Source organism: Argentina silus, assembly GCF_951799395.1.
Source record: "Argentina silus genome assembly, chromosome: X".
Lineage (NCBI taxonomy): Eukaryota > Metazoa > Chordata > Actinopteri > Argentiniformes > Argentinidae > Argentina > Argentina silus.
This window is the reverse complement of record NC_139653.1, coordinates 42,689,473-42,812,757: the sequence shown is the minus strand read 5'-3', so window position 1 is coordinate 42,812,757 and position 123,285 is coordinate 42,689,473. Positions and strand designations below refer to the sequence as shown.

The 123,285-nt window shown below is 44.2% G+C and overlaps 4 protein-coding genes across 6 annotated transcripts; 3 read left to right on the top strand and 1 right to left on the bottom strand.

Annotated features, from left to right (window-relative positions):
• Positions 1-40,645: 40,645 nt before the first annotated feature.
• On the top strand, positions 40,646-56,642 carry ifngr1l (interferon gamma receptor 1-like). The gene is made up of 7 exons (XM_083696110.1): positions 40,646-40,736; positions 47,726-47,843; positions 49,208-49,389; positions 50,025-50,185; positions 50,566-50,737; positions 52,628-52,746; positions 53,445-56,642. The coding sequence occupies exons 1-7, from the start codon at positions 40,658-40,660 to the stop codon at positions 53,811-53,813; spliced, it is 1,200 nt and encodes a 399-aa protein (XP_083552236.1). The 5' UTR covers positions 40,646-40,657; the 3' UTR covers positions 53,814-56,642.
• Positions 56,643-61,199: 4,557 nt separating this feature from the next.
• Positions 61,200-70,931, top strand: il22ra2 (interleukin 22 receptor, alpha 2). 2 transcript variants are annotated; one of them, XM_083696112.1, is made up of 6 exons: positions 61,200-61,287; positions 61,637-61,769; positions 65,965-66,155; positions 66,633-66,802; positions 69,326-69,488; positions 70,254-70,931. In XM_083696112.1, the coding sequence occupies exons 1-5, from the start codon at positions 61,227-61,229 to the stop codon at positions 69,473-69,475; spliced, it is 705 nt and encodes a 234-aa protein (XP_083552238.1). In that variant the 5' UTR covers positions 61,200-61,226; the 3' UTR covers positions 69,476-69,488; positions 70,254-70,931. The 2 variants fall into 2 exon arrangements, with proteins under 2 accessions (XP_083552238.1, XP_083552237.1); XM_083696111.1 differs by having other exon boundaries at positions 69,326-69,501.
• Positions 70,932-70,938: 7 nt separating this feature from the next.
• Positions 70,939-92,616, bottom strand: map3k21 (mitogen-activated protein kinase kinase kinase 21). Of its 2 annotated transcripts, none has more exons than XM_083696106.1 (11): positions 90,956-92,616; positions 83,325-83,505; positions 82,834-82,982; positions 82,224-82,399; positions 78,776-79,019; positions 78,176-78,298; positions 76,917-77,067; positions 76,663-76,757; positions 76,249-76,423; positions 75,472-76,106; positions 70,939-75,315 (listed from the first exon to the last, which is right to left on the bottom strand). In XM_083696106.1, exons 1-11 carry the CDS (start codon positions 91,722-91,724, stop codon positions 74,945-74,947), a joined length of 3,069 nt encoding a protein of 1,022 aa, XP_083552232.1. In that variant the 5' UTR covers positions 91,725-92,616; the 3' UTR covers positions 70,939-74,944. The 2 variants fall into 2 exon arrangements, with proteins under 2 accessions (XP_083552232.1, XP_083552233.1); XM_083696107.1 differs by having other exon boundaries at positions 76,249-76,420.
• An 887-nt stretch (positions 92,617-93,503) lies between these two features.
• On the top strand, positions 93,504-119,181 carry pcnx2 (pecanex 2; the record flags this gene model as incomplete). The annotated part of the gene is made up of 37 exons (XM_083694738.1): positions 93,504-93,656; positions 96,332-96,534; positions 96,844-96,961; positions 97,241-97,277; positions 97,760-98,040; positions 98,395-98,725; positions 99,076-99,657; positions 99,828-99,972; positions 100,281-100,423; positions 100,562-100,640; positions 100,801-100,936; positions 102,947-103,089; positions 103,913-104,066; positions 104,296-104,328; positions 104,610-104,781; positions 104,994-105,104; positions 105,441-105,532; positions 106,347-106,456; positions 106,639-106,750; positions 107,063-107,155; positions 107,868-108,018; positions 108,495-108,636; positions 109,479-109,656; positions 110,715-110,823; positions 111,287-111,416; positions 112,108-112,166; positions 112,438-112,653; positions 113,122-113,375; positions 113,598-113,831; positions 113,967-114,070; positions 114,764-114,908; positions 115,480-115,710; positions 115,935-116,209; positions 117,361-117,533; positions 117,878-118,056; positions 118,485-118,748; positions 118,960-119,181. The coding sequence occupies 37 exons, from the start codon at positions 93,504-93,506 to the stop codon at positions 119,179-119,181; spliced, it is 6,294 nt and encodes a 2,097-aa protein (XP_083550864.1).
• Positions 119,182-123,285: the final 4,104 nt, after the last annotated feature.

Genomic DNA, 123,285 nt, shown 5'->3' with positions numbered 1-123,285 from the left:
ATATGTAAAGTTTTGAGCTGTTGGAATGGGTTTAAAAAGCAACACAATACCCTTCAAGACAGCACACATAACACAATTAAGAGGTTTTCATTTGAAAGTATTGTGCTTTTTCAACAAACACACTGTATTGAACGATACCGGAACAAAAACACTGTTACACTGTCATAACATTACAATAATCTCTATAAAACTGTAATAGACAGGAGACTACTTTCAATTTCTTTAAAGCAACACAATGGCTGCAGTATGATGTCATCAAATATAACATTTAAAACTCAAAAGTGATTAAACTAAAAGTGAATCAATGAAGTCAGTCAGGACTTGATTATGAAGGCCGTTAGAGCGAGGGAGAGGTACAGATTTACAACACCACAGCTATTCTATTAAAGCTTATTCAGGACCAGCCAGATTGCTAGTCCTAAAACCATGCAAGGGTCACTAGACAACCAATGAGAAGGTTTTTCATGCTCCTATAAGTAATCTCTTGATGGGCCACAGGCGAAAAGACAAGCCCGCTAAGTAGCCCTCCTCCTTTCACTGTTGACTAATGGCCGGTCATCTTCAGTGGACACACCTGTTACTAGAAAACACTTGAGATTTTACACTCTGAGAAGTGGCCTTGTTAAGATGCGATTCCCCTCAGAGGCCCGACACAATAGACACGGATGCTAACAATGCTATCAATGCCCGTAGCCCAGAGCTAAAGCTGCCTGAGTCAAAGCCCCGGGCTTGTGCCGGCCGGGCCAACACTGGGGGCTGCAATTGAAAATACATTTCTGTTGAATACCAGGCAGTGGCTGCATCGTCGGAGCTGCTGCCGGCCCTGTAGAACAAAAGCCGTTGTGGGATAAGTTATGGACTGGCCTGACAGGATGAAAGCAGTTCATTATTATCAGCCTGTTCCTCTGCTCGCTCTCTCTCTCTCTCTCTCTCTCTCTCTCTCTCTCTCTCTCTCTCTCTCTCTCTCTCTCTCTCAGTGTCCTGGTCTGAATTAGGTGGCAGGTGCAGCAACCATCACACCCCCTACCCCCGCCCCCTACCCTTACCCCCCACCCCTCCTGCCCCCAGGGGAATGCCCCCGGCCGTCATCAGCTGATTTCATAGACAAATGTTTATCCCATATAGCCAAAACAGAAAGCATATTTCCATCATAAGAGCGTTTTGCCACAGTCATTAGTGAGAGGCACCTCATTTGCATGTTAATTGTGCAGTTAGAGTGGTAATGCTGACATCTCCCTTTGTCCAGGTTTGGTGGCATACAAGTAGGGAAATAGACATTTTGTTTCCTGTTTTACTATTGTTGCTTTTATGATCATTTTTTCATAAAGGACCAGGGGGGTTTGCATGTGATAGCGAAGAGTTTCATTTTTATTTTGTAAAAGTGTATCGTCATAGTAACTTATTGATAAAACTGTAATGCAACTGTTCTTGATTCTCTGACAAACTTGGTAACACTGAAATTGAAACAGACAGTTTTGTTTATTTCCAATAATTTAAATATATACTGCCAATGTATTCACACATTGGCTAACACAACCACCAATAACACATAACTTTAAAGATGATTTAAAGTTCTATAGATTTTAGGAAGGTTTGTAATTGTTCCACATTTGCATAACTACCATATATTCCACATTTACCTTATATAAGTACAATAAGATCATTTATGAGCCTGATGATGTATTTTCATGAACTCTGAAATCCTTCATCAACTCCAGAGTAGGGATTATCACCTCCTTCAAACACACAGATCAGAGACATGGACCAGACAGACTGCTGACAGAATAACAAGACTGTTTACACTCTTCCAACCCCACATCCAAGTCAGCTTTGATCTCAGTGTTTTTGTAAATACAGAAGAGAGAGAAAGAGAGAGAGAGAGAAAGGGGGGGGGAGAGAGAGAGAGGGGGGGGGGGGGGGGGAGAGAGAGAGAGGGGGGGGGGAGAGGGAGAGGGAGAGGGAGAGGGAGAGGGAGAGAGAGAGAGAGAGAGAGAGAGAGAGAGAGAGAGAGAGAGAGAGAAATCAAGCTATCATTTGTGTGAGCAGTAATGTCCTCCTAGCATGTATGACAGATGGCATTCACTAGTTGGCCATAAATGGCTGTCAGAGAGTGTTTGTCTGCCTGCCAGTAGCCCATGGTTAGGGAGTCCCAGAGAGAAGGTTACTGTCCTGACACCGCCCAAAACCAACTGTCCTTGGTTGTCAGCCACAGACGAGTACAGCCCTCTCACGGCCCTCGCATGGCCCTCACACGGCCCCCGTGCCATCCCGCCGCACCTCACGCCACCCCAACCTTCTGGCGGGGTAGGGTCGGATGGGGAGCAGGTGCTGGAGGAGAGATATATCTATTTAAATCACTGGCCGCCACATGCTTCGAATCTGCCATGAATAAAGTCACTCTGCATGACGGTATGGGTGAACAGAAGTCGGGAAGTTTTTACTACAGAAATATTGTGTTTGCAATGAAGTGACACAGTGTGAATAATACACAGTGAATGAGAGTGACAGTGTTTCTTTTCTGGGTAGTAAACCAGCAACTTCCCCGGGTTTTTTGTGATATCATAGTTTATACTATATTATTTGTGTCAAATGTTGCATGTTTATTCTACGTTGCTGTTAAGTGTATGTTCCTTATTCCTCATTCCATTGCATGCATTACAATGAGCCCATCCTACGATTTTCTACCTCCACCAGGAGAGGAGGAGAGGGGGAGGGGGAGAAGAGGAGTGAGGGAGTGGAAGAGAGGGAAGAGTAAAAGGGGGAGAGAGGGGAGATGGAGAGAGTAAGAGAGGGGGAGAGAGGGGAGATGGAGAGGGGAGGCATAGAGGAGGAGATGAGGTGAGAGGAAAGGAGGAGTGAGGTAGTGGAAGAGGGGAGAGTAAGAGAGGGGAGAGGGGGAGAGAGAGGAGATGGAGAGGGTAGGAGAGGGGGAGAGGGGGAAAGGGGGAGAGAGGGGGAGATAGGGGAGATAGAGGGTAGGAGAGGTGGAGATGGAAAGAGGGTAGGAGAGGTGGAGAGGGGGAGAGAAAGGAGATGGAGAGGGTAGGAGTGGGGGATAGGGGGAGAGAGGGGGAGATAAGGGAGATAGAGGGTAGGAGAGGTGGAGATGGAGAGGGGGTAGAAGAGGTGGAGAGGGGGAGAGAGGGTCTGGATGGAGTTGAGGAGCCTGTGGGTGGTGGGGTGTGTGCCAGCTCTGAGCCTAGCATCCTGGCAGAGGGCACCATGTCTCTGCCCCTCCCAGCAGGAGGAGCTGGGTGACAAAGTGAAACATGGACGTGAAGAGAGGAGAGAGACATCACTGTGTCCAAAACTGGAAGAGCAGAGTAGGCACCACATATACATACACAACTGTCTCTAGAGTCTCTCTCTACATGGTATTATAGGGGGGAAACGGAACAGAATTTAATTAAGTAGTTTAAAGAATGTGATGTTATTTGGATTTATTTTCCCACCACTGTTGGATGGGGAAAACTGATATTTCATGAAGTGATCAAATTCACAACAATAGAATGAATCAGAACTCATTCACACTCACTTCCGATCTTCCGACGTAGATTGAAAACCCATCTCTTCAAGCTATAGTCCCTCCTAAAGACCGCTTCACCCTCACTAACCCCCCTATACTAACCCTAACCCCAAGACCTCTTCTCCCCTGCTACCCCCCTGTACAAGTTCTCTCCTGCTAATAAAATATATTAAACATTTTTTTTTTTTTTTTTTTTTAAACTAGCCATTACGACTGCCAATGACCCCTGGTGTGAGCATTGATTATTTTGTCTTATGATGACTGTTGAATAGATGATTCACTTACTGAAACAAATGTATTTGTTGTACGTCGCTTTGGATAGAGGCGTCTGCTAAATGCCATAAATGTAAATGTAAATGTCATATTCATCATACTGTATCATTGTTGCAACACATTCTCCTAATTAAACTGTGTACCAATACACGATAGTATGCATTTCCAATTGTGTGTCCTGATTGATGCATTAAAGAGATTTTTGGACAATAGATCAAAAACTGAAAATATGCTACTTGAGGGTAAGTGAATTTGCATGACTTACGTAAGAAGGTAAAATGCATTAACTTCGAATTGCGTGTCTGTTAGGAAATATTAGGCATTAACTTCAAGAGTTGGAGTAAGGGTAAGTTGTCAGGGAAGGCAAATATTGTTGTCCATAGCGCGATTGGAACCAGCGATGTGCAGGTTGCCAGGCAAGCTATTAAAACCACCCCCCCACCAGCCTCCTCATACAGCGGAAGCCTCCACCCCCCCTCCAGCCTCCACCCCCCCACCAGCCTCCACCAGGCTCCACCCCCCCACCAGCCACCACCCCCTCACCAGCCCCTACCCCTCCACCAGCCTCCATCAGCCTCCACCCCTCCACCAGCCTCCACCCCTCCACCAGCCTCCATCAGCCTCCACCAGCCTCCACCAGTCTCCACGACATGCTCAGTGACTCAGCAACACTCCTGAGTAGAATAAAGGGCTGTAACTATCATCTTCTAAGACATCTTCATCAGCCCAGCACTGCAGGGCTCCCTCCTCCTCTTCCTCCTTCTTCCTCCTCCTCCTTCTCCTCTTTCTCCTCCACCCCATCCTCCTCCTCCTCTTTATCATTAACCTCCTCCTCCTTTTCTTTCTCCTCCACCCCTCCTCCTCCTCATCACCCTTTGCTGGGGCTCCAACAAGGCTGGTGATGCAAACAGGCTCAACAAACTGATCAGGTAGGCTAGCTCTGTACTGGGGATTAACCTTGACACCCTGAAAGAGGCAGCCAAGAGAAGGACGCTGGTCAAACTGCTGGCCATCATGGATAATGTCTCCCACGCCCTGCATGCCATGGTTAAAAAGCAGCGGAGCACCTTCAGTCATAGACTGATCCCCCCCACGCTGTGCCAGAGAGCGCTACAGGAAGTCTTTCCTGCCAGCTGCCATCAGACTTTTAATGCCTCCCCAGAGTGCCGTGACATCGGCAGTACTGACCTGGACTTGCAGGGGTAAAACTGAGGACTGTACCTTCCCACACCTTACCCCCCCCCCCCCCCCACACACTCATTCATCAGCCCACTACCTGAACCTCCACTAAAATACACTTTATTCACCTAACTGCTTGTAGCATAGGACTGTGACTTATCTGCACTAGATGTAGACATTTAATACTTATATATATATAAACTATACATATGATGTATGATGTATGATGTATCCAACACATGTCTATGTTCTATGCAACTGCTGGCATTATGGTAATTGGTTATACAGTGAGCCTGTAATATACAGTATATACAGTATAATATAGAGTAAACCTGTAAATATGTATATCAACCATTCAACACTCCAATGTTTTTAACTTATAACACCGATACTATACTTTTATACTTTGTGTTCTCGTACTTTGTACATAGGGCACTTTGTCCTTTGTATTGTGATTGTGTGTCACTGGTGGCTATAATTAACACTGTAATTTTCCCCCAGGGATCAATAAAGTATCTATCTATCTATCTATCTATCTATCTATCTATCTATCTATCTATCTATCTATCTATCTATCTATCTATCTATCTAACCTCCTCCTTCACTTCCTTACTCCTCCTCCACACCGCCCCCCCCCCCCTCCCACCTCCCCCCGCCCCTCCCTCCTCCTCCTCCTCAGACAGATAGATGAGAGAGGATATCAGAGAAACTTATGGATCTGCTGGTTCCCTGGAGAGGGCATCATCTCTTACATCAGAATTAAACACTACTGATATAATGGATTACTTTATCACACACACACACACACACACACACACACACACACACACACACACACACACACACACACACACACACACACACACACACACACACACGCAGGCATGCACGCACGCATACACACACATACACACACGTGCACAGACATACGCATGCACGCACGCACACACACACACACACACACACACACACACACACACACACACACACACACACACACACACACACACACACACACACACACACACACACACACAGCCTGGTCTGGAGCAACTACAGGGGGGCTAGCAGCAACTCTGCAGCACGGTCCTAGTGTAGCTCTCTCGGCTGACACATCTGATCGGCTGCAGTAATGGGGAAGCTGTTTAGCAGCGCGACGGCTGATGCGCTGACAGCTTGGCTAAATGTGCTCACCGTGGCGCCACATGATGCTTATGGAAATGAGATGGATGCAGATGGGACCGCTAGGGCCGCTGGTCCAGCAACCAAACACACAGAGAGGAGGGGAAGGGAGGAGGGGAGGAGAGGAGGGGGGGAGGAGGGAAGGAGGGGAGGAGGGGAGGAGGGGAGGAGGGGAGGAAGGAAGGAGGGGAGGGGAGAGGAGGGGGGTGACTTCAGGTAAGAGAGAGAGAGACCTGATAGTTCGGCCACAGGACTCAGACAGGACTGTGGTAATTCACTAGTCGTCACTAACTGGCTGTTGTGCACAGGTCAGCAGTGGGGCTCTTTTTAACAAACCAAAAATCACTGAACCTCTAACCGGTCTAATCTTAAAACTTAATTATGGACAAATACTTGATACCCCTCCAAAAAAAATAAAATAATAATAATAACGTGGAAGATTTCTGCAAATGTGTCTTTTGTAGCATTGCCTTCTTGTTAATACTTTACTATCACTTGTGCGCCAAGCCCAGCGTCCGTCCTTCCGACCCTACCCTCCTCTCCCCAGTCTCCTGGCAGAGTCTCAGTTGGCAGGCCACGGTGCCGCCGCGCCGCTACGCTACCGCGCCACGCTGCCAACGCCACTCTGTCACAGTTGGTGGTTCTGATCAATCTCAACTTAAACAACTGAGAGACAGCTTGCTGCTAAAACAAACATGTAAATATATGTAAACAACACGTCTCAATGAACCGGACAGACTGCTTTTAAAGAGGGGGAGAGGCACTAGAATTGCATTCACACTAAACACTCAAAACTATTATCTGAATTACAGTACAGTATATTGATTTTAGATCTTCATCTTTGTTCACCGTCACTAAACAGCACACTCTTGGGAACAAGAAAAGGATTTTTCGGCCCATAGCCCATATACTGTACATCCCTACCAACCTTAGCCTATGCATCCTTCTCAGAGTGGGTCCCCTCAGCTCGTAGCACATACCCCCCCTTTAAACCCTCACCCCCCATACGTCCCTATAAAGCCTGAGTGTGGAGGGATATCGCCAGAGAACAGAGATAATTACTGGCAGGAATTACCAGAGGTGTGAAACCAGAAGTGACAACTTCACACACACACACACACACACACACACACACACACACACACACACACACACACACACACACACACACACATACATACATACATACATACATACACACACATACATACACACACAGACACACACACACACACACACACACAGACACACACAGACACACACACACACACACACACACACACACACACACACACACACACACACACACACACACACACACACACACACACACACACTTACACACACCCTCCCATCTGTATGGGCCAGAGTCATCATATGGACAAATCACAACTGATCTGGCGCTGTAATGGCTGCCAGATGTTAACGCTTTGTACCAAATGACTCTCCAGGGACCTCACCCAATCAGAGAGGAGACATTGCTGGGGGGGGGGGGGGGTATGTGTGTGTGTGAGAGACAGACAGAGAGAGAGAGAGAGAGAGAGAGAGAGAGAGAGAGAGAGAGAGAGAGAGAGGGGAAGAGAAAGAGAAAGAGAAAGAGGAATACAAAATGAAAGTCATGGAGTCAGAGTGCGTGTATGAAACATCAATTGAATTAATTGTATGTTGCTAACTTTGATATGTTTCCTGTAGTAGACATGAGTCGGTTATGGGAAAATATCCGAAACTTTTGTTGGGTGAATTGAACTATCAAGGTGTAAGCAATAGCGATGTACATGGCAGACAGCCTTCGCTATATATGGCAAATGTAATATTAAAGGGATGGTTCAAATGTAATATTAAAGGGATGGTTCAAATGTAATATTAAAGGGATGGTTCAGCCTATTTTCATGTTTAGGTGAAATATCATCTTACCCTGAGATGTCCTCATAGTCCAGTAGTGAAAGATTCTCCAGTTCTCTGTTCTCTTCTTTGCTACTGCAGCAAAGTTGCCAAGTTACCAGTTCTGTCTCCAATAGACAGGATTCCGACAGACACTGAGTTAGCATCGTTTAAAGTATATGACATTTCTTTGGTCTTTTGTTTGTTATTTCTATTGTTTGTATATTGTTCTGTACAATGTTTTTGTGAAGGAAAATCTACCATGCTGTTTTGTTGATGTTGACAATCCTGCGCATGACGAAGCACGAAGCTACCTGGCTGTGAGTTTACAAAGAGGAACATTTGTTCTTGTTCTGAGCCAATCAATTTTGACACTGGAATTAGTTTTATTTTCAATAGTATGCACGTCAATAAATCCTTTCAAGTGTAACTCCAACTAAACTTTCTTTGACGTTTCTTTGACGAGATTATGGCATGCCATTTAAATTATGATAACTCAGGGTCCATGGGAATCCTATCTATTGGAGAGGGTTCTGCTAACTGTTAGCCTGTGCTGTGGTAGCAAAGTAGAGAACAGATAACTCAAGGTAAGATGATATTTCACCTAAACATTTAAATAGGCTGAACCATCCCTTGAAGGCTAAAGTTAGCGGTTAGCTATAGTTAGCTGTGTCTCTTACACAGTAGATCCATATGGCTATTGTTAGTTGTTAGCTGTCTTTACTATGGGAGCTGTAACAGCAGATGTTGGATGATAGGTGTTGGATGCTGTTGTGGAATCTAGCAGCTGGTTACCATGACACTCACAGTCAGGGATTAAAGTGACACACAGTGCTGTAAAAATCCCTGCTCTGAGCATCTGGTCTGAAGTATCACTTTATTTGGACAGTAAGTGAACGTGTGTTCACCAGGGGAGGCTGGTGGAGGTAGAAATTGGAATACGGGCTCATTGTAATACATGGAATGGAATGAGAAATGCTATCAAACTCATGCTATCAAACTCATTTCTCATTTCATTCCATGCATTACAATGAGCCGTCCTCCGATTTCTACCTCCACCAGCCTCCCCTGGTGTTTATAATACCCACATTGCCAACATCACCATCTCTTGGCATCAGATTACATTACATGAGAACTCTACTGGTAGATCAGATATGTAAGACTGTCAGGAAACTAAAACAGACCAAAGACTGAACTGAAATGACAAGTTTTGCTGATTCTCATATATGCTATATGTGCTAGTTTGTTGTGCCCCAAGACTCCACCAACAACAATGTTTCACAGCTGAATGTCCTTATGCTGTTCCCCCCCCCCCCCCCTCCCGCATACTCCCCTTCTCAAGCCCAGCGAGACTGCTCCCCCAGCATCGTCTACCCTCTCTCCACCCCCAGGCCTAGTGAGAGTGCCCCTCCACCTCTCCTGCCCCCTCCTAGGCCTAGTGAGAGTGCCCCCCTCCTCCTCTCTTGCCCCCCTCCTCCTCTCTTTCCCCCCTCCCAGCCCCAGTGATGGTTCTGCCCCCTTCATGCCCCCCCCCCACCCCACATGCCCCCCTCCCAGCCCCTAGTGAGAGTTCTCCCCATGCAGCCCTCTTCTCTCCACAAGCAGAGGAAGTACCACAAGGTGTCCACTGTCACTTTCTGACGTCCTGCGAGGCCTCATCACTCAAACCCTCCAGATCCATCCATCCAGACCCCTCTGCCAATCAGACCAGACCCACCCCATCTGCCACTCACAGAGGTCCCGCCCATCTGTCCCTCTGCCTGTCACTCAGGGGGCTGGGGGGGGGGAGGGGGGCGGGACCCGGGCAGGACATAACCTTATTATCCTATTAGCAGACTATTACCAGGCCTTACATGTAAAGCAGCCTCTCTACTGGGTCCTAATGTAGGCTAGCTGCATGAGAATACCTGCCTGGGCCCCCCCGGGGCTGATCTGGTGCGAGGCCTCAGCCTGTCAGCCTGGCGACAACACTAGCTGCTATAGAGGCTATAGTTAGAATGGCACACTTCTCTGTTGGTGCCGGTCTGATGGGCTTTAATGCTACTTAGACACACATCTGCCACACAGGACAGTGCAGCATGGCGCTTCCTTTCAACAGCAGGGCTGGACGGTGGGGAGGTCAGTAGATAGAGAGAGTTAGCAGCACAGTGATCATTAGAAAAATCTATTTTAGACAGTAGATGCTGGCTGCTGAAGGAAAGTGACAGAGGAGGCTAGTCAGTGAGCTGCCCAACTGCCACTGTTGGGCAGGGTGTGTGTGTGTGTGGGGGGGGGGGGGCAGGGGGGGGGAGATGGTACAGACAGTTATCTTGATGGCAATGGTGTAACAGGTGTCACACTGCCGCAAACTGTATTGCTTCCTCGCACAACAAGCTCACACGAGTCTCGAACGACGACGGCTTCCTCTGTATTGCCAACACACCGCCCTCCAAAGTACCCAATGTAAACCAGCCACGCCATCTTAAAGCTAGCAATTCGATGGTGCGTGTGGGGGTATTTCAACTTGACTAGTGAGTTTACCATCTCAACTCGGTAACAATAGACCTGACATGAGAAAATATGTATGTTTAGTTCTTTGATTTCTCAGCTTTCCTTTTAAACAGCCATGATCTTATCACATGCAGAGAATCATCAGATCATTTCCCCATTAGCAACTCATTAAAGTACAGTAGAGCCCAGTCTCCACTCTCTCTCCACATCACATTGTTCAAGTGGGGCCATTTGAATACCTGTGTGAGTCTTTGTCCCTCTGCCCAGCCCTGACCCAGGGACACCTACTGTCATGCAAGGGCTAGAGTGGTCTAGTTGGGGTTGATCAGCAGTCATCCATCAAACTACTGTCAATCTGGTCACCTCCTAGAGAGCTTACTGCCCCTCCCATAGACTACACACACACACACACACACACACACACACACACACACACACACACACACACACACGGGGGCACGCTCACACACACACATACACACACATATGGGCAAGCTCACACACACTCACACACACATAGGCACGCTCACACACACTCACACACACACGCACACACACACACACACAAACACACGCACACACACACACACACACACACACACACACACACACACACACACACACACACACACACACACACACACACACACACACACACACACCAGAGCTGTCACTAAGTTCAAGCTGATGGAGGGTGGGCCAGGAAGACAGGACTGCCACACCTTCCCTCCTCCCCACTGACTTAGGGTGAAAGTGATCATCATCAATCACTTTTCATCAATTTTGGTTACTGTACTGCACTTGCAGTTTGATTCTAGGCAACTCACCTTAATCCCCAACCAAGAGGGAAGAGAATATGTACACAGATCATTTGCCTTTATATTACTCTTCAAGAACAGTGGTACAACTACAAACCATCTCTGCACTGTGTTGTGTGAGCAGACATCGTACACACACACAAACACACACACACACACACACACACACACACACACACACACACACACACACACACACACACACACACACACACACACACACACACACACTCACCAGAGAGAGGTGTTTGGTTTGTCACATTACTGGACTGACCATCTCGTCATACCTACAGCTGGTAGTGAAGTCCTAATTAATCCATCTTCACAGTTACAGGAGGGAGACTATGACAGAAGCTGCTGGCTGCTGGTTTATAACAATGGTTCATATGGGAATGGAGGCATCTGGATAACATAGGGCTCTGAGTAGGAACAGGAAACTGACGACATCTGGTGAAACGAATGTGAATGTGGTAAATACAAGTCCTCTGAGGCCCTGTGTGTGTGTGTGTGTGTGTGTGTGTGTGTGTGTGTGTGTGTGTGTGTGTGTGTGTGTGTGTGCGCGTGTGTGAAAAAATAAATTATTATCGTCATATTACACATTTCTGGCAATCATGGAATATTGCAGGGTAGACTTTACAATGTAAAAAATACTGTCTTATGGCAGATACGGCTAACCCTAACCCTAACCCTAACCCTAACCCTAACAAGGAAGAAGGGAAGGTGTCCTCTCTATGTGTGATAACTAGCTTGAAGACAGCATAGAGAGGACACCTTCCCTTCTTCCTCTGCTGTCATGGTAGACTGCACAGCTATTGTGTGTCTGCCACTCAGCACTGTCATAAGACAATCATCAAAGCCCTGAGGCCCATCCACACACACACACACACACACACACACACACACACACACACACACACACACACACACACACACACACACACACACACACACACACACACACACACACACTCCCGGGCGGGCCCCCATGCTCCTCCCGGGCCAGCCTCCAGCCTCCAGTGTCCCGGCCTCTAGGCGCCAGCCTTGGCTCACCCCTGAAAGCTCCCAGCACACATGTGAAGGGTGTGAAATCAGCATGATTAATAATTACAATTATTTGCAAATGTGCCAGCTGCTCTTGAGCAGTGGGTACCTTTGATTTATGATGGTGTAAACGCTCATGCCCATTGTATCATGGAGGATGAAGGGGTTGGGGGTGGGAGGGATTTTGGATGTCCGTCCTCAAAATATGATTTTATCTTCCTAACCCCCTTCCTGCTAACCCCGCTCCCCCTCCTCTCCCTTATACCCCCCCACCCCACCTCACCCCACCCCACCCCACCCCATACATATCCCTTACCTATTCCCCAGTCAAGAGCTCTTTTCTTCAGATCTCTGAGGACAAAAGCTGCTCCTCAGTGGGCCTCAGAGGCAACTGGGGCCAGGAGGACTGTTAGCATTGTGTTAGCATTGTGTTAGCATTGTCTGCTGAATGCTTTGATCCAGACCTGCCTATACTGACCAACAATGGCAGCCTGTCAATGCTGAAAAATGAATTTCAATATGAGGGATAGAACTTTTCAGACTTAACTGCCTGAGGGAGATATGATACAGAAATATCACAGTGAGAGTTAACAAGTCTAAGAGCGAGAGGGATCTCTACTGTAGTCCTGTGTGGCTCAGTTGGTACAGTTGACCACAGCGTTAGTGATGCTTAGATTGGGGGTTTGATTCCTGCAGGGACCATATATACAAAAAAGTATGTGATTTCTGCGGGATCTGTATATACATGTCGCTTCGGATAAAAGCATCTGCTAAATGGCATGTACTGTTGAAGTTGGAAGTTTACAAACACCTAGGTTGAAGTCAGTAAAACTAATTTTTTAACCACTCCACAGATTTCATGTTAACAAACTATAGTTTTGGCAAGGCGGTTAGGACATCTACTTTGTGCATGACACAAGTAATTTTTCCAACAATTGTTTACAGACAGATTATTTCACTTATAATTCACTATATCACAATTCCAGTGGGTCAGAAGTTTACATACACTAAGCTGACCATGCCTTTAAACAGCTTGGAAAATTCCAGAAAAAGATGTCATGGCTTTAGAAGCTTCTGATAGGCTAATTGACATAATTTGAGTCAATTGGAGGTGTAACTGTGGATGTATTTTAAGGCCTACCTTCAAAGTCAGTGCCTTTTTGCTTGACATCGTGGGAAAATCAAAAGAAATCAGCCAAGACCTCAGAAAAAAATTGTGGACCTCCACAAGTCTGGTTCATCCTTAGGAGCAATTTCCAAATACTTGAAGGTACCACGTTCATCTGTACAAACAATGGTACGCAAATAAAAACACCATGGGACCACCAACCACCATACCGCTCAGGAAGGAGACACGTTCTGACGCATTCTGAACGTACTTTGGCACGAAAAGTGCAAATCAATCCCAGAACAACAGCAAAGGACCTTGTGAAGATGCTTTTTTATGCTGCCATAAAAAGCCAGACTACGGTTTGCTACTGCACATGGGGACAAAGGTCTTGCTTTTTGGAGAAATGTCCTCTCGTCTGATGAAACAAAAATGTAACTGTTTGGCCGTAATGGCCATCGTTATGTTTGGAGGAAAAAGGGGGAGGCTAGGCAAGCCAAAGAACACCATCCCAACCGTGAAGCATGGGGGTGGCAGCATCATGTTGTGGGGGTGCTTTGCTGCAGGAGGTACTGGTGCACTTCACAAAATATATGGCATCATGAGGAAGGAAAATTATGTGGATATATTGAAGCAACATCTCAAGACGTCAGCCAGGAAGTTAAAGCTTGGTCGCAAATGGGTCTTCCAAATGCACAATGACCCCAAGCATACTTCCAAAGTTGTGGCAAAATGGCTTAAGGACAACAAAGTAAAGGTATTGGAGTGGCCATCACAAAGCCCTGACCTCAATCCTATAGAAAATTTGTGGGCAGAACTGAAAAAGCGTGTGCGAGCAAAGAGGCCTACAAACCTGACTCAGTTACACAAGTTCTGTCAGGAGGAATGGGCCAAAATTTCACCAACTTATTGTGGGAAGCTTGTGGAAGGCTACCCAAAACATTTGTCCCAAGTTGAACAATTTAAAGGCAATGCTACTAAATACTAACTAAGTGTATGTCAACTTCTGACCCACTGGGAATGTGATGAAAGAAATAAATGCTGTCTCTACTATTTCACATATAAAGTAAAATAAAGTAGTGATCCTAACTGACCTCAGACAGGGAATGTTTACTAGGATTAAATGTCTGGAATTGTGAAAAACTGAGTATAAACGTATTTGGCTAAGGTGTATGTAAACGTCCGATTTCAACTGTGTCATATTAATTATATAACACGTGTGAATAATCAACTTGCCAGTTACAGTACAGTACTTGTCATCAGAATTGTTCATGTCAGTATTGATGAACATCTTTCAATCTCAATCCGTCACATCTTTGCCACAAAAGCCATGACGGTGTCCCTAGTACTGGCTGGCTGTGAACCCAGAGTACAGCAGCCTGTAGCCCAGAGAGAGAGAGAGAGAGAGAGAGAGAGAGAGAGAGAGAGAGAGAGAGAGAGAGAGAGAGAGAGAGACAGAAGTTCCTAGTGATATGATTTGATGTGTCTATCAGTGGTGGCAGGACGAGCTCATGGATTACCTCGCTCATTAATCACCATCACCACGCCATCCATCCCCCTCCCTCTCCATACACACATGCACACACACACACCTCCCCACCATGTCCATGAACACACACACACACACCTCCCCACCATGGCCATGCACACACACACACACACACACACACACACACACACAACATGACAGACAGTGGCCACCAACCTGTCCACACACTAATCTGATTACTGACCAAACAGCATCTGGGATGTTTCTAAGGGACTTGGGTTTGATGAAATGAAAAAGACAGGTCGTTCAAGCGTATAATAGACATCTCAACACTCCGTCCAGACCTGAGCCTCTTAGGGGGGCTACTGATGCTAAAGTTCTGGAGCACACAATGGGAAACTACATAACTGTACAGTCCTTATGCTAGTAGGTTTGATAAGTATCTTTCACATCTTTGACATACAGTGCCCTGCATGAGTAATGGGTGAAGCAGTGAAGCATTGCTTCTTCTTTTCTCTTCTTGGATTTGAAATCAAACATTTGCTATGTGGTTAAAGTATAGATTCTCAGCTTTTGTTTAATGGTATTTGTGTACACATTGGTTTCACCATTTAGAAATGACAACACTTTTTAGACATAATCCCCCTATTTCAGGGAAAATCCAAACTTTTGGAGGATAAAACCAAAAGAAAAAAAACGCTTCACTGTCCCATTACTTACAAAGGGCACTACTATGTTTGGTCCTCTGGTATATCTCAAGATAGTGTCCCTTTTGTTTGTTTTTGTTTCTGTCCAGATGGTTGGTGGTCTGTCCATTCACATGTATTGTATGTCTTTGTGGGTGTAATTGTATTTTTTGTTTTATGAAAAATAAAAAAAGATAAATATCTGAGTCTGTGGACTTGTTCTGCAGTGACTACTGAACCAGACATAACCAGCACAGTCCTGAGCATCCTGTAGGAGCGAAGGCCTGCGTCAACAGTGACAGGTGATCCTCTAGAAGCAGAAGCCATAGTGGCCAGAAGGCACTTCAGACCTCTCTGTAGCTGCGATGAGCAGCCTGCGGCGAGGCATGGGGGCCGGTGCCATTTACCGGCCCCAGCCCCTACCTGCAGTTGGACGGGGGACAGAGGGAGGCGTGTCTGTCCTACCTGACATGACTCTGCAGATGGAATCCCCCCCCCCCCCCTCCCTCAGGTAGCCCCTGCTAAACACCCGTCATTAATCACTGCATTAAGCCCCCCCTCCACACACCCCCACGGGGAGGGACCTCAGGTTAGACATCATTTGGAAATAAATTGGGTGAAAAATAGCTCTGGCAGGCTGAGGTCTGTGTGTGTGTGTGTGTGTGTGTGTGTGTGTGTGTGTGTGTGTGTGTGTGTGTGTGTGTGTGTGTGTGTGTGTGTGCGTGTGTGTGTGTGTGCATGTGTGTCCCTGGAGGGGGATCTGCTCAGTGTGGTAACAGCCTTATCCAAGTCTCCCACTCATCTGTCACTTAGTTAAAGACATCATCATTCATTTGCCCTAATAGCAACCAGAGTGATGACAATCTCGCCTGCTTGCTTTCAGATTTTCATACATTCATCTTCTTTATTTTCCTTCCTGTCTCAGATGAATAAAACATTCCTGTGTCAAGGATTGGAGGGTCATTGGGAAACGAGGACAGCAGGAGAGGGAATTTCCACAAGTCAGCTGTCAGAATAAGAGTTGGATAAATGGATATGTGTAGCTAGAGAATTGCACTGCAATAGAGTGACTAACAATAACAACATTATTGGTAGATTATGTTAGGTGGATTTATTCAATATTTACTGTGTCAAAGCTTCACCTCAGAGGATTTTACTGTAAGGGACATGGTTTAGAAACATGGTTTAGATACACAGCAGGGCATGGACTGGTGAAGGTAGTCTTTATTTAGTTGAATGAACGGCAACATTATCCACAACGCATACAAGAGCTTCAGACAATTTTTTTTATACTATCAGTGTTATAGCTGTATGAAATACCAGGCTTTCAGTATTTTAAATGATGATGTATCAAATTAAATCAAATCTGTGTTCAAAGTGCATCAAACTTGCCACGCAATTTACAGAACGTGGACAACAAAAGAAGAGAATACAAAATACAGTAAAAAGGTGTTGAGATAAAATAGGAAATCAAAAAAGGAAAAAATAAACTAATAGGCTAATTACCTTAAATAAAGTCTCAAATATGTATTCCAATTCAACTTTATAATCAACATTAAACTCCCATTAGTGAGAAACACAGCAGGAATTGTCAAACAATCTTCCTGCAGTAACTGTGTAATGTCATGATGCCAGTTCAACTAACATATTTCCAAATGTCCTTTTGATGCCTGACCCGAAGGGTGAACACCCTGAGGCCAGTCAAGATTGAACACATTGTCACCTTCATGGTCACCTCTAGGGGCCGACTGGCCCTTCACGGTCACCTGACCTCTAGGGGCGGACTGGTCCGTCTGTTCACTGTGATAGAGGACCGCAGCAGCTTGGAAGAGAGAGAAGAGAGAAGAGAGCTGTCCTCTTACAGCAGGAGTATGTATGTATGAGGTGTGTCCACTCAAAGCACTATGTCACCAGAGCTGTCCACTCAGAACAGTGTATATTACAGCCCTCTAGTCCGAGCATGTAGGAGAGCTATATCCACTCAGGGACATGTGTACCTCACGAGGTCTGTCCGCTTAGAATCATATGGCACCAGAGCTGTCCACTTAGAACGGCGTGTGTTACAGCTCTCCAGTCAGAGAAGTATGGCTAGAGCCAGGGCTGTGTGTACGCCGTGATTAGAGGTGTGTCCACTCAGAGCAGCACAGGAGAGCTATCCACACAGGGACATATGTATGAGGTCTGTCCACTCAGAATCATATGTCACAAGAGCTGTCTCTATGCCATGATTAACGACTGTGGGGACTCCCCTGGTCACTGACACGTTCTGCTGTATTGACAGTTTGGTTATTGTCTGCAGTGACAGTTGAATCAGCCTGAGGGCAGGCTAGGAGTGCAGCGGCTCTCATGGAGTCAATGTTAGATGACAGCAGCTTTTATATGGTCAATGTTAATGCATGTCAACCTGAGAAATAGAGTGTCGCATACTCTATTGCTCCCATTGCATCGTTTTAATTAATTGAATTGGCATCTTCAAGAAAAGATGCCAAGGGAGTGGTAGTGTATTCAACTCTCTCTATCTTTCATCTGTCATCTATCTGCTTTTAATCTTTACCTCGCTCAAAGATGCTTCGACTGTGGGTTTGATTCCTGCTGGGACCATATATACAAAAATGTATGCGATTCCTGCTGGGACCATGTATACAAAACTATATGCACTCACTGTACTTTAAGTCACTTTGGATAAAAGCATCTGCTAAATGGCATACATCATATTAACTATATAACATGTCTGAATAATTAACTTGCCAATTACAGCACAGTACTTGAATTGTTCAGAATTGTTCATGTCAGTATTGACGTACATGTCTGTGTCTGAGATGCAGATTCTCATCTGAATCCGTCACATCCTTGCCACCTCGCTCAAAGAAGTTGGGTGTGCCACCAATCTAATGCAAGTCCCATCTGAAACCAGGGACAGATCATACACGGAGAAGACACAGAGGATTTATGTGCTGTAATCAGAGCAGAGTAACTATGAGTCTGTCTCTTGGCTCAACCCAGCAACCGTATCAGTAAACACTTGTGATTGGCTCTAAATGAGAGGGAGAATATTTCAGCTTTGATATGGTGCAGATGGACTATGTTTATTACTGACACAAAGGATGTTGTGTGAATCCAAGCTCTATCTCCTCTTCCATAAGTACTGCTTGTGCACAAACTGTGTTCATTCTGAAAACTGGAAGCATCCTCTGTCAACACTTCTCTTATATCTTTGGAATAACACTGTTATTGACTTAGTAGCAATATTGCGTAAAAAACTATTTGTTACAACTAGCATTGGAAAAAACTAAATATTCTAATCATATACATTGTATACCTAACCCTTTAACAGGTGGATTAGTAAAGAGAAGCATATTAAGCATGCCAATCACAAAAGGAGAAATAAATGGCCAGGTCACTATCTTCTTCCCTCCGTTTTAAAGACAAGTAACCATCAGTAGTCCTCAAAGGGCTAACCATGTAACAATAGGGCCTGGTCCCTCTTTCTCTCTGATGTCCTGACTACCATTGTGACTGGACCTGTTATTGATGCTCTGTTAAAGAGGATCAGGGCCTTTGTTACTCTGCTATCTGTTTGTTCTCCTGGCCTCACAGTCAAGGGCACAACATGGGATCTCATCAGTCACATCAGGGATCGCTCTACCTGCCTGGCTCTGATGGGAAGTTTAAAAGGAGTACTCCCTGGGTCGATCTATCAGCTCTGGCGTCTGTTGATCCAGCCTTGCTGCGTGCCAGTGGGGCGACAGGCCTGTTCTACTAAGGACAAAGTAATTATTAATCTACTGGGATTGTCCAGTGACTCTCTGGTCAGTTAGGGTCATCAGGGTGAGGTCATCTATTGGGGACACAGTAGGGATGAAACAACAAGATTGTTGCAGGGACAGAGATTGGGCTTGGATGTCCCCCGTCAACAGCTTGAAGGTGTCAATAAAGCTGAGTCGATGGATGCCAGGTTCTAGAGACTTTCACGCCAGTGTGAGCACATCAAAGGTTTCTTGGTACTTCTCCTATATCACTGACTGTAAAACAAGTTATTGGGTTTTGGTTGATTAATACAAATATATTTAAGATCCTGTTTAGAAAAATAAATGGCTAATGTTATATTTCTGAACAGGACTTTGCAGGTGGTATGTAGAAGTCAAAGGCTCACTTTGAAGAAATCAAAAGTTAAAATGTTTGAAGATTTGAAGATTTTGGTCAAGTAGATGTACAGAATTATGGCTAAGAACAATCAACTTCTGTATACATTTTTAAGTTTCAAAGCTTAACTCTAAGAGGTAATAATTTAAGGATTTCCCACTGTGATTTATGCCAATTAGCAAATGCTGATTTTGGCACATATTTTCAGCAATATTTTTCTTACAAATGTAAGCTTTAGGAAATGTCTGTAATACAGTAGTTTCCCCTTAGTATATATGAATTCATATGGCATACCATAACACAAATAAAAACCACATTCATCTAAGAAACACATTAGTCTCATTACCTCATTAATGATCTCAAATAGAGCTTTTTACCATTTACAAATTCATTACATTCTGTAGTATAGCTTCATAGTCAAATCTTCCCTACTAGTTTCCCAAGCCTGATAAAGAAGCAGTGACAACCCAACGTAGAGGAGAGGAGAGGCGTCCAGTGTGACAACTCAACCTAGAGGCCCCTTGAGCAACACACTGACAGTGGGAGAGGCCCCCAGCGCGACACCAACCTGGGAACCAGTGGTGCTAGTGTGCACTAGCTCTCCATATAAAACCCTACACCTCAAATACAAGGCAATTTATGCTGCTCTCTCATTGTGGCCTAAGGAGCCTTTGTCTGTGACCATACAACACATATTCTAAAGATGTTTGGGTTGTGTAGTTCATAAATCTCCTTGTGTCCTGCAGGCCTCTCTGGTTTCTGCTCTATATCATATCTGATCTGGTCTTCTGTCGCCTGTGAATGGTCAGGGAGAGAGGCAGACACTGGCGGGTGGTCTGCCACAGAAGGGTTAAATATGGTTCAGTCCGCGCAACTCTCAAAGCCCCCGGTTGTTAAAAAATAAGTTATGTCGGCTCTATATCTTTATAGCAGTCAGGAAATTGACAATACTGGCGCGGTCAGGCCATGGCTGTCCCACGTCTGAACTTCATGGTTCGAACGTCGCAATTGAAAAACACTTCAGAGTCAAAACATCCCTTGTTTTCGTGGATATTTATCGACTGGCCATCAAAGAGAAGACTAGACGAGAGGTGTAAAATCTTTAGTGGGATTTTATCAATATGATGTCTATATCCACGGCTTTTCTTTTCATCTTGGAAAAGCGGGAGATCAAAAAGCTTTTCAGAACTTGGAAAAACACAGCAATAGGATATGTCTTTGGAGATAAAGAGAGGTGTTTAAAAAGACGCATAAATTAATTGGTGGGTATATGGTAGGAGAACCACCATTCCATGCAAGTGCATTCAGTAAGCTAAAAATGTCTAGCCTAAGTAATACACTTTGTTCAAATGACTCCCAATAAAATAGCATTTAAGTGAGGGGGACAGACTGTATGTCTATGTATTTGGCTTTGCCCCTCGTCAACAGTGAAAAGGCCAACAACAACAGCAGGTCGTAATAGGACAGCCGGACCAGTATGGGTTTGTACAGCAAATGTCTCTATTAAGTATGAAGCAATCTTGGAATTCAACAGTTCTCTTTCTTCTCAGGACATCAGAAAAAACAAGGGGTAAATATCAATAAAATAGTATTTTATTATCGAATGTTGCAAATATTGAATAACATCAAATATGAATAACTGAATATCAAAATATTCTATGCTTGGGCGGTAAAATGAGGCGGTAAAATGAACAACACAATGTAACTGACAATTGCTGGACCGTAAGCACACAGAGGCATGTGCTGATGTAATCTAATGTTCTCCGATCCAATAATAACAAAACCTTTTGAGGTGACGATGCTGAATGAATGGTGTCCGTGTTGAACTGTACAAGCTACTAGGAGATAGTGGTAGGAAAAAACGATGGGTAAATGCTTGACACCAGACAGAAAACGTTTAGTGTATAAATACGTATTAATTTTCGTAAAAGGTGGGTGACCGCTACCTTTTACGAAAATGATTGTATTTATACATTAACGTTTTTCAGCATTTACCCACCTTTTTTTTCTCACCGCTAGACTACATCCATAGACGCCCCCCCCCCCCCCCCCAAAAAAAAACGTAAACGTTTACCCTTCACTTAATCCCTGCCACTATTTCAGGAGGAGCTATGAGACTTGAGAGCTGCCTGTCAAGTCAGAGCCTCAGCCTGTGTTTCTCCCTCCTCTGCCTGTCTCATGTCTCTATAGCTGACCTGCCACAGAGGGCACCATCCCATTCATCACACTGACACAGTCTCCTTCAGCCATTCCCACACTAACAACATACACTTAACGCCACCGCAGCCAGGTACATCGCTATGGAGACCAGGGGATGGATGAGAATAGGGCGGAGAGGAGGAGAAGGGGGGTGAGGGGTGATGGGGTTTGGTTCCACGGCAACCCTACAGGCTTGCGCTCACCTTTGACACAGTAGGCTGAATGGCAGTTTGTTTAGTGATTTCCACGGTTCATCTTCGCATGGAGGAAGACAACCGCCGGTAAACAGGCGGGCGGAGGGTTCAAAGGGAGCGGCGAGGCCCAGGGTCCCTGAGTCAGCTGTGTTCACATGAGAATCAATCTGTTGTGAGTCTTTGATGTGAACAAGGGATAAAAGAATAACGGGGGTCAGATGTGAAAAGACGTGAGATGGAGAGATGGTAGGAGGAAAAGGGGTTCAAAGAAGTTGCAGTGGATAGACACACACCACTGTACTATCTCGACCAAGGACACGCTAGGCCTTCACTTATCTTACTCACACCAGGAGCATCAGATTATTATGAAAATGAAAATAGCATAATTATAGTTATCATAGTCTGTATCATTGATAAGCATACACAGTATAGATAAGGTTGCAGTATTAGAATGGTCAAAGATTACGAATGATGGGACCTGTGGGAAATTCCAAAGGCAATAATTACACAAAAACCTATACATTCGAATTTTGAGGATAAGTCAATATACAATATTTACCTAAGCCACACATTCCATATTTATTTCATAACAAAAACATCAAACTCCCCCCTCCAAAAATGAAAAAACCATAGCAGTAAAAAACAAGTTCAATTCAAATAGATTTGAGCTTCAACAAAACAAAAAAGCTATTTCTAAAATCCTAAAAGAATTAATTTCTAAATGAGTATGGTAAATAAAGGTGTGTGTTGGGGGTGCCTACTGCCTGAAGAGGGAATCCTCCTGTACCAGACTGTCTCGTGTGTTGTCAGTGTGTTGTCAGGCCGTTCACTCTGACCTGAAGGAATGTTGTTTTATTTGTGTTCCCTTTTAACAGAAACCCAGATTTGTGTCAGGAGAGAGCACACAGGGACAATAAGAGGCGGGAGCGACGCTTTCTGCTCTCTCTGTTTTATTTCAACAACAACATGCTCAGACATCGCTGTTCTTTCTGCTAATTAAGCTGTTTTAAAGGGAGCTGGTCGAACAGTGACATCTTGGTAGGGAATCACAGAGTCAATGGGGCAAAGCTGAAGGACAGACATTTATGGGGTGGCTCAGGCCTTTGTTTACCTCACAAGGATCTGTTCTACTTGGCCGCCTCTGCCTCAGTGACCTGGACAATGAGAAGAATGCCAGGCCTAACCTCCTCTCCCTCCACAAAGGGGAGCAGGGCAGAATGAGGATTTCACGGCACTGTGCCGGAGACTCTCCTCGGCCAAGATTCCAGGGATAGTTGGTTCTGAGTTCTACTGGGAGTGTAATTCTCCCTCTGCTTACAGCAGCAGCCCAGTACGGCCGAGCCCTGAGGCACTCTGACACACAGTACGGCCGAGCCCTGGGGCACTCTGACACACAGTACGGCCGAGCCCTGGGGCACTCTGACACACAGTACGGCCGAGCCCTGGGGCACTCTGACACACAGGTGGGCTGTGGCCTGCTGGACATCCGGACCTGTAGACCTGTTCCTTTGGGGATGTGTATGTATTGTAAGTGAGATCATAAAACTAATGGCATTTTAACCAATTGAGAGGGTGAGGTGTATTGTTTTTACGAGAAAAAAAAAACACTTCCTCCCCACAACAGAGGGTCACAGAACACGATGGGGGGTTACCAGAGTAATGGTTACATTTAAGGGATAGTTCACCCCAAATTACACATTTACATATTTGGTTCCTTACCTGGAAAGGAGTCTATGGAGTGAGGGGCTGTCAATCATCAACATGCTAATTGAGGGTATTGATCAGTTAGCTGTTAGTGACAGTGCCCAGATAAACAAAACCAAAGTGTGGATTGAAGTCTGTCCTTGTCCATACAGACTCCTTTCAGGGTAAGAAACCAAGTATGTGTTTTTGTAATTTGGGTGAATTGGAGTCGAGTGGTAATTATGATTACACAACTGGAATAGGGACTGTTCCGTATTCCACTTGTGTAATAACAAATACCAATCACTAGATAACTATGTAACAACATGTTAATACAGTGAGTTACCAAATAAATGAATACATTTACATTTATGGCATTTAGCAGACGCCTTTATCCAAAACGACTTACAACAAATACATTTGTTTAGTAAGTGAATCATCTATCCATCAGTCATCATAAGATAAAGTAATCAATGCTCGGACCAGGGGCCATAGGCAGTCACAATGCAAGAAGGCCAAAAAAATAATATAATAATATATATATAATTTTTTTTATTATTATTTAAAAAAAAAAGTATTATTATTATTTTATTTTTTTATTAACAGGAGGGTGTGGGGGTGAAGGTCTTTAGGAGGGACCGTTAAGATGTAGCCTGAAGAGATGGGTCTTCAATCTATGGCGGAAGTTTGGTAGTGACTCTGCAGGCATGACAGCAGTGGGAAGCTCGTTCCACCAGCGGGGCGCCAGGACAGTGAAAAGCCGTGACCGAGTACTGCGGCTGCTGCATCCACATAGAGGTGGCAGTGCCAGGCGGCCAGCCGAGGTGGAAGAGCGGAGTGATCAGGCAGGGGTTTGGGGGCTGACCATTGAATACAAATATATTGTATAAAGCATAAAAGTAGAAAAATTACAACGTGAAAGTGGAGGGATAAGAAATGTAACTTTAACTGTCCAAAAAAACTTTCACAGTATTCTTTTCAAAGACTTCAAGCAGGGCAAGCAGTTGTGAAGACCACCTGTTCCTTCTTTAAAGAGCATCCCTCAACCTCAGATTAAACAGGTATGATTGGTACAGAGAACTGGCCAGACTTTCCTCTGGTAACACTACTGAGGCTACAAAGCCCCGTCTGTGTCCGCTGTAATTGATATATGTCCAACTAGTTATGCCTTTAGAAACTGAACCCATCTTTGGTAGTGATGCCGACCCCTCCCACCCTCCCTCCCTGCATCTGACAACAACAACAGCAACACTGATGCTGGCCTCATATAAGACTTGTGTGATCTGTAGTTTCCATAAACTTTTTAAAAATAATAATTTTAAGAGTTAAAACAGGAATTGTCAACACCACCTGCTACTTATTCATGCCTGTGCCAGTTCTGCTCTCTTTAGCAGGAGGCCATGTGTTCTCATAATGTAGTGCCGTTCCACAAAGTGTCGCGCCTAGTTTCAGCCGCGCCAACACATGAACTACAAAGCGCTCCAATTATAGAGTCATTTCTGTGTTTGTTGGGGCTTCAAATGGGTCCAGCTTTCTCTGGGCGACCATATTGCCGGGGTCACACTGAACATCTGATATGCTGTTTTATTACCGAACATGTGATCCCCTCTCTTAGTTTAATGCCCAAGAAAGAAAAAAAACGCACCAACTTTGTTCCTTGTAACGATTTGGCTGTAAGGCGTCCGCGCATTGCTCTGGTGCCTATGGCAGCATGTGTTTCTGGGATTGTTCTGGAAGGGAAAATGCCGAAACAGCAGGGAGCAGAAGATAAACAGGCAATTCGTGACTCATTAAAAAAGGCGATGGTGGCCAACATTGTCGAGGGTGTGAGGACCCTCGTTCCAACTGGGCTATAAACTTTTCCACCACCAGCTGGACCGGGCATCTGTCAGCCCGTGCGACGAGAGATAATCTGCTACAAATGATATTGAAGCGCTGTGTTTAAAAAACCTGACGCCTTACATAACACTGCTGATTGGGAACCAAGGGAACGGTTTTGAGCAATGACACAGCTTAATGTCGTAAAGTTATGGCTGCTGCCGCGGTGTGGTGCGGTGCGGTGCAGTGCGCAGGGTGCTGTCATGCTGCCTGGTGTCTCTCTGGGTGCTAGCTACGGCCAGGACAGGTCATACACTCACTTCCTGGAGAACCTGGACATGTTGTCAGAAATGAGCTCAGTGAAATGAACTGGGTGGCAGGAGAGAAGGGCTATATTTGGGTTGGATTCACACTGAGAGAGGGGGGGGGGGGGGGGGGGGGGGGGGGGCTGGCATTATAAAGGCCTTGCCCATCATGGCAGATTGATTACAATGAGCCTGTCCTCTGATTTCCGCCTCCACCAGCCTAAAAATGAAATGTGTGTTTGATGCCATTCCCCATTCCATTCCATGCATTACAATGAGCCCGTTATCTGATTTCTACCTCCACCAGCCTCCACGAGTAATCAACAGAGACGAATGTCACGTTAACTTATGCCACGGTGACTGCAAGGTAATCAGAACTCCTTCAGCATCTAAAAAGTGTGTATCAGCACAACTTTAGGACGGAGCAAGTCGTCTCCCTGGGATTTACAGGGATGTTTACGGCCCAATTAAACAATGAGTGCAGATAAATGCATGAAAAATAGATAAGCTGGGGCCAAGCCATGACTATAGCTCCCCGTCCAGAGGAGAAATGTCTCGTAGTTAAAAGTCTTCCCAGTGTGACAGAAGGGGCCTCTTCCTCTCCACAGCATCAGGGTATAATTCAGACTTTAACCAACGTTACGACTCCCTCTCCTCATTTTTCTGGAATATGAAAACATCAGCATATGGCAGAGAACTGCGATGGGCTAAGAAGTCAATTTCCCCGATGCAACATTGGGACAGGGGTGACATTCATATTAATACTGGCCCCTTGGCTCCCAGATCTATATTACTTGGGACCAGAGACACATGGATATATATTTTGGTGCCACCAGCGTGCCTGAGAATCTCAGGCAAATGTTTTATGTCGCCACCAGAATGACAGAAGCTGGTTGGCAGCTGCCAAAGGTCGTGACTCTCGCCAATCTCAGAGCGGCTCTAAAAACCTGCTGTTTCTTGCCTAGGAATGACAGTGTTTATGGCATTGGGTGAGGTGGGCAGTTCCTGGGCAGGACTGTGCCATGCTGGGTCCACCCGGCAGATGGGAGGCAATATGGCGTCTCTCTGCCCGGACAGATGCGGCGCAGCACAGCACACAGCCATGTGGAGCACCGCGGCACCTAGCTAACATCTGGGGCTGTGGTAGCATAGCTCTGTGCCAACAAGCTAACTTGGTGGTAGTAGTGAAACCCTGTGCCAATGAGCTAATCTTACCTTGGTGGTAGTAATCTAGCCCTTTACCGACAAGCTCACTTTACCTTGGTGGTAGTAATCTAGCCCTGTGCCAACAAGCTAACCATACCTCAGTGGTGTGCAGGGTGCCAGGGCTGCTGTGGGCTCACACACAGGCACAGCACATTTCATCACGTGGATGATGTGGATGATAATGGTGCTGATGTCTTCATGATGTTTCTTGTTTGTGATGTGAGGTAAAGGCAATTTTGCACATTGTGTGCACGATTTCCTATACTATTCTATTCTATTCCTTTCCATACCAGCCAGGACAAACCTCTAGTTAGAGCTCTCTCTGGCCTAGTAGCTAAGGCTACGGTGGCTGAAGACGGACACCTACAGGTTAGACTAACCACCTTCACTCTCTCCATCCTGCTGTAAACCCACCCTTGAGTGACAGTCAGGAGGCCCGCCCCCCTCAGTAAAGCCTGGAGTGAGGGGCTGCCAATCATCCAGGTTGAGGAGCAGTCTGCTGCAGTCTGGCTCAACATGGGCCTGTCACGGGCTGATGGACAACTGGAGGTTCCCACCTCGTAGGGGGGTTGGTGGGAGGCCCGGCCACGGGAGGTTGGGGGGGAAGGGGATCTGGGGCTGAGGCTGGGGTTACTCAGGTTACTATAGGGCTGATGGGTCAGGGGAGATTGTGATAGGAGATATCTAGGAGTTATATAAGAGTGATATAAGAAACTAAATGTGAAAAAAAGTTATTCCCGGAATACTAAAATCTTTGTGAGATGTCAACATCCTGGGGTAGAACATTTTCTAAAGGGACAGAAATACATTACATACAAATAATTGAAAAAAGCTTCCACAAAGTATGTAATGAAAACGATATTTCAGTCTTGTGATAGTTACAGTGTTTTGCATTAGGTAAACATAACGACAGACAAGGCTGAGAAGCTCAATTAAACAATCAGATGATCATTTCACAGTAGAACAAGCACCAGGCAATTAGTCAACCTACTGATGCAATAAAGAGGTCTTAAATGGAGCTATGTTTTTCTCTTTCTTCTTGAAAACAGGCTTACTGGGCTGTAATAGCAGTGATCCGAGATGCTCACAATGTTACACACACTGAGGCCTCTTCAATGTCGGTCCTCAGGCCAGTGATTCATATCAACAGTGTTACTAACAGGCTACACAGAAAATTCAGGAAGTAAATTTAAGTTGTAATTGAATGATTGATCAATGATTGACTCAATAAACTGAAATGAGAAGTGTCAAAAGATTTTTATTTTTTTATTGTAAATTAATATCACTTTCTGAATAGACTGAATTGAAATAAAATTGACCACAACCAACAAGATGAACACATTTCACATGGAAGTGTCTAATATAACCAACGTCATATTAATATCTGTCCTCAAGAACTAAATGTTTTATTTCCAGTGAGTTGACTATTTACCTCTGATTACCATCTCTGTATAATCAGTGATGTTAGCAAACATGAAGCTTGTGTTTTATAGAGGTCCACAGCTTGCTGTGCCATAAAGGAAATTGTCCTACGGGATTTGAACGTTTTTTCGAGAGATTTAGAAGATCCCTGTAGACCTGCCCAGATGTTGATATAGCAGAACCAATATGGACAGAATTAATTCTCTCCAGACTGACCTCAAACTAAAACATGGGAGATATTTTGACATGTAAACATTCAGACTTTAAAGCCACTGTCAATGATATTTTCTGTATTTTTTTCAAATAATTAAATATACCCTATGCTAATAATGAATGTGACTTCTAAATACTGTAAAGAGAGCAGTGGAACTGTTTTACCTCATTATAACCAATGCAACAAGGACATACGACTCCATAGTTTATGTTTTTGCTCTCATAGGAGACTTTGTAAATGATGTTTGGTCTCAAATCACATCTTAAAAAGAAGAAGTGCAGCTCTCATGGATTGTAGGCTAATTCCTTGAGCACCACAGATACAGTTTATCATAGAAATCAAGTGCTATTTGCATGTTAAAATGCATTTTCTCCCTTGTTTACGTTTTGTTGGTGACCATGCATGCAGAAATCACTGACAGTGCTTTTAATAAACTGATTACAAAAGATGTGAGAAAAAAACATTGCCAAGGGAACATTGTATGCAAATGAGAATATTCCTTATTAATGTGTGACCAATAGAACGTCAGGCTGAGAGGCACAGAGCGGAGAGAGAATAGGAACCGGGCGACGCCTCCTCTGTTCTGCTCCTGTTTTATGAATAATTAGTGATGTGTGTCAATATTGCGCCCCCATAGTAACCATATGGTTGGTTCGGGCAGACAGGCCATTGTTTGCTGCTGTGAAATATAGTGTTTCCCTGCGAGTGCTGGAGCCAGTGGACGCAGGAAACCGTTGTTCAGCCTGACAGTTACATTGTGTGACTGAATGGAGAAACTTCTGAGGCAAAGATGTGAGTGGACCCAGACAGAGAGCTCTGACCCCGGTTAGAAAGGCTGATTGGACATGCTATAGACTCTTCCTTCATCTCCACACATTAGAACATTAGGCAGGGCAGAAAGAAACCCACTTAACTTATGGATGCCTTTCAGATAGGAAATAAAAAAGGCTCATATATTCATGTCAGGGATGTTGCGGGAAAAAAAGCCTTTCTTCTCGTCTGAGCTGTGAGGTGGTTAAACATTCTTCTTTAACAGGAGCTTACTGACTACATTAGATCTACTACTCTTCTGAAAACAGTCTGTGTGATACTCTGAATCCAGGAAAACATCAGGGAGTCATATTTTTGTCAGGATTGAGGATTTAACACAAAAATGATCATCCTCAAGAAATGTCATAAGTTCCAAGGTTCAGTTACTGTCTAAGCCCCCTAAAAATGTATCAGATAAAATAAAATAATGATTTATCTTACTGTAAGTACATTTCAAAAGCCTCAACACAATTCACAGTGATAAAGAAACCATTCATTTATCCATTTATATTCATTCATATATCTGTCAGATGCCATGTGGGATTTCTAACATAAATGTGGCAATTTGATGCTTCCAGATTAACACATTTACAACTTCAGTCAGGGTGTGAATTAAGGGGGAGACTAAATTGGATCTGGATGAGACATGCACTCCCAAAAGCATAAAAAGTTGGTGGGTCTGTAAATACTTAGGGCTAATATCTACTTTTGTGTGTATTAGATTGGACTGCTGTGCCCGTAGTGTCACTTTGCCAAACTCTGTGGGTATACTGAACAGATTGAAAATGTTAACTACACTTGAACTATAAAAATAAATGGTTGATTAAGGTAGGAGAGACTCATAGCCAACCAAATGTATACTGTACAACACATTGCTTTACAAACTAGTGTATAGGAATAGTTAGTTGTGTCAGGAACATGAAGTAACCATGAAGGTCATGATGAAACAAACCTACAGGGCTTTCAATTCAGTACATCACAGTGTATAAACAGAAAAAAGTTTTCAACATTTCAAACTGACAATATCTTTGCACAAAATTGACTACGCTAGTAAGCTACAGTAGAACAAGCCGCAATAACATAGTAAAGAGTTTCTACTGTATCAACAACCAGATCAAAACCCTACAGCTCTCCTCTACTGCAGTAATCCTCAACGCTTTCATCATCCCTTACATTTTACTCTGCCAATTACCATTCAGTTAGCCAGTTCTGCTTTGTTGTCTAATAACGACAGGCTAAATTGATGCCCGCTCCGCCTTTATCTCCTAAATAAAGCAGAACAATTAAAGCCCGTGTCTCTTTGCTCAAGCTTTTGATCCTTCACAAAGCCTTCCCTCTCGCTGCTTTAGGGGACCTAGCGAGGAGCGCGCTGGTGGAGCTCTAGCCTGGCGCTAGCTGGCTAACAGGCGTGGGGAGCCTCCTTGTTTTAGCTCACTCAGGGGCGTTAAGCGGCAGTGTTTAAACCATCAGGATGATTTATTAGTCTACATTGACCTGTTTAATTACCCTGGGACGCTCCCAGGCAGCCCGACACCCCCAGAATAGTCAGCCCCTCTGGCTGACACCCTCAGAATGGACAGCCCCTCAGGCTCTGTGGAGCAACTGTTGACCTGATGGTCAGCCTGACAGGGAAGGGTCATGGGTCACACCCAGGCTGACCACTCCGCCACAGTCTCTTTACGGGAGCCGGAGCCGATACCCCGCCCCTCCTGAGTAAATGATTGTCCTCCCTCTAACGAGGCGTTAACATGTGAACGACAGCCTCAGTGGAACGTCGAGTGATGGCACTTAACCCACTCATTTACCCCTAGTGGTTAATCATTGACCAACTGCTACCCCCCCCTCCCCCCCAGTAGGGTTTATTCAACCTTTATCTAACCAGGTAGGCCAATGAAAACAAACTCTTTTATAATGACAACCTGGGCCCTTTACTTTCACTTATCTTTCCTTTTTTTATCTAGTCATGACAGTTCAGTTATTACTTCAAGGAAGGAAGAGAGTGAGGAAGGGAGGGAGGAAGGAATGAAGTTAGGAATGAAGGAAGGATGGAGGGAAGGAAGGAAGGAAGGAAGGAAGAAAGGAAGGAAGGAAGGAAGAAAGGAAGGAAGAAAGGAAGAAGGAAGAACGTAATTCAAGAGTATTTAACTGAGCCCTGGTTGGTCCATAGGTGAATCAATAACAATTGTGAGAATAAGTAGTTAAACTGTTCAATAAGTAGAAAAAAGTAGAAAAACTTTTCAAACGTAAATTCAATCTTTACGACATTCAAGGTAATAAGACATCCCTTTGCTCTGGGTATCATAGAATTGCTGCATGTGAATTAAGACAACGTTAATTACAAGAAAAGTGATGTTTGGAAAACAAACATTTAAAAAACCCAGCATGATACCCCAGAAACGTTTAACACGTTCCTTCTTTGTTTATTCGGTTGTGTTTCCTATATGCTGGGGCTACAGGGGGTATGCTGCTTTTGATATGAATTTGAATAGTCAACAACAGGAAATGAGGTGGTAGATGATGAAATCATGAGACAGAAAGTCATTAAAATCCATACTGAGTTGCCAAGTATTTTACTAAACAGAACCACTATCTTGTCATTGGGGAGAACTATAATGGAACCTGTACCCTGTCATTAAGCTGCAATAGAAGATGATCAATAGATATTCAGAAACTTTTGCTTGCTGTTCAATTCTGCATCAAATGATAGCTGCCTCTGCTTGGGAGAGAATATGAAATAGGATCACACTAACATGATGTCTGATATGTTGTCTGGTATTTCCCTCTCATTCCTTGATACCAATGGTATTAATGTAAAAATAAACATTATCAAAGAATATTTTCTTCAGTGGGGTCAGTGTCTAATGACATTTATATATAATAATTGTGACAAATCATGTTCATATCAGTCATGTTTATTTTTTGTGGTAGATGCAAGTTGACATTACACATTCATCTAAAGTATTAATTTCCTTCTGCTGTACATCAATAAAGCAACGTATGATCACAGGCCTTTACCCCGGGAATGGATACAACCCTGAATCTGGAGTCTGCAGTCTGCAGTTACCATAGGTCTGCAGTCTGCAGTTACCATAGGTCTGCAGTCTGCAGTAACCTGGGATCTGCAGTAACCTGGGATCTGCAGTAACCTGGGGTCTGCAGTTATCATAGGTCTGCAGTCTGTAGTAACCTGGGGTCTGCAGTTACCATAGGTCTGCAGTCTGCAGTAACCTGGGGTCTGCAGTCTGCAGTTACTATAGGTCTGCAGTAACCTTGGGGCTATAGTAACCTGGAGTCTGTAGTAACCAGGGAGTCTGCAGTAACCTAGGACCCAGCAGCCTGGGGTCTGAGTAATGCTGCCTTCACAAAGAGGCTGACAGCAGAAGTGTGGAGAGAGTGATGAGCCCCCCCACTGAGTCTGGCCTCAGCACCTCCTTTCCCTCTCTGGCTTTCTCTTTCAGCCTCGCGCCACAGAGCACCAAAGCGCCTGGTAGCCACACAGCCTTGTAGCCACACAGCCTGGTAGCCACACAGCCTGGTAGCCACACAGCCTGGTAGCCACACAGCCTTGTAGCCACACAGCCTGGTAGCCACACAGCCTTGTAGCCACACAGTCCTGGCTAGAGCACTAGTACCGGAGGAGGGGGAACTTTCTCTCTACACACCACAGGTCTTTTCTCTCCTGCCACCAACTGACCGTCCACCACTATGGCTGCCAACAGGCCTGCCTGCCAGCTACTGTATATGGCCTAATCAACAACAACAATAACAACTGCATTCATTTGAGATTAACGTTTAAGGTATTCTGCATAGGTTGATTGATGACGAGTAGGGTGAGATTTTGCACATCGGGAATCAAGGTTTTAACAAGATTTTTTAACAACAAATAAATAGATTTCTGATGTTTGCATAATGCATATAGGACACAAGTTAACACCCTGAGCCCATCTCTCCCTCCCTCCTCCCCCTCCGCCCTCTCCCTCTCTCCCTCCTGCTTCCCTCCTTCCCTCCTCCCTCCCCAGCCACAAGTGTCCCGCAGGGCAGAAGCGCCACTCTCTCCCCAGGGTGAGGCAGCCCTCTGCTCCTGCTCCATTGTCACACAGCCCTGCATCCCCTGGCCTTGGGAACTCTCTGGCCATGGTTTGCAAGTATATGTGTTTGGCTGGGAGCCTGCAACTCGCTTTGTCTGCAGCAGGCAGGGGAGCTGATCGGGAAGTTGGAGCGTGTCATCTCAGGGGGCACCCTGAGTCTGCAGCGCTGCCGCAACACAGGGACCGGGGCCCCAATAACCAGCGGTGGGATTGGAGAGGAACCAGGGGAGTGGGAAGTGGAAATGGAGCTCAGAGAGTGACCATTCTAACATGCAAAAATGTTATTTTCTCTGTCCCAATGATTTAACTGAGTTTCCCAGATTGTTTATTGTTTTTCCAATATTACCCCTGCCAGTTAAAACAATATCCAGTAAGGACATTGAAATCCTTGCCGGTTGGTCAGCAAAGAGACTGGAACCAAGACCCTTCTCACTGCTGTGGCTATAGGTGGGTCTAGAGGGCTGGAAGCTCAGTAGATCTAAAGTATTATCTCTAAAGAATCATTCTTAAGCCACTCTTAAGATCTTGCTGAACAAGACTAAGAGGCTTTAGGTTTGGGGGGCTATTGTCTCCTTGCAAAAATACTGTATCTAGCCTAACTATACACCTACAGTACATCATGCTTAGTGTTGACAGAAGGTGGCACACTTTTAAAGCAACAATTGCACAATTTAATATATAAATTGAAGTAAACATTACAGCAGGATTAAGAAAAAAAGTTAATAAAATGTGACAGTAAGTAGCCTACAGATTTGTAGTGAATTTTGATAAAGGTGATGACTGAAAAATGACTTAAAATTCTATTTATCACCTTAGTTGGGAAAAAGTAACAGAGATATGTGACATTTTTCATCGATGAAATTTATATTTCTTATATAATTTTCACATCATTTAGTAGTGTCATAATCTAGGATAACCAAAATGAAAAGAAACGTAAGGCCACCATATAGACACATATAAAAGAGGGCTTGCTCAATGCCTTCAGAGACAAAGCGGCGAGCAGGCAGGAGACGTTAGTACCAGAGCGGTAACGGACTGACACACACGGGATGAATCGGCCCTGCCTCCTGCCGCCGCCCGTTTCCCAGCCCCTGGTTGCCACGGTAAATGTCACAGTGAGCATGGGATCAGTCCCTGTCGCAGCGGGAGCTCGCGGTGTAATGTTATGTGTGACATGATACTCAACAATTCTCCTCCATGACAACAGTGCAAGAATGCTGCTTAGCCAAGCGCTCAACAAAACTCTATGAAATCGCATTAATATTAACAATATTTCCGTTGCTTTGTGGAAGAAACGTGTGAAAGGAGAAGTGTCAGGATCAAAGCTGCTTCTGCTGTTGTTGATGTGTTGAAGGTGTTGTTGATGTGTTGAAGGTGTTGTTGATGTGTTGTTGATGTGTTGAAGGTGTTGTTGGTGTGTTGAAGGTGTTGTTGGTGTGTTGAAGGTGTTGCTTAAACCAGACTACATTATTTAGGTGCATATGAAACCTGACAAACAGTCATTGCCAACACTTTATGAAACATAAAATAAATAATTAGAATATTTTGAACTGATAACAATTTATATAAAAACAGCATACTGGTATCTATAATTGTGGGATTATCAATTTATAATAAACATCCTGTAATATACTGTATGTGTACAGTACCATGTAATTTGTGGCTTTTCAGTTCCCTAAATGTAAACTCCTCCAGATGTTACTACTCACAAAAAGTAACCAGCATGCTCATTTGACTTATTTCAGAGATCTAAGATAGCACAGCAGGTACCTTTTCAGAAGGTACATTGAGATAACACCTTTCCAAAACATTGACATGTACAGACAAACAGCCCATAGAAATAGTTGACCTAGATAGAGTGTAGAGAGAGGCAGATTATGAGTCTGAGAGCGATGGGTGGTGTGGTGCACTCTTATTCTGGTCTCACAAGATGTGCTGGTGCTGTAGAATACATAACCATTAGCCAGCTATTACTACTGTTGTTGGGAGTGGGAGTGGGAGAGGAATATACAGTACAAACAGATCTGAGGCAACCATACTAGAGTGCTGTCTATTCATTGAGCTTTATTGACATGTATTACACATATAAATATTGCCAAAGAAGACATAGAAATGTTTTTTTTTTTTTTTTAAGTAAAACAGCTGAAAATCTTGTTTTCTGTGTTCCATATTGTGTGTTCTAGATTGAGTTTGTTCTGTTCTTTATTGTGTGTTCTATAATGAGTTTGAGTCTTCCATCTTGTGTGTTCTATAATGAGTTTGAGTGTTCCATATTGTGTGTTCTTGAATTAGTTGGTTCTATTCTTTATTGTGTGTTCCAGAATTAGTTTGAGTGTTCCATATTGTGTTCTAAAATGAGTTTGAGAGTTCCATATTGTGTGTTCTTGAATTAGTTTGTTCTGTTCTTTATTGTGTGTTCTAAAATGAGTTTGAGTGTTCCATCTTCATGTGTCGTGGAATTAATTTGTTCTGTGTGATGAGAGTGAGTGGGATACTAGAGGAAAAAGTATAGGGGATAAATGTTGGAAGAAGAACAGAAAACAGAAGGTTTGTGCTGATATAAAATGCCATTTTCATAAGTGAAGAGCCAGTTTTACAGTTGTTACATACTCTAATATGTTTTATGTTTGTAGGTTAGAACTACTAGATTATTCAGAAACATTTTAATTCATTTTAATTGATCTTGAAAAATAATTCTTAACATATAGTTGAACATACACATCTCTATATGTATTTGTTTGTAATAGGCTTTTTAGAACATTAAGAAATAGAACTGAAATATTTCTGCTATGATGCCATCTTAATCTTCGTCATACTAACTTCTCATTTCAGACAGGTCTATGCTGCCATCTAGTGGTTCTGTATGCTAACGTCACACTGTTCACTCTGACCAGAGGAACACCTTTGGGGATACAGTGCAACAGCCTCTATAACAGTCACTGACAAGGCAATAACGAGAAACATACAAAAACATTAGTATATAAAACTTACAAATATACTCTCTGTCTCTGGCAGCTTCAGTTTAGACAGAAATATATTAGGGAAAGGTAGTATTCCATTGCTGTCTATGTGTGTTAGAACTGTGTAGGCCTTCACAGTAGGAGTCCCCTGCAGCACAGAGCTGTGGATGATGCCCAGCCTGGCCTCCTCATGATATGTTGCCCCCATGTCCCTCCCCAGCACGATGTCCTGGCTCTGACCTGGCCCGCCCGGGCCCCCCCCAGGCCTCAACACTGGGTACAACACCGTCAGCCTCTCAAGGTGCTGCACCGCAAAACAATCAGAGGAGGGCGCCGGCGAGCCTGGCGAGGGTTGGGGTGCTGGCTTAGACCCCCCAGAGTTACACTTGATGAGTGTGAGATGTCGGACCTCTGAGTTGTTGAGAAGCCTGGCGGCATTGAGAGAGGACCGGTACCAGACGGTCAGACGCTTGACCCGTATGACGCTGGAGCTGTCGGAACGCTGCAACAGGGAGAAGGGCTGGTCATTACAGGTACAGTCGCTGGGGCTGATGAGGCTGCAGGGTGGCAGCTCGTGGACGCAGGCACAGTAGAACAGGCTGTGGTCCGTCACGTAGGCCAGTTTGAACTCCGACCTCAGGAGGGCGGACACAGCCATCCAGACCAGGCTGGACAGCAGTGCCTGGCCGAGGGTTCTGAGAATAGTCATCTCGATAGAGAGAGTCTAACACAGCACGCTGGTTAGCTTGGCCTCATCTGGACCTTTGTGTGCGTGAGTGCGCGCGTGTGTGTGGTGCGTCTATGTGTGTGTCCGTTTCTGTGTGTGTTTGTGTATGTGGGTGCCCATGTGTGTGGCACGCCACACGTCACTGAAGTCAGGCCAGGACACTGCCTCTGATCCTCTTCCCCAACCACAGAGACACAGAGGGTGAATCTAATAAGACGTCTTCTGACCACACTAAGCAGCTTCTGGACGATGAAGAGAGAAAGTCACATCTCATCACATCACAGCCTGCCGTTAAACTGTCTGTAGCTGTGATCATATGACAGCCTGGTGTTGTACTGTCTGTAGTAGCTGTGTTGTCTGTAGCTATGTCCAGGCTGGTCCGGAGTGATCTGCTCCCTGGGCCGTCTGGGCCGCTTGGGCTGGGTTACTGGTGACCAGCTGGAGAGTGGGGGGGGGGGGGGGGGGGGGGGGGTGGCTCCAGGGTCTCTTGTTAGCAGGGGGTTTGGGGTGGGGGGTGTTTCCTGGGGCTCCTGTTAGCACAGGGATGTGGGGGTGGGAGTAGGTGGGGCGGGAGGGCTTAACTGTAAAAAACAGAATGGACAGGAAAATCAAACAGATTATCTTGGACTCTCCTCAAACACGACTCACACTGTGGTTGATTAGATGTGTATTGTTAGTTGAATCTGTTTACTTGTAGCATGTGTCAACAGGTGGGTGATTAGGTCATCAGGACTTAATGGCAGGTACTGACCTCATACCTGTACTATTAGAATTGAAAGATAATAAACATGATGACTGTTAAGAGATGAAGTATTGCAAGCAGGTTTGTTTCTACAGTAAACTGTTTGTTTATAGGACTGTGAGAACATGCATTGATTTAGTTTATTTTGTTTTCGGGCATCAGTGACATCATCTTAGCCATTAGCGACCATCTTGCAATTGTAGCAGCTGTAGTTTACATTCTTGGCTCAGCCAGTCCCCCGCTAGAGGTTGAGGACATGAGTCTACAACGTCTGGGCTCAATCTGCTACACATGTATGTTTGTGTGTGTGTGTGTGTGTGTGTGTGTGTGTGTGTGTGTGTGAGCATGTGTGTGTGTGTGTCTGTGTGTGTCTGTGTGTGACAATAGCATATGTGTTAGGCTAGAAACCATTCATGTTTGTTTTGTCTGATCAGGAGAGCCGCACACACACACACACACACACACACACACACACACACACGCACGCACGCACGCACACACACAGGCTGCTCAGCTGGGAGACGGGTGTGGCCCTTTGCTTCAGCTAGAGTGGGTCATTGATTATGTTAAGGTCCGACAGTCCGCAAGGGACCCCCCCCACCCCTCTCCTAATGTCTTTCCCTCTGTCTCTGTCTCTGTCTCTGTCTCTCTCTCTCTGTCTCTGTCTCTGTCTCTCTCTCTCTCTCACACACACACACACACACACACACACACACACACACACACACACACACACACACACACACACACACACACACACATAGTAGATAGAGGCCTCCACAGACACCCAAGCCCAGACGTTGTAGACTCATGTCCTCAGCCTCTAGCTATGTGGGACTGGCTGAGCAAAGAATGTAAACTACAGCTGCTACAAATGCAAGACGGGTGCTAAAGGTGATGTCACTGATGCCCGAAAACAGGCTTAAGAATACACCCTAGTCATTTTGGATAATATATTTATATTTTGGTTTAATTTGGACTTGATGAAATGCTGCTGAACCACAGGTCTCTTATATGATTAACAAACCCGCAAATGCTACCAAATAAGGTTATGGGCAGAACTTCATTAACCTCTCTAAAAAATAAAACTTTGTCGTCACACTCAATGTCCTCCCTGAGAACATTAGCCTAGATGTGGACAAAACTGACAGGATTTAGGATTGTGTTTGACAGTTATTTTTCTTGATGTTACAGCATAAAGCAGAATATAACATACAACAGGCACATCAAATAAACATTTCAGTGACAATGTTCATATTTCATGGGATGGAAACAGAATATAGCCTGTTGATGATGGGAAATCTGAAAAAGTTTGAATTTAGGCAGTAAAAGCCATAGAGATAGACCAGGTCTATATATGTATATGGTAAAAGCACTGTCATTTTAAATAGACGGCGGATACACCGACAAGTACAGTCTACTCCCGATTTTATCATTATGTTTCAGCTGATTATCATAACAATATGACAGCTATATTCCTTTCTAAATAACTGCCACAAACACATAAGGTTACAATGCATCACTCCACAGGCGGCATAAACTGATATATACTAACTTACTTACCCAAGGAAACTCCGGCAAGCTCCGCTATACATTTACAGAGATGTTGAGGAGTTGGGGGGAAAAAATGACTTATCCTGACGTCAGGAATTGGAGAACTACTTATCCCATATGCCCTTGCTTTCAGTAAAGATATTGTATTTCTGGTAGTTGTAGTTTTTAAAAGGAAGTGCCAGTCCATTTCGTAAATTGTCAAAATTGCAGTTATGATGTTCTATTTGGAATTATTTAATTATTGATGTATAAATATATAATTTCTTCCAGATCTACGCCTGTTCTTTTTCAGACTGAACCAATTAATAAAGGGCTAGAATATAAAATTGATGAACAGTACATTTAAACATCAACCATGTGTGTGAATCAACTTACTGTAGCCTTGGTGCCAGACCAATTTTGAGAATTCTGACATTCAGCAGGCTAAAATCAAGTTGTTGCTTGTATGTTGTTGAGATGCTATGATATAATGATATAAAGGGGGTTATACACAGGGGCAGGTCCGTGCATAGAATTCTGGAAGGGCAGATGCTGTTTCTTCAACAAAGTGGCAGGTTTACGAATTACAGCCCGTTGTACTGTTGCCTGTCTATGGGCTTTATTATGTTTTACTTTATGTTGTCTGTTGTATTCTCTGTATCTGGTGGGCTGTGGCAACAATCCAGTATCTATCTGTTTACGTCAAAGGAGTGAGGAAGGACTTCAATTACACAACCAAGGGACTTTCCTTTCTCAACTACAAGTACAATTATGAGCAGTGACGGTTGGAATATTTCACTGGGAGTTCACGTTAGCGCGTTTTCGTCAGTCTTCCCCCATTGGACAATCAGGATTCATTCAGGAAGCGAGTTCCACCCGACCCAACAACTCCAGACGAATACTGTTAATGTAGAATATGTCGCACATTTAAATAGGCAGAATGGGCTTTGTAATGAAAATGATCCGTACGTACATGTTCCTCATCGCTTTTACCTATCCTGTGGTTTTTTGTATTGTTGGTAAGTAAGCTATTTTTGCTTTTGACCGTTTATACCTTTCTTCGACGTCGTGGTAAACAAAAGAAGTGTTGTTATGTGCGTTGTCTTGTATGACTGTGTAGGACTATTTTGCAGAGTTGTTGCCTATGCTGGTTTGCAACACTGAAGAAAATGGAAGATAACTTGAAGGAAAAACTAATTTGCCTAAACTAACCCTGCACTGTTACTGTAGTAGGACCTCTCGGTGAATAGCTTGAGGTCAAGTTAGTTAAGACAAGTTTCTTTGTCCAAAATGACATCCTGTTTATAAGATGACAGGATTGTATGTCGGTTTCTGCTTGTGCAGACATCCACTCAGAAGTTTCTACACTAAGAAACTAAGGCTGGACAGCAGTGCCTGGCCGAGGGTTCTGAGAATAGTCATCTCGATAGAGAGAGTCTAACACAGCACGCTGGTTAGCTTGGCCTCATCTGGACCTTTGTGTGCGTGAGTGCGCGCGTGTGTGTGGTGCGTCTATGTGTGTGTCCGTTTCTGTGTGTGTTTGTGTATGTGGGTTAGCCTGAGAGAAGCATAATCATCAATTGAGGAGATTTATTTAGACGAGAGATATATGAGCTATTCAGCTTAGTTCAAGTCATACAATCAAAAATGTGAACATAACATAAAATATCATTGTTGTCGAAGGTTCTAGGAAAGTGATCAATTGAAAATAAGATTATCTAGCAAGACTATACATGCTAAATCACGTAGGAGGTCGGATAAGCAGTCTCCTAGAAGTAAGATTCTGAAAACAATTTATACCATCCCAAGACCAAATGGAATTTCTACCAAGAACATCAAAGGACCTTTTATCAAATGGGGGAGACCTTCTGGCAAATTGTATCAACAATGGTATTCAATTCATAAACAGTGTTTTCCACAGGTATTCAGATGGATCACACAATAATGAAAATGACAACAAAATACTACTAATAAAACACATGTTAAGATAAGATAAAATATGACTATATACACATCTATGAAACATTCAAATGTCATAATAGAGAAAAATGGGTGTACTGATTTAATCCTAGACAGGATGTCTGCAAGGTGTGTCCATTCTTCTGTGACAGAATGAACCCAAAACGCGTGTCACAAGGCATTTCCTTTGGCTCACAAACACAGAGAGTAATCCACATATGAACACATGTAAATAGAATGTAGTGGCCACGATTTGAGCCGACAACTGTCATCATATTTTCAGACCAGTTTAATAATTAGCTTGTCTTCAAATCCATCTACAGTAGGATACAATGTTTCTCAGTTGAATCCATGCATTTCAGCTACATGGACATAAATGTGTTCAGTGAAAGGTATTACGTGAAGTCGGAGCGGTGGCAGAGTTGAATGTTGAAATGTGAAAAATCAAGTTTATTATAGCAGCTCATGAATTATAGTTGACGCATTCTCTCACAGTGCAGAGAAACAAGGGGAAATGTCTAGATAGATAGATAGATTGGTAGGTACATTATTGATCCCCGAGGGATGTTCCAATGTTTGGAATGCTGCATGCGGCCTATCCACGAATTCTATTCAAACGTATTTAATACAGTACGTGTTCATATTTGGAATGTCACACGCAGCCAAAAAGCTTGCATGTTTAACAGTTGATGGGCACAGTTTATGATGGGTAGAGAGGGGGGGCCAGACATCTGACAACATGCTCTGGACAAATAGCCAAAATGCGAGGGTGATCAGATCAGATTGACATACTGACAAATATATGCAACGCTCTCGTGATCAGAGCTGTTTATTTGTTTTATTCTCGTCATTGCACATGGCATCTAAACAATTTTGACTGGTTCATGAAAGTTATCATTTCAATCATCTGAAATACTGTACATTCAGTGCCAGAGTCACGAACTGTGCTCTTTGCTTAGTGAGCGCGCTGTGTCCATATGTAGTAGCCAACTGTTGAAATGCGTGGAATCAACTGAGAAACATTATATCCAAATGGAAACAACAACTCATAAACTACTCTTCACATAATTAATCAGGCGGCAATGTTTGTAAACACACTGTAAACATATCTATCATGCTCGGTGGTGGCATTTGGTGAATGACCTGGAAAAAAAAACGCGTCGTCGCAGCGGTGGCTCGGCTCTAAACTTAGAACTACTGTAGACCTACTGTTTCCAACAGTGGAAAGGTATTTGGCTAATACTCTACTGGTGCTGTGTAAACAGACTATGCTGGGAAGGCAGTTTCCTGAGCTGGAGTAAATTGCTTCCCACCACCTCTCTAAACCACTGCCATTATGGGAGAGGGCTGACCGTTATTTGCACCCAGATTACTGGGTAAAGCTCTAGATTAAACAAGTAATTTTCTGTCAATCATTAATCAAAACACGCGTATGTGTGGCTTGTGGTGGTCCAGTGGTCTAGCACCATGGCCTACAGTGCACAGATATCCCCATGTCCACAGGGGTTCGAATCTGGCCCATGCCCTGCTGACATACCCTCTCATCCTTACTTTCCTGTCTTTCTTCACTATCTGTATCCAATAAATAAGAATAAAAAAACCTTTAAAAAACACACGTAAGTGGAATGTTTACGTTTACGTGTATGTCAATGCACTAATTGCACTTTCATCGTAGTAGTTAAGCATGCTGGGTAACAAATAATAGTGTTACTGAATGTTGTACCTAAAGTAATTACCACCAACTTCGGTTGTATGCCGAATAAAGGAACTTGAAGTTGACTTGATTTATCAGTCAGCATATTTTGTCAGAGCGTGCAGATTCACACAAGCAAATATGTTTAGGTGTTCGTGGTTCCGCAAGGATAGCACATCCTCTTGTGAAATGAAAGCCATGTGCACTGCCATGTTGCAATTTCCTCTGGCCATGTCCACCCTAACCCTAACCCCTTAGACAGTTGTATATAGGAGAATTAGATTTAACTATTCCACTTCGTCCTTTTGATAGGCAAGGTGGAATTCTTGCCATCTTGCTTATACTGTACCTAACCAGTCGTCTCAGTGTATAGGGAGTTGAGGCTATGGGTTGCTTCTGGACAGAGCCAGTCTGAGAGTGTGTTTTGGCTGTTAAACTTCACATACCCTGTTGCCCATTCCCGAGATGTTATGGTAGGGTTATTGTTCTCACAGCCAGCCTCCATTTTATAGCTCTGACTTCCTTTTGAATCTGTTTTGATCTTTGGTTTTGCTTCGTTTAATTCAGAAAGCTGACGATGTAGACGGATTTGGTGGCGCCAGCCTTGATTTCAATGTGTATAACTATTTACAGTTGAATGAGATATTCTTTGAGTTTTGGGGTACACCTGTCACGGGCACCTTTCTCCCGTGTTGTCCTTGACTCACGTTAACGTATGGTTAAAACTTAAGTCATATGTTGCTTTGAAACTGTTCAATTGGTTTGTTGAAACTCTATTCTCATTCTTCCTATGTGCATTAATGTGATGTTGTGCGCTAGATAAAGGTTCTGTTAATACAGCACGACATAATCGGGACCAGGTTCTCCCATTTAATGTCTAATGTTCACATGCATTGTTAACGACACATAGAGAGAGTCATCAGCTTCAGATATTGGCCTGAGCGTAAACTCCTCGCAATCCGATTTATCTTAAGTTAAGGGCATGGTAAAAACATTTTGAGTGTTCTTAATGGAATCTAGGATCCGACATGGTTGATTGTCTGTCACACTGGGATGAGCAAAGCATTATCAATCGTTATTAATCATGAAATATCTTTTGGAGTCAGATATAACGTAATGTTAATTTGTGTTAGTTGGTCATGTGACCACTTGTGTTGAGTTCGTAGTGTCAGTACAGACACTGTATTCAATCATTTATGATGAATGAACAATCATAAATGGCCCTCCTCTGAGTTGATTTGCAGTAATCTGTCACATATTTAAGCTCTGGTGAAGTGTCACTTATCTGTGGTATGCAGTGTGGCAAACACCTTTTCTCATTTCCGTTCTGATAGTGGCAGTGAAACAAAGCTGGTTTGAAATAGAAACTAATGTTTGTTTGAAACTGATGCCTAGGCTTAGCTTAATGTGCTAAAGCAGTGTTGTGCTGAGTGGGAGACCCGTGTTCAAACCCTGTCATCTACCCTGAGAGTGTAGGTAGGTGGGTGGGTGGGTGGGTGGGTGGGTGGGTGTATCGTACCTAGAGCTGAGGGAGCTCTCGGCTGCAGGTGGGTAGGTGGGTGGGTGGGTGGGTGTATCGTACCTAGAGCTGAGGGAGCTCTCGGCTGCAGGTGGGTGGGTGGGTGGGTGGGTGTATCGGACCTAGAGCTGAGGGAGCTCTCGGCTGCAGGTGGGTGGGTGGGTGGGTGGGTGTATCGGACCTAGAGCTGAGGGAGCTCTCGGCTGCAGGTGGGTGGGTGGGTGGGTGGGTGTATCGGACCTAGAGCTGAGGGAGCTCTCGGCTGCAGGTGGGTGGGTGGGTGGGTGGGTGTATCGGACCTAGAGCTGAGGGAGCTCTCGGCTGCTGTTCTCCACTCTTTTCCCCAAAGTGTGTACTCGGTCACTGACACTCACACATTTAAAAGTATTGGATTGATGTAAGCAGAGGGTCAGAGGGGGGTAACTCCACCGTATTTCCCACTTCTACTGATAACTCCATGATTAGGAGTGTACTAGTGGGTGTATACTTGGAGAGGAAAGGTAGAATATGGACCACATCCCTGGTCTACAGTGACACTTCCTGGGTTAGCGGACGGCAGAAGCAACACCCTCTCTCTCTGCAGGCCCTGGCTGTGGTGACTTCATGGTTCCTGCGGTTGTCACTTATATTACACACACACACACACACACACACACACACACACACACACCAACTTGGCCCTGCTCTTTTATAAGAGCATGAAAGTGAACTAATGTACTGTATCATGCATCATCCTAGCAGCATACTGTAAAGGTGCGTGGCTGAGGTTTAGGCACCATAACTCTGACCGTAATGGTTTATGGCTTGATTGGTTTAGAGACAATGACTAAATAATAATCATAATAATAATCATAATAATCATAATTATTTGCATCTGTATTGCAGCTGTTTAGACACCCAAAGCGCTCACATTGTAAGGGGGAGAACGCACCTCCTTACTGTGTAGCATTAATTTGGGCGATGCCACTGTCGCCATTATGCTCCAGAAAGCTTACCTCACATCAACTGTTAAACTCCTAAAGACCGCTTCACCCTCACTACCCCCCTAACCCCGAGACCTCTTCTCCCCTGCTACCCCCCTGTACTAGTTCTCTCCTGCTAATAAAATATATGTAAAAACAATAAATAAAAAAAAGCCTACTGGCATTACGACTGCCAATGGCCCCGGGGTGTGAGCATTGATTACTTTGTCTTATGATGACTGTTGGATAGATGATTCACTTACTTAAACAAATGTATTGTTGTACGTCGCTTTGGATAAAGGCGTCTGCTAAATGCCGTAAATGTAATCTTGTGCAACCAGAAGGAAATGGTGTGTTTCCTTATCGTGGAGTATCTGTTAAGCACATCCTGCTGGTTGATGGGTCTGTGTGAGTCAAAGAGAGCTAGACTACATAGCAAATTCATGAACAGTTGCATTAACTCCCCAAGCTAATGCCTAGGCTAAGCTTTGTGAGTTAAGGTGGTGTTGTTGTGGCAAGTGGGAGACCCAGGTTTAAACCTCCTCAATGACACTGCTGTAATCTCACTCCCTGAGAGTGTGGCAGGGGAGGCTGGTATTGGCATTCAATTAAGGACCTTAAAAGGAGCATTGTCAATGCCACCAAGGTCATCACTATGACTTAGTCGTTGATAAGTTGGTACTAGTGGTGTGTCTCCTGCCTGCATTATCTCAGAATATCCAGAATAGCTGTAACATTTCCATCTGTTAGGACTTCATTGTGGAGGAGATGGATAAAATGCTGAATAGACAATAGTTTTTAATTTATAAACATCAGAAATAGAAGAAAAAGTCTTGATGGTTTTCCAGCCCGCAGTATATCATCATCCTTGTCATATTTGACAGTGGTTTGGAGTGTTGTTTTCTGTGAGGTCGTTGTTGTTGTTCCAATGGAACCCAGCTGCAGGCAGAGTAGTTACAGTTCCACTGTAGGGTTAGCCTGACCTCTAGTGGACCTAGTCGATAAAACAGCCTCAGGAAACAGACACTAGCCTTTTTTTAATTGTTAGGAACACAACTTCTCGCGTCCTCTCCTCCATCCTCCACTCGCTTCGTCCTCAAAAAGCATTGGAGAATATGTAAGAGGAGGAACCTAGATCTTCTCCTCCAGTGTGTTTTCAGTAGGACACGAGTGGAGGACACAGGAGAGGACACAAGGAGTCGGCTTCCTAACAATTGAGAAAAGGCTCATATCTCTTTGTACGATGTCTATTAATCTCAGAACCCAGAATATCATCTCTCGTCTTAAGTAAGACTAAATGTCCATTGGTTTGCGGTTTTCCACTGTAGGCTATATAAACGTATATGATGTCCCCCCCCTAATTTGAGGTAAGGATTAGGGGTTGAGAAGAGGATCTTGGATATTGCTATTCACACTATAATATCTCCTTTATGGTCTGTTGACGAAATGATGGACTCTCTCTCTTTCATAGGTACTTCTCAACTTACATATCCCATTGAAGTAAGTCTCTGGTCCTGTTCAGAAACAGTCCTTACTCCCTACCTCCTAGACTCCTAGACATCCTTACTCCCTATGTCCTAGACTCCTAGGAGTCCTTACTCCCTACAGTACCTTTTAGACTCCTAGGCATCCCTACTCCCTACCTCATAGACTCCTAGACTCCTAGACTAGACATTATTAAGCAAAATGCCAATAGTAACTCGACATTGCCCTCTGATAGAAAAGGTTTTGCTTACACCCACCCAATTCTTTCAGATCTACACAAGGGTGTAGGCTAGGGAGCAGTGGTCAAGGGTTGTTTCAGGACAAGGCCTTTGTCTTAGGTGAGTTCACTGATTCACAAGACCCTGACTCTCCACTGCCTTCCCCCCTCAGTTCCTCCTGCGGCCAACGTGAGTCTGGATTGCCACAACTTCAAGAATGTTCTCTTCTGGAAATACAGACGCCCAGACCTGCAGCCTCGCTTCATCGTGCAGACGAAAGGCTATTATGAGTGAGCTGCGTTCCAGTGTCTGACTGGACATGCTCATTGAAATGCGCACATGTTTGACACCATTCCTCATTCCATTCCATGCACTACAATGAGGCCGTCCTCCAATTTCTACCTCCACCAGCCTCCCCTGATACTTGAGCTGCGCATGATTTGATTTGGCCTGTATAGCCTATTGCAACCAATGTAATTGTCCCAACAAGTGCAAACTAATACTTGACCCAGGTCTGTTATGACAGGCTCCACTATGCTCATGTTTTCTCTCTCCTCTCCTATATACAGTGCCTTCAGTAAGTATTCACCCCCCTGGACTTTTTCCCAATTTTTGTCACTGCCCTTTGCTATGACAGTCCTAAAATTAGCTCAAATGCAAAACTGTCTTCAACAAGTCACTCAATAAGTTGAATTGAGTCAATCTGAGTGCAAGGATAACAGTTAATGTGATTTCAGAATGAATATCTTTGTTTTTATAGGGTCTCTGATTTGCATAGGATCAATTACACACTGTGTCTGTCGATCATGTTGTCATTACAAACTGAGCAAATGGAGAGGAAGACTTTTTTGCATTTAAGCAAATTTTAGGAGTGTCATAGCAAAGGGGGTGAATACTTATTGACTTAAGACTTTTCATTTTTAATTAATTAGTAAACATTTAAAAAAAATAAACACTTTATATGTTATTTTTGTGTATATCAGTGACAAAAAAACAAAACATAAATTAAATCTATTTTAAAGCCAGGTGGAAAAAGTCCAGGGGGTGAATACTTACTAAAGGCACAGCCTCCAACCCAGTGGAGGCTGGTGGAGGTGGAAATTTGAGGACATGTGTGTTCGATACCATTCCTTATTCCATTCCATGCATTACAATGAGCCTGTCCTCCTCTTCTACCTGCACCAGCCTCCCCTGATACAACCATTCTAACGTTCAGCCTCCCCTGATACAACCATTCTAACGTTCAGCCTCCCCTGATACAACCATTCTAACGTTCAGCCTCCCCTGATACAACCATTCTAACGTTCAGCCTCCCCTGATACAACCATTCTAACGTTCAGCCTCCCCTGATACAACCATTCTAGCGTTCAGCCTCCCCTGATACAACCATTCTAACGTTCAGCCTCCCCTGATACAACCATTCTAACGTTCAGCCTCCCCTGATACAACCATTCTAACGTTCAGCCTCCCCTGATACAACCATTCTAGCGTTCAGCCTCCCCTGATACAACCATTCTAACGTTCAGCCTCCACTGATACAACCATTCTAACGTTCAGCCTCCCCTGATACAACCATTCTAACGTTCAGCCTCCACTGATACAACCATTCTAACGTTCAGCCTCCCCTGATACAACCATTCTCTCTCTCCTCCAGTGACGATTCAGAAGAGGTATGTTCCAACATCTCCCACTACCGCTGTGATGTCACCTCATCCACCAAGAAGGCAATTGTTTACAATGTAAAAGTGACAGCTGTGGTTGGTGAGAGCCAGTCTGAGCCTGTGGATCTCTTATTCAGCTACGACCAATACTATAAGGACCTTGTGAATCAAACATGTAAGTTCTCACTCAGCCGACTGAGAGGGCCTGTACTATATATATATAGGGAGATATGCTTTATTGTTTCAACCTGGAAAGATTGTATTGTATGCCATGACAATGCTAGTCAATGATGAAGGAGTTGGCTTAAGTACATATTGTACAGATCTGGAACCAGACTTTTGTACACAATATTGTATATTGCTTGTCATAGAATAGGGGTAAAGTTGATGCAGTCTAGTCAATAAATTGGGGAGCTAACTCAAGTCTTCATGCCCCAGGCAGGGACATGGTTAGTCATCAAATGATCTTGGTTTAAAAAACCACCTCTGTTACAATATTGTGTACATGATAGATGATTCTACTCTTTGGAACACTCTCCCAAACCACATCAAATAATCCAGCACGCTCTCCTCCTTCAAACGATCCCTCAAAACCCATCTTTTTAAACTTGCTCTTAATTTTAAATTATTTTTATTGTTGTTTTTACTGACTGTGCTTTTGTTTTACTTCTTATTTATCTATCTATTATTGTTCTCTCTATGGAATGTAGTGTCTTTGAGTACTGAGAAAAGCGCTTTACAAAGTAAATGCATTATTATTATTATTATTATAAGCAGACTGACGGTTATGATTCTCTGTGTTGATTTTAGGTTCCGTGGACCTCTCGGGTGTCAACGTCACTGTCCAATCAGATCAGAGTCAGATCAGAGTTGAGTTACCCCACCCCTTTCACCTCTACAGACATGCCATCGACCGGTCCGAAAGGAAAGAACACAAGGTGTTTGACTTCACGGTTGTCACCGAAAACTCGGTAAGACTGACAGGACAACCAGTGCTCTGCTGACTCTGAAGACCTGGTTTCCTGGACGCAGATTAAGTCCAGAACTAAATCAGTCTTTCTGTCTAGGAGAAGACTCAATCTGGGTCTGGGGAACAAGTCCTAAATACAAAGTTTTCTTATCATTTTTGGAAGGATCTTACTCTAAACTGTTATTTTATGTAGTTTTTGTGTTTTTGTGTTTGGTTTTATAAATGTAATCTTGGCCTGTGTCCAACTTTGCCTGTATGTTGCAGGATAATTGAAACAGAAAATAACGTATTCTATCTCCACTTTATTATGTTATTTTATTTTTCTCTCCATTCTATTCTATTCTATTCTATTCTATTCTATTCTATTCTTTTTGTCCTCAGACAGTGCATAGAGTCTCCTGCGACTACAACCACCACCATGTGTGCAAGGCAGACTTACAAGTAGAGGGAGGTGGAGAGAAGAGACACTGCGTGATGATAGAGGGACACATGGGAAATGTCAAGGCCAAGACTCCACAGAGCGTCTGTACTGAGCCTCAGCCTCCCCCCACCAGTAAGATTATACTACAGTATAAACAACACAATGTATTACTTTCCATCTATGGTAAAGGCTACCTGGGATACTTCGGAGTCACGATTCTGACATCACCCCCATTGAAGTTGAGGTTTAAAACAGGTTAGGGTTTAGGTTAGGGTCGTCCCAAGGATACCACTTAGCATCTACCCTCCATCTATTACCATGGAAGTTATTCTCCTCTCCAAATGCTCAGACACCCCCCCCTCTGGTGACCTGACCACCGCTCTAACCCCTGTCCACCTCTCTAACCTCTGGCCACCTGTCCACCTCTCTAACCTCTGGCCTACCTACAGGTACCACCTCTCTAACCTCTGGCCACCTGTCCACCTCTCTAACCTCTGGCCACCTGTCCACCTCTCTAACCTCTGGCCACCTGTCCACCTTTCTAACTTCTGGCCACCTGTCCACATCTCTAACCTCTGGCCACCTGTCCACCTCTCTAACTTCTGGCCTACCTACAGGTACCACCTCTCTAACCTCTGGCCACCTCTCTAACCTCTGGCCACCTGTCCACCTCTCTAACCTCTGGCCACCTGTCCACATCTCTAACCTCTGGCCACCTGTCCACATCTCTAACCTCTGGCCACCTGTCCACCTCTCTAACCTCTGGCCACCTGTCCACCTCTCTAACCTCTGGCCTACCTACAGGTACCACCTCTCTAACCTCTGGCCACCTCTCTAACCTCTGGCCACCTGTCCACCTCTCTAACCTCTGGCCACCTGTCCACCTTTCTAACCTCTGGCCACCTGTCCACATCTCTAACCTCTGGCCACCTGTCCACATCTCTAACCTCTGGCCACCTGTCCACCTCTCTAACCTCTGGCCTACCTACAGGTACCACCTCTCTAACCTCTGGCCACCTGTCCACCTCTCTAACCTCTGGCCACCTGTCCACCTCTCTAACCTCTGGCCTACCTACAGGTACTTACCCTGTATCTTCTTCTTTTGGCACCTGCTGGACAGCACTGCTCACTGAAAATACTTATTTTACCTGAGTTTCCACAAAGTTCATCTCTCAGAGCCAGAGAGTATGCCACTGAATATTGCATGCTTACTCTGTAGCTGTAACATCTGGGTTGAGATTACAGTACCACAAAGTATGGATTTACATGCATATTGAGTTTCCGCTTACCTTGCATTACCTTATGTTGCTGTCTATTGACCGTCCCAGACTGACACATTTTAAACCAAGTACTGCACTAATTTACATGTTTAATGGAGATACTATAATTGAAGATGTGATAAGACTAGACTTAATTGGCCCTTGGCATTTAGAACGTGTATGCATCATCTTCTGTTTAGCCTTAGCTTCCTGTTGAAGGCAGTTAGGATATTTGAAAATTGTTTATCTGTGAAATCAGTTGAACTGATGCAGCTACTCTTGGAGGACAACATTTGGGTTGTCTTTTAACATCCAGTCTTTAAAAGTCCAGTATGTAACATTCAAGCTTCCAGATGGTTGTAATGACTACGTTTAATCGGTAGCGATCAGGGAATGAGAAATATTTTGTTTACAAAGGCTGGGTTTGGGTCCGGAAAAGAGCTTTCTAAAATGGAGTGTCCTACCCAACACTCAAGTTTGCATATAAACATCTAGGAGAGTGGACTCACCGATTTTCACTTTTCTGGTGGCTGCCTTTTCGAATCATGCGCGCATGTAGAAACACAACAGCCAATGTCCAACACTTCAAGTCCATTTCAGGGGTTCAGATTATTATTAGGGAGGATGTTGTTGTTTGGAACTTCGAACTGAATTTCACAGCGGTTGCCAGAGGTGGCAGATTCCCATCAAACGTACGCCCTGCTCCTTTAATGTTTAAAACTCAGTTGGACTGTCAGGGTAACACTGTGTTTGTCTCCTGCAGGTCTCAACTACATCATCTACATTGCCATGGCTTCTCTCGTCTCTATTGTGTTTGGCTGTATTGGGTGGATGGCGTACAAGAAAATTACAAGCTCCTCCCCCCCTCTACCTGTGTTTATGGTACGTTCAACCTATCAGCAGTTAGTTCTGCAGCTGAATCATTATTGTGATATATTATTAAAAACATTTTAATATGGATCAGAATTATTTTTCTGTACTCCTATCTGGCAGATTTTGAGTAGTATGAGGAAAATACGCCAGTTCGATCTGATCCTGGATAGCAAAAAATAATCCAGATCACTCTGATCTAGATTAAACATTTTGACATACTGGGCCCAGGTGGTTTTATGTGAGCATACTGCAGTATAGATATTATGAGAGTTATGTTGTACTTTGTGATGTAAACTCTGAGGGCTTGTAAAAGAAGAGCCCATTAAAGCCCCAATCTGACCCCACTATTTTGTTTATATTCTTCAATAATCAATTGGTGTACATCATTTATTAGTAAAGTTGAGTCAAAAACAGACACATCCTTTTGTGGGGTGCAGGGCCACAATGATTACATCATTAATTTAAATCAATTAATTGAACAGCAGGAAATATTACAGCTCATTCCCATGTCCATCCATCGCCACTTTCCTCTCTGTCTCTCCCTCTACACATTTGTAACCCTGTCTTTATCAGTTTCACTGTCTAAATAAAAATACAAAAGGGGAGTGAAAATATAAACATATATAGTTTTGAACTATAGCGTTTGATTGTGTGTTGTGTCCTCCCCTCCTCTCCTCCCTTCCACTTCCCCCCTTTTATCCTGCTAGGTCTCCAAGTTGTCCGACATGGTCAGAGGCAGATACCTGCATCCAGAGGAAACCAGCGTGAGCGAGGTGCACAGCGTCAACCCAAAAGGCAGCACCCCTCTATTGAAGACCCCTACAACCACCAGCACCTCCCCAGAGGAGATCGGCCGCTACCCCATCGAACAAGTCTCCTATGAGGAGAGGGTCGTCGGCGAGGTCATGACCCTCAGCGACGGAACAGGCTCCTCATCTGAGGATACAAGTGAGGAGGGCGGGGGGAGGGACTGTAACAGTGAGTTGTTCGGTTACGACCGGGGCCATGTTATCTTGGTGAAGGGGGAGATGAGTGCAGGGGACGTCGTGGAAGGATACAAACCAGCTGAGCTCTGAGGCGGAGGCATATACAGAGTAGACCAGCAGACGTCTGAGGCGGAGGCATATACAGAGTAGACCAGCAGACGTCTGAGGCGGAGGCATATACAGAGTAGACCAGCAGACGTCTGAGGCGGAGGCATATACAGAGTAGACCAGCAGACGTCTGAGGCTCTAAAAATCTTAGGTCACTTAGGATCACTACTTTATTTTAAGAATGTGAAATGTCAGAATAATTTATTTCAGCTTTTATTTCTTTCATCACATTCCCAGTGGGCCATAAGTTTACATACACTTAGTTAGTATTTGGTATCATTGCCTTTAAATTGTTTAACTTGGGTCAAACGTTTTGGGTAGCCTTCCACAAGCTTCCCCAATAAGTTGGTGGAATTTTGGCCCATTCCTCGTGATAGAACTTGTGTAACTGAGTCAGGTTTGTAGGCCTCCTTGCTCGCACTTGTTTTTTCAGTTCTGCCCACAAATTTTTTATAGGATTGAGGTCAGGGCCTTGTGATGGCCACTCCAATACCTTGACTTTGTTGTCAAGCCATTTTGCCACAACTTTGGAAGTATGCTTGGGGTCATTGTCCATTTGGAAGACCCATTTGCGACCAAGCTTTAACTTCCTGGCTGATGTCTTGAATGTTGCTTCAATATATCCATATAATTTTCCTTCCTCATGATGCCATATATTTTGTGAAGTGCACCAGTCCCTCCTGCAGCAAAGCACCCCCACAACATGATGCTGCCACCCCCGTGCTTCACGTTTTGGGATGGTGTTCTTCGGCTTGCAAGCCTCCCCCTTTTTCCTCCAAACATAACGATGGTCATTATGTCCAAACAGAGGACATTTCTCCAAAACGTAAAACCTGGCTTCTTCCTTGCTGAGCGACCTTTCAGGTTATGTCGATATAGGACTCATTTTACTGTGGATTTAGATACTTTTGTACCTGTTTCCTCCAGCATCTTCACAAGGTCCTTTGCTGTTGTTCTGGGATTGATTTGCGCCAAAGTACGTTCATCTCTAGGAGACAGAACGCATCTCTTTTCTGAGAGGTATGACAGTTGCGCTAACTGCATTTCGTTGTCTCTGTGCTTGTACTCTGCACAATGACAATAAAGTTGAATCTAATCTAATCTAAACTAAATGTATGTAAACTTCTGACCCACTGGAATTGTGATATAGTGAATTATAACTGGAATAATCTGTCTGTAAACAATTGTTGGAAAAAACGACTTGTGTCATGCATAAAGTAGATGTCTTAACCGACTTGCCAAAACTATAGTTTGTTAACATGAAATCTGTGGAGTGGTTAAAAAATGAGTTTTAATGACTTCAACCTAAGTGTTTGTAAACGTCCGACTTCAACTGAGATCATCAGCACATCAGATGAATGGACAGTCTGATGGAGAATGGAGAGAGTTACTTTAGCAGAGGCCATATCATTGTCACAGCATTATTTCACCATTTCATTTCATTCACTGTATACAGAGCAGTTTGACTGCCGATTGCACTTGTTCTTATCAAAGGGTTTACTTACGATGACTGTTGCATAGTTGATTCACTTACTCAGACAGTACTAAGTACAAATGTACTTATTGTAAGTTGCTTTGGATAAAAGCATCTGCCTTAAAATGTAAAAATACAGTGCCTTCAGTAATTGATTCCTATGCAAATCAGAGACTCTATGAAAAGAAAGATATTCATTCTAAAATCACATGAACTGTTATCCCTGCACTCAGACTCAATTAAGCTTAATGAATGACTCGTTGAAGACATTTTTGTATTTGAGCTCATTAAAAAAAAATACATTTAACAAATTCACTACAATATTATGGGGTATTTTGTGTAGATCAGTGACAAAAATCTAAATAATCTGTTTTAAAATCAGGTTGTAACACTTACTGAAGGCGCTTTAACTGCTGTTCAGTTTATTTTCATTTATTTTAGTTTATTTGCATTTTGAAAGCAAGCAAATATAATACAAAAACCTGCATGCATGTGAATACAATTTATGGAGGATATTACACAATAAAATCCAAGACACATTTCCATTGTTACTGTATTGTATATAGTGGCTGAGATATGTGAGGGTATGAAGGGGATGGTGGAGGGACATTAGGGAAGAACAAGGAGCCAATGACCTCTTCACCCCACTGCCCCCCAGTACAAGTTTCTCTCCTGTTAATAAAAATAAATAAATACATTTAAAAAAAAATCCATCTTCTAGCATTGTGACTGCCAGTGGCCCCTGGTCTGAGCATTGATTACTTTATCTTCTGATGACTGATGGATAGATGATTCACTTACTTAAACAATGTATTTGTTGTAAGTCGCTTTGGATAAAGGCGTCTGCTAAATGCCATAAATGTAAATATATTGCACTTTATATAATGGGCTAGATTAGAGTTGAGAATGTATATTATATAACTGCATTGTTCTTCCATTTTGTTGTATAAAGTATTTTTTTTGTCCTTGCACATTTTCAATCATACTGATTTCATGTTTAATGTTGCATCATCAAACTTTTTCGTGTGCCAGTTGTATTGTCATAGAGGTATATTACAAATTGCATGTTTTTTTTTATAAAACCTGTTTCTCCATTTCTGTAAAATGTTTTATCTGAGTTTTAATTTTGTGATTGTGTTGTGAAGACAGATTGTGGTCATAACAGGGTTAGGGTTATAAGGGCTCATAATGGCACAGAGTTAGTCTGGGGGTGCATTCTGCTGTTCAATGGTCATTTCAATGTATAATGATATACAGTATACCCACTGTTTGTATGCTTTTTCTGTACAGGTTATTGTTGGTGCTGGTGTTGTATAAACTACAATAAAAGTGAATTTAATGCACATTTGTGTTCCATGATCTATTGTTTTTTTTTTCAGTTGCATTTTCTGGTCAATGAAATTCTACTCTGAAAGGAAGGGAAGCAGCTATTTCAGTAAATCAGGTAGCATTGATTGAAAGAACGACTTGGCCCTTTTAAACAGGAAGGATTCACAGCTGCAGAGGAAATGACCTCTTCCAGTAGCACCAAATAAGGAAGCACCGCCGGATGTGTGTGTTTGTTTGACATGTGACATTTGAAGCAATATCCTCCTGTTCTTTCCTCTAATCCCTGGGCCAGAAGAGGAGGGAAGTACAGAGGGAACAAGGAGATATAGATTGCATATTGTATTATGGGCTAGATTAGAGTTGAGAATGTATATTATATAACTGTATTGTTCTTCTGCTGTATTGTACGATTTTTTTAGTTTTTGCACTTTATCATGCTGATTTCCATCTTCAATGTTAAAATATAAAGTGTTAGAAATAGTAATGTCCAAACATTTTCAGATAGTAATCAATTTAATTCCCCCTCCCCATGTTTCACAAATTATATCACACTTATATAACCCAAATAGAGAGCTTGCGGTGCCAAGGACATGCCTGTGTCAATGGCTTTGTGTAGATCTGTATCTCTACAAAAAACAATATTGCATGTAGGCCTATCCAGAGTTTGTAATTATCCAAAGTGTACTATGAGGAGCTGTGTGTGTCTGTCTGTCTGTCTGTCTGTCTGTCTGTCTGTGTATATATACACTCACCGGCCACTTTATTAGGTACACCTGTTCAACTGCTCGGTAACACAAATATCTAATCAGCCATTCTTAAGGCAGCAACTCAATGCATTTAGGCATGTAGACATGATCAAGACGACCTGCTGAATTTCAAATCGAGCATCAGAATGGGGAAGAAAGGTGATTTAAGTGACTTTGAACGTGGCATGGTGCCAGACGGGCTGGTCTGATTATTTTAGAAACTGCTGATCTACTGGGATTTTCACGCACAACCATCTCTAGGGTTTACAGAGAATGGTCCGAAAAAGAGAAAGCATCCAGTGAGCGGCAGTTCTCTGGCCGAAAATGCCTTGTTGATGCCAGAGGTCAGAGGAGAATGGCCAGACTGGTTCGAGATGATAGAAAGGCAACAGTAACTCAAATAACCACTCGTTACTACCAAGGTATGCAGAAGACCATCTCTGAACGCACAACACGTCGAACCTTGAAGCAGATGGGCTACAGCAGCAGAAGACCACACCGGGTGCCACTCCTGTCAACTAAGAACAGGAAACTGAGGCTACAATTCGCACAGGCTCACCAAAATTGGACAATAGAAGATTGGAAAAACGTTACCTGGTCTGATGAGTCCCGATTTCTGCTGTGACAATCAGATGGTAGGATCGGAATTTGGCTTAAACAACATGAAAGCATGGATCCATCCTGCCTTGTATCAACGGTTCAGGCTGGTGGTGGTGGTGTAATGGTGTGGGGGTTATTTTCTTGGCACACATTGGGCCCCTTAGTACCAATTGAGCATTGTTTAAATGCCACAGCCTACCTGAGTATTGTTGCTGACCATGTCCATCCCGTTATAACCACAGTGTACCCATCTTCTGATGGCTACTTGAAGCAGGATAACGCGCCATGTCACAAAGCTCACATCATCTCACACTGGTTTCTTGAACATGACAATGAGTTCACTGTACTCCAATGGCCTCCACAGTCACCAGATCTCAATCCAATAGAGCACCTTTGGGATGTGGTGAAACGGGAGATTCACGTCATGGATGTACAGCCGACAAATCTGCAGCACCTGCGTGATGCTATCATGTCAATATGGACCAAAATCTCAGAGGAATGTTTCCAGAATCTATGCCACAAAGAATTAAGGCAGTTCTGAAGGCAAAAGGGGTCCAACCCGGTACTAGCAAGGTGTACCTAATAAAGTAGCTGGTGAGTGTATATATATATATATACAGTGGGGGAAATAATTATTTGATCCCCTGCTGATTTTGTTAGTTAGCCCAATTACAAAGAAATGAGCGGTCTATAATTTTTATGGTACTTTTATTTTAACAAATAGAGACAGAATATCAATAAAGAAGTCCAGAAAAAACACATTATATAAAGTTATAAATTAATTTGCATTTGATCGAAAGAAATAAGTATTTGATCCCCTACAAACCAGCAAGAATTCTGGCTCATACAGACCGGTTATATGCCCATGAGGCACACAGATTAGTCCTGTCACTTTAGGAAAAGTACTCCTAATCTCTGCTTGTTATGGGTATAAAAGACACCTGTCAATAGAATCAATCTCTTCCATTCCAACCTCTTCACCACCATGGGCAAGACCAAAGAACATTCAAAGGACATCAGGGTAAGAGTTGTAGACCTGCACAAGGCTGGAATGGGCTACAAGACCATCAGCAAGAAGCTTGGTGAGAAGGAGACAAGTGTTGGTGCAATTATTAGAAAATGGAAGAAATACAAAATAACCATCAATCGCCCTCGGCCTGGAGCTCCATGCAAGATCTTGCCTCGTGGGGTAAGGATGATCATGAGAAGGGTGAGGGATCAGCCCAGAACTACACGGGAGGAGCTTGGTAATGATCTCAAGGCAGCTGGGACCACAGTCACCAAAAAAACCATTGGTAACACACTACACCGTAACGGATTGAAATCCTGCAGTGCCCGCAAGGTCCCCCTGCTCAAGAAGGCACATGTACAGGCCCATCTGAAGTTTGCCAATGAACACCTAAATGATTCAGAGAAGGCTTGGGAGAAGGTGATGTGGTCAGATGAGACCAAAATTGAACTCTTTGGCATAAATTCTACTCTTCGTGTTTGGAGGGAGAGAAATGCTGAATGCTACAATCCCAAGAACACCATCCCCACCGTCAAACACGGAGGTGGAAACATTATGCTTTGGGGTTGTTTCTCTGCTAAGGGTACAGGACGACTTCACTGCATTGAGGGGCCAATGGACGGGGCCATGTACCATAAGATCTTGGACGAGAACCTCCTTCCCTCAGCCAGAGCACTGAGGATAGGTCGTGGATGGGTCTTCCAGCATGACAATGACCCGAAACATACAGCCAAGGCAACAAAGGAGTGGCTCAAGAAGAAGCACACTAAGGTCATGGAGTGGCCTAGCTAGTCTCCAGACCTTAATCCTATAAATTTGTGGAGGGAGCTGAAGCTTCGAGTTGCCAAGCAAAAGCCTTGAAACCTTTTTGGAGAGGATCTGTAAAGAGGAGTGGACCAAAATCCCTCCTGAGATGTGTGCAAACCTGGTGACCAACTATAAGAAACATCTGACTTCTGTGCTTGCCAGCAAGGGTTTCTCCACCAAGTACTAAGTCATGTTTTGCTTGGGGATCAAATACTTATTTCCTTCGATCAAATGCAAATGAATTTATAACTTTATATAATGTGTTTTTTCTGGACTTCTTTGTTGATATTTTGTCTCTATTTGTTAAAATAAAAGTACCATAAAAATTATAGACCGCTCATTTCTTTGTAATCGGGCAAACTAACAAAATCAGCAGGGGCTCAAATGATTATTTCCCCCACTGTATATATATATTCTAACAACAACCCGTGTGTGTACCTTGCATTCAGTCATCAGATCTGCTGCAGGTAAATGTCATAGTTGAGATTTACCATAAAGAAGAAATGACAGTGGGGAAGTCCTCTAAAGGTCAGCTTTTCAACACTGTTCCACCATAGCCTGCAAGCTGAATAATGACCCACCCACACCCACGTTTTAAACACACACACATACTACTAATTACCACAAGACTGTCACTCTACTATTGTACACTAGTGCTTAAATTTAGTGTTGACAGAACACAAGAGATAGAACAGAATTACTGTAATCAATGACACACACACACACACACACACACACACACACACACACACACACACACACACACACACACACACACACCATGACACTGCTATTAACACTCTTAGAAAAAAAAAGTTGGGTTTTGAGTTCCATGTTGATCCCTTTACACAGAGGGTTCTAAATGGAACCCAAAAGGGTCTACATGGAACCCAAAAGGGTTCTTCAAAGGGTGACCCAAGGGACAAACGAAGAACCCTTTGTTTCTAAGAGTGTAAACTCACTGTGTATATGTTAGTGTTGACAGAACCCAAACCAGAATTACTGTAATCAATGACAGAGCATGCTTTTGTTGTTGTCCTGTGAGTGTGTGATCTTTCCACTCATATTGACCACATTGCAGTAAATGTCATAGAACTGTCACATAGTTTTATTGCACTAGTTACTGTAATCCCATACACATGTTTATCAATGCATAACATGTTTAACATTCTGGTGCGGTAACATTAAACAATCATTGTGTAGGCTTGTATACATATCCATCCTCATAATATGGTAAACCCAAAATGTAAAGTATGCTTACAGTATAGAATTTTGTCTGTTGTGAAAATGGGTAACCCTTTATTTTAAGGTAATAAACATAAAGGTCAAAAAGAAAAGAGGAAATAGGTACTGTTTAAAAGTGCAGTGAGTAGCAGTGTGTGTGACATTACCATCGGCCCAGCCACTTCTGTACTAGAGCTGCACACAGGATGGCATCGCTCCTGGTCCTAGCTACGCTGCTGCTGCTGCTGGTGGTCAACCTCTCACACAGTAAGTCCTTGTCTAATGGATTGTTACAGTGTAGTTGCTCTCTGTTGGGACAAAACTTTACAAATTGAGGTTTAGAGAGAGAGAGAGAGAAATAGAGAGAGAGAGAGAGAGAGAGAGAGAGATTAGTCCTTCTGTCTGCTCTCGGTCTGAGAAGTGCTTATCATGTTTCACGGTTGTAAGACTCAATTGAAAGCTTTTTTCCAGATTGAAATTGAGTAGATATATAGTAGTCTATGTCCCTATAGATCATTTTATAGATACAAATTCCAGACAAACCAATTTCTGGATTTAATCTGCTGTAGTTTCAAAGGGAACTCTCCATTAACAATGCATTGGTTGTCTGTTTCAGGTCAAGAACTTCCTCTAGATGCTTTAGCACCACAGGGAGTGAAGTTCCACTCTCTCAACTTCAGAAACGTCCTGCACTGGACACGCCCTGCCAACTCCAATGACGGCCTGCAGTTCTATGTCCAGTGGAAAATGTGAGTATAGTGTGTGTGTATAGTAAGTATAGAGTGTGTGTTTGTGTGTTTGTGTGTTTGTGTGTGTGTGTGTGTGTGTGTGTGTGTAAACCCATATATTATACAGTATGAATATCAAACAGGATTGATATATTACAGCAAATAATATGGCTAAACTCTGATGTACTGAAAAAAGTCAACTTTAATATTTCTATTAATGACATCATGAGGACATTAAGATCATTTCACACAAGCAACTGGCAAAAGTGTATGGAGGTATATGTTTAATACAAATGTATAACCAACTCACCGCAGCTTTACCACAAAAATGGCAAATACTTAAAAGAGAAGGGTTAGCATTAGTCTGCCTGCCACACATTAAAAGCAAACCACACATGACTTAAAATGGTTAATATAAATTGGATAATATAAAAAGTGCATCAGTTTCACTTAAGGTCAAAAGATTTGACAACTATTCCATGTGAAATTCGAAATAGTTGGGTGCAGATTTTCCATGTCCCAATACCATGCATCGGGTTTATGATTTAATATACAAAACAAAAATTGACACAGCAATCCGTTCTTTTCAATTTAAATTCAATTCTTGCTACAAAACGAATATTCAATATATGGGGCATTGAGCAGTCAGCCTTGTGCAGATTCTGCCATGAGGAAACAGAATCAATAGATAATCTATTTTGGTACGGTCCATTGGTGGCTCACTTTTGATTCAGGTCCAGGAATGGTTGTTTAGGCATAATATCAGTGTGCAGATTTACCTGCAATCTATATTGTTGGGGGATCTGAGGGACCAGGCCCATTCATTGGGAAATATGATTATGCTCTTAGGTAAAATATTTATTTTTAGGGAAATTTCTGCAGAAATTACATGAATAGAGAGATTCAAGACCTTGGTAAAACATCACAGTAAAATAGAAGGATGTATTGCAAAAGGAAATAGTAAAATGGTTATATACTGGGAAAGATGGGTTAACCAATAGACATCTGAAAGTTGGAATTAAAATTGGAAAACATAATTGATTAACCGATTCACCATCTGATAGACCTTAAATTCTATTCACTAATTTCAAAGTTGTTCTACCCCTGAAAAAATAATAATAAAAAAACTGCCTGTATTGATAGGTTGACTATGCTACATTTAATTACATACTATTACTCTGCTATCTTATAGGCTATTGCTCAGGTTACGAACCGGCCTACCATCAGCGCTAAAACTACTACAGCTTTGTTGTCTAGGGGAAAAGAAAGGCTGACTAGGCTAGCTTTCGAAACCTGACTGCATGAATGTAGTTTAAACGTGGAAGAGAAATATGTCAGTGTGTGTCCATCAAGTTGCAGAGTAACAGAGATTAACAGAGATGTTTTTAACAAGTGCTCATCTGAGTCCTCCAAACTCTGTTCTCAGACCTGTAGCGTTGGTCCTGTCTCGGTCAGCCAGTTCCAGCACTGTGGTTGTTCAGATGTTTTTTTTTTTTAATTAAAGGTGATATATACTATATATATATACTATATATATGTTATGTATATATACTATATACATAACAAAACTAGTGAAGAGACTTGTGTCCCCCGAAGTCGAATCCATCAATTATCAATCCGTGTTTGTCTCCAGGCCTAACCATCTAAGAAACTTGGTCAAGAAACGTTTTTTTAACTGACACCTTAAAGCTGTTTTCTGTTCCATAGAACTGCAGCATGGTCCAGGAATGAGTTTTTCCCTGTGGAGTTTTTAAATCACTTAGTACAGCTCCCTCTGGTGGAACATTGTTGGGTGTCATTTATCCGGCTGAAATAGTTGCCCAGATATTTGGGAACAGTACCATGGACAATTCTTTAAGTAAGCCCCAACTTAATCTGGGTGACCCTTGTTTCTACCTTGAGCCATTTCAGCTCATCAATGTAAGGGGAATCCATATGGATACAGGGAGGGGGTTTCAGAATAATCTCAACTAATTTATTCTGTAAGGTCTGAAGCTTATTTTTGATACCCTGGGGGGAACCGCTCTACCAAGAGGCACACGCATAATCAAAGTGACACTGCACAAGAGCCCCTACCAGTGTCTGAAGTGTTGGTCTATCCACAAGTCTGGATTTCTAGCCAGAAACTTTACTTTTTGGTTGACCTTGAGGCCATACTCTCACCAGATAAGCAACACATCTCACCAGGGCTATGTGGTGTGTAGTCAGTTACAGTGCCCCTAGAAAGTCATCATACCCTGTGAAATCTTTACCTTTTGTCACATTACACCCTAGAAATTAAAATAAATCAAATCTAACTTTTTTGAGCTGTATGTACACATTATAACCCTCATCATCAAAGTGAAAATAAAATGTTTAAACATTCTGGACAATTATTAAAAATTAATTAGTGAAATACCTGGTTTGGTTAAGTGATCAGCCCCTTTAGAGTATACCATTGTAATCTTGCTCAGGTGCAACCAATCAACTTCCAGATCAAACACCAGGCTAATTGCCCCCCACCTGACATCAATTGTAGTGGTTTTGATTACTTCAGAATAAAACCAGCTGTTTCTTGAGGATTCCACTACTAGAAGTGCATGGTTCTGCAAAGAATTCACCATGGTTGGAAAAGTACTTTCAAAAGGCCTCCGGGATAAAGTTGTAGGAAGGCACAAGTTAGGTGAAGGCTACAAAAAGATTTCGAAGGCTTTAGCTATCCCTCTGAGTACCGTTCAGAGCATCATTAAGAAGTGGAAGGCGTATGGCACCACCAACACCTTGCCTAGATCAGGCCGTCCGTCCAAACTGGATGACCGAGCCAGGAGGACATTGATCAAAGAAGCTACCAAGAGGCCAAAGGCAACTTTGAAGGACTTACAAGTCTTTATGGCTGGGACTGGTCTGTCTGTGCATGTGACAACAATCTCACAAGCTTTATACAAAGCTGGCCTGTATGGCAGGGTAGCAAGAAAGAAGCCTTTTCTGAAAAAGTGCCACAGTCAGTCTTGTTTGTGCTATGCAAAAACACACCTGGAAGATTCTGTTGCCATGTGGAAAAAGGTTTTATGGTCAGACGAGACTAAGATTGAACTTTTTGGACTGAACTCCAAGCGCTATGTTTGGCGAAAACCAAACACAGCACACCACCCAAAACACACCATACCTACTGTGAAGCATGGTGGTGGCAACATTATGTTGTGGGGATGTTTCTCTTCAGCGGGGACTGGGCAATTGGTCAGGATTGAAGGGAAAATGGATGCTGCCAAGTACACCCAAATTCTTGAGGATAACCTGCGTCCCTCTGCTAGACAGCTGAAGATGGGCAGGTCATTCACCTTCCAACACGATAACGATCCTAAACATACCGCCAAAAGAATAACGCAGTGGCTTAAGGATAGAAAGGTGAATGTCCTTGAGTGGCCAAGTCAGAGCCCTGACTAAGATCTGTGAATGGACTTGAAGAGAGCAGTCCATCGCCGCTCACCATGGAATTTGACTGAACTCGAACAATTCTGCAAGGAAGAATGGCCAAATATTCTCCAATCTAGGTGTGCAAAGCTAGTAGAGACATATCCAAACAGATTGATGGCTGTAATTGCAGCAAAAGGTGGCTCTACAAAGTATTAAATCAGGGGACTGATGACTTTTCCAACCCTGTTATTCTTGTTTTTCATTTTTTATAAATCTTCAGAACTGTCGCCTTTTTTTTTGTTTGATGTTGTATGGCTAAATTTGTACATAAAGCTGGAAAAAGTTTTTTTTTTATGGGTTTTGATTTCAGGCTGTACGACAAATATAGTAACTATTTCAAAGGGGTATGATGACTTTCTATAGGCGCTGTATGTAGTGTCTAGTAAATGCAATCTAATCTACCTAGACCTAGGGTCATACGCTCATGATATTCAATCTAATCTACCTAGAGCAAGGGTCATATACTCATGATATTCAAGTGAGTAAGGTTTGATTGCTCTGATATTTAAAGTGGGCTACCATAAATCAGGGTTAGGGTCATTAATAAAATTAAATTTTTTATTCACTTTATTTGATTCACTTTAATTGAAATTCAATTGATTAATCGACAAATCCTCTTAGAAAACAATAGACAATTTTCAATTAATGAATTGAGTGAATTGAATTTCCAATTGACCCAAATCCTGCTGTTAATAGTGAATTGTCAACATAAATGACAAATAAAAATGATATAATGATAATGATGTATTCTCTCATGTCACAGCTATGGGGAGAAGCAGTGGAGGAATGTGTCGGACTGTCAGGGTATCAACAGGTTGTTGTGTGACCTGAGCCAGGTGACCTCTGAACCCATGGAGTGGTACTATGCCAGGGTCCAAGCTAAAGCTTCCCTCTTTGGGGCAGAGGCCCACTCACCATGGGTACTTGCAGACAGATTCAACCCCAAACGAGAGAGTGAGTACTCCTCCTGAACTGTCCTATCCACAGTATGGGTGGGGCCAGGGCTTTTTCCTGACCTTTTGACCTGACCTGGTGATAATCCAGTTTTATTTTTTATTTAAAAAAAAAAATATATATATATATATATATATATATATTACAAGTTAGTTTGAACGCACAGAAGGTCCAGCATTTTAACCTGGTTATAAATGTGGGCCTGAGGTTTTTTCCTCAAAATATGTGGTTGGGAAAAAGCACTTTGAGATTATTCTTGTATAATGAAAAGCACTTTATAAATGTAATAAATAATAATAATAATAATAATAATAATAATAATTATTATTATTATTATTATTATTATTATTATTATTATTATTATTATTATTATTGCCATTATTATTATTATCCATGGGGCAATGATTAGTTTAGCAAGTCTTTCATATTTGAAAACACCTCTGTTTTTCTTTTGGATTTGTTATGTGTTTCCTGCAGCCTCAGTCAGCCCACCTACGATGAAGCTTAAAGTGACTAAGGAAGGCATTGTGATCCGGCTGCGGCCTCCTCATTCCCCCCTCAGGAGACAGGGTGGTCGCTGGATCAGCATCAGGAAGCTGGTCAGACTGTCCTACAGGATTTACCTCATACACAACCATGTAGAGGAGGTAAGGACTGCTACTATTACTGTTGAAAAACCTGAATACTGTGCTTTTATGAATCTAAAATAAAGTTAACCCTCTCTCTCTGACACTAGAAGGAAATTATCTGAAGGGTCATCTTGGCTAGTACCTTAGAAGACTAAAGAGTCGGGATTAACCCAAATGTCAATGGCACAAACCCAAGTGTCTGACCAAACCCAAAGCCTACAGTCTATACATACAGTCTATGTAAAAAGAAGGAATGGCTTTAGAAAGGAAATGTAAATAGGAACCGGTTCTAGGCAAGGTCAAGGCCAAGGAACACAGAACAGAAGGTGGGATATGGATAAGGAGACAGTATGGTCCAGTTTATGGGTTTTTATTTTACACAAAAAGAAAGCACAGCTCATGAGGGGAGTTAAGGTAAGGACACTAATGGTTGAATTAAATTTCAAGCTCTGGCAAGCCAGTAACACAACAGTCCTTCTCATGAAATGTTATGGAGTGTCACGTCGGAGCTACTGGCCACCCTGTGTGAACACCAACTGACTGACTGAATAAACTGCTGGATTATTAAACTAGAGGGACTGGAGAGGCTGGGCAGGTTGGGAGGCCTAGAGAAGCTGGAAAGCCTGGAGAAGCGTGGCAGGGAGCTGGACAAGGTCAGACATTGGACTGTGTTTAGAAGGTTGATTGATGGAGGAGGTTTTGTGTGATGAGGTACTGGGCAGACCCAAGCGCAGAAAACAGGCAGGACTCAGTGTTGCAAAAATCTCACGAAAATCTTTACTGAGGGTAATCACAGGGAATACAGGTAAATACACTGAGTGAAAACTCAAGACACAGAGCAACAGTAGGGCATAGCTTAAATAGCCGGTAACAAATGAGGCACAGGTGTGGCCAATTAACTTGCCCAAGGCACTAGTGGCCAATTAACAATTAAAAACAAAAAGAGTCTATGACGGCCTCTGGCAACCAGCGGAGGGAGCAGCAGGCTCAGGAGCTCTAGGAATCGCTCTCGACGTTCCCCTAGGATGCCAGGGTGGAGGCAATGAAACTCCCGGACCAGGGCCGGATCCAGGATGTCTCGGACCGGATTCTAGGACCTTCCTCGGGCCCATACCCCTCCCAATCCACGAGGTACTGCAAACTCCTGCAAACCCGGTGGGATCCAGCAGGTGGCGGACCAATGACACGTGGAGGCAGCAGTGGTCTCTTAGCGGGCACCAGCGAACTGACGGCCACCGTCTGGAGCCGGAAGACATAGAAGATGGGATCGATCCACATGTTCCGGGGAAGCTGAAGGCACCTTGAAAGGTCAGATGAACCGGGGTGCCAGCTTTTGGGATTCCACCCGCAGAAGAAGGTCTTGGGTTGACAGCCAGCCTCTGTGCCCCGGACAGAGTGATGTCGTGGGCCTGCTCCGTCTGTTGGCCTGGGTCTGCTGCCACTGAGAAGCCTTCCGCAGGGCTGACCTGGCTCTCCTCCAGGTCTTCCGACAGCACTTGACAAACCTGCGGAGGCTGGAACCCGAGCAGGCACTCAAATGGGGACATGCCTGTGGAGGAGCAGGTTACGGTGTTGTGCGCCCAGATGAGAGGACTGCTCCAGGCTGCAGGGTTGGAGGAAACCAGACACCTCAGGTTCGTCTCCAGGTCTTGATTTACCCTCTCCGTCTGTGTGGTAACCCAAGGAGAGACAGACCGTTGCCCCAATAACCGTGCAGATGGCCCTCCAGAACCAGGCGGTAAACTGTGGACCCCAATTGGAGACGATGTCCAGCGGAAGGTCCAAACATCCGGAACACATGCTGGACCATGAGCTCTGCAGTCTCTCAGGCTGTAGGGACTTTGGGGAGAGGCACACAATGACAGGAATTTGAAAAACAGTCATGAAATCCATGGAGATGTGAGACCAGGGGTGGTTAGGAATGGAGAGAGGGTGTAGTAGGCCATGCAGACGTAACTGGGGGTTCATGTTCTGCACACAGGTGGAACAGGCAGCAACAAAGGACCGAACATCCCTCTCCATGGTGGGCCACCAAAACCGTCTTTGAACGAACTCTAGAGTCCTCAAAGCACCTGGATGACCAGTGAGGCGAGACAAATGCCCAAGGCTTGAGAGTGAACCACAGTAGGGACAAAGAGGTGGCCTGGTGGACCCCTGCCTGGATCCTCCTCCCTCTGCTGTGCTCTAGTGATGATGGTCTCAATGCCCGAGCGAACCAGTGCCATAGTCCCGGAGCTCGAGAGAATAGGTTCGGGAGACTTCTCCAGTTCCGGTGGGTCTAAATGCCTTCTTACTGAAGACTTCAATCAAGTCAGCGTATTCAGGGGGAACTTGGGACATCTCTACTGCACTCGGGTGATGACATCCCAACGACTGTTCTGGGTGCAATGTAAACCCAATAGCTATGCATCTGGAGCTTTTTCTGATCTTTCTATTGGGTAAAGAAAGACCAAGTTTGGCGCATTGGTCCAAGTGTTTGGGAATAAGATTACGCAATGCTAAACTCTGACCAAACCTGTTCCCTCTCTTACCCCTGACCAGGAGATGTTTGAGATGGAGGGTTGCTCCAAGCAGCAGGTGATATCAGAGCTGAGCCCAAGGACCACCTACTGCCTCCAGGCCCAGACGGTGCTCTATCTGGGGGGGCGAAGCAGCCCCAGGACTCCCCTGGTCTGTGTCACTACAATCTGACCACCAGGCTCCGGTAACTCCTTCAGGTACTAAACATGACATTATATAACCTAATAATGCTCTGCACCTCAGGGGCAGGTACCACCTGAGACAGCCAGCCAACAATATGGCTTTGTTTCGATAACCACATTAGCATACCACTTAGAATGAGCCAAATTAAGGCCTATAGGTTAATGCATTCTAAATTCTATCCTAATGTGGCTATTGGAACTGACATTTTGATTACGTTTCAGGTAGTGTACTATACGTATGACAGTTTGGCTGCAGATCATTACATTCAATCATTTTGACGTGGTTCTGAAATGTTATTAAACACCCATCCAGGGCAGCCATTGTGAAGATCTATTGTGCTGTGCAGCCCGACTACGATATAACATAGTTGACCTGTAGCACAAGCAAAAGTCCCTGAGTCTGTCTTTGTCTGTTAGATGAGACGAGAGTGTGTAGACCAGTTGTACTGTCTCAGTGTCCCCCCAAGGGAGTCAGCAAAAATAAGGGTGTCAGAAAATCTCTTGGTCGGGACAAAAGATTACAAAATGAGAAAGAGAGAGAGAGAGAGAAATCTCTCCCTGGGGAGACATTCATACATGGGAGTGTGTGCCGTTGGACTAAAATTAGCTTTATTATCTGTAATCCTCCCTTTAGAAGAAAGAGCTGTTGTTTGTGGTATTTATAGATCTCTGACATGTATAAAGCCATACAGGTTGGTTTCTGTTTCTGGCTCCGGGCCATGTCTAAGTTCCTCTCCTCTTCTCTCTGTTGTGTCTCTCTCCTGCAGGAGGGGAATTACCGTAGCTCTGGATCCCTTTGCTAAAGAGGAAACAACATGATACTCTGACAACATCTGACACTCACACACAGCAGCGGAAGTGTTATACACATCTGTCTATTCATCCTTACCTCAGGGACCAGTCTGCACCAGGAGAGGCTGCTGGAGAAACCGGAGGATGGGCTCATTGTAATGCATGGAATAGATTCAGGAATAGTATCAAACACCAGTGATTTCATAGTCAAACGTGTGTTTGATACCATTCCTTATTCCATTCCATGCATTACAATGAGCCCATCCTCCGGTTTCTACCCCCAGCAGCTACCACTGCCCCGCACACAGGGACGCACTTTAGGATCCGCAACATTTCTTAAACTGGACTGCTTCTGTGCCATAAATTAGCACTTTATTTCACTGTACTGTTAGTATTTAATAAATTACTATGAAGTAATAATGGGTACTTTGTGGTACTTGTTTAAAATAATGTAATATAATTGCTAACTACTGTACCTGGTATGAAATAATACCTGGTATTTTCTGTGCTGAAAAATACGGTGCCATCAAAATGTTGTAAAACAAAGCCAGCAGACACTACCAGATGATGAACAAAGGTGACACTGTTTACTGTGATGAATGATTTAAGTTGTATGATCAGTATCAAAACTAAAATAAAAGCTGGTCACTTTGCTTTGACAAAAATATCCTTGAGGAAGTCTTTATTGAGGTTGATTTATTTTACATATTTTGACATTTCAAGAGAAACTATGAATTAAAAAAACACAAATCTGAGCAATAACAGTTTATTTCTTACAAGTCATCTCAGACAACAATTCACATCTACTGTACAGTTCATGAATTGCAAGTCCTTCTGTTTTTCGATCGACAGTCCATTTGATCACTGTTTACGAATAAATTCTACCTCAAACTGTATCATAAACAAACAAAAAAAGAAACTAAAGATCTGTATTGAGCATGGCACATAATCGCAATTATATATTTCACATTTCATCATATAGTTTCTTCAATAGCATCATCCCACACAATTTAGGGATGATATACTTCATATATGCTCTGACTGTGATTGATTTAGATGTGAATTGTAACAGAATGCCAATGTTTTTAGATCATACTTATCATAGTAGCTGCTGAGAACCAGAGTCCTCCCTTAAATATACTGTCTATAAACATGCAGAATCATAGGATTTTGTACAAATCATGTATTTCAAATTATCGTTTTCTTGGTAGATAACAGAAAATAGCCCTTCGGGTGTATTCACCTTTGCTGAACGTATAAAAGGGGTAAACTTCATCATCATCGTGATCCGATACAGCAGGTGATTCATTCAAGATTAAAAAAAAAAAAAAAAAGTTTTAAAGAAAAACACAAATAAGAGTATGTACATCATGTACTATGTAACAAATCAAACTTTTTTATAAAATACATTTTTCTGTCAATTTGACTTTTACATCATTTCACAAACCAAACGGCTGGTTAAAAATACAGTATTCAAATCGGCCTCTCATCAAACACGAGTGACCTGAGCTTTGGTGAAGGTACTGAACACAGGAGAACAGACCTCGTTCACTTATAGGGCCAAATCCTTGAGATTCCAGTGTGAATCTCTCATCGATGTCAAAGCATCAGAGTTATGCATGCAGATCTCAAGTTAGGATTCAGCCCATCATATGGTACAGCTTGTGAGTGTGCACACATCACTCCAACAATACAAGCACTAAGTAAGTGGCCATAGACTTACAGTGTACCCAAGTAGGCCTACAGTACACTGAGGTCTGAGTTTCTAACACCAGCAGAGTGATGGCTGTGCTTTATCAGCATAGCCTAACATGGTCCTCCATAGATGTATAGAGTAGTCACCACTTTGGCCCTGATTCAAGCAATTTTAGACAAAGGCAAACAGCACCGCAGTTTCACTCTGAATGACGTTGTGCTTCCTGGACAGGTCGGGTTTTATGCCAAAATATAATGTCAGTTTCTATCTAATGAGCGGCTTGTCAGGTATGTCTGTTTTCAACTCCTCCAATACGACATAAACACTCCTGAGTGAACCAGCAGTGATTGCGGTTTGCCTTCATCATCAAGGCCCAGTATGTCATAACTTTTAATCTGGATCATGCTGATCTGGATTCTTTTTTGTTATCCAGGATCAGGATCTATCTGGCAGGTTTTTTGTAGTATAGGGGAAAATCAGCCAGCTCGATCTGATTCTGGATAGCAAAAAAGAATCCTGATCATTCTGATCCAGATGAAACATTTTCAAATACTGGGCCCAAGTGATTGAATAATTCACACAGTTCACACACAGAACTGTTGGAACAGTAATCAGGCACCAGGCGGATCTGGTCTTCATATACATTGAAGAGCACAACATAAGCACTGCAACAGCAGTTCTTGGTCCACACAGACTATTGCTTTTGATTAGACAGGTTAAACTGCATGTATGGATAAATTGTGGTTGTTACAGTAAGACAAATTGTAGCGCGAGTACATTTAAAAAAAATATATATATATCTTTCTCTGAAATTTCACCTGCCAGCCTGCACCTTGTTTTTTGAACGTTCTTAGTGAACACACATTTTTAAGAGAGCAATAACTTGGAGGGATTCTGAGGAGGTACATGGATTGAAACCAAATCAGACAACCATTCTTAAATACTGATAGATGAAACTAAAAACCTACCTAAAAAAGCCTATGTTTTAATTACAAGGGTACTGAAAAGTTGGGATTCTGCGGTCTTAGCGAAAAAACACTGATACTGTAAAAACATAAATCTATAAATATATAGTATTTTCCTCTTCATATTTTGTACCATTTCCCAAATCCCCACGTTATGGCATTCTCTGTGTTAGGAATTAGCAAGAACATCAATACATCAAATGTATGATGAGTGATGATTTGATCTCAAAGGCAGTGTTTCATAAAGCAGTCATCTAACAAACTCACCTAACCCTGACTAAGGTGTACCGTATGGAAGAGTCAAACTCACCTAACCCTGATCCTGACTAAGGCCTAACTAAGGTGTAACCCTAACCCTGACTAAGGCCTAACCCTGACTCTGACTAAGGCCTAACCCTAACCCTGACTAAGGCCTAACCCTAACTAAGGCCTAACCCTAACCCTGACTAAGGCCTAACCCTAACCCTGACTAAGGCCTAACCCTAACCCTGACTAAGGCCTAACCCTGACTAAGGCCTAACCCTAACCCTGACTAAGGCCTAACCCTGACTAAGGCCTAACCCTAACCCTGACTAAGGCCTAACCCTGACTAAGGCCTAACCCTAACCCTGACTAAGGCCTAACCCTGACCAAGGCTTGAGCCTGACTAAGGTGTACCGTACATCAGAAGAGTCAACGACAGAAAGAAAGTGCTCATGATTAAAACAAAACAACAAAAGACAGAGATGTTGACTGTTTTGTCAACTTTCAGCATTCTCTGTAAACAGTACTGTTGGTAAACAAGACAAGCAGAATGATAGAAGAAAAACATATGATATTAACAGGGACAGTTTTTCTATAAAAAGTTCTGATGACTTGGCATGCATTTCCAAATCTATGATATTCAAGGAGACTTTAAATTTAAATAAATTTCCATCATTCCTCAAGAGAATCACTGACATCTGGTTACATACTGTATCTGCGGTCATAATCTAGAGATACCAGGAAATATATTCCTGAATAACACAAAATACACAAATCTATAATTGTAGTGTATGATACAACACCATGACAGCAGATAGTGACTGCTAGTCATTACATAGTGGTATCAGTCCAGTCACTGGTAAGGGCCTGACTAGTAATTTAGTCTTGATTTTAGGAATTTATAAGGGTTGACTAGTCTTTTAGTGTTTATAGTACAAGTACAAGACTGACTGGTCTTATAGTGGTATTGGTTCAATCACTGGTAAAAGTTAACTAGTTGTAGTGGTGGTAGTAGATGCCGCTAAGGACTAGTCTTCAAATGTTGACATGAGGAGTTTAGTATTTTTTTATTCAACCTTTATTTAATTAGTTAACTAGTCTTCCAGTGGTGATAGTGGCAGTTGACAAGACTTGTTTCAGTGTATATACTAGGAGCTCCAGTGTTGGTTGTATCCTCTGTTCCCCTATACAGTACCTGTCTACTAGAGCTAACCTGGACTTCCCTAGAGGAAACCAGATATATTAGCTCACAGACATTCAATATGATCTCGTACATAAACCTGCCCCAAAATGAACACTGTGGTATCTGTCATAGCAACAATCAAAAAGTATACATGCAATACAAAATAATCAACTGCATCAAATCAAAACGGATAAAAATAATATTTGCAGTCATAAGCGAACCAGTTTGTTCGACTCTTTAAGGAATGCATGTTTTGTAACTTGAGGTCAAGACTGGAACCAGTGTGCATGCTTAACAATGATAACTTTCTGTCAAAACAAAAATAATGGAATGTATTCCTTAAAAATTAAATTACCTAGCAACATATACAGATATAAATAAAAAGCACAAGTGTGATAACTTCAGCAGCGGTAGGGCCATGGTCAGCTTACAACAAAAACAAAAACAAAGGGCAGTGTTAGAGCCCTGGAATGTCAGATACACGAGTTGCTGAGAACTCTGAACGTTCAGATCGCATTCTAGAATAACAACCGTATTCTAGAACTCTGGAATAACAAAAGGCAGCTTTATTCTAAGATTCTATGACAAGAACCCCTTCTCCAGTTCGAAGACAGAGGGTCTAGAGGGGGCGCCCTGGATGCGACAGAGGGGCACGGTGCAGTCACGTTTCTGACCCTCCGTGTCCATGTCCAGCAGAGAGCAGCCCACCTTGACCTCTGAGGCCAACACGATGTTGAGGCTACGGGCACTCTTCTCTCCAGAGTAGTGGCCCAGAGAGTAGCTCTTATTCCTGCCCCGTAACAGGCCCCAGGAGTGGGGTTTCCCCCGGAGGGAGAGGGGCCTGGGTCTGGGGGCCACTGGTTCTGAGGGAGAGTCCTTGTCCTGCTTCTTTTTGTTGTGGGACATAACCATGGGTGAAGGGGTGGAGTGGGAGTTGGATGTACCGTTAGCTGGGGATAGAGAGATAGAGAGAGAGACAGAGAGAGAGACAGAGAGAGAGAGAGAGACAGAGATTACTAATCCATTCTCTGCTGTTCAGTGACAACTGAATGGCCAATGTTTAAATATCTCTGACACCCAGTACTGTTATTGTAACTGTTACTCACTATTGCTGCAGGGGGCAGACTTCTTCCTCCTGAGGCGAGAACCTGTGCTGTGGTCTGCAGCTGGAGGCTGCGGAAGGGGCTGGAGCTGGACCTGGGGGTCGGCCCTGGCTGCAATCCTGCTGCCCTGTCCCTCCGAGGGGGAGCCCTGTGTGCTGCAGGCCTGGGGGGGACTGGGGGGCTCTGGCAGGCTGACTGGAGCCCCCTCCTTGACAGGGCTATGCTCTGGCCCCTCAGAGTCAGACTGCACCAGACACTTGGTAGAGTTACACTCTGATATGGACGACATGGAGATGAGGTTGACCCCGGGGGTCTGGGTGTGGCCTAACATCAATGTTGACAATGACCCCGCCTCTTCCTTCTGGGTACGCCCGCAGGGGGGGCTGGTGCTACGACGGAAGCGTGTGGCGCGCTGGAAAAGACCCTCTTTCTTCTTCTTCTCCTTCTCTTTCTCCTCACGAGGCAGGGGCTCGGGGTCGTCACTGGGTGGGGACTTGAGGGCCTCCCGCAGGTCGAAGCCCAGCCCTATAGAGGCTAGGAAAGAGCCACAGCCATAGAGGACGCTGTCTGTTCTGCGCCTCGCTGACACCCTCTTCAGGCTGTTGGTGGGAGTGACCTGGGGTGTGGTGCTGGTAGAACTGGGGGAGATTGAAGGAATAATTTATAAAAATTTGGATTATTTGTTCTTATGATTTCAAATGAATTTTACACATAATGTTGGTCACACCACACTTTACAAAGAGGGGGATCAAAAGATGAACACTACTACTACAATCCTACCTTGTTGAGGAGGGGTCTTCCAGACCTTCCCCAGACGAGCCTCCTCCTCCTTCACCCTGCGGCTGCTCATCCTTCCAGAGAGGTAGATCTATGTACACCTGGTTGGGGAACTTGAGTTGCTTTGGTTTGGTGGTGTCTGACCCATCCGGAGAGGACAGCTCATCTTTATTGGCTGCTGAACAGGAAGGAACAAGCAGACACACATGATCAACTATACGCTTAAAAATGAGCAAATCATTGAACCAATAGTCAAGATTAAGATGAAGAAGACTGCTTGATGTTTTTTTTCATCTGATTATATTAATGACAAAATTGAAGTTATTAATTTAACCTTTTCCTTTTAGGCAAATAATGTGAAATATGTATACATAATAAAAGGCAGAAAATCATAGCCATCATAGTATCCCCTCTCACCTTGCTCAGCAAACAGTGCAGCCAGAGGAACAGACTTCTGGCTCTTGACAAGACTGGTGGACCAGGGGTTGCTGCCATCAGACAGAGGACGCACTCTGATGGGACAAGACAGATTAGTCATATCCTGTATAACCCATACATACCATATCATAATTCGCGCGCACACACACACACACACACACACACACACACACACACACACACACACACACACTCACACACACACTCACACACTCACACACCTACACCCCTACCTCTCAGCACAGTTGCCCCTCTCCTTTGTCTGGACTGAGCTGGGTCCCCACGTCCTGCCCTTCTTCTTTATGCCCTTCTTCACGTCGTCAAACTCCTCCGGCTTGTAGATGGTGCTGCGGCCCCACGTCCTGTTGCTCTCGTCCAGAGTCACTACAACCAGAAAGAGGATATGACATCAGTCTGAAATAGATCCATTTACTCTGCCCCAGTGAAAACCCTCCCAGGTATTAGTCTTCAACGAGCTGGAGGAGTGGGTGATTAGAGAAGACAGCCTTCAGCATCCGCAGCAATTGAAATATCACAAAATGATTATAAGCAGTTTGCTCCAAACTCTGATTAGAGAAAGATCAAACAAACCCACAACATTGATCTGTTCTGAGTCTGAAGAGCAATTTGGGTTGTCAAGAAAAACAAAGAGAGGATTTCTACAATAGGTGATACATTAAGGGGAGCATCCCAACATACCCTTCATCTCAAAGCAAACCTTGAACATTTAGTGAAAATTATTAGTAAAACACCCTGTCACACCGTGATAATCTAGTAATCATAAACCTTAGTTACTTTTCTCAAACCAGTGATGATGCTACAGTGAAGTTGTCTTTAGCCAGCAAAAGGTATCAAAAACGCTGAGTTAGAACCCTCGCTGTGGGGAATCAACATTAGCCAATGAGCACAGAGCAGAACCCTAGAAATCCCATTAGCCAATGAACACACAGCAGAACCTTGAGCGTTGGGGATCATGTTAGCCAATGAGCACACAGCAGCAGACAGAGTGGCCAGCCTTCCCAGCCTGACACAGTAGCTTGCCTTTCTTCCTAACCCCAGCCGTGGGGATGTACTCGTTGGTGATATCCACATCCTGGTGGTACACATACATACTGTCCCTTCTGATGTTGGCAATACAGGAGCTCACTGGAGGGAGAGAACATGCATGCAGAAACCACAAAGCTTGCCCAATCAGAATAGCTAGGCCCTATATGATGAAGCAAGCACATGAAAGTATACATATAGCCTCCCTAATAAGAGGAGTTGTGTAGATCAGTGATCCTTAATCCTGGTCCTGTAGAGTTGCAGCGCTAAAGGCTTTTGTCCTAGCTCAGCAGTGACACACCTGATTCATCTAACCAAGCTTCTGAAGATCAGTTGTGATAGCACTAGGCTGGGACTAAAACCAGGACGCACTGCTGCTCTCCAGGACCAGGATTGAGAATCACTGGTGTAGATGGTGGGGGGTGGTTTAGGTAGGAGAGGGACTTACACTGTATGGCTCTGAGGCGGGGGATAAGGGTGGGACTACTGGGGGGGCTGGAGCTGGTGCTGTTTAGGCTCCGCCGCTTGTCCATGGAGGGTGACGCCTGCACCGTGATCTTGTGCTGGAAATCTAGAACACAGGAGTGAGCGAGATTCTTAATACTGTAAACACTCATAGAATGACAGATAGGGAGGTAGGTAAGCAAACAAAGACAGACAGTGATACAGAGTAGATGGAGACCAATAGAACAGTGACAGACAAACAGACAACCAACAAGACAGAAAGGCAGTCAGGCAGCCAGGCAGCAAGCCGGACAGACAGGTAGGCAGAGAGACAGACAGACAATCAACAAGCCAGAAAGGCTGACAGGCAGTCAGCAAGCCAGCAGGAAAACCAACCAGCCAGAAAGCCGGACAGAGAGGCAGGCAGACAGACAACCACCTAAGGACACCCACTTAACAGACAGCCAGCCAGCCAGCCAGCCACACACAGTCAGACATAGACAGGATTATTAAGGGTTATACACCAACGTGAGGGCAGACTAACAGCCAGTCAGTCAGCCAGCCAGCCACATACAGGCAGGCAAGCCGACAGACAGACACCTACCTGAGGGTAGACTGATGCGGTTGCCGTCCTTCAGTTTGAGGCGGGAGCGTTTGAACTTGCCCTTCCTCTTCTTGACGTTGGGCTTGACGTCCTTGTTGAGCTGAAAAATGAGGATGTTGAGTTCCCTCTCCAGTACGTTAATCTCCCTCTCCGCCAGCTGCTGCTCCCTCCGCTTCAACAGCTCCTCGTGAGACTTCTGCTGCAGCGCTGCACGGGTCAGCTCCTCCTCACGAGAACACAACTCCTAGAGAGATACGGACAGACGGACATCAGGGTCAGATTAGTCTTGTTTGCAGACACTTCCACCCAAATGCGCGGAAGGTCTGGTGAACCAATGCGTCAAACTTAGCCTTCTTTAAACCAATAGAAAGGCGCATAGCCATTGGCTTTACTTCACATCAATCATCTCCTACAACACCTCCCTCCACTGCTTGCACACCACACATTTCTGATTTGGGGCTACGCTGAAACCAAACAATAACAAATACTTTACTCAGTAAATTCACTCCCACTGAGGCCAGGTTTGAGACGTTGATATTCAAGTCTTATATGCGCTGTGCACAATAGCCTGGGGATGAGGTTATGGGTCAGATAGAGACGGACATCAGGGTCAGATAGAGACAGACATCAGGGTCAGATAGAGACGGACATCAGGGTCAGATAGAGACGGACATCAGGGTCAGATAGAGACGGACATCAGGGTCAGATAGAGACGGACATCAGGGTCAGATGGACAGAGTCACAGACAGACATCAGGGTCAGATGGACAGAGTCACAGACAGACATCAGGGTCAGATAGAGACGGACATCAGGGTCAGATAGAGACGGACATCAGGGTCAGATAGAGACGGACATCAGGGTCAGATGGACAGAGTCACAGACAGACATCAGGGTCAGATGGACAGAGTCACAGACAGACATCAGGGTCAGATAGAGACGGACATCAGGGTCAGATAGAGACGGACATCAGGGTCAGATGGACAGAGTCACAGACAGACATCAGGGTCAGATGGACAGAGTCACAGACAGACATCAGGGTCAGATGGACAGAGTCACAGACAGACATCAGGGTCAGATGGACAGAGTCACAGACAGACATCAGGGTCAGATGGACAGAGTCACAGACAGACAAAGCACCAGTAAGCTCCTACAGGGACAGACAGACAGCTATTAGAGTCACAGGGACAGAACATTAACAGAGGGGCAGACAGACAGGAGTGTCAGCTCCTCCTCACACAACCCTAAGCAGTGACTGGACCAGAGCTCCCTTCCCTTTCCCCAGCCCTGTCAGCCTGTGAACACTGGTAGTAAAACAGCCCATTAGCTGCAGGCTACACAGTCAGCCAGCCATCCATCCATCCATCTATCTATCCCAGACCTAGAGCTGAGCTGCCTGTGGCCTCTGCCCTGCCCTGCCCTGTCTGCAGGAACAATAGCAGCCTGGACCATTGTCCTGGGAGGCCTCAGGCCTCACACTGCAGTCTCCACAGTTTTCCCAAGCTAGCACTCTCAGGCCATAAATCTGAAGCCTTTATGCGGCTTTTAGAGAAACTCAGTGTGTGTGTGCGCGCGCTAGTGTGAAAGACTTTGAAGAAAGAAGAATGTACGACTAACTAACTCAATTATAGTTCAATCCATAGAAACAACGGATCTGAAACCAGCTGACCCATTGTGCATCTAGCACCTGTTCTAGGAAAGGCAGCTTTAGGATTACTCTACTCATAGCTAGATTTAGTTTTTTGATGAATGGTTTCCACAAAGCAGCTTTCAAGACCCACTGAAGCGACCCACTGAAGTTATTTCTGTGTGGTTAGAAAACACTGTTGCTACATCACTTTTACAATCATGTTAGTGTTTAAAAAACAACTGAAAAGCAATAGCCTAGAACTTGACTCAAAGATGAACGTTTTAGAACAAGGAAGTACGGCAGTTCCCTTTGGTGTATCTATGAGGTGAGGTGTATCTATCTAGAAGGTGTATCTACTGTTACTGTTACCTGCAAGACAAGGGTTCATAGGCAATATATACCAGGGTTCTCCCCAAAGAATGTAAGAGGGGCGCTGTGCCACCTTGTGGACTTGGTTCCGCCACTATGTAAACATTTCAGAGCAAATTAAACAGATATTTAACAATGATAGAGTAACTAATCACAAATGACATCGTTGTTAAAAACGAAAGCGGTATTTTTAGCGCATTTTGACATGAATAAACACAATATTCGGTTTTAATAATGCAATCTGGCACCAACTTGTTCAAAAACCCTGTATACACATAACAATCAATAATCTATAATCAATAATCTATCATCTATGATGACGGAATATTGGGTTAGGGACCTCAGAGAAACACAGTCAGTCAGAGAAACACAGAGAAAGGGATTTTCAGATGGATTTAGATCGTAGGTAGTGTACAGTGTATAACAAACAATCAACTATCTTTAGCAAAGGAATATACAGTATTCAGTCATTCTGGATGGGGAGAGGTGTATGCACAGCAGATGTTTCTGACACCTCATTATCCATTTGGACATAATACACTGAAAGCAAGTATACATTAACTTACAACAAGAATTGACAAGATTCCCTTGAAGACAACACAGCAGGATTTGCATACAGCAGTTTAGCGATTCCGCTGTATTTGCAGAAAAGAAACATTTCTCACCACAGCAATTACCGACCTCATTGAACATAACGAGCTGAGACTGGGGCTGGAAGCAGCTTATGGTATTAACCATAGGAAATACCTAAATCTGCTCACAGCTAATAGCTTGCTTTGTTAAACACACGATTAGCTTGCCTAGAGAAGAGTAACCAATTAAAAACCAAAGCTGATCAAAGCGGTCCTATTACTACATGTTTGTTGCACCACTACCTCCCGCTTTAATAATATACTCCATGGGAATGCTGAAACACAATGGGAGATTGTAGGGACTGGTTATTGTAGCTACACTTTTAAAGACTTTATGTGATTTAAAGGACATATGAAGGACAAATGTACTCATTGTACTGTGTGTGTGTCTGTGTGTGTAAGCATGCATTCATGTGTGTGTGCGTGAGTGTGCATGTTGTTGGAATTTTCCAAATATTCTATGTGCCCCTCACCTTTCGCCGAGTGCTAGCAACGCACCAATTCAAAACACAGAAACTAAATAACAGATGCTAGGGAAAAGGAGTAGGGGGACTAGGATCTATGGCCTCCAAAGTTAAAGTCCATTGCAAGTTTATGTAGTTTCTCTGGGAAATGAGCCTCCTAGAGAGAGAGAGACATAACCTGCTAGCCGAAACATCATTTCTTTGTAACATCGAATGAAGTACCCTCTCCAAAAAGACGTCGACCTTCAGATCTCTTTATTTTATCTCATTACAAACCTGAAAACGATTGTGTTGATGAGGAAGAAATTACACAACTATCTAACAATATGTCTGTGTGTGTGTCCTGTAGACATTACCTTCTCCTTGGTCCTGAGTTCGTCGAACATCTCCTGGATCTCAACCCTCCAGTCCTCCTGCATGGAATGGAATGAGTCCTGGGGCATGGTCGCCATGACAGCCTCCTCTATAGCAGTCAGCTGCTCCAGGATGGAGGCAAAGGACGGACGGACATGAGGGTCCTGGTCCCAACACTCTGAAACAAGGAAGATGGACAGACAGACATAGACTCGAGATGAATATGTGACATTACAATATGAACTTTATTATATTATGTGATCATATCATATGACCAAGATTAAATTATAAGATGATGTGAACTTTATGATTTAAAATATGATAAACGATGGGCAGACATGAGGCTCCTGGTCCCAACACTCTGAAACAGGGAGTCTCAGACAGAGACTCATGTCAATGCTCCCGAGTGTTGTCAAGTTCATCAAAAACAAATCTACCAATGTAGTAATCATCACTGAGCCACACATATCAAATAAAAATATATAAACCAGCTTAGTGGTGAAATAATGCTTCTGGAACAACAAAAACTTGGAATGGCAACATCAGACTACAGAAGAGGCCATCATCATAGTTGATACTGTACATGTGTCTCGCTGGTCTGACTGGACATACCTTCCATGAGTTTGGCGAAGGGTTCGGGGCAGGTAGAGGGGATAGGAAGGGTTAACTTGTTGACTGCCACACCGTACGCTACGGCCAGACCATCAATGCCACGGTACGGCACCTCCCCTGTTAACAGCTCCCACAGCAGCACGCCATAACTGGTGGAGAGCAACACATATATTGTGGTTATAACACCCTACTAACACCTTTATAACACTCAGATTCACTCAGCCTGAACCTAGCTTGTTGTGCCTTAGGAGTGTGTGCAGCAAATGTACTGTTACTGCAGAGTGAATAAGTTTGGCTAAAGCTAATGTGTGAAAATAAAGAGCAGCAATGTACAGTGCAGTCATACGGTGCCACTGTTTCAACTTCTGATCTCATAAAAGGGCCATTGCTCTCAGGCTACCAACAGACATGGCCTGGAACAGGGAGTGAGGGCAGTGCCATCATTTCCAGTAATAGAAGGAACCGACAGTGGGAGTAGTGTGGTATTCTACCTCCAGACGTCGCTGCCTTTAGAGAACAGGGAGGACTTGATGACCTCCGGTGCCATCCAGGAGTAGGTGCCAGCGGCACTCATCTTGGTGGTCTTGTGCCACTCTCTGGCCAGGCCGAAGTCTGTGATCTTCAATGTCTTCCTCCCAATGTCGTCGTTCTCTATCTTCTCATGTAATAAAACTAGAGAGGGAGAAAGAGAGAGGGGGGAGAGAGATAGATGGGGGGTAGAAAGAGAGGGATAGGGAGAAGGGGAGAAAAGTGGGAAAGGGAGAGGCACAGGTCAGGTGTTTTGCAGGTGCAAACATGAAGGTCGTTCATCATTCTTAATGGTGAAGTTGAGAGTCACATAATAGCCATGTCCCTAGGCCTTAACATTCTTTATACTTAAAAGCCAGTAGGACCAATATAACCTGTCAGTAACGCAGCACCAAGCATTCCAACATTAATAGAATACACATCAAAACGCAACAACACCCACGTATCATATGTTCCCAAAGGATTGTAGCCGTATCTAAAGGCTGATTAGAAAACGCAAACATGAGTTTCTGCACATACAAACCACTAGCTGTGTGATTTTTTCCTTCACTACTCTGATTGTCCACTCATGGACACACACACACACACACACACACACAGTCAGGCCTTTGTTCAGGCTACAGTAGTTCTCCCTTTGTTTACACACAAAGTTTTCCACTCATCGAGAACTAATTACAAATGGCAGGTTTAGAGACAGACACATGTCCATTTAAGAGACCGTGTAACAGAATCTAAGATGGCGCTGTGTCTGAAAGTCACCTATCAAGCCCTGTATCCATCTGTGGGCCAAGCTAACACGAAAAGCCGTTATCTAAAGACTAAACACAGACATATTTAAACGCTCCCATGGTCCGAGTGTTGATAGTTAATAATCATCTACTCCTGTGTTGGGCCTACAGTAGATAAGGGCTAAACACAAGGCCTTGACTTTCCTGCCAGCTGCCATCTCACACACACACACACACACATACACACACACACACGATGACACACAAACACCACGTACACACACCACATTCACGCACGCACGCACGCCTGCCAAGTAGAACGGCAACACCACAGCAGTCTACATGTGGGGGAGAGCTACTGTAGCTAAATCACTGTGGGGCAGTAAGATGGTAGGGCACTGGTCATTGGCAGCGGAGAGGCGGGAGGAATTGTTGTGAGACCTTGGCTTGTCCACACTACAAGGTAGTGTTTTACGTTCCTAAGATACACAGGAAAATTACAACTGACAGTTTCTTCTACCATCCTTCGGTCACATTTAGGCTACAGTGAAGACATTCTGCTCCAGGCATGTTAAAGACCCATCTATTTAGGCTGCACCTGGGCTCCTCCTCCTCAGACCTCTCCACCCCCACCCTATTGCACATTACCTGAATTTTTGAGAAAAAAAATAATATATATGTTGTCTTCCTTTCTCTAGCACTGTGACTGACGATGGCACTTGTTCTTATTTACATTTACATTGAGATATTATCAAAGGTTCAACTTATGATGACTGATGTACAGTTGATTCAATTACTTTAGACAAATGTGGATAAAAGCTTCTGCTAAATGACTTACATGTAAATGTAAATTAACAGGCCTAGGCTAGGCAATAGGCATACTTTCATATATGACAGACCAAAGTATTGTTGAGATATTATTACACTATATGAGAATGTGACGAGAGACATTCCATCTCAAACTGGTTCCGCTGGCTTAATGAGAGGCTATGGTATACAGCTGTCAGTTCCCCCCAAACCTCCTCCATGATTACCAATTCCTTATCTGGTCAATCTAGGATTGTAGGTTCAGGTTTGTTTGTGAAGCCACGTAGGCTATGGTTAAGCCATGTTCCAATATCCACACTAGCATTGCACTTTAGAATGAAGCACATTGGCCTGACATTATAAAAGGTGTACACTAGTGAGAGAGATAACACCGACATACTCAGCAGTATATTCAGAGCGTAAAACAATCTTTTTGGCCTATCAGCCAAGGTGTCTGGTGGATGAGAAAATTCACCAGCCACTCTGATTTTTTTTCACCAGACACGTTTATATAAAAACATTAAAAGGCAAGAGATCACAAAAAACACATTAGCACTCGACACGTTGAAAATTACTACTGCCAATAGCCCCTGGTCCTCCCATAGATTACTTTTTGTTATGACTGATGAATAGATTCACTTACTTAAACAAATGTATTTGTTGTAAGTTGCTTTGGATAAAGGCGTCTGTTAAATGTCATAAATGTAAATGTAAACTACAAAATAAATCTCCTGTAGTAGGTTTTAAGTTTTGTTCTTATCCCCGTCAAAATACTGCTAAATATTTTCCCCTACATGCTTTCTTAGTTTCTATCTCATGCTGTCGTGTGTAGTTGAATTTTACTTTCATGCTTTATTTTAGGTTGTAACTAATAAAGCTCATCAGCATAGTATTCGCCAACCTTTGTTGGCTGCCCACTAAAGTGGCTGGTAAGATTTACAGATGGTGGTAGATGTATATTTTTTGCCCTGTGTATATTCATTAGTGTCAATGGGACGGAGGTGGAGCGTGTCTCCAGCTTCAAGTTCCTGGGTGTCCACATCTCTGAGGACCCTCAACTCCTCCACCCTGGTCAAAAAGGCACAACAGCATCTATACTTCCTGAGGAGACTGAAGACGGCCCATCTGGCTCCTAGAATCCTGGTCAACTTCTATCGGTGCACCATCAAGAGCAAACTGCATCACAGTGTGGTATGGCAGCTGCCCTGTCTCCAACCGGAAGGCCCTGCAACGAGTGATGTAAACTGCCCAGCACATCACAGGTGCCCAACTCCCTGCCATCGAGCTCCTCCAGTACAGGCGGTGTCTGCGGAGGGCGCGAGACATCAGTAGGGACACCTCTCACCCCAGCCACGGACTGTTTGGCCACCTCCCATCCGGGAGGCGGTACAGGAGTCTCCGTTCCCGCACTTCTTCCCTGCAGCTGTTCAGCTGAATTCAGAATCCCGGCGGGAGCCCAGCCCTCCCCCTCCCAGCCGCCCCTCTCCACCCCCCCATACCTCTACTGGTTGCACACTCAGGACTTCAATTTAGCTATTGCACTACTGCTTGTTTACACATACCATATTTACTATATTGGTCTATAAATATACATTTTACATATGTAACATACCTCAAGACCTATTGCCCTTGTTCAACTGTACATATCATTGTTCAACTGTACATATATTGATATTCATCTCATGTATATTCACTTATTATATTCATTTATTTATACTCACTGTAATACCTCATACTGTAATACCATGCACTGTCTACAATATCATGTCTTTTGCAATATCTGGTTAGATGCCAGACTACATTTCGTTGTCTCAGTACTCTGTGCAATGACAATCTAATCTAATCTAGTGGTATGTTTTATGAACAACCCCCAGTTTAACAGAGTCACAATAGGCCAATCCTAGCTGCACGCTGAGTGATGCTTAGACCATCAGACTGGGTGAAATCGGAGCTGGGTTAGTTAGCCTTTAACCTAGGCTGTGTTAATGAAGCACCCAAGGCCTTTCCTGGGTTCAGATCGGTTTCTTCTGATGTGGCAGTGGGAACAGGAGCTCTGCTGATGCCGATTCATCTGATTCAGTTAGTGACAGGGAAGGAGACCACAGAACAGCCTTAAAACATCCAGGAACTTTGAAGATGACTTTCTAAGGGAAAATTGGGTGTCTCCTCTTTTTCAGCCCAATGTCTTTTGTAAAGCTAATGACCGTATATTAGAGTAATGACAGCTTTAATACAAAGTTATAGTGTATAAGCAACTTCATGTAAAGTGTAACCAAAGTTGTCTAAACTAAAGTAAAGTACCAGCTCAAGATGATAGTGATGCCTTACTATCCTCTCAAACTGTTGTCAACAAGTGAGGGAGTGAGGATGTCACCAGCTGTTCCGGCCATTCCTTTTCATGCTGCATCACAATAGACCAGAGGTCTCAGTTGCCATAATAAAATACTGAAAGCATCTCCACTCTTCCTTTCAATCCTTTCTCTCCTCTCCGGAGAAAACCTGCAGTAACTGTCTAACTCGTCACTGAGGGTAACGTAGGCGTAATTGTAGGGAAGAGACAAAAACGTTGCCTTGCAACATGTAGTCAAGCTTAGCTAAGTTAGAAGAACCACCCTTTCAGGGGCACGCCGGGGTAATTACAGTAGTAAACACGAGGCCTATAGCCTATTTATATAGGTCGGGGTGTAAACCTGAGAGTAAAAGGTAACAATAGCTTCTAATTTGGATACACAAGAAGAGGAGAACACAGCACTCTCTCTCCAACAGGACACTATTGTTACTCTGGGGTTTCATTTCAACAGCGTGCATTCTGGAAGTAACATACCTGACATTCTTCCACCTGAGAATCTATGTGCTCGAAACTGCAAAATTAAAGTGTGTTATGAGGGCTGGCGCAGGGCCAGGTTTCACTGTGGCTGACTGTTGTACTGTTGCCAGTGAAGACTGCCTCTCTGCCTACAGTAGAAATACCGAATTCACCATCGCCTGTATTCCCAATGTGTGCAGATCTGGATTTAATAGGTATAAGCAATATGTGGACATTTCCACTGAGCCTATCAGACGGTAAAAATAAAGCTAGCATCATATTGCTTGAAACTATACAATCTTTTTGAGATCTACAGCAGTGCTCTGCTTTACGGTAGAGGGCTTGTAGTCAATTTAGAATTCAGCATTCTAGTTCACCTCTGTGCTCTACAACCCCAACCCCGACCAGGACAGAGGAAGGAACCATCCTGGGCCAGTAGAACAGACTAGCAGCCATTGAGGAGATTATAATATAATGAAAACAAGGCTTTGGGAGAGCCAGGCGTCTGGGGCATTCTTGCGGCTACAGTCACCTAGCAACCAGTGCTTGACCACTCCATTGTGCAAACTTATGTTAAGCTTTTGGCCCTCATTAGGGACATTCCTCCCCTGCCACCGAGGTATTAGAAGATTAGAGGAACAACAAAGACTGGACAATTTCACTGACTTCTCCAATGATATTCCTACAAGGTAATCATTGATCAAATAAATGTGTGTGTGTGTGTGTGTGTGTATGAAGTACTAGCCGGCATGGTAAATTGAAACTTTCAAATTAATTTACCATGGTTAGTTGTGAATATAAAAGGTGTGTGTGTATGTTGCCTGTGAAAGTGTGTACTGAATTGACCCTGCTGTAACAATGCATGGTCAAGACAAGCCTGTACAACAAAGCCCCACAGATGAACTACCCCCTAAGCTGCTTTATTTGTGGCCAGTGTCTTGATTAACTGGGATTAAAGCATAAAACAACAGAAAGAGTATGGTTCCCTGTTTGTGTATGTGTGTGTGTGTTAGGAGGGGGTGAATTCAGTGTGTCCCCTAAACAAACATGTTATTTTTTTCCAATTAAAGTCAGTAAGCTACCAATATTGTCTGTCACAATACTGTGTCAAGTCAAACACACTGACACTGTTAGCAGTGCAGTGCTGCTCTGGAAAGGGGGTAGGGTGCCAATGCTAGTATGTGTCTATTGTCAGTTCAGCATGGCTAGCTGATTAACTGAAACAAAAGAGGGTTAGCCAGCCTAGGCCTACATCCCCATCTGACTTGGCTACTAAATATAGTCTAGCATAACCTAGTCTATAGGCTAGTAGTCCTTTTTAAGCTTTTTTGTCCCAGTGACTGGCAATCTATAGCCCTTCCTCCTTGTGAACCGCTTATAATAAAACTAACACTTGGAAACTGACTAAATCTGTGTCGGCTAGCTAACCATGGCCCGGGGGTTGAGGTAAACAGGCCTAGCCACCCCTCAGTCAAGCCTGCAGCTTTGGACTTCCCCACTTCAAGGTTCACATTCCAGGAATGTCACAACCTGATAAGAAGACATTATCTGTAAAACGTAGAAGAAGAGATAGACCTACACTGTGTCACACCACAGAATAAGAAATAGGCCTACACTGTGCCATACCACAAAATAAGAGATAGGCCTACACTGTGCCATACCACAAAATAAGAGATAGGCCTACACTGTGCCATACCACAAAATAAGAGATAGGCCTACACTGTGCCATACCACAAAATAAGAGATAGGCCTACACTGTGCCATACCACAAAATAAGACATAGGCCTACACTGTACCATACCACAGAAGACATAGGCCTACACTGTACCATGCCACAAAGGTAGAGATATTCTGTGGCAGTCATGTTTCACTGACAGTGCAGTAGTGATGTGTCTTATACTGAGAGCTGTAGTATGTGATCCAGTCATAGTCGCCTCTGTCTGCTACACCTTCCCATGTATTATTCACACTGAACACTGGTCACAGTCAGCATGGACAAGTAGCCTATATGAAACCCCACTAGTAAAGGTGAGTCACCTACTGAGAAACAGAACTCAAACTGAACTGAGACCACGAAACCATTAGTTGCGTTGCAAAGAATGCTTTGCGCGCGCACGCACGCACGCACACACACAATCCCAGTGAACTCCACTGATTCGGAGCTGATGGGCTGATGTGAGATGGGTTTAAGGTGGGAGTTTGGTAAACCAGGGTGCTTTATTTGGACAACATCTCAAGGGGTGGTGGGGTGCAGTGGGGGGGCCAGCTGAGCAAACTTTGACCTTATTTCACATCCTCTGGAGGGTACCCCCCCCCCCATACACACTCCCCCCGGTCCAGCTCAACTACACCAGACCCTCACTTCTCTGTCTGTCCCTGGTTCCCACATGGCCTGAAGAGGACCTGGGCTAGTGAGGATCAGCCACATGTCTAGCAGACCAGACAACAGATGGAGCCAGAAGAGCTCTGGAGTCTATAGGTCTATGGGTGAGCTCAGGGAGGTGGAGAGGTGCTGTCTCCATTTCACTGCACTGTTGAGTTTGCTTGTACTAAGCATTTCATTGTACGGCTTACAACTGTATTCTGTGCATATGATGTATACATTTTAATTTTGATTGGGGCAGGCAGCAGACTTGGAATTAGAATGATGGCATTCCTTTCTATTAAATTCCAAACATTCCTGGGAATACTGCTGGGACTAACTAATTTACATATTTCCCAGAGTTCACTTTAATTCCCTCAACCACATAGCCTATAGGCCAATCATTTTATAACCACGTAATGTGTAGTGGGCTAGTGGTTCTACTTTAAACATGCCACAGGGCCAATCAGCTGATTCTAGATGAATGAGATAACATTCATTATAGTGGTATAGACATGTTGTTCTATAACTATGTAGTAACTCCTAACCACCCTAAGAACTTTGTGATAACATGTTATTACACAATAGTAACAAGTGGAAAGGAATAGTCTCTTCCCTGTGCCTGAGATTTAGTTAGCTGTCCTTTTTGGCTGGAGGTGATTGTGGCCTAATCAAACTCTGAACCCCTCTCAGATTGTGCTCTATAACAGCTAAACTGTGCTTTAATGAAGGTAGGATGATAGCATGTCCCATACACTGACACTCAGGTGCATATGATGCAACAGGTGGATAAATGGCCTTGCTTAGAATTTAATCTGTTCTGAAAAGTGATCGGGGGTCAGTTGAGGGAATGGCATTAGGTTTCATATTATGTTACACAAACATGCTTACTGTTGCTTGATTTCAAGTCTCGGTGAATTATAGGCACAATGGCCTCCTCGTGTAGGTAGTGCATTCCCCTGGCGATCTGAACAGCCCAGTTGACGAGGATGTGTGGGGGTATTCTGCGACCCGTCAGTGCCCGGTTCAGGGTCCCGCCACGGGCGTATTCCATCACCAAGCACAGGTTCGGCTCCTCAAGACAGACACCTTCGAATTGTATTATGTTGGGATGTTGAAGCATGGAGAAGAGTTTAGCCTCTTGCTTCACACTGTCGGAAGTCGCCGTGATATCTTCGTCGGGATCCTGCCGCGCAGCCTTCACGGCAACCTCCTGGTCCTTCCAAGTCCCCCGGTAAACTTTACCGAATCCGCCAACACCAATTATTTCCTCTAAAACGAGTTCACTGAAAACTATTTGAACGGGAGCGCTCGGGACACGCTCCCGCACCCCTACCGCGCCACCGGCGGGAAGTCGGTAAATAGCAGGTTGAAAGGTAACGTAATTCGAAGGGAAAATCCCGACTCGGTGGTTAATTTTACCCGTCCACCACCCTTCGTCTCCCGAGATCGCGGCATCCTTCGATAGGACTTCCACCACGTCCCCTTGCCGCAGACTGAGTTCATCCTCTCCACTGCCCTCGTACGAATACACCGCCGTCCACAGCGAGCGGGGGCATAGCGGAGCCGAGTGAGCCCATGCCCTTGCGGAGGGGGAATCTGTCCAGGCATGCTCTCCGGTGCTGTTCGGTCGCCCCTCACCGGCCTGAGAAACATCCATTTCTCGGTGACTGTAGCCGCACCATAGGGTGCAAAGCTGTCAATGCAAAATCTAAATTTGGTTAAGGACCTCTACTCGCTCATGATTAGGGTAACTAGTCAGTCGTTCAGGGCAGAACGTGAACTACTGAGCGAGAGGAGGTTCCTACTAGCATAGCCCCGGTGATATTCCAAAGTCCTGGTAAAAAGCGTTTGAAACTTTTAAAGGTTCAGATATCAACGTCGCCACTCAGTTTCTTTGTGGGTCAATAGCTTGCTAACTAGCTAGCTTACACATCACTTTTTTATAGGCACAGTTAAGTCTACAAAAACAATGTTTTGTCAGATAGTGTCATGAACGGTTACCCAATCCCGACATGTAGAGCAAGTAATAACACGTTTAGAGCCAATTCTAATTGACTACTACAAACTATGCTATGCTATCATTGCAAAGCTAGCTCCTGAATTATCTATCGAGTTAGTATGAAGTTTCTCAGGTGCCAAAAAAGTGTACCTGCACAATCCTCACATTCGAAATAAATTGGGGGTTTAGAGCGGTGATAATATGCGTCCGAAACGAGATAAGAATGCAATAGAATATTCAGTCGCTGATTCTTGCTAAATGTAGATAGTTATCCAGCTTGTCAGTTGGCTAGTTTACAGTTTAATCGTTCTCCAAACATTTACCCCCCTCTCCATTACTTAGCAGGCTAGTTTAGCTAGCTTAGGTCAGCCCTGTTGACACTTTAACATTTCAGGCAAAAGTTCGGCTATGTATTTCCAGTTATTCCTCCTCGTCTTCAACCAACAATCGACTTTCGAGTTGAGCTTCAACCATTTAGATAGTGAGAATCAAAAGAAATCCAACAGTTTCAGCAACTTGGCTCAAAGCATTCCATACGGCGACGCCATCGTCCTCAGACTTCTCAGACCCGTCTGATCGCTTGGAACTCCAGTGCTTTGTACGAGCCGCAGATTGGTGGCTGGGCCCCATGTGACATGCGTCCCAGAGGAAAACAAGGAGAGGAGCAGTGGGGAGGAGCTACCATTGGAACTCTAGAGCAATGCGCGCCTTTAGTGGAAGTATCAAAGCCTCTCGGAATATGGCAAAAAAAAGGACTGGGCAGTCTGAAAAAAATGCACACACACACTCATTTTTCCACATTCCCACACATTGTCCACATTCCAATGGGTTAATTGATTCATTAATTAGGCATTTTATTGGATTAATCTCAAAGCACATAGAACTGAGTGCATTTAAACAAATAGAATACCCATGTCTCTACAATCAAATGTTTTTGTGAATGAATAAATTAAATACATAGGCCTAAGCTATCGATGATATTGCATTGTAGCATATGTGCGCCTTTGCTTTCACAATGTTTTCTCCCATAGGAAATTAATAAAATAATTGAGAATTGAAATCGTTTTATTCAATGTCAATAACCGCTTGAGCCATTCTTATGTTACCGCATGAGGAGGTGTGTGGCTATGTGATGCAGCACTGAGGAACTAGACAAGAGGAGGGAGGGAGGAGAGGAGGAGAGAGAGGGAGGAGAGGGTATTCACAGACCTGCGCATCTGGACCGACGGACGAGACGAAGACAGGGAGACATGAAGAAGACCGCATTAGCCGCGATGGATGACCTGACATTCGGAGGGAACGATGCAGCGAAAACGCGAGGAATAGCTTGAAAGCCAGTGGAGTTTCAACATGGTGGCGTAGTGTTTGGGCTAAGATATGTAGTTCTATTCGTACATCGTGTTACATTGTAGCATCCATTGCGGACGAGGAGAGAGGATGGGATCGCAGGTGGTACAGACTTTGCGCCAGGGGGTTTGGGCATCATTGACGGGGGGATGGTACCATGATCCTGACCAAAACAAATTCAACAACTCATGTCACCTCTATTTGTGGATATTCCTCCTCATGTTGCCTCTATCACTGCATTTGGTGAGTGTGAACATGAACGAGAGTATATTGTGCATAACGGTGTTATAATGCACCGTAGCCTCCATCATGAACCGTCTTTGTCATTGTCACACAGTTCTTTGGGATTAACATTTCATTTGACTCAGGCTTTATTTTGAGCGTATTTGGAAATGGACATGGAAATGTCGCTGTTCATCCTTTAATTGTAGAGGAAGCGATTTATATTGTCGCATTTTTTCTCTGCATGCTGTTCGGTGAAGGAACGCATGGCTGCCACACAGATGATAGCACGTACAGTAGAAGCCAAGACAAGCATTTCAGCATATGTGTGTATACACAAACAGACGCGACGCAGCTACCTCTCTCTCTCCTCCAGACATACAGCACTCATCATTTGCATGTTAATTGCAGCCTATTTCCAACATACGTCATTAGACTATGATGTAAATGGCTCTTTTTGATTTGGTCAATATAGGCAACACTCCACTGACTCCAGATGTTATGGCCTCTTAATGTAGACCTACTATTTCCATAATAGTGTCAGCATATTCTCTCTATAAGATGATTATGTCACTTATAAGGGCCTATGCCAGGCTAGGCTATTATTATATATCTTAACCTCCTATTAGATAATAGCCTTCTATAATTCATGATCTATACAAACAATGATAGGCGTGACTAGTGACTAACTATTCAAAAATATTAATGAAAGACTTTACTTAAAATGTTACAATCATTGTAATAAACAACTGATTACAGCTCTTAAACTAGGTGGGTCCCCTAAATAGAGTCAAGACATTTCCTGATTGAGTATACAGTACGAAGGCACACCTTCCCACACCAAAGAGCAAAAGCGTATTTTGCAAATAGCCTTAGGATGAAGGGCTGTGTGGGTTAAAATCGATTAACATTATATCTTGGACCATACTGTCAACATTTAAGCCAAAATTTAATATAAAGAATCACATATCGATATTGTATCTTTAGAACTTAAAAATACATTTTAAAGCCACAATCTGTAATTCATGAAGCCATTTTGGATATACAAATGTATGACATATAGCCACTGATAGAACTTATATTAAGAACATGTCTCAATATCTTAATATAACTCTTATCCTATCATAATCCAAAATATAAGGCTGTTTCACTCCTATGTTAACAGCAGAAATGCACATAAACACTACAGATTCAAAGATATGTTTAAAACTCCCATGTTAATGTGATAGACTGTCAGTCCTTGTTGTTGTTAATGTGATAGACTGTCAGTCCTTGTTGTTGTTAATGTGATAGACTGTCAGTCCTTGTTGTTGTTAATGTGATAGACTGTCAGTCCTTGCATTCAGAGTTCTGTCTATTAATTTTAGAGTGGTAGCATGTACAGTATCCAACCTCATCACCCACGTGTGTGTGTGTGTGTGTGTGTGTCTGTGCGTGTTTTATACATTATATTGTTATTACATTATCAGTTGTTACAAGGCTCTACCTAACGTTTACGTTGTTTTATAATTTGATTGAAAAAAAATCAAGCAGCTTATGTTGTATGAACTGCTCTAAGGACAATAGCAGGCAGGTGATGTTAAACTAGTCTAGACTTAATGGGGCAGTTCCATCATGATCTAATGGTACCCTGCATAAATAAAGGTTTAAAAATAATATTGTCCCATTAACCCATTTCAAGCAGATTAGTTTTGCCTTCTTTTTCAGATTATTTCATTCACAGAATCTTTTATAGTATCACGATTGACTGCATGTCCAATCTCATGTTTACTCATATATATATAAAATAGAAATGAGACAAAAATATCTGATTAATTAATTGTTTTATACGAGTATCACCTCCATCAGATGGTTTGCCAGCATACAGTAATATCTATCCCAATATAGCAGCTGAAGTGTTGGTAAAGGTGTGATGTAGATAACAGCAAAGCTTTTGATTTTCATCTCTGCATGAAAATCACAGACTGTGAGATGATGGAAAAGAGATCTAGAATTAAGGCTACATTTATCTCCTAGGTGAAGAGTTCTGTCTCACACTTAAGGAGAAGTCTATTACCTCCTGTATGAATCTATGGGGATTAAATGTGAAAGAGTGGATGTCAGGGTGAAAGAGGCAGGCAGGGCCAACAGTTCAGTGTCATGCTGTTGTCAGGGTGCTGTAAGGAGTGACTCACACATCCTTATACATTTCAGTAACCTCTCATTAGATAATGAAGGCAGGTGGGCTCCATTGTTCAGCCAGGCAATGGATACGCAGGGATGGCTATAGGAGTCTACTAAAGGTGTCAAGAGACCTCCAAAAATAGAACAAAAAAGCAATCCTTCAATTTGAATTCATTCAAAGGCCTGTTTGGACCTGGATTAAGCTTAGTTCTAGACTTAAAAACAACACAGGTGTGATTTGCTTTATTTTTTACAACCCTAAATGTTTTTTTTTTTTCATGTTTATTTCAGGAAGCATAATTGCTGTCTTTTTGTGAGATGTAAAGGGTATGTGTGTGTGTGTGTGTGTGTGTGTGTGTGTGTGTGTGTGTGTGTGTGTGTGTGTGTGTGTGTGTGTGTGTGCGTGCGTGCGTGCGTGCCTGCGTGCCTGCGCGCGTGTGTGTGCGTGCATGTGTGTTTGTTCTCTCTTGTCACCATATTCTGGGATGTGATAGAAGTGTGTGTGTGTGTGTGTTCTGTTCCCCTCTCTCCAGGCTCTACCACCCACCACCATGGCCCTCAGTATCTACTGCACCTCAGTCACCATCTTTTTCATCCTCATCAAGATGGCAAACTACCGCCTCCATATGATGTTTGACAAAGGTGACGTAGTGCCCCAGAGCAGTCTCTCTGACGTCAGCAAAGGAGCAGAGAAGAAGAGTAACGCCTCTGATTCATGTCTTCCAGCCAGTCTAAGGTGAGACACTGAAGTGGTGAGGACGTTGAGAAGGAGGGTTTTCTGGTCCTAGAGTATACCCACTCCTGGACTAGAAATTTAGAATCTCCTTTGAACATGGTCTTTAGGCCAGAATTAGGTTTAATTTCCCGGACACAGATTAGGCCTAGTTCTAGACTCAAAAACATCCTCAATGGAGATTTTCCATTGAAAGTGTGATTTAGTCTAGGACTAGGCTTAAATGCCCCACAGAAGTTTAGAGTAGTGCTTTTCTGAACTCCTACATAGATAACTATAACCTCATAATATTGTCTCTTTCTCCCCAAATAGGAAAAGCAGTACTGTCCCAGACAGTGTTGCCATGACAATGTTGACCAGAAACAGGCCGAGTCCAGTGATTCAAGTCACAGTGAAGCAGACAGAGACAGACTCGGGACTGATAGGAGTGGTTAGTACACACACACACACACACACACACACACACACACACACACACACACACACACACACACACACACACACACACACACACACACACACACACACACACCTACTTATCCAAATGCTTTAGAAATGCATTCTGCTACCACTGTCCTACACATTTATTAAGAAGCATTTTATGTCACAGTTTTGAGTTAATGAGCACAATTCCGTTTTTTTTATCTATACTTCTGCTCTTGATCATCCATCATCCATCATCCATCCATCTCTCCCATCTCCCATACAGGAGTGCCCAAAGACAGAAGACTTAAACAATACTGAAGGTACTTTTAGTTTTTTGGTTTTAACCTCATTAGGATTAAATGGGGTTTTTTATGATCTCAAACCACACTGTTTTTCTGTTAATGCATTGTATTGATTTAGTGATTCATTGTCAGATGGCTTCCAGTAAAATTGATGATCTCACATTGTCTCAATGTGATGTCACTGCTGTTAAGAAGATTACTAACATTATTATTATTAAACCTTTATTTACACAGGACCAAGGTGTCTTTTTCAGAAGAGCCCTGTCTACTTGAGATGTCTTTGGGAACAACACATATAATTATGTTGCTGTTACATTAATAGTCCCTATTACAATTGCGCGATAACAAAAACTACTCAATATAGTGTTATAACTAGAGTAATTACAGTGTTATCACACAGTTATGACAACAACTTAATGTAACTTAGCAGTTATTAGTTTTATGTTTTATTAAAACTAATGTAGATATGATGGTTGTAACAGTAGCCATCTCTCCCCCAGGCCAGAGTGAGGTTGTCCAAGAGGAGAGGCCCAGAGAGAGCCTTCAGCTTGAGGATGAGCTCTCTCCTGAGGACCTGTCCAGCCCCAACCCTGACCAGGCGGCCCCCCTGCTAAGGGGCGAACAGAGGCCAGGCTCGGGGCCCGACAGGCAGGCAGCAGACGATGGCCTTCCCCCCTTCCAGGGCATCGAGCAGGACAGCGGGGAGGGAGACGTCTCCCAGCAGGAAAGACAGAAACAGCCTCCTGACTCCAACAACAACTCACTGGAGGCCATAGAGGAGCATGCAGAAGGAGGAGGGATGGTAGGTAGCCTGGAGGTTAGATGTTAGAGGCGTGCCGGTCAACTAAGGGATGCTGGTTTGAGGGAGGGAGGAAGGGAGAGGAGGGCCAGGGGGAGGAAAGCGTAGGAGGAGGGAGGGAGGAAGGGGGAGGAGGGCTGGGTGGGCTGGGTGCTGGGATGGGTGTTACTGGGCTGGGTGCCAATGGGGGGGGGGGGCGTCTGGGAGGGCTTTGAGTGGTGAAATGTTTTTCTACTGCCTCCATAGATGGACAGATAAAGTTGTATTGTATTGAATTGAATTGAATTGTATGATATTGCCTTCTATTCTATTCTATTCTATTCTACTCTATTGTAGGACAGAGACCCTTTCTCTCCTCCTGCTGGAGATGACCAGCCAGAGGAGACCTACTGCTCAGATGAGATCGCGGTAGTTCTGGTGGATAACTCCGGGCCGGCGTCTGTACGTCTGGACGACAGCGAGACGGTCAAGATCATCATCACCATGAGCTGTGATGCCCAGACAGCCGCCGAGCTGGAGGAGTCGGTCAAACAGAGCATCCTCGAGTCCGCACATGCTCAGATGGGTCTGGAACGTCACGGAGGTGCCCAGGGAGACTGCCTGGTTAAAATCCCTGTCATCACCTTCGACTCCCCTGAGGATGACGAGCAGACTCCAGAGGAGGAAGGTAGGAGCGGCTCACAGGGAGAGGATGAGAGGCACACACACCATAGATGTTTTTAAATCTAAATCTAAATCTAAACACATACCTTTTTAGCCTGGCTGGCCTACATACACTGATTTTATTGTTGGTTTTTGTAGATCATATTTTAAATGTTCCTAATATTTATATTAAATATAAATATAAATACAAATAGAATTTATATCATGTCTTGTAGCTTATTTCAAACTTTCTTGTATATTTTCTCTGTCAACATCTTTTATGTCTATACACTTTTATGATGTGTGTAAAGTGTTAACTATTTCAAATGCACTTTCAATAAAATTTGACGTGATTTAAAGGGAAGTCCGTGTCAGAAGCTGACCCCACCCAGCAGCAGCAGCAGCAGCAGCCACCAACCCTAGATGTGCAGCTGTCTAAAGACCTGGCGAGCTCCGACTCCGCTGCTCTGGACTCTCGAGACTTAGAACTCAACGACCAGGACCTAGAACACCTCAGCCCTCAGCTAACCAATGACAACAGCCCCCTGGGATACCCCAGCCCCCAGCTGACCAATGACAACAGCTCCTCCGGCATCGACGTCCACTCCCACCAGGACGAGAACGACCCTCCGGAACTCAACATGGACTCTGAAGGGTTTCTTCGTATCCCGCCAGCACACAGCCGGTACGGCCCCGGGGGGAGGACCCATGTCCGAGGGTTGAGCATGGACAGTGGGAAGGATGCCGTCCTCATCGCCGACCGCTCACAGAACAAACAGCAGACCATGACGTCATCCAAGTCGGACCTGGAGGCTAAAGAAGGGCAGATCCCCAACGAGTCCAACTTTGTGGAGTTTGTGTCTATGCTAGAGTCCATCAACAGCACCAGGGTGGGAGGGGCAGATCCAGCAGAGGGGGAGGGGCCAGAGGTGGAGGAGGACAGAGGCATAGAGGAAGGTGGGTCTGCAATGCGTGGTTAGAATAGAATATTATAGAAACAAATAATGTTGCTAGGCCATGTGATGACACTGTACAGTATGTAGACTGAATTATGTATGTATTGGGAACACACACAAACGTTTTAGTGAACGTAAAAAAATAAGGTTTTTCTCTCCTTTCATTTCCAGAGGACTTGACTGCTACAGTGCAGCCTGAAGAGAACACAGAGACTGAGAGCCAGCAGGAGAGACCCAATCCTCCCAACAGCCTGGCTACTACAGATACACTGCACACCATCCCAGAGACACTCATCCCCATCGTCTCTCCAGACAGGTACGCCACTCTCTGAAGGGGTTACTCTGTTCTGCTTTCCAGTTTAGAGATTTACTGTACGTGATCGTCACATTCATCTTAGTTTTTACTTCCCTGAGATATCCATAGTTAATATTCTTTTTTGCTGGACCTAGATTAAGACTAGTCTTGGACTAAAGATTAGGAGCTCTATTGAAAATGTGATCTAATCCAGGAGTTGTTGTTTTTTTAATCTATGTTCTATATACTGGCCCATTGTGAAAATGAAGCAATGTATTGGCCATGCATCCTGTGGTATGCTAGTGTGGATATTGTGTGTCTTCCTACAGTCCCCAGACAGACAGAGACAAGGACCCAGACTACGACTCCCTGCCGTCCCAGACCTCCCAGTCAGAGAGCTCCATGCTGCAGGTCATCTGTAGGCCAGAGGCCACCAACAAGGAGGACGCATACACCTTCCATACAGTCCACAGTAAGTCTACACACACACGCACGCACGCACGCACGCACGCACGCACACACGCACGCACACACACACACACACTCACACACACAGTCCGAAGTACTTTAAGACATTTCACACTAAAATATTCTCAATTCTCACTTCCAGGAGACAGACCTCGTAAACTGTATGCTGAGAGAGCCCTGAACCTACCGCTGGGGGCAGAGCTTATCACTGGCAACATGTGGTAAAGCACATAAATTACTCTCATGCTGTACCACAGTCATCATGTCTTTCTTTCCATATCCAATTGTTATTGTAAGATACGTTGCTGATGGCAGATATTATTTAAAACCTGTTTTTAATATCTTAATGTTGTTTACTATGTCATCCATGTGCCCATGCAGTGACCTCCTCTCTACCTCCTCCAACTCTGAGTGCCAGGATGCCCTGGTGGGCGGGCACTCTGACTGCCCCTTTCAACGACGCATCATCCCCGCACACAGGCTCCGCCCGCGCAGAACACACCCTGAGATCTTTCAGGTGACCAGAACCTCCCTCTCCTTTCCCCCTTTTCTAACCCTCCCCCCACCCCATAAACCCCTAGTCCCCCCCGCTCCCACCCCTTCCTCCCAATACTCTCCCTTTTTCCTTGTCCCCCCTCCTCCCTCCTTTCCTGGGTGACCAGACCCCTTCTCTCCTCCCCCTGCTCCATCACCTTTTCCACCTATCCCTCCTTACCCTCTTCTCCCCCATTCCCTCCATCAGTTAGGCATCTTCCAAGTGACTATCCCTCCCTTCTCCCTTTCCCCTTTCCCCTCCCTTCTCCACCTTCCTCCATTCCCACCACCCCCACCCCACCCGAACCATACACCCCTCTCCCTTTGAGACAACAGGCAGAGGCAGCCAAGCTCTCCCTCCCCTCCCCTTCCTCCCCCCGGCCCTCCTCCTACCCCTTCCTCCCCCCGGCCCTCCTCCCCCTTTCTCCCTTCCTCCTCCTACCCCTTCTTCCCTCCCTCCTCCTACCCCTTCCTCCCCCCGGCCCTTCTCCCCCTTCCTCCCCCCGGCCCTCCTCCTACCCCTTCCTCCCTCTCTCCTTCTAACCCTTCCTCCCCCACCCAGCCATAAACCAGACAGCTAGCTGATGCAACCAAGGCCATGCTGAGGCTAGCTCTGACTCAGTCCTGCAGATCACAGCAGTGCCCATTCATCATTCACAGCCTAGTAAATATGGGAGCTGACTGAGCAGGGAAACTGTCTGGCTGTCTGGCCCAGTCATAACTCAGATACAGCCCAGCCTGCATCCCTGTCTGTCAGTAGCTAAATCATAGTCTACTGTATGGTTGACAGCAAACACCAGGCCTTAGTCGTGTTAAGTCAGGCTAACTAATGGCTGGCTTCTAAGGGATAGACCACTACTGCTAAAGGTGGTGTGGGGGGGGGGTCACTTGAGCGTGGTCTGAGGTATAGTTCCGGGGGCGGTAGGGGCACCTGAGGTGCTGTCAGTTGAACAGTCTTATGGCCTGTTGAGGGAGAGATTATTATCCTGGCACCAGTCCGACAGGACTCTTACCTCATCCCTGTAGGCTGACTCATCGTTGTTCATCAGCAAACTTGATGATGGAGTTGTGCGTGGCCACAAAGTCGTGGGTGAACAGGAGTACAGCAGGGAATTGAGCACCTGGGGGTCTGCCCATCAGGAAGTCCAGGATCCAAGTGATGAGCTTGGAGGGGACTATGGTGTTGAATGCTGAACTGTAGTTAATGAAATGCATTCTCATGTAGGTGTCTTTCTTGTCCAAGTTGGATAGGGCAGTGTACAGGGTGAAAGCAATGGCGTCATCTGTGGATCTGTTGGGGCGGTATGCAAATTGAAGTGGTTCAGTGTGGCAGGTAGTGAGGAATTGATGTGGGACTTAACCAAGCACTTCATGATGACAGACGTGAGTGCAGCAGGGCAATAGTCATTAAGGCAGGTTACCTTGGTCTATTTGGGAACTGGAACGATTGTGGTCACCTTAATATATACCATTCAGCTGACGCTTTTATCCAAATTAACTTACATTGGAGTGAGTGTATACATTTTTCAGTATATATGGTCCCAGCAGGAATTGAACCCACAACCTAAGCGTTGTTAGTACCATGCTCTACCAACTGAGCCACAGAGGACCACAGGCAGACCCCCACCTTAAAACAGGTGGGGATTACAGACTGCGACAGGGAGAGGTTAAATATGTCCGTGAAGACATCTGCCAGCTCGTCAGCGCATGCTCTTAGGACGTGGCCTGGGATGCCGTCTGGGCTGACTGCTTTGCGGATGTTGACACACTTGAAAGCCTCACGTCAGCCGCAGTGATCGATAGCACGCTTTCCTCGTGAGCAGCATGAGCCTTTATGGGGGGCTCTGTGTTATTTCAAACTTGTCCCTGTATTGCTTTTTAGCGTCTCTGATAGCTTTTCGTAAACTATGTAATAACATGTAATTGCAATATTATAACACAGTGTATAAGAGGATCTTGATGTTAACTGATACCAAAAGCTTTGTTTTGTCAGGAGGAGGATTCTATAGACGAGTCATCAGAGACCTCGACCCAGGAGAAGCCGTCTCGTAAACTTTACTACAAACTCAAGCTGTTCCCTGGGAAATGGATCAACATCCTGTATGACAGACTTACCCTGCTGGCCCTGTTGGACAGGTAACACTGTCGTCTCCTAGTCACGGGAGGCTGGTGGAGGTAGAAATCAGAGGACAGGCTCATAGTAATGCATGGAATGGAATGACGAATGGCATCAAAAACGTATTCCATTCCATGTATTACAATGAGCCGTCCTCCAATTTTTGCCTCCACCAGCCTCCCCTGCTCATAGTCATTATCTGTCCCACGTCATTAAGCACCTCACAGTGACCCCTAGCCCCTATCCCCTAGACCAGCAGCTGTTTTTCAAATTGCTGTCCCCAGAGAAAATCTAACTAACCTGTATGATTTGATAAATAAGATGTTTTTTATCTTATTGTTTATTGTTTATTGTTATTGTTTCTATTTAGTATGAAGGCAAACAATGTTAGTGTATTGCACTTGTAGCCTATATTGCAGTGTTTTGGGGTTTGAATCCAACCAATAAGAGTATCTTTTTGGCGATTTTAATACACTGGGAAGTCATTATTATGTGTTGGCATAGCTTGCAATTAAGTTGTTGTGATCAATTTGGGGTCGCAAGACAAAACAGTTTGGGAACCCCTGCCATAGACACTTCCATAGATTTGAGAAGATTGGATATATTGGATAGGTGACAGCTCCATATAACCTTCTTAGACTAGATTTTCACCATATTGCTTCCTCCCATCTGATCTTCTCAGATCAACAATAGGTCTTTAGCCCTAGGCTGTACTATAGGTTCTAGGGGTAGAACCGGAACTGATCCTCTCAGATCTATAATAGTTATGTAGCCTTAGGGTGTACGGTAGGTTCTAGGGGTAGAAATGGAACTGAGCCTTGCTGATGCTTTTTCCCCCCTCAGGAACCAGGATGTAGTGGAGAACATGGTGGCAGTATTCCTGGCATTCCTGGTAGCATTCCTGGGATTCATCCTCCTCAACCACGGATGTTTCAAAGACATCTGGGTCTTTCAATTCTGCCTGGTCATTGCCAGCTGCCAGTACTCCCTGTTAAAGGTAGGACAGGCAGTTCATTCAGCTGTAAAACCACATGTAATGTGGTGTGTCAATATGGTTATGCCAATCATAACATTGACTTAATCTGCGTTGTCATGTTGTTGTTATGACATTGTGGTGTGTTTGGTGCATGTTGATAATCATGTTATATCCTAACAACGCAAGTTTCTATGATTTTCACATTGATAAACAACTTTTAATGTCAAATTTGTTGTTGTTTACATTACAGAGTGTCCAGCCTGATGCAGCCTCACCAACACATGTAAGTCCATATAGACTATGATATATTGTACGGCCCACTCCACATAAACCAGTTGTATGGCCCACTCCAGCAAAGTATGTTTAAAAATCATACATATTATTAATATGTATGACTTCATTGATCACACTGTTCCAAGGTGTTGTCAGAAGTAGAGGGTTTTCTTATTTACCATTCTCAAGGTGTTAGGGTTAGGGTTAGGGTTAGGGTTAGGGTTAGGGTTAGGGTCAGAAGTAGAGGGTTTTCTTATTTACCATTCTCTTGCCTCTCACTGTGTTGTCCAGGGCCATAACCAGCTGGTGGCATACAGCAGGGCAGCGTACTTCTGTATCTTCTGTGGTCTGATCTGGATTCTAGAGCAGGTTCTGAGGAGACCAGACCTGCCTGTCTCCACCGTCTACGGCATCACCATCGTCATCTCTGACGCCCTTAAGTTCCTCAGAGACATCTTAGTGGGTAAGACATACTGTATAGGGCTCTTAAAGCATTCACCAGCTCTTTTGATTCTAAAGTGAAAGTATTATTGTTACTTAAGTGAATGTATTCTTGTCACTAAAGTGAATGTTTTCCACAAAGACAGATGATTGACAAATGATTCATAGGCTTTATCCAGTGTTTTCCTGTAACATACTCTAATTACAATTATTGTTATATTCTATATTTGACAGGTTTCACCTACTGTTTCCCTATAACGTTTCTCGTGGGCCTGTTCCCCCAAATCAACACCTTCGTCATCTACCTGCTTGAACAGATAGACATGCATTTCTTTGGTGGGACAGGTGTGTACGGGAGCACTCTCCACTGTTCTGTTTGACCTTTAAACTATTATACCTGAGGTAGTTCAGTGAATTATTCTCCTATGATGATGAGTCATTTAGACTTAAGATTAGCAGGCTAATACAGTCTTGTGGCTCACACATAACCTGGGTTTGAACCCAGTCAATTAGACTATCATGAATGCATATCACACAAGTTGTATCACCCTCACCCTGATGCCAACGTGTCTTCAAATTGTGTGTGTGTGTGTGTGTTGAGGGTTTGGGCTAAATAAAAAGAAACATGTCTGTTTTCCTTGGCAATTAACAAAACAGTAATCTTCTTTTTATTTTCCTCAGCTGCTACTGGCCTCCACTCAGCGGTTTACAGCATCCTACGCAGTCTAACCGCCTTGTCTCTCCTCTACGGATTCTGCTTCGGAGCTCTGAAGGTAGGGCTTGAGTCATCATTGAGTCAAGTGAGTGTGTGTGTGTGTGTGTGTGTGTGTGTGTGTGTGTGTGTGTGTGTGTGCGTGTGTGTGTGTGTGTGTGTGTGTGTGTGTGTGTGTGTGTGTGTGTGTGTGTGTGTGTGTGTGTGTATGTGTGTGTGTGTGTGTGTGTGTGTGTGATTACGTGAAGGATGTGTTTTGTACTGCAACAGAGCTGAGTGGTGTAGCTGCGAAGGGCCTGTGTATCCAAGCATGAGAAATGTAATGGGGTTTTCAGCTGCTTGTCCCTCCAATGGGGTTTTCGGCTGCCTGTCCCTCCAATGCTCCAGACTATAGTAAAAGCCCTGACTTTGTTTGCCTGCTGGATGCTGTTTTAGTATTCCACACTGCTGCTTGTAAGAGAGGGGGTAGTGGAAGTCCTGATTTATACTATAAATAGCCGGAGAAAGCTTGCTCTGTAGAAATATAGTGTTTGTATTTGTCCTCACAGGTGACATGACAGAAGGAGAATTGATTTTCAGTTTTATTTGGTTATAATTATCTATCATAGAGAATTGTTGGGGTGCAATATTTTAAATTATATTTTGTTCTGCCTAGGTTTTAAAATAAGATAAACTTGCATAGCGTCTGTTTCCACAGAGATTTGCTTTGAGCCTTTTAAAGACAGGAAGAAACATTACCCCCCCTTCTCTCTTTCTCTCTCTCTGTCCTTTTTTCTCTCTTTCTCTATCCCTCCCTCCTCTCTCTCTCTCTCTCTCTCTCTCTCGCTCTCTCTCTCTTCCTCTCCTCCACCCCCCTCCTCCCTCTCTCTCTACAGGAGCCTTGGGATGAGCAGCATACCCCAGCCTTGTTCTCTGGGTTCTGTGGTCTTCTAGTGGTCCTCTCCTACCATCTGAGCAGACAGAGCAGTGACCCCTCGGTCCTCATGTAAGCTGTGTGTTCTACTGTACATCTCATTATGGTTACTTACCATACACATGCTGACTGTATGAGGTAGAATTGATGTCAATTTCATTTCAATTGTCCTCTGTAAGTGCACCATTGCAATGGATCTGGAATTGGGTTGTTGGTGCTAAGGTTAGAGTTTCTCTCCGTGTTGTCCTCCCCAGGTCACTGATCAAGTCCAAGCTGATGCCTGTCCTCATAGACAATGAGGAAGAGGAGGATGAAGATTCCTCAGACATCAAAGACCCTCTCCCTGAGAAGCTGAGGACCTCAGTGGTAAGGCACAAGACTGCTGCAGAATAGGGAACAGCTCAGTGGATGCTATCTGATGTGTTTCTCTTGAACTCTCCCCTTCTCTACTTGAACTGTACTCTTGATAGAGAAAGAGAGAGAGAGAGAGAGAGAGCGAGTGATGGAGTGATAGAGAGAGAGAGAGAGAGAGAGAGCAAGTGAGCGATAGACAGAGAGAGAAAATAAAACATTATTTTGCAATCATCTATTACTAATCTGGTGATGATGAATCAGTGATGATGAAATATAATTGATTAAATTACAGTGAACGTATTTTATTTTCTTCTTCATTTGCAGAAGGAGATTCTAGTCTCAGATCTTGTGGTCTGCACACTTGCCTACATTCTAACCTTTGCTATCACTGCAAGCACTGTTTTCCTGTCCCTACGGGTGAGTTACCTCCAAATGGATCCCCTAATAAACTCTGTGGTAATTTAATCAATAAATAATTATTGTAATGTCATATAATGGGATAACTGCATCTGATGGCTATTCAATTTTAATCAATTAATGGGTATTCAATCAAACTGAAGGAGTATTACATTTTGGGTTTCCCATCCACTTTACCTTTTTACGTAGTTGTACTTACAGCCTACTTGTCTGTCTGTACTGTAAATAAATCAAACAAAGTAAAGCAACCCTCCAACCTGTTGGTATTCAACCAGGAACGGACTGGGACAACAAAACAGCCCTGGGCTTTCAACCGAGGGGTTGGAGGGTGGGGGGCTGTGCGAAGCCCACAGATCTTTTTGCTCTCTGGCTTGCTGCCCACAGATACCTGGCCCATCCACCACCCCCACCTGCCCACATATCAACCGGCCCACCGGGAATTCTCCTAGTGCTCCAGATGGCCAGTCCACTACTGTATTCAACCAAACTGATGGATAATCAATAAAGGGATACGATTATCACTGTCCCTCTACCCTCTCCCCTGTCCCCTGTCCCTCCACAGCTGATAGGATAAAGATAAGATCATATTATAGATATCATAAGATAAGGTTACAGGATAAATACCCGCCTTCCCCTTGTTCTGAGACGCATTGGCAGACCTTCAACTTATTGTTATTCAATTAAACTGTTCCTATCCCCTGTCCCTTCCCAGCCATTCGTCACCATCGTGCTGTATGCCCTTGCGGGGACTGTAGGGTTCGTCACCCACTACCTGATCCCTCAGTTACGCAAACACCACCCCTGGCTCTGGATATCACACCCGGTCCTGAAGAGCAAGGAGTACTCTCAGTTTGAACCCAGAGGTTAGTACTGAACTGATGTCTTATGGCCCAGTCCCAAATCAACTCCTAGTCCCTATACCCTACTACAACAGGTCCTGAAGAGCAAGGAGTACTCTCAGTTTGAACCCAGAGGTTAGTACTGAACTGCTGTTTTATGGCCCAGTCCCAAATCAACTCCTAGTCCCTATACCCTACTACACCTGGTCCTGAAGAGCAAGGAGTACTCTCAGTTTGAACCCAGAGGTCAATGCTACTGTCTTACGGCCCAGTCCCAAATCAACCCCTAGTCCCTACCCTACCCTACCCTGTACACATGGCACTTGTGGAGATCTGAGAGGATTAGATTAGTGGTAATGGTAATAGCTTCACCTTGCCCTCTCACAGACTTGATGGGTTTTTTGCCATGTGAGACAATGAATTGACTGCAATTAATTGTTACAATGTGTTCATCATCATCAATCTAATTGAGGTGTACTGTACTGTATGTCCTGTTTCAGAGGATGCTCAGTTGATGTGGTACGAGCGTCTGTACGTGGGCCTGCTGTGTTTCGAGAAGTACGTTGTGTACCCAGCCATCATTCTGAGCGCGCTCACTAACGACGGCTTCTCTCTTAGCCACCGCAAGAAGCTGGGCATCCAGTGAGTAGCTTCCTGTCTACTACAGATGAATAATGAACAGCCATCTCCACTCCCTTCCCTCCACTCCCTTCCCTCCCTCCTTCCTTCCCTCCCTTCCCTCCCTCCCTCCCTCCCTCCTCTCCCTTCCCTCCACTCCCTCTCTTCCCTCCCTCCCTCCCTCCCTCCCTCCTCTCCCTCCCTCCCTCCCTCCCTCCCTCCCTCCCTTCCCTCCCTCCCTCCCCTCCCTCCCTCCTCTCCCTCTCTTCCCTCGTCCTCTGGGGGCCCCTCATTCTGCACCTACTGTAAATCATAGATCCATGACGTTTAGTCTCCAATTCAATCAATTGCAGATAACAGATAACACATAATCCACATAATAACACAATATCGTGACTCTTACTCTGCAATCATTATGTGTGGATGGATGCGCGTCCTCAACCAAACTATGTCTACTGTGTTTATTTAAGCGTCTTACACCTTTCATGGGGCCCAACCCATATGGGCTTATAAAACACAGTTAATACAAACTGTACACTTGTGAGCATAGGCATACATTATAAAGTAACATTTAAAATTGAACATGCTATCCACAAGACAAGAAATGTATGCTATCCTGGGAACCTGCTATCTGCATGCAATTGATTGATTTGGGGCCTCAGTCCCTCACCTCATGCATACAGACATACTGTACAGTCAGTCTGCATGCACCTAGCTAGGGAGAAAGTCTGACATGTTCGGTAACACAGTATAGTCGCCAACCCCCCCCCCCCCCCCCCCCCCCCATCCCATCACCTCTCTGCTTTGCTCGTTGCGGTGTCTCTGCTGTGCTCCTGAGTAGCTCAGGCGTCTGTGTCTCGCTCCAGCTGTGATGTCTTCTTGATGACAGTTGCTGGGCTGAAGCTCCTCCGCGCCTCCTTCTGCAACCCCAGCTTCCAGTTCGTCACCCTCATCTTCACAATCGTCTTCTTCCAGTTCGACTGCAGCAGGGCCTCCGAGACCTTCCTGCTCGACCTCTTTATCATGTCCATCCTCTTCCACAAGGTCAGTCAGGGGCCAGGGACACAAACACACACACACACACACACACACACACACACACGCATACTCATACACACGCACACACACACACACACACATACACATACACATACACACGCACACACACACATACACACATACTCATACACACCATGCACACACACACACACACACACACACACACACACACGTACTCTTACACATGCACACACACTGACACACACGCACGGATGCACACGTACACGCACACACACACACGCACACACACACACACAAACACACACACACACACACACACACACATTCCTCCAATAAAGTGTAGGAGGATCGGTCTGAGACGTCACCAGAGACCGGTACACACACACTCCTCCAACATTAAACCTCCTCATTATGATAAGATATGATGCTATTACTGTACAGCTATCACTGCTGCAGCCCCCACAGCTGATTAAGCATGTATAGTAGCATTGTTGGGGACTGTGTGACAGGGCCAACACCTGACAGCTGTCCTGTCCTGTGTGTAGCTTTTCGCTCTCTGATGATGTAGACCAGGGGAGGCTGGTGGAGGTAGAAATTGGAGGACAGAGTTCTCAGAGTTCTGCCTCCACCAGCCTCCACCAGCCTCCACTGCAGTTATCTGAGATACTGTAGACAGCTTCACAACATAAAACAGATTTCTGCCTCCACCAGCCGCCCTTGATCTAGACTATATTTTTAGGAGCTGTAAAAATAACTGCCTCTATTGGCTTTCAGTAACTCAAAAAAGAGTCGAGTTTCATCTTGCAATTTAATATTCATGGTTTATTTTTAAGTGTCTTGAAAAACTTTGCTTCCATAGTCATGTGTTTTTTTTAATTTATTTATTTTTCTCTTCCTTTGGTGCCACTGTATTTCTCTTCAGTCTTTCAGTGACTGATAACAGGTCTTGGGTTCAGCAGGTGTTGTGTTTGGGTCATTGTTTCAGTAAGCACTCTGTGTCTGAACACTTTTGCACAAAGCTTCATACAAATGTGATTGGTTGATTTGATTGATCGATTGACTGATTCATTGTTTGTCTCCAGCTCAGGGATCTGCTCCATAAGCTCCACTTCATCATGGTCTACATCGCCCCCTGGCAGATCGCCTGGGGTAGCGCCTTTCACGCCTTTGCTCAGCCCTTTGCTGTGCCTCGTATCCTAATAAACTAAGGAAAGACTTGAATAAAACAGACCTACACAGGATAAGCTAAGGAAAGGATACGGAATCCTGTCTTGGATGTGTTCATTGTTTCCTGGACCTAGATTAAACCAAGTCCTGGTCCAAATACTTTCAATGGAGACTTCATTGAAAATGCTTTCTATTCCAGTAGTAAGCCTAATCTGGGTCTGGGAATCCAGCTCTTGTAGTGATATATCCTGCTCAGGGGAGGCTAGTGGAGGTAGAAATCGGAGGACGGGCTCATTGTAATGCATGGAATGGAATGAGGAATGGTATCAAACACACAATACTATTCCTCATTCCATTCCATGCATTACGGTGAGCCCATCTTCCAATTTCTACCTCCACCAGCCTCCACTGATCTCCATATACAGTTTTATATCTGTGGGTGTTTCCCTGGTTGTGTGGTTGGTTTCTCCTTCACCAGTCAGCTCAGACTCAGCCATGTTGCTGCTGCAGACGTTCATCACCACCCTGTTCTACACACCCCTCAGCCCTTTCCTGGGCAGCGCCATCTTCATCACCTCCTACCCACGCCCCGTCAAGTTCTGGGAGAGGAACTACAAGTAAGGGGGGGGGGGGGGCGTGGTGGGAGAGGGGACAGAGAGAGAGAGAGAGAGAGAGAGAGAGAGAGAGAGAGAGAGAGAGAGAGAGAGAGAAAGTGAAAGCACCATCAAATATAAATCCACCCCTTTAAGCACTGGAGTGTATCAGCCGGCTCCCTTGGGTTTTCACTTTGAGAGATGAGATGTGGGAAAGATCCATTAATGGGGGGGGGGGGGTTTCTACTCACTTTGAGTCAGTAATCAGAACATTGTATAAGGTCTGTGTCAATTATCATTTGTTCATTTGACAACAGTTTATTAACAGTCACATACAGTGCCCTGCATAAGTAATGAAATAGATACATATATACATAGATACTGTAGATGGATGGACTCCCTGTAAGGACATGTCTGTCTCAGAGATGATGTCATTCACATAAGTGATCTAGTGGGGCAAGCAGAGAAAGAATATTCTCCAGCCTCTGAGTTATTGATGAGGATTTCTATAACTATTTTAAGACACTATTCTAAGACATTGATGTTGTTCTAAAAATAAATCAGAATTCTCTCCATATTGTATGTTGCATTGTCCCTATATAATAGAGGCTGGTGGAGGTAGAAATCTGAGGACGGGCTCATTGTAATGCATTCTACCTCCACAGCCTCCCTTGCTCTTATTATATCAATGAATAAAACATCCTTCCCTGTGCAGCACCAAGCGCATTGACAACTCCAACAGCAGACTGGTCTCCCAGGTTGATAAAGAAACAGGTGATCACATTCATTGATTCACTATTGATTGAGATGTGTTCTGTTCAGTATAAGATAAATGCTGTTGTGTTTATATCAATGCCGTTCAGTTCAGTGGAAGCCGGTGGAGGTAGAAATCGGAGGACGGGCTCATTGTGTTTGGATAGAATTCCTTATTCCATTCCATGCATTATAATGTGCCTGTCCTCTGATTTCTACCTCCACCAGCATCCCCTGGTTTATATCCATGCCGTTCAGTGTATTTAAGTCTCTCTCTCTTGTTCTCCTCTAGGCTGCGATGACAACAACCTGAACTCTATCTTCTATGAGTACCTGACGCGGTCACTGCAGCATTCCTTGTGTGGAGACCTGATGTTGGGCCGCTGGGGGAACTACAGCTCTGGCGACTGTTTCATCCTGGCGTCCGACTACCTCAACGCCTTCGTTCATCTCATAGAGATCGGCAACGGCCTGGTCACCTTCCAGCTCCGAGGACTGGAGTTCAGAGGTCAGACAGGATTCATACCCAGCAACACAATATGGGGCACACACACACTGCACACACACACCAGTTCGACTGCAGCAGGGCCTCCGAGACCTTCCTGCTTGACCTCTTTATCATGTCCATCCTCTTCCACAATGTCACACACACACACACACACACACACACACACACACACACACACACACACACACACACACACACAGCTATGCTATTGAACATCCTACTTAGAGAATAATTAGCTCCACTGCTGAATGTACTTTCATCTAAAAATGCATTAGTCTTAAAAGGTTTTTAACCATAAAATTATGTTCAATTGGTCATAATCAACTCAAGAATTAATAATAACTGTAGCTTTTCAACCAAGGTTAATAAGCTGGTCTCGGCTCCCCTTTCTCCTCTCTCCCTCTCCTCTCTCTCCTCTCTCTCTCCCTCTCTCTCCCTCTCTCCTCTCTCATCCCTCTCTCCCCACAGGTACATACTGCCAGCAGAGGGAGGTAGAGGCCATCACAGAGGGGGTGGAGGAGGACGATGCGTGTTGTTGCTGTGAGCCTGGTCACCTGCCTCACATCCTGTCCTGCAACGCTGCCTTCAACCTGCGCTGGCTGGCCTGGGAGGTCACCACTACCAAGTACCTGCTGGAGGGATACAGCATCAGTGAGAACAACGCAGCCACTATGCTGCAAGTCTACGACCTCCGCAAACTACTCATCACTTACTACCTGAAGGTAACACTACTCATCACTTACTACCTGAACATAGTAAACTGGAGATAGTTTACTGTACTGTATACTCACACATATTACTACTCATACTTACTACAGTCTTACTTATTGTTTTTTGTGTGTTTTTTCTCTCCTTCCCTCCCCTCCCCTCCCCCCCCTTCTCCTCTCCTCTCCTCCCCTCCCCTCCTCTCCCCTCCCTTCTCTCATCCTCTCCTCCCCCTATAGAGCATCATCTACTACCTGATCCAATCTCCTAAGCTGCAGACGTGGATGAAGGACGCCTCCATTCAGGAGGCTCTGCTGTCCTACACCAAGTGGCACCACATAGAGAGAGACCCGGCCGTCTTCAGTGTGAAGATAGATGAGGACTATGTTCACTGTCTCCAGGGAGTCACCAGGGCCAGCTTCTGTAACGTCTATCTGGAGTGGATCCAGTACTGCGCTAACAAGATAGAGGAGGTGGGTGGACAGGAGGGATGGATGGATGGAGGGGTGGATGGATGGATGGATGGATGGATGGATGGATGGATGGATGGATGGATGGATGGATGGATGGATAGATAGATCTAACATTTGTCCCCTGTGTGTGTCCAGCCAGTGGACTGTGATGAAGACTCTCCCCTGGTCACTCTGTGCTACGCCCTGTCTGTCCTGGGGCGGAGGTCATTAGGGACAGCCTCTCACAACATGTCCAACAGGTAAACACTCTCAAAACATGTCCAACAGGTAAACAGTCTCACAACATGTCCAACAGGTAAACAGTCTCACAACATGTCCAACAGATAAACAGTCTCACAACATGTCCAACAGGTAAACAGTCTCACAACATGTCCAACAGGTAAACAGTCTCACAACATGTCCAACAGGTAAACAGTCTCACAACATGTCCAACAGATAAACAGTCTCACAACATGTCCAACAGATAAACAGTCTCACAACATGTCCAACAGGTAAACACATTGCACAATCTATTCCTGTTATATGCAAAACCTTGTAACAATGGGCACTAAGCCAGAACACAAACATATTGTGAGCTTTAAAACAGGATGTTCTATAATTGGGACATAAATATTATTATAGAGTATGCATTTATCCAATGTTAATTAATCAGGAGTCAACTGTATGACATGGAGAGTAATGATTACACCTACGCATCCACACAATAGTACGAGTAAATACTGAGCTGTAGTTTTATAGAGATTCCATTAGGGGGCAGTTGGAGCTCACTCTATTTCCCCAAGTAAACCATGGTACCAAAATGTAAATTGTAACTTTCTATTGCTGTTGTTTGATGAAAACCCTGAGAAAAACCCTAACCCTTTCTGTCTCTCTCTCTCTCTCCCTCTCTCTCTCTCTCTCTCTCTCTCTCTCGCCCTCTCTCTGTCTGTCAGTCTGGAGTCGTTCCTTTATGGATTCAACACGTTGTTTAAAGGAGACTTCCGTATCGCCACAAAGGATGAGTGGGTGTTTGCTGACATGGACCTTCTGCAGAAGGTGGTTGCTCCAGGAGTCAGGATGAGTCTCAAACTACACCAGGTAAACAGAACTTTGTCATTTTAGATAGCATTTCCTTACACTCTCCTTTTCATATATCCCTTTTGTATCTATGAAAACCCATTTAGGCATATAATTAGTATGTGTGTAGCAGAGAAGATTTGGTATCACGCTCTTGTGATGAGTAGCCTTGCTTGAGACTTGTAAGCCCAAGTGTAGCCCTCGAACCACAAGGATAAACCTCCTGGTTTAATGTTAGACACTTGGGTCATCCACACCGGAGGACCCAGATGGAGCCCCACCAGCAGGGGAGGCTGGTGGAGGTAGAAATTGGAGGACAGGCTCATTGTGATGCATGGATAGAAATGAGGAATGGTATCAAACACGTGGAGGTAGAAATTGGAGGACAGGCTCATTGTAATGCATGGAATGTATGATACCATTCCTCATTCCCTTCCATGCATTACATTGAGCTTGTCCTCCAATTGCTACCTCCACCAGCCTCCCCTGCTGGTGAGGCTCCATCTGGTCCTCCAGTGTGGATGACCCAAGTGTCTAACATTAAACCATCAGACCAGTTACATGTGGTCTGTATTATTATTATTATTCTCAGGACCACTTCACATGTCTGGAGGAGACTGAGGAGCCGTCTATCCTGTATGAAGCCATCACTAACTACAAGACCAGCCTGGTGATCTGTCACGAGAGTGACCCTGCGTGGAGGAAGGCCGTCCTGTCCAGCAGAGACACACTGCTCACGCTCAGACACATGGTCGACGACGGGACAGACGAATACAAGATCATCATGCTCTACAAACGTCACCTCTCCTTCAAGGTCATCAAGGTACAGTACAATACAGTACAGTAGGGGTGTGTGTGTGTGTGTGTGTGTGTGTGTGTGTGTGTGTGTGCGTGTGTGTGCGTGAGTGCGTGTGTGCGTGATTAGTATGTTTTGTTGATTATATACAGTATAATCGCAGTTAAGAGATTAAGACTGTATACAGTTATCAGTAATATCTTTCTCCTTCTCGCCTTCTCCTCCACCCCTTCCCTTCCTCCCCTCCCCAGATCAATAAAGAGTGTGTGAGGGGTTTGTGGGCGGGGCAGCAACAGGAACTGGTGTTCTTGCGTAACCGTAACCCTGAGCGTGGAAGCATCCAGAACTCCAAACAGGCCCTGCGGAACATGATCAACTCGTCATGTGATCAGCCGCTGGGCTACCCCATGTACGTGTCCCCTCTCACCACGTCCTACATGGGGACCCACAAGACGCTACGCAGCATCTGGGGTGGACCCTTCAGCCTGGACACCATACGCAGCTGGCTCTGCTCCAAGTGGCTACGGTAAGTGGCTGAAGAATGGGAATAGGGGAAGGGTGAGACAGAGGAAGACAGGGATGAGACAGATTGAGACAGAGAGACACTCACTACGTTTCCATGCACAATATTTGGCCATTTAGAATGAATTCATTCTGAACAAACATTCCAAAATAACTGTTTATATGATTGCAAATTCAAGTGGTGCTTTGGAACTAACTGTTTACATGTCCTAACATGTAATCTGAATAAAGTCGTTTCTGACTTGCCCCACAGCACTGGTTTGTCCCACGGCACAAATGGCCAATATGTTTTTCACATTATTTGCGCAGACACAACAGTCTTTATTTATTAAATGAATATTAGTAGCACCAGGCCCTTCGGTCTCGACACCATAGCACCTGGCTCTGGTGAGTTAGTTGCTGGCTGGAGGATGGAGACAGGGGGAGCCAAAGAGAGACTTGCAGGCTTACAGTAGGGCTTTAAATCACTGCACACTTGGGGGGGTTTAGAATTGTGATCATGCAGCAGTAGCCTTTCTGCTGTGACAGAACCTCTGCATCCTCCATACAGGCCCGTAGGGCTGGGACTTGTTCATATAGCATCCTGCCTGATCTGATCTGCTTGTTAGCAGATAGCTGTTCAGCTAATGGGCTTTGCATGTATGAGGCAGGGGAAGCAGTTGGAGGTAGAAATCGGAGGACGGGCTCATTGTAATGCATGAAACGGAATAAGGAATGGTATCAATGGTGTGTTTGATACCATTTCTCACACGTGTTTGATACCTCATTCCATTCCATGCATTATAATGTGCCCATCCTTCGATGTCTACCTCCTCCAGCCTCCCCTGGTATGAGGGTGTGTGTTTACTTTAAGGCTCTGTTGCACTCTGTAAACCTCTTAGGCTGCCCTTTCATTTCAGATTAGATTAGATTAGATTTGTAAACCCTGATTCATTGACCTTAAAAAAAACCTTGAGAGTAAAATGGGTTATCTCAATTTCATTAGACTAGCCAAAGTGCAAAAAGAAAAAAATGCTTAGTCAGCTTGAAGACTGTAGATGTCTCTTCCTTGGATTAATGTGTGTGTGTGTGTGTGTGTGTGTGTGTGTGTGTGTATGTGTGGGTGTCTGTGTGTGTGTGTGCGTGTGCGTGTGTGTGTGCGTGTCCATGTTCCAGAGTGCGTAAGGACAACCTGACCAGCTGTAACAGTGGGGTAAACATGGAGGATGTAGACTGTGCAGGCGGCTCCTCGTCTCTCAGTCAGAACCACAACTCCATCACGTCTCAGAGTCTCAGTCTGTACCAGGCCAGACCCAGGACCTCCCAGACCAACAGGCAGCACAACGCAGGTACAGTAACACACAGTCCTATACTAGACACGCATATTCTATATTCTATATTCAATATTTTATATTCCAGTCGCACAACACATACTGTACAATTGTTTTTTGGTCTCAGTCTAAAACAGTCTATCATGAGTAGTCTCATCATGAAAGTTTTGGCAGAGTAGCCCGAGTATAACTGCTAAAGCTTTATACGCTTGGGGCTTTATTCCTTTTTGGGTGTTATTCCTTTGGGCTTTATTCCAAAGTTTTGGTCCACTTATCGTGTTTGTTTAATCAAATTTTTATGACTGCGTGTGTTCAGCTAGGAGAGCCATATTGAGTTACTGACTGTGTTTGTGTATACCCAGCCAGGAGAGAGTACAGGAGCCGGTCAGTCCAGCCACAGAGCCAACGCCCCCCCGTCACCAGCCAATCAGGGCCCATCCTGGACAGCGGGCAGGTGTCAGGCTCCGCCCATGGGCTGGTCCAGCGTCTGTCCAACAGCCAGCTATCCTTCAACACTTCCATCGCATCCATCTTCTCACAGGTATCCTCATCCCTTCCTTTCTTCATCCCCTCCCCCCCTCCGTCCTCCCCTCCTTCCCTCCAACCCATGTCCCTCCCTCTCCTGCCAGCCCTGTATCATACTGTAACCTGCATGTGCAAATATTGATGTTTAAGCACTTTTCCTATTCGTCATATTATAATGTAATTCTAATAGCTATTGATACTATTCATCACATGGGGGGGAAGTCTTTGGACAATTGTGACAAAAGTGCTTTTCGTGGTTTGTTTGCGAATTCTTCTTGCTAATACCTTCCCCTGATAACGTACACTTACCCTAACCACTTCAAAGCTATTCCTAACCCTAACCCTAACCACTCACAGTTAATGCCCAGGCCCAAGAATTCTCTACCACAGAGAACAATGAACTTTTCTGTTCTGTTCTGTTCTCTAATCTTTTCTATTCTCCAGGTGCCACGTCTCTCCACGGCGGGCCAGCTGAGCTCCACCTTGCAGGCTGCGGCAGGGGGCGTTCCCGGACACCACCGCTCCAGCCAGGTGTCCTCCTCCAGCTCCACCCTCAGTCTGCTGTTTGGGAAGAGGAGCTTCTCCAGCGGTCTGGTCATCTCAGGCCTGTCGGCTGCAGAGGGGGGCAACACCACAGACACACAGTCTTCCAGTAGTGTCAACATCGCCATAGGACCCTCCTGCAGGTCCAGCAGTAGAGCCACACAGGTAGGGGCAAAGGCTGCAACACATCACACACACACGCACACACACGCAAGCACGCACGCACGCACGGACATGCACGCATGCACACACACACACACATACACACGCATGCATACACACACACGCACGCACACACACACACACACACACACACACACAATAACATTCAGAGCCACTAACCAAACTCATCTCCTCTATCTCCCATCTCCTATAGTGGACATCGGAGGCCTATGAGAGTATAGAAGCCACCTACTCCAATGTGGCTACAGGCCCTAAAGACAACACTGGGTCTGGTGACAGACAGACACCCAGTGGTGACAGACAGACTCCGTCTGGGGACCGTGGCTACAGCTACACCACCCAGGGTGGAGTGGAGAAGAGTCAGGAGGACTCAGCTTCCACGACACAGGAACACCCAGATCAAAAGACTGTATGAGTGTGTAACGGAGGTGGTTCGGACACCATGCTCGCGTGATGAAGACGTTGCCTGAGACCTGAACACTTGCCTTCAAGCTCCCCGGGGTAATGCCTATAGGCTTTAGCTCAGTGGGCTATGGCGGTGATAGCACCAACACCTGCCTCACTCTCACTCACACTCTCTCCACACCACACGTCCGCATGGTACAGCCCCAGTCTTCTGAATGTAAACGTCTACGCCATTTGATCCAGTGATGAAATAAACAGAGACTTTTTAAACAAGACCAACTCCTGCACCGTTCTTTCTACAGAAAGCCTAAAGGGGTGACAGACAGACAGACAGACAGACAAAGGGGGGAGTGAATGAACTGTATGGGTAGCAGTGGAGGCTGGCGGAGTCAGAAATCGGTGGACAGCCTCATTGTAATGCATGGAATAGAATGAGGAATTCCATTCCATGCATTACAACAAGCCTGTCCTCCAATTTCTGCCTCCACTAGCCTCCCCTGGTAGATAAAGTATGTGGTCATAGTGTCATACTAAACCACGAACACTAACAGATCCAACACATTCAGATGTCTGAAAAGCTGGTGTGTCCAGTCATGTCCAGGGTGTGGTTGGCTCGCTAGGGTTATGCCTTGAACACAGCAAACTATGTTATCCGTTAATTATGGATTGAACCAACGGTTTCTCTATGAGAGTCATCCATTGACGGACGTGTCTGTGTCCGTTTCATACGTTTTGGCAATTTTTTACGTCCGGTTAGCGAATTAGAAACAAGGTTTCATATCGAGTTTCTAGGTTGCATTGTTCAGTTGGTAGATTGTTTCAAAAGTCACGCCCAAATTCCACCAATCAAATCAAATAGTGATTTCATTCACATACATTTTTATACATTTTCTGATAGTTTGGTGTGACCCACGTTCGAATACAGAGACACTTTGTTGGAGTACCACAGGTAGAACACTGGTCTGGAGGAGAGGAGAGCTGCAGACAATGGGCTGATGATGTTCATTTGATGCACTCACCATGATGCACTCAGTGTTCCAATAAAAACCTAACTGATGGGTACCTGAGACATGTTTTCAGCATCAACAATTTGGTAGCTTTCAAGACATATTTAAATAATTTGCTATCCATTAATTCTGGACTTCAAAATAAAAGTGCCCACGTCAAACTTGTTTAAGTATTTAGAAATGCAAAATATGGATAATGGGACCACAAATTATATGTAACTATATATGGGAATAAACATTTAATCCTCTCAATGTATTATTTGTGTTTTTAAGGGTTTGTAATTCCTTTAATATTCTAATTACCATGATGAAAGACATAATGGACTGTACACAAATCATTTTCCTAGGCTAAACATGAGGTTTACTAGCACTCCACTCAGCAACACTTCTAGAATATTAATCAAGTGAGTTTCAACCATGAGGGACGTCTTACAGAGGGTTCTTGGCCCTTGACTGTGGCCCAACAGTTCAAAGTGCCACTGAAGAATTGGTAAAAATACTGAAGAATTGGATGAAAACACTGAAGGATAGAGAAAGGACTGGACGGGTTAAGAATAAAGACATATATTTATTCCCCAGTACCACTTCAGACGGTTATGAGCATGATAAAGCGGACTCTACATGCTAGTGGTCACATTAGTTATCATTACGTTATATCTGACTCCAAAAGATATTTCATGATTAATAATCATTGATAATGATTTGCTCATCCCTGTGTGACAAACACTTGATCATATTGGATCCTAGATTACATTTACATTTATAGCATTTAGCATTTATCCAAAGCGACTTACAACAAATACACTTGTCTAAGTAAGTGAATCATCTATCCATCAGTCATACATAAGAAAAAGAAATCTATGCTAGGGGCTATTGGCAGTCACAATGCTAGAAGAAGGAATAATTACTTTTTTTTATCACCTGGTAAGAGTGATCGGCCAGGTAGGATGCAAACCAGAAGAGTGCAGAGCCAGAGATGCCCAGTTCTGAGAGGGTGGAGAGAAGGATCGGGTGGTTTACTGTGTTGAATGCAGCAGAATGGTCCAGAAGAATGAGAACAGAGGAGAGGGAGGAAGCTCGAGCAGAGTGGAGGGCTTCCGTGACAGCAAGGAGAGTAGTCTCAGTAGAGTGCCCAGCCTTAAAGCTGGATTGGTGAGGGTCAAGGAGGTTGTTCTGAAGGAGGTACTGAGACAGTTGGCTAGAGACAGCATGTTCAAGGGTTTTAGATAAGAAGGAGAGAAGGGATACGGGTCAAGAATTGGTTTCTTTAGAAGAGGCTTGACTCTGGCTGTCTTAAAGGCAGCTGGGACAGATTCTGTGGATAGAGAGGAATTGATTATGGTGATAAGGAACGTAAGGAGGTCTTTGGAAATGTATTGGAGAAAGGGTGAGGGGATAGGATCGATGGGGCAGGTGGTTGCCCGCTTGGATGTGGCCAGGTTTAGAATATCATCGGGCGGGGGGGGGGGGGGGTTGATATTGGGCTGATAAACCAGCGACCGAGTGTATGGGTTTGGGAGGAGAGGCAGCAGTGTTGGCGAGAGGTAGAGAGAAGGAGCTGCTAATAACAACCTTCTTTTCAAAGTAGGTGACGAAGTCATCCGCAGACAGAGAGGAGGGAGGAGGAGGAAGAGGAGGAGGGTTGAGGAGTGAGGAAAAGTGGAGAACAGTTTCCTTGGGTCAGAGGCAGAGGATTGAATTTTGGAATGGTAGTAAGAAGCTTTAGCAGCTGATGCAGATGAGGTATAGTTGAGGAGGAGAGAGAGATATGGTTTTAGGTCATCAGGGAGGCCAGTTTTTCTCCATTTCCTATCAGCTGCCCGGAGCCCTATTCTACAGGTTTGCAGGGTTTCAGACAGCCAAGGAGCGCATGGAGTGGATTGTGCTGGCCTTGAGGTCAGTGGACAGAGAGAGTCAAAGGATGAGGAAAGAGTGGACAGGAGGGTGGAGGAGGCTGCATCAGTGGATAGAAGGGAGAAGGATTCAACAGAGGGTAGGGAGGATAAGACAGAGGAAGAGAGAGCGGTAAGGGAGAGGGTACACAGGTTGCGATGAGAGGATACAGTGTGGGTAGAGACTGATTGGGAGGAGTTGGATTTGAGGGGAAGGGAGAAGGATACAAAATGATGATCAGAAACTGGAAGAGGGGTAACAGTATGGTTGGAGGTATGGGAGGATCTGGTGAAGACAAGGTCGAGCTGATTGCCCGCCTTATGAGTCGGAGGAGAGTGGGACAGGGTAAAACATCATATGAACATCATAACTGTAACTGTAACATCATAACTGTAAATATAACATATAAAACATAATAACTGTAAATAGAACATAAATAAACATAAAAATAAACATAAAATAAAATATAAATAAAATATAAATAAACAAAATATAAATAAAATATAATATTTATTTATTTAAGAGATCTGTAAACATATATATATATATATATATATATATATATATATATATATATATATATATATATATATATATATATATATATATATATATATATATATATATAACCTCTCTGAGTAGGCCTACTCAACGGGCTGTTTTCACTCAACAGGCATTTGGGGAAGCTAATGAGAGAGTTGGGGATGTGCTTTATTCCTGATAAGACTGTCAAAGTCTGGGGTGATGGTAGACAGAGCTACTCTCAGATCATGCTCAGTGTCCAACCTGTTCCTCTGCTTTGACTTGAGCTGGACCAAAGTTGAGAAGCCACTTTCGCACAGATAGGTAGTGCTGAATGGTAGGAGGATTTTGACTGCATGATTGGCGAGGGACGGATACTCTCCCATTACGTCGTTGCACCAGAACTGGGGGAGGCTTACCTCACCGAATTTCCTTTTCTGCGTCCGATCACATGACAGCTCCACTAGCTGATTCTCTTCATTGCTTGGCAACGTGACGCTTTCCATGTCGATTCCGAAGGGGTCAGGTATCCAGTGATCATCTCCATGTTTCTCCGGGAAGTAATAAACCGAGCTTGGAGTTTAGTGAGATGCGCTGTAATAATTAGTTTCAGGGCATTTTTGTCCGCTGTCCAGCTGTTAGCTGTGTACAGCTTCATGACAAGCGCTGGGAAACATGTAAAGTCTGTCTTT

Excerpts from the sequence above, each read along its gene's own strand:
- ifngr1l (XM_083696110.1), top strand. The coding sequence starts at position 40,658 with ATGGGCTTTGTAATGAAAATGATCCGTACGTACATGTTCCTCATCGCT. Across the intron at positions 40,737-47,725 it reads TGTGGTTTTTTGTATTGTTG|TTCCTCCTGCGGCCAACGTG; the intron begins GTAAGTAAGCTA and ends TTCCCCCCTCAG. Across the intron at positions 52,747-53,444 it reads CCCCTCTACCTGTGTTTATG|GTCTCCAAGTTGTCCGACAT; the intron begins GTACGTTCAACC and ends TTATCCTGCTAG.
- map3k21 (XM_083696106.1), bottom strand. The coding sequence starts at position 91,724 with ATGGATGTTTCTCAGGCCGGTGAGGGGCGACCGAACAGCACCGGAGAG. Across the intron at positions 82,400-82,833 it reads CTTCGCCAAACTCATGGAAG|AGTGTTGGGACCAGGACCCT; the intron begins GTATGTCCAGTC and ends TCCTTGTTTCAG. Across the intron at positions 76,424-76,662 it reads TGCACTGTTTGCTGAGCAAG|CAGCCAATAAAGATGAGCTG; the intron begins GTGAGAGGGGAT and ends CTTCCTGTTCAG.
- il22ra2 (XM_083696112.1), top strand. The coding sequence starts at position 61,227 with ATGGCATCGCTCCTGGTCCTAGCTACGCTGCTGCTGCTGCTGGTGGTC. Across the intron at positions 61,770-65,964 it reads TTCTATGTCCAGTGGAAAAT|CTATGGGGAGAAGCAGTGGA; the intron begins GTGAGTATAGTG and ends CTCATGTCACAG. Across the intron at positions 66,156-66,632 it reads ATTCAACCCCAAACGAGAGA|CCTCAGTCAGCCCACCTACG; the intron begins GTGAGTACTCCT and ends TGTTTCCTGCAG.